The 144,179-nt window shown below is 42.2% G+C and overlaps 3 protein-coding genes across 11 annotated transcripts in view; 2 read left to right on the top strand and 1 right to left on the bottom strand.

Annotated features, from left to right (window-relative positions):
• haus8 (HAUS augmin like complex subunit 8) overlaps nt 1-9,818 on the top strand; it is an 11,001-nt gene extending 1,183 nt beyond the window's left edge. Inside the window, exons 1-10 of one of the 6 annotated variants that reach the window (XM_017700956.2) lie at nt 136-281; nt 2,010-2,074; nt 2,208-2,266; nt 3,218-3,359; nt 3,583-3,693; nt 3,780-3,871; nt 5,229-5,387; nt 5,495-5,636; nt 6,929-7,070; nt 9,634-9,818. In XM_017700956.2, coding sequence (XP_017556445.1) covers nt 217-281; nt 2,010-2,074; nt 2,208-2,266; nt 3,218-3,359; nt 3,583-3,693; nt 3,780-3,871; nt 5,229-5,387; nt 5,495-5,636; nt 6,929-7,070; nt 9,634-9,754 — 1,098 coding nt within the window. In that variant the 5' untranslated portion in view covers nt 136-216 and the 3' untranslated portion in view covers nt 9,755-9,818. Of the gene's footprint in view, nt 1-135; nt 282-363; nt 491-2,009; nt 2,075-2,204; nt 2,267-3,217; nt 3,360-3,582; nt 3,694-3,779; nt 3,872-5,228; nt 5,388-5,494; nt 5,637-6,928; nt 7,071-9,633 lie in introns of those variants that run through there. The other 5 variants (XM_017700955.2, XM_017700953.2, XM_037540949.1 and 2 more) reach the window with 5 other exon arrangements.
• Nucleotides 9,819-12,605: 2,787 nt separating this feature from the next.
• LOC108429262 (perforin-1-like) lies at nt 12,606-16,360 on the bottom strand. Its single transcript, XM_017700899.2, has 3 exons — nt 15,975-16,360; nt 14,989-15,545; nt 12,606-13,727 (listed from the first exon to the last, which is right to left on the bottom strand). Exons 2-3 carry the CDS (start codon nt 15,510-15,512, stop codon nt 12,707-12,709), a joined length of 1,545 nt encoding a protein of 514 aa, XP_017556388.1. The 5' UTR covers nt 15,513-15,545; nt 15,975-16,360; the 3' UTR covers nt 12,606-12,706.
• Nucleotides 16,361-29,665: 13,305 nt separating this feature from the next.
• On the top strand, nt 29,666-105,648 carry slco4a1 (solute carrier organic anion transporter family, member 4A1). 4 transcript variants are annotated; one of them, XM_017700959.2, is made up of 13 exons: nt 29,666-29,823; nt 73,147-73,742; nt 74,698-75,073; nt 83,324-83,414; nt 85,953-86,074; nt 88,063-88,174; nt 88,763-88,917; nt 91,542-91,767; nt 95,635-95,797; nt 98,797-98,972; nt 99,074-99,138; nt 99,295-99,443; nt 102,604-102,783. In XM_017700959.2, exons 2-13 carry the CDS (start codon nt 73,329-73,331, stop codon nt 102,781-102,783), a joined length of 2,229 nt encoding a protein of 742 aa, XP_017556448.1. In that variant the 5' UTR covers nt 29,666-29,823; nt 73,147-73,328. The 4 variants fall into 4 exon arrangements, with proteins under 4 accessions (XP_017556448.1, XP_037397354.1, XP_017556447.1 ...); XM_037541457.1 differs by lacking the exon at nt 29,666-29,823 and adding an exon at nt 46,613-46,738; XM_017700958.2 differs by lacking the exon at nt 29,666-29,823 and adding an exon at nt 61,026-61,214.
• The last annotated feature ends 38,531 nt before the right edge of the window (nt 105,649-144,179 follow it).

Below are 144,179 nucleotides of genomic sequence, written 5' to 3'. Positions count from 1 at the left end.
AATTGGCCAAAATACGTAAGGCTATAGTCTTCTTATTGTGCGTTTTTTGACCGTTAATTAATTCACTTAATATTCACTCCAAGGCATCGACAGCGGTCGGGAAATTGCAGCTCGGTAGGGGGCGGTAAAGCGCCGTACGTTGGCCTGCCCGCCTCCGTTCGCAGGAAAGAAGAAGAAGATTTAAGCGCGGAGGGAGGCTAAGCTAATGTTTACAGAATGGCGTCTAAAAAGAGTTTAAATGTTCGGAAAGTGCAGAAAGCGGCCGCCGAAGACTCGCAGAAGTAAGAAATCAATAATCTGGTAGTTTATAGAAGGGGTGAGATTATCTAGCTGGCTGACATGAACCGACAGTGGCGGGTTTTTTGCCTTTCTAGCAAAACAGTAACTTCCACAGACTTTACTGTTCAGAGTCTTAGTTTAGATAAAAACCTGTAATCTAGAATAATCTGATAATCCAGCAGAGCTGGACGAAGAAGTCGAGACACCCAAGGTAAAATATTCCTCCAGTAAAAGTAGAAGTTCCTCCCTTTAGACCTCCACTTGAGTAAAAGTACTAAAGTATTTCCCTTCAAATGTACTTAAGTATAAAGTAAAAGTACTAAAAGAGTAATTCTGACTCTGATGTCCTGTTATCATTTTTATAACCAGACTGGCTTCATGAACTCATTTCAGGTGAAAGTCCTCCAGCGTCTCTCTTGGTAAACCAGTCTTTTAATAGAACGTCATTAATTAGTGACGCTGACGTCTATTAAAATGATCAGAAGCACAAAACACTGAAGGTAAACAGTTTCCATCAGGGAGAACCGAGTGGCTCTGAAATCACTTTTTACACACAAGCAAAGTTTCAGTTTCAGATTTATTTACAACTTAGTTCCAAGTTTAAGTTGAATAAAAACTGGCTTTAAACTCAGGATCACAGATGAGCTCCTTTACTATGTTGATCTGTAGGCGTCTGTTCATAAACATAAACCAGCCCAAACTCATTTACTATAAAATGAAATGGTGTTTGTAGAAATTCAGAAAAAAGCCGCGTCAGTCTCGACTGCATATGTGGACATATTTCTATATTGAGCTCTATTTACACAAAGTTAGGTTAGTTCATCATTTATGTTGAACAGACTCTCCCAAAGTTTTACGCTGCTGCGCTGACGTTGAACCGCGTGCTGCACTGGGTCGGTATGACCAACAGGTCAAAACCAGCTCTAAACAAAGTGACCGCTGGGCCCTGATTGGTGCTCTGGCTTTGCGCTTCTTTCGTTTTGACATGTTACGTTTTTATACACACAGAAACCAAAAGGAACGACAGATTTCTCAAAATGTAGGAGGAAAAAGTCGGATATTAGACTCTGAAATGTAGTGGAGTGAAAGGAAAAAGTCCAGAACGGAGAAACTTCAGTACAGATACACCAAAAATACTAAAGTACAGATACTAATTACATTTACTCAGTTACTGCCCACCACTGAAATCAGACAACAAGTAGGATAATTTATGCTGGTTTTGGTTCTGCTGTATCATCACTGTTAAATTTAAAACCTGTTTTTTTTAATCTTCTAAATTTTTTAACTCTTTTAAATGTACAGATGCTGGCTGCTCATTGTTTGAACACGTCTTCACAAGTAGAGCAACGGAAATTATCCAAGTTTACTTGAGTTGGGGTTTTGTTACATAAGCGTAGTTGGTTATGTTAACCAGTTTAACCGTTTCGGAGAGAGAAGGTTTTGATGTGATTATATATTCATATAGATAAATATTACTTCATTTAAATCACACTGCTGAATGTGTGTGAACACACAGAAACCAAAAGGAACGACAGATTTCTCAAAATGTAGGAGGAAAAGTCGGATATTAGACTCTGAAATGTAGTGGAGAGAAGGGAAAAAGTCCAGAATGGAGGAACTTCAGTACAGATACACCAAAAATACTAAAGTACAGAAACTCATTACATTTACTCAGTTACTCAGTTACTGACCACCACTGCCTAGTGATAAACTTTTTCTTTTCATTTCAGTTCAGCTTCTGGAAATGACACCAGCTGTGGAAACAACAGCAGCGGAGCTCGAAGGAAGACTAAATGTAAAGTACTTAAACCGAATAGTCGATTAACTGAATGTTGTATTTAAGCCTTTGAACAGAATATTTGATTAAATATGTCTGTGGATTTACTTTGACAATGCTGTCTTCTGCCATCTGTCTTCTTTTTCAGCAGCTGGAACAGTTGTGAAGTCTCGATACATGCAGACTGAAAAGAAAGCGTCTGTGGCAAAAGTAGGCTTTTCATTTATCATTTATATATATATATACATACATACATGCATGCTGTCATCAGGGTCCTCTCTGTGTGGAGTCTGCATGTTCTCCCCGCGTCTGTGTGGGTTTCCTCCGGGTTCTCCGGTTTCCTCCCACAGTCCAAAGACATGCAGTCAGGCCAACTGGACTTAAAACTTGCCCCTGGGTGTGAGTGACCCTGTCTGTCTGCCCTGCGATGGACTGGCGACCTGTCCAGGGTGTATCCTGCCTTCCGCCTGATGGCCGCCGGAATAGACTCCGGCATCCCCCCGCGATCCTGGCGGAGAAGCGGCTTGGAAAATGGATATATACACACACTTTAACGTCAGGGAGGCTGTCTGCACACTGCAGAATGTTGTCAAAACAGGTTATGCAGCCTCTTAAACTCCTTGAGACCACCGGTGGTTCCAAACTGCACTTGGTCATGTTCTTCATAACGTTCATACTCCATAAGCTCCATTCAGAAGCTGGGCGTCCTGTGAGGCTGTAGCTCTTCTCTCCAGTCTAATAGACGGTGACGTCATTTTAAACCCTTATAATAAAAGAAGCTGAACTTTGTTTTTCTACTGAACGTCGACCCGTTTTTCCCCAAATCTGGGCTCTAAACTATAAACAGACGGCGTCTCTTCAGTGATCTGCTCTGGAAACATCACTTTTAGAGAACAACACAAAGAGCGGCGCAGATTTTTGGACTTTAGCAGTGAATTGTGAGCGTGTAGTGATATGTGGAGATCATAGAACACCTTTTTTGTTCATTTGAAGAGAACATTAAAAAATGTTTAATTAAAACTGCATTTATTTCATACAGTTGCTGAATAATTTGACTTAAAATTTGGTGATTGGAAGAGGTTAATGCAGTTTTTTCCTCTTTACCATGATATGGGTAATACTGAGGCCTCATCTGTGCTCTGTGTTCTGTATTTCTTTCAGAATAATATGCAGAATGAGTCCATCCTTGTTCCACCCAGGCCTGCTTCTCCTAAAGCAAGTGGTGCCCCCAGACCCAGAGTTGGTACTCCACCGAGACGAACGTTAACCAGATTATCCGGGCAACCTGATCAAAACTCTACCCGTACGTTATTGGCTCTGTTTGTGCAGGGCAGTTGATTAAGTTTTGTAATATTTATATCCTTTGCTCACCTTTTTTGCAGCTCATCGGCACTTCTTTATTCAGATGGCCTACAGATCATTTGTTTTTGGCTCATGTTTCAGTTTAATAATCCTAGGATATCCAGTGTTGCTGCTTACACAGTTTAACGTGATGAATTTTGATCACTGCAAATCTCTCCCTCCAGCAGTTATGCCAAGCATTTTAGAGACCTCAACTTTCGGAGGAAATGTCTTGCAGTCAACAGTGCTGGATGGCCACTGTTTGCGCCCAGACTTTGATCTCTCTGTGATTAAAGGTACGCCTTGATGTTTACACAATTTAGAAATGCATGAATACAGAATGCAGGTCTCTGTGATTCATATGAGGCAATATCTTTTTCAGAAAACACAGCACCACCAAGTGCAGTGGACCCTAAATCTCAGAAGAGGAACTTGGAGTTGGAGACATTCTTGCTGGCCTTCCTCACTGCTAAGGTTGGGTCCAGGGGTGATCCAAGGGTTATAAACAAGTCATTAATGTGATTTGCAGTGTTATTTTTAAAGACATTTGCTCCAAGCTGCTATGTTTACACTATCAGATTGAATACATCCCGGTTACAGATTCATTCTGATGTGTTGTTCACTTTCCTCAACAATTTGAAGGAAAATCTTCATTTACCTGCTCGCTACAAGTGATTCGATCCAAAATGACGTGCATGCGTGGAGGACCACTTAGTGTAGACGTTACCATGACAGCGAACATCACATGACGTCCAGTCAGAGTGAGATGAGCAGCAGTGAGCAGTGCTTGTGTTTCAAACTGCTTGAAATACGTCAGACTCAGAAAAACGTGCTTCATATGTACTTATTAAGGAAGCAGCGAGAGGAAGACGTCGTGTTCTGAGACACACAAGCTGGACGTCCGTCCCACCGCCGTCTTTTAAAGACCAGAGGATGAACTCCGTCTCCTCTGCAGACCAGTTCCTGCTCCCAGTTTCTGCTTGAACGTTGTAAACCTTCGCTATGCAGAACAGACTTAGACGTTCCGATAGGGAATGTAATCAGATACAGGCGTTTACACGGATCTTATTCTTCTATTAAACAGATTATTTACATGATTACCCACCTCGTTCAATTGGATAGGAATTGTATTCCGAACGGCCTCAGTCGGACTAATCTAGTATCCTATTCCGATCGAGCCGTTAGTCGGATTATTAACAGATTATTAGGCTGCATGTAATCGTGGCTACTGAGATTGAGCCAATAAAGGTGGTGGTCCAAGCTCCTGGAGATCTGCTGGCTTGCAGAGTTCATTTTCAAACATAATGAAATATGTCTGATCCGGTTGGTCAATGCCTTTAGGACTGTCTGAATAATAATAATAATAATAATAATAATAATAATAATAATAGCCGTGTTTTGTCAAATATTAGTTGCTTGAGCTCTGCTGGGCTGTGTTTCAGTTGTAGAACTTCCTTTTCTATCTGCTTTCCTTGATTTTGGCCAATCTGTGGCCTCACTAAAGGGCTCACTAGTATCCATATGGCTACCAGATCTAAACATATCCGGGAACGGAGATGGCAAAGGAAGTTTTATTCAACTATCTGGACGCGGCTCTGGTCTACAGTCGGAATGGACACAGGAGACGTTTTACTACCATTGGTGAATGAGGTTGAGTTTTACTGACTAATGTAGCGTTTCAGTTACGTTTGTACAAGTGCAATGAGAACAGAATGACCAAGTGGTCAGATTGGTATGGTGATTACATCTAGACATCATCTGAGCTGTATTCCTTCACCCCCCTGATCGCTGTTATCCGCTTTACGCTGTTTGTTTTTTTTTTTTTATGCAGATTGAACATAATACTCATAAACTGAAGGAAGAGGCAGAGAGGAATCTCCTTATAATGATGGAGGAAGAGGAAAAGTTGCGTTTGAAAGTCATGAGCAAGAAACGACAGTACCTCCTTCTTGAGAAACACAAGCAGCTCAACGATTTGCTCGACCTGCAGGTTTCTTTTACAGATTCCAAAGCCTGTTTTCCTCTAGTCATATGAATGTATCTGTGTTTCAGTTTTTATGTAATGCTTTTTTTTGGGGTTTTGTCTTCGGTCCACAGATTACAGCACTAACTCCTGCGGCTGCAACTGCAAAACAATTCACAGAGGAGTACAAGACGTTTGCCACAGCCGTAGACACTACTCGCCATGAGTTACCCGTGAAGAACTTGCACATTGAAGAGGATCGGGGGAAATTTCTGGGTTGGTGAAATTTTCCTCTGTAAGAAGAGAAAACCAGTAAAACCAAGTGTTATAATTCTCTCTGCCAGTGGGTCGAATTTCCAGCAGCGTTCAAGAACATGATGTTTATAACATTTGTATTCTGTATATCTGTAGTCCCAAAAGTGTTCAGAATTTCATCAGAAGCTCTGTATTAATAGCAGGATCATCACTTTATTACAAAAATGCATTGTCTACTTCGATACACGTACACTGACCAGACCTAACATTATGAGCACCTTGTTTCTACACTCACTGTCCATCTTATCAGCTCCACTTACTGTATAGCTGGTCTTTGTAGTTCTACAGTTACAGACTGTAGTCCATCTGTTTCTCTGATACTCTGTTACCCTGTTCTTCAGTGGTCAGGACCCCCATGGACCCTCACAGAGCAGGTACTGTTTGGGTGGTGGGTCATTCTCAGCACTGCAGTAACACTGACATGGTGGTGGTGGTGTGTTAGTGTGTGTTGTGCTGGGCTGAGTGGATCACTGAGTGGATTACTGGAGTTTTTAAACACTGTGTCCACTCACTGTCCACTCTATTAGACACTCCTACCTTGTCGGTCCACCTTGTAGATGTGAAGTCAGAGACGACAGCTCATCTGCTGCTGCACAGTTTGTGTTGGTCATCCTCTAGTCCTTCATAAGTGGTCACAGGACGCTGTTGGCTGGATATTTTTGGTTGGTGGACTATTCTCAGTCCAGCAGCGACACTGAGGTGTTTAAAAACTCCAGCACAACACACACTAACACACCACCACCACCACGTCAGTGTTACTGCAGTGCTGAGAATGACCCACCACCCAAATATCTGTGCTCTGTGAGGGTCCATGGGGGTCCTGACCGCTGAAGAACAGCCTAACAGAGTATCAGAGAAGCAGATGGACAGATGCCTGATCGGTGTATCTGCCAGTGAGTAGAATTTCCATCAGCAGGAACAGGACTTGTATAACATTTGTTGTATTCCGTACATCTATAGTCCCATAAGTGCTGTGCAGCTGGTGTTGCATCATTAATTAAACGTACAGGTGGAATTTGTTTTATGTTATACTATACAGCATTCTTTTTTTTTTTTTCTCTGCTTCATTTTGATGATCTTCAGAACAATTTGAGATTCATAAATTTCCAATATTATATCAAATGGTAGACCAGAAACCTACTAGAGCTTCAGAACTTCATCAAAAGCTCTGTGTGAATAGCAGGGTCATCACTTTGTTAATAAAATGCACCGTCCACTTCATGTTGCATCTAACACTTTCTCATGTCCTACAGATAAAGCAGTGGTCTGTCTGAATCAGAGTCGGCGAGCCTTGGAGCAGTATGTAAAGGACGCCTCCTCAGGCAGTGAAAGCTCCGTCGAGTGCCTTAAAGAAATGAGAAACACAGCGCGTGAGATTGACCAGCAGCTGCTCAGGTAAGAGAATAGCCGTGACACTGCTACTAATGGTCAACTTTGTAGGCTTTTTTACACACACTGTGTAATTTAGGGGTTAAAATGCTGCACATGAACATGTGCTACTCTGTTCCCCAAAGCTGAAATTACCATGCTGCACCATTTCCTACAGTTATGGTGGTCATTATAAGCCAAAACGGACTGGCAGCATCAGTGAAGGCACATACAGAGATTTATTTGAGGCCACAAAAAAAGGTCTACAGCAGGTAAAAGTGGCCCAACTCCGATCTTTTTCCTCATGTGTGACACAGATGTGTGTCCGAGTGTCAGTGTGAACAGAGAAACACACTGAATCTGACGTTTTCAATTCCGATTTGAGGCACTTTCGTATGTGGAACTAAAATCTGATCCGTATCCCAGTCTGAACAGCCAGATCGGAATTCATGCGACTTTTACGTCAATCCAACTCGACATTCATCATAATTTTGTGCTGCTGAGGCTCATAAACATTTAGGCTGATGTTTCTGTACCAAATAAATAGAAGACTCTCCTCGTGGTCGGAGGAGAGAGACCGAGGCTGCAGCCTCAGAGAAAAATTTAAAGAGGACACGAACCAAAGAAGTGGCCGCGGCAGAATAACGTGCCCTTTTTCATGGCGAACTCGAGCACATTCTGGGTGACGAACCCAGCTGTGAGTCACTGGAACGTTATAATCGCTCCTGTTATGCTGGTGAAGATGAAACTGAAAGTTCCGGGAGCGACTGGCGTTCGCTGTTTACCTCTGGACTAGCCGCCTCCTTAAGTATTGTTCTTTCGCGCATGTGGGTCAGTTTAGGAGCTGATCTGTTCAGACTGATGTCGCATACAGACCACATTTAAAAGATAATCTGAACACAAAAAATCGGATTTGGTGAGAAAATCAGATTTGGGCCAGTTTTACATGCTGTGTAAACGCAGCCTAAGTGACGTGGGTAGTTACTGTGTGAAGTGCAGCACCTACCCAAGCAGCTAAACTAGCAGCTTAGTTCACTGCTTCACATATTTTGCATGATCTAGCTTAACATACTGTAAAGTGGCTAATTTTGAGTACCCATACGTTTTCAAAACTAATTAAGGCCGGAGTAGATGTTCCGTTTGTTTAAGGACCTTAAATAAGGACTTCCAAGCGTTTGGCGACTAGTCCTGGAAATCTACCATCTTCCAAATAGGCTGGGCGATAAAACAATAATGCTAATTATCGTGATATAACTTTCCCCGATAGAAGTTTAGGAAAGGTTTGCTAAATGTTTGATATAATAGAGCATTTTCACACTTCTGCATTTAGCGACAGCCCTGGTGGCGTTTTCTACTGCCAAATATACTTTAGCATCGTCTGAAACGTGGAGCTATATATTCCCTGTTTGAGTGGATCTGTTCTCCTGTGACCGAGTCTGAGTGACGAGGTCAGTGGCGTAACCGTCCTGTCCTACAGTGAACTCGCCTCTGTACTAACATCCTAACGAGCTTTAGCAGCGTTAAATCACATCTGCTCCTCACAACTGCAGCACTGTTACAGCGCTCAGTCGTATTTTAGTATTAGTGCATTCCCAAGCAACAAAAGTGAAAGAAAGAAGCGGTTCATGTGAGTTTCACTGCTGATTTAAACTAAAGTAAACGGAGGAAGCTGTGAGGTATTGGAGACTGGGGGAGGCAAGCTGTTTTTAGCAGCTGGCTAACTTAAAGTAGCACTCTGTCCCTCTCACAGCACGGCCGAATTGATGTTACTGTAGATGAAACACGGCAAAATTGCACTGATTTCAGTTTTAGGTTCACCCTGTAGTTAAAGCTTTTACACTGCGAGGGTCAGAATTCGCGGTTCACCCCTCAAATGTGGTAGGTGTGATGGCAGTAAGGTGGTGTGATCCATCCCTGACATACCAAACCAGCTCATATTAACTGTTCATATTAATTTGACGTTGTTGAGGAGCCAAACAGTTTAGCAATTGTAACCAGATAGTCCAGCACTCGTCACCAGACAGCTAAAAATAATGCTTTATTTCTTAAATTATGAACATTATACCAATACAAGAAATAAGGATTTGGCATTTGTTGAGATGCGTATCGATATCGACTGATATTTTGCGGCCGTGCTTTTCCAGCTGGTAGAAACAGCTCACCGGAATCTTTCTCCCACCGTCCCATGACGGATCTGTCAAATGTTCCACTGGTTGCTGAGCGTTTGTCGTTTTCTGACCATAAAGGAGAGTTTGAAACAGCGATCAACCTCCCAGGAGCAAAACTCGGACTTCAAACCTGAAATAATGATTTCACGTTCATAGAGATGCGTATCGATATTGAGCGATATGAATTGTTCTTTATTGTGAACGTTTTTGGCCATATCGCCCAGCCCTAGCTCCAAACCTTATCCAGCAGTTGTGGTGAATCTTCTCAGATGTAGTATTAATCTCAATAGATAGAAGACTTGTCCAAGTGGCCAAAGGTGATTATGGACAGTCGTCTGTTTGATGCAAGTCTGTGGAGTTTAAGTTATTTACAATAGTTCGGTTAATCATAGTAACATAGTTTTGTGTTGCTTTCGTTTCAGTGCGTCTTCAGAGCTGTTGGAGCTGTCCTCGCTCGTAAGCCGCGAGACTGTGTTAGCTCAGCAGTCTTTAGAGGAAGATAAAATCGGACTTACTGCAGCACAGGCTCTCTTCTTAGACTGATGCAGAATGTGTGTCTTTGTTTGGATGTAAATTTATGGTATTAAAGCACTGAGTTATCGCTGATTGTCATTGTGTCCCATTCTTTTTTTCTTGTAGTAGTTTCAGTCGTTTTGACTCGGTGCTGATTTATAATGTGATGTGAGAGAAATAACCACAGGCAAATGTGATCAATCCAGATTTTATTTTATTTTATATTACAACGTATTGAAATGTTAACCTTCCAAAACCTGCGTAGAATATGTTGTACCTCTCCTCAGTATCATTTTAGTAACAGAACTTTGTCATAAGTTTACATAATCCTTTGCCATGTTCATTTAAACTACAAAACAAAAACTACAAACAATGATTTATTTCAGATTTTATATGTGTATACATGCACTCAATAATCTGATCGTAACCGGATTTCTGCAGTTATCAAATGGTCATGTAAACACCATACTCTGCTCTAGAAATCTGATAAAGAGGCTAGATTTTAGCTCAGTAATCAGATTTCTCAGTCTGCAAGGTCAGGCGGTGGATGCCGCAAGAGTGGATGAAGTGCACAAACCAGGTACCCGAGTTAAAGTCGAGACCCCCAAGGTAAAATATTCCTCCAGTAAAAGTAGAAGTTCCTCCCTTTAGACCTCCACTTGAGTAAAAGTACTAAAGTATTTCCCTTCAAATGTACTTAAGTATAAAGTAAAAGTACTAAAAGAGTAATTCTGGCTCTGATGTCCTGTTATCATTTTTATAACCAGACTGGCTTCATGAACTCATTTCAGGTGAAAGTCCTCCAGCGTCTCTCTTGGTAAACCAGTCTTTTAATAGAACGTCATTAATTAGTGACGCTGACGTCTATTAAAATGATCAGAAGCACAAAACACTGAAGGTAAACAGTTTCCATCAGGGAGAACCGAGTGGCTCTGAAATCACTTTTTACACACAAGCAAAGTTTCAGTTTCAGATTTATTTACAACTTAGTTCCAAGTTTAAGTTGAATAAAAACTGGCTTTAAACTCAGGATCACAGATGAGCTCCTTTACTATGTTGATCTGTAGGCGTCTGTTCATAAACATAAACCAGCCCAAACTCATTTACTATAAAATGAACTGGTGTTTGTAGAAATTCAGAAAAAAGCCGCGTCAGTCTCGACTGCATATGTCCACCACTTCTATGATGATGAGGATCTAAAGTTTAAAGTTAATGTCACCTGTCTTTCTAGATACCTTCTTTTTTGTCTGAATGGGTAAAAAAACTCATCTCTTTTAGCCATTTTGTGCTGAATAAGGACAGAGTCACTGTATCCTTAACAATTTGGTTTCATCACCAAGGTGCGAGTTAAACTAATGCTTTATTAGCTGGGCTTATTAACCTATAGATTACTGGCCAGGCTGGCAGCCAGACGTGGTTGACACTAAATGGATTCCCGATGTTTGTTTCAGTTTAATTAATATTCGTGTTTAATTACATGCTCATTGCAGGGTGATTAAGTAAGAAATAAAGGAAAGAAGAGTATAATGTCATGTGTCACTCACACAATGTGTGTCTGCTACAGCATGTTGATAAATGCCTTTGTTCAGTTGTGTATACAATATGGTAGTAAATAACTCAGAAATGCAAATTTCTACCTGTTTATTTTAGTTTATATATACATGTTCATAGTGAATGTGATTGCATTAACGTTTTAAGGGATTTTAATATATTAAACACAGGAAAAAACATTTACATCCACTTGCAAGATTCACAAGTCTTAATTCAATGAGACGTAGTTATAGGCACAGTCACACAATATATTCACAAGCTGTTAATCATTTAACCTATTATAAGTCAAAGTAGTCAAGATAAAATATAGACCAGATTCTTTGAAGGGGGGGATAAAGGGAGCTTTGCATGTGCTGCTTACAAAGTCCATGCTGGGTATATAAGGCGATAACATAGGAAGGTTGCATGTATCACTTTGGCCCAATCCCATTTCTTCTTTTCACCCCTACCCCTTGTTTTCGAGTGTTGCCCCTTGTTCCTGAGCTACAGGGCAGTGGTTGAGATCTTCCCTCTGCAATGAGCCCCTCTAATAAAAGAACATCACTTCATTAACAGCTACTAGCGCCGCTCTGTAGGCGACCCTGCCCGTCTGCAGTGACAGCAGAGGAGGGGAAAGTTCAGCTCCTCACTGCTGGGCTTTAGTTACATTTAGGGATCATACGCCTTCAAAGAGGGGGGCAGTTATTTATTATCACCCACCACTAATTCTTCAGTGATGTGAAGCTGAAGTCAGAGATTCTCCAGATTCTTGTTAGAATTTTCCCGTTCCACCTTAAATGGAGCAGCAGTTACATTCTGCTGCTTCAGGCGTCAGAACCGCTGGACTACTTAAGGTGGAACAGGAGAGTTAGCTAGCTAGCTACTGAGACATTAGCATGCTATTAGGGATTTTTTTATGCTTGTTGTGAAGAAAATGACGATAATGCATTGAAACAACATAAAACTAAGGTAAAACAGTGGTTACTGTAATTATTTAACAGAGAAAATTCTCATGTTTGTGGGTTTCTTTGGTCTCTTGTTCTCCGTCTCGCCGGTTTTTCTGTGTTTCTCGTATCTCTCTGTTTGGAGTCTCTGAAAAACCTCAGTTTGGAGGGTCATGTAGCCCCAACACTTCACCCCACCCCTCTATCTCAGCAAAAATTGGGACACCCACCCCTAGATGTGAACGTGCAAAACAAAGGGCTAAGGGCTCAGTGGTAGGGGCGAGGAGTGAAATGGGATTGGGCCTTTATGTTGACTGCATTTTAGTCATATGTTGGGAGAAGAGAAATAAGCAGATTTCCTAAGTTGGTAGAGCCTTGATGATTTGCTGGAAATGTGGCTGTCCTGATGATTCCCTCTTGAATATGTGGCTGTTTTGGACAGACCTGCCACACCTTTTTTTTTTGTTCTCCTTGCCCGTTTTTCTTTCTTTTCTTGGATGCCTCATTACTACGGATGAGGCCAGTAGATGTTACAGAGAGACCCAGTTAAGTGTGGATCACACTCAAGGGAGAAGGAAAACTCAAAGCCTCCACGATTCAGTCCACAGCTCTGGTAATGCGTTCCTCTTCTCAGATTCACAGAACAGCCCCCCAGGCGGTCGTCATGGCGGATGTCTTTATCCCATACCTCCAATTTAAGGCGATGACCAGTGTAAACATTTCCGAAGTCATACTGTTTGTTCCACCATGGGTCATTTGATCGGATCCAGTGTGTTTGCCTGAAGCTTCCATCGTACCACAGTTTGACATACCCCTCGGTTCGGCCCACTGGATCGCCTCTTAGACCCCAAGCCCTTATCACAGTCACCCTTAACCTTCCTCTGCGGCTGTTGAAAGGACAGCAGTTTGGAGAAATGTTGGGTTGATTCCCTGCACACTGTGGAGCTGACAGATTCTTTGGTTGCCCATTTTCTGCAATGTACTGGGTGATGGCCGTTTGAAGGTTTCTTCTCACGTCTGTGTCATTGACCAGATCATGCAAAGGGAAGACAGAATAGGCTATGATGTCTGGGGTGTGTTTGAGGCTACCAAGCCAAGTGTAGAAGCCTTCAGAGTCGTTTCTCGTCAATGAAATCTCGCCAAGCCATCCATTCCCTCCGGAAACCTCGGTCATGTAGTTCATGAGACCTTCACTGAAACTCGTAACACTGTCTTGGTTGGCCAGGATCTCTCTACAGCTTCCCCCTGCGATGGAGGCGTCAACTAGCCCAAGCCCCACCGTTAGACCGACATTCAAACAGTTCTTTACCTGGCTAGCAGAGACACTGTTGAGGGTTGCCAAGCATGTACGTATAGAGGTCACTCTTTTAAACCTCCCACCAAGGTTAACTTGACGGATATAGTGGGTCCCATAAATCTCGATAAAGCGGCGATACTGCTCCATGGCATTTGACGTGTTGCCTTTGGGTAAAGACAAAAGATGCTGCTGGAACTCTGGATTGAGAGGAGGAAGGTTTGGAAGTCGAAAACTGAAAAAAAGAAATGAAGAAATATTTATAAACATTGACATTCCATTGATGTCTTGTTGATTTAATAGATTCTGTATATATATATATATAATTAGTTTACGCCGATCAGGCATAACATTACGAGTACCTCCATGTTTCTACGATCATTGTCCATTTTATCAGCTCCACTTACTGTATAGCTGCACTTTGTAGTTCTACAGTTACAGACTGTATGATCCACCACCCAAATAGTACCTGCTCTATGGGGGTCCTGACCACTGAAGAACAAGGTAAAACGGGGCTAACAAGTATCAGAGAAACAGATGGACTACAGTCTGTAACTGTAGAACTACAAAGTGCACCTATATACACTCACTGTTCAATTGCTTGTTAACACACATAGCTAATCAGCCAATCACATGGCTGCAGCTCACTGCATTTAGACATGTAGAGGTGGTCAAGACAACTTGCTGAAGTGCAGACCGAGCATCAGAACGGGGTTCTAAGGGGATTTAAGGGACTTTGAACGTGGCGTGGTTGTTGGTGCCAGACGGGCTGGTCTGAGTATTTCAGAAACTGCTGATCTACTGGGATTTTCACACATAACCATCTCTAGGGTTTACAGAGAACGGTCCGAACAAGAGGAAATATCCAGTGAGCGGTCAGTTGTGTGGACGAAAATGCCTTGTTGGTGTGAGCGGTCAGAGGAGAATGGGCAGACTGGTTCCAGATGATAGAAAGCCAACAGGAACTCAAATAACCAACTAGAATCTCTGAGGAACGTTTCCAACACCTTGTTGAAAGTCTGCCATGAAGAATTAAGAATTAAGTTTTGAAGGCAAAAGGGGGTCCAACCTTTTACTAACAAGTGGCCGGTGAGTGTAGTAAGTGGAGATGATAAAATGGACAATGAGCGTAGAAACAAGAGGCTGTCACAATGTCTATCTATATGTCGCAGCTGTGGGAACAAAACCTTGTATCTCCAAAGAGGTAACTTTTTGTTGGTGTGTTCATCGTGAAATTTTGACGCAACATAACTGGCAACTGCCTTTTTCAAAATATGTCAAAAAATGATGAAAATGGAGATACAGTTTTTTGTCCAAACAGCAGCAATACCCTCCTGGTCTGCAGATACTTGGCTCAATCACGTAAACAACAATAATCAACAATTTTAATAGGAATTAAAAATATAGTAAGGGAAATGGTTCTTTTTTTTTTTTTAGGTTAAGTTAGGGAAGTTTAGATTTTGAGCTTTAAAAAAATCAAGGCCATAAAACCCAACCTGTAGTAAGTGCAGCTCAGCTGATGGGAGGAGAAGTACGTCTTGTCCACTTCGATTCTGGAGTTTGCGAATCTTGACTCGGTGGACTTGCTGCCTGCTAATTGCAAGCCGATTAGTCCTGCCAGATTCAAGCCCACCTTCCAGTCATTCCCAATGACCGAGGTGGAGCTCTCCAGCAGAGCACTGGCCGAGGAGAAGATACCGCTGGAGATCTGAAGGTTGCATCTATTGACGGCTCGCCAGTCCAGCACGGAAAGAGGAACTTTCTGCAGTTGACCGTCAATGAAAGGGTTCTGACACAACGTGCAGGAGTTAGAAGGTTTCAGAAAGGTCTCCATGTCACTGACATAAACTCCCTTATGCTGAAGCGTTACCACATCAAAGCCCTCACCCACTAAGTTGTGACCGGGGACAAAAGGAGCAGCTAGGCACTCCTCCTGGCTGCCAGTTCTGCAGCTTGAAGAACCTTCAGAAAGGATGAACACCAGGGCACAAAAGCGCCAGAGCTTCTGGACTAACAGCATTTTTATTTCTTGGTCATTCAGGTCCAAGCCAATCTGCCATAACAAAAAGAAAAAAACAGTGCACTGAATTTACACAATTCAAATGTGTACATCATGTCCACATGAATCAAACAGATTATGAAATAACACAAATATTGTCAAAGGTAAGTAAATTGAAAAACAAAATTATATTTTTGCACAATATTCTTTGAAAGAGGAAAATTCAGTGCTTTTTAAGTGGTGGAATATTGAATAGAGTTAGTATACAAATTCAATTCAGGCTAAAAGTGATCTAGGAGTTGAAACTGTATGTTTGAAAGGTTTGAAATCATGTTGCTACAGTACCACTACTAATAACTACCAAACTAATTCTAACAATGTATTTACTGAAAAGCTTTTATATTGGGTCATTTCTTTCCATGATAAATGTTCACAGTTCCCCATTTAACTATTATATTCTATTAAATGTAAAAGAAAACTCACCACTGTACCTCCTTTATCTCTGGTAATGCCTACGACTCTTGTCTTTCTGCAGCCGCTACCACTTCACTCATGTCCCTGATCACACTCACTTATATACTGTACACTACTTCCTCCTCAACCCATTTTACTGGCTTTGAAATGCAGTGACATTCACATAAACACGTTTTTGATGTTTTCAAGTTGAATATTAATGGACTTTAATTACAAGTTTCAGGAAACTACAAGCAAAAGTGCTGTAGCATGCAATTAATGATAAACTGCTTGAGGAAGACCAGGAGGATTCTGAAGGAAGCCACTGTCTGTTCTCACAGCTGCCAAGCGGGAGGAGGTACAGAAGTCCAGAACCGGCCGGTTCAGAGACAGTTTCTACCCCCGGGCCACCAGTAGTGTTGGTGCATCAGTCTATAGGCCTGTCACTGCACCTCTGAGTCACCATCATCATGATCTCCATGGACAATCCAGACCTCATCCACACCAACAGACTCACTCTGATCTTACTGCACCATCAATCCAGCAGATCTGTACTGGCATCTTGCACATCTTCTACCCATATCCTGTGCAATCTGGAAGATTCTATATCAGTATCCTGTCCCTGAGGACCTGCATCTCATTTATTATCTCCCTCAGACTAACTGCACATACGGGATGTGAACAGCAGCACATTTCAGAGTTTCATAGTTTTATTCCATAACATATTACTGTACAACTGTACATTGGAATAGTGCGGTACTAGTGTATATTGTGTATTTTCAGAGTCAGTATATATATAATGTGTATGTACGTATGTATATATGTATGCATTTATTTATTTATTTATTTATTTTCCTTCTTACATAATTATATATATATATATATATATATATATATATATATATATATATATATATAATTATGTAAGAAGGAAAATAAATAAATAAATAAATAAATGCATACATATATACATACGTACATACATATATGTACATATATATATATTTTTTTTTTTTTGTATTTAAATTCTATAAGGGGGCTACACACCTAAGATTTTCACTCCCCTTCCACCTGTGTAAATGTGATGTGACAATAAACGAGTGCCGAGATGTAAGGGGTGCCACTCCAGTGACAATTTAGTGCCTTTATTTCTGAGACATAGCAGTAGGCTATTTTAAACAAAGTATTTACATTTTGCTAGTGACATGAAAATGAGTGACTTTTTTTTTCAAATAAATCATAACTCTAAATCTTACTATTTTAAAAAACATAATAAAAAAAACAAGAAAATGACAGAAAAAATATAAGAATTATTTTGTCGAAATTTAGGGGTTAGGGTTTGAGACAGCCTCCTCCCAATAATACCCTATAAAGGTACTCTATCTATAGGGTATTATAAATTATAATGATTCTGGACAGTTTGAATGTGAACTTTGAATTTGGCAGAACTGTCCATAAATGCAAAGCCGGTAAAACTAACTGACCAACCCTGGACAGAAACACTGTTGCAGAAATCCTTAATGTTCCTTAAGGTTTTTCATTCGTTCCAAGATTTTAAGCATTAAAAATGATCCTTTTATTTCAAACAGTTTAAAACCATATCTCGCTTTGAGTAGATCTGTTTGGCCTGATGTTAGCATTACTGAGTGATAAATTTGCATATTTTTAGAGAAACGTGACTTGGGCAATTCTGTCAGACTGCCCATGTGTTCTGGGTTTTATGCGTTTACTGCAGTGCACCTTTGACAATCTCTTCCCATCAGAACATGTACAAAGTACAGAAGAGTACATGAGCTGATTAATAATTACTTGAAATAATTGTGTACATGCACAAGCACATGCACTTGTGCTCATTAAATTTTGTTTATAATCCAAGCTGAACGTTATGGCCAAACGTGACCAACCATGCCTTGAAGGATACATGAGTCTGGTTCCACTGACTTTCATTGAAAGTAAAGTATGTTTAGTCCCTCTCCTGTAAAGTTACTATTTTGGAGATACAAGGTTTTCTTCTGACAACAGTGATAGACACATGCATGCATACATACATACATAGGTACGTACATATACAAATACATACATACATATGCAAACGAACATATATACATACATTGAGTCAAATTGGCCAAAATTCTTACCTTCATGTGCATTTTTTAATCGTTCATTAATTCACTGCATACTCACACCAAGGCATCAAAAGTTGTTAGAAAATGCCGCCACACAATATATTTTGTCCAAAAATGTCTAATTTCATGAAAAAATATACATGAAACATTGAGCAAAATTGTCCAAAATTCGTAAGGCTATAGTCTTACCTTCGTGAGCATTATTTGATTGTTCAATAACTCACTTAATATTCACTCCAAGTCGTCAAAACTTTTAGGAAAATGGCTCCACACAATATATTTTGTCCAAAAAATTCTTATTTAATCATAAAATGTACATTAAACATTGAGCCAAATTGGCCAAAATACGTAAGGCTATAGTCTTACCTTCATGTGTGTTTTTTGACTGTTCATTAATTCACTTAATCTTCACTCCAAGTCATCAAAAGTACTTGGAAAATGCCTCTGCATGATATATTTTGTCCAAAAAATTAAAATTTCATCATAAAATGTACATTCAAAATTGAGCCAAATTGGCCAAAATACGTAAGGCTATAGTCTTACCTTCGTGAGCATTATTTGATTGTTCAATAACTCACTTAATATTCACTCCACTTCATCAAAACGTGTTGGAAAATGGCTCCACATGATGTATTTTCTCCAAAAAATTCTTATTTCATAAAAAATGTACATTAAACATTGAGCCAAAAAAGTCGAAATTCGTAAGGCTATAGTCTTACCTTCATGTGTGTTTTTTGACTGTTCATTAATTCACTTAATCTTCACTCCAAGTCATCAAAAGTACTTGGAAAATGCCTCTGCATGATATATTTTGTCCAAAAAATTAAAATTTCATCATAAAATGTACATTCAAAATTGAGCCAAATTGGCCAAAATACGTAAGGCTATAGTCTTACCTTCGTGAGCATTATTTGATTGTTCAATAACTCACTTAATATTCACTCCACTTCATCAAAACGTGTTGGAAAATGGCTCCACATGATGTATTTTCTCCAAAAAATTCTTATTTCATAAAAAATGTACATTAAACATTGAGCCAAAAAAGTCGAAATTCGTAAGGCTATAGTCTTACCTTCATGTGTGTTTTTTGACTGTTCATTAATTCAATTAATATTCACTACAAGTCATCAAAAGTACTTGGAAAATGCCTCCGCATGATATATTTTGTTCAAAAAATTCAAATTTCATCATAAAATGTACATTCAACATTGAGCCAAGAAAGTCGAAATTCGTAAGGCTATAGTCTTACCTACATGTGTGTTTTTTGACTGTTCATTAATTCACTTAATCTTTGCTCCAAGTCATCAAAAGTACTTGGAAAATGCCTCTGCATGATATATTTTGTTCAAAAAATTCAAATTTCATCATAAAATGTACATTCAACATTGAGCCAAATTGGCCAAAATACGTAAGGCTATAGTCTTACCTTCATGTGTGTTTTTTGACCGTTTATTAATTCACTTAATATTCACTCCACTTCATCAAAACGTGTTGGAAAATGGCTCCACGTGATGTATTTTCTCCAAAAAATTCCTATTTGGTCAAAAAATGTACATTCAACATTGAGCCAAAAAAGTCGAAATACGTAAGGCTATAGTCTTACCTTCATGTGTGTTTTTTGACTGTTCATTAATTCAATTAATATTCACTACAAGGCATCAAAAGTACTTGGAAAATGCCTCCGCATGATATATTTTGTCCAAAAAATTCAAATTTCATCATAAAATGTACATTCAACATTGAACCAAAAAAGTCGAAATACGTAAGGCTATAGTCTTACCTTCATGTGCGTTTTTTGACTGTTTATTAATTCACTTAATATTCACTCCACTTCATCAAAACTTGTTGGAAAATGGCTCCACGTGATGTATTTTCTCCAAAAAAATTCCTATTTGGTCAAAAAATGTACATTCAACATTGAGCCAAAAAATTCGAAATACGTAAGGCTATAGTCTTACCTTCATGTGTGTTTTTTGACTGTTCATTAATTCAATTAATATTCACTACAAGGCATCAAAAGTACTTGGAAAATGCCTCCGCATGATATTATTTGTCCAAAAAATTCAAATTTCATCATAATATGTACATTCAACATTGAGCCAAATTGGCCAAAATACGTAAGGCTATAGTCTTACCTTCATGTGTGTTTTTTGACCGTTCATTAATTCACTTAATATTCACTCCACTTCATCAAAACTTGTTGGAAAATGGCACCACATGATGTATTTTCTCCAAAAAATTCTTATTTCGTCAAAAAATGTACATTCGAAATTGAGCCAAATTGGCCAAAATACATAAGGCTATAGTCTTACCTTGATGTGTGTTTTTTGACTGTTTATTAATTCACTTAATCTTCACTCCAAGTCATCAAAAGTATTTGGAAAATGCCTCCGCATGATGTATTTTCTCCAAAAAATTCTTATTTCATCAAAAAATATACATTCAACATTGAGCCAAATTGGCCAAAATACGTAAGGCTATAGTCTTACCTTCATGTGTGTTTTTTGACCGTTTATTAATTCAATTAATATTCACTACAAGTCATCAAAAGTACTTGGAAAATGCCTCCACATGATATATTGTGTCCAAAAAATTTAAATTTCATCATAAAATGTACATTCAACATTGAGCCAAGAAAGTCGAAATTCGTAAGGCTATAGTCTTACCTTCATGTGTGTTTTTTGTCTGTTCATTAATTCACTTAATCTTCACTCAAAGTCATCAAAAGTACTTGGAAAATGCCTCCGCATGATATATTTTGTTCAAAAAATTAAAATTTCATCATAAAATGTACATTCAAAATTGAGCCAAATTGGCCAAAATACGTAAGGCTATAGTCTTACCTTCATGTGCGTTTTTTGACCGTTTATTAATTCACTTAATATTCACTCCACTTCATCAAAACGTGTTGGAAAATGGCTCCACGTGATGTATTTTCTCCAAAAAATTCCTATTTGGTCAAAAAATGTACATTCAACATTGAGCCAAGAAAGTCGAAATTCGTAAGGCTATAGTCTTACCTTCATGTGTGTTTTTTGACTGTTCATTAATTCACTTAATCTTCACTCCAAGTCATCAAAAGTACTTGGAAAATGCCTCCGCATGATATATTTTGTTCAAAAAATTAAAATTTCATCATAAAATGTACATTCAAAATTGAGCCAAATTGGCCAACATACGTAAGGCTATAGTCTTACCTTCATGTGCGTTTTTTGACCGTTTATTAATTCACTTAATATTCACTCCACTTCATCAAAACTTGTTGGAAAATGGCGCCACATGATGTATTTTCTCCAAAAAATTCTTATTTCGGCAAAAAATGTACATTCAAAATTGAGCCAAATTGGCCAAAATACATAAGGCTATAGTCTTACCTTGATGTGTGTTTTTTGACCGTTTATTAATTCAATTAATATTCACTACAAGTCATCAAAAGTACTTGGAAAATGCCTCCGCATGATATATTTTGTCCAAAAAATTAAAATTTCATCATAAAATGTACATTCAACATTGAGCCAAGAAAGTCAAAATACGTAAGGCTATAGTCTTACCTTCATGTGTGTTTTTTGACTGTTCATTAATTTGCTTAATCTTCACTCCAAGTCATCAAAAGTACTTGGAAAATGCCTCCGCATGATATATTTTGTTCAAAAAATTCAAATTTCATCATAAAATGTACATTCAAAATTGAGCCAAATTGGCCAAAATACATAAGGCTATAGTCTTACCTTCATGTGCGTTTTTTGACTGTTTATTAATTCACTTAATATTCACTCCACTTCATCAAAAGTACTTGGAAAATGCCTCCGCATGATATATTTTGTTCAAAAAATTCAAATTTCATCATAAAATGTACATTCAAAATTGAGCCAAATTGGCCAAAATTCGTAAGGCTATAGTCTTACCTTCATGTGTGTTTTTTGACTGTTCATTAATTTGCTTAATCTTCACTCCAAGTCATCAAAAGTACTTGGAAAATGCCTCCGCATGATATATTTTGTTCAAAAAATTCAAATTTCATCATAAATTGTACATTCAACATTGAGCCAAGAAAGTCGAAATTCGTAAGGCTATAGTCTTACCTTCATGTGCGTTTTTAGACTGTTCATTAATTCACTTAATCTTCGCTCCAAGTCATCAAAAGTACTTGGAAAATGCCTCCGCATGATATATTTTGTTCAAAAAATTCAAATTTCATCATAAAATGTACATTCAAAATTGAGCCAAATTGGCCAAAATACATAAGGCTATAGTCTTACCTTCATGTGTGTTTTTTGACCGTTAATTAATTCACTTAATATTCACTCCACTTCATCAAAACGTGTTGGAAAATGGCTCCACGTGATGTATTTTCTCCAAAAAATTCCTATTTGGTCAAAAAATGTACATTCAACATTGAGCCAAAAAATTCGAAATACGTAAGGCTATAGTCTTACCTTCATGTGTGTTTTTTGACTGTTCATTAATTCAATTAATATTCACTACAAGGCATCAAAAGTACTTGGAAAATGCCTCCGCACAATACATTTTGTCCAAAAGATTCAAATTTCATCATAAAATGTACATTCAACATTGAGCCATATTGGCCAAAATACGTATTTGGTCAAAAAATGTACATTCAACATTGAGCCAAAAAATTTGAATTACGTAAGGCTATAGTCTTACCTTCATGTGTGTTTTTTGACTGTTTATTAATTCAATTAATATTCACTACAAGTCATCAAAAGTACTTGGAAAATGCCTCCGCATGATATATTGTGTCCAAAAAATTTAAATTTCATCATAAAATGTACATTCAACATTGAGCCAAGAAAGTCGAAATTCGTAAGGCTATAGTCTTACCTTCATGTGTGTTTTTTAACCTTTCATTAATTCACTTAATATTCACTACAAGGCATCAAATGGATTTGGAAACGGCCTCCGCATGATATATTTTGTCCAAAAGATTGAAATTTCATCACAAATGTCCAGCGTAGGGATCTTTTAGCAGCTTTAGCCAGTCAGCAGCTGTCCATGTTGTCCACACACACACACACACACACACACACACACACACACACACACACACACACACACACACACACTAACAGCAGGCCATGTAGGAGGAGAACCGAGTGAAGGACACAGCACCTCCATACTTTTACTCCCCAGCACCACATGTGTGATATAAATGTGTGGGGGGTGAACAGAGTGAAGACCCTGAAAACGGGTTATTTCATATGTTCTACAGAGGAAATGAGCAAAGACCGAGAATCTTAGGTTGAAATAATAATAAACCACATCATTTGTTCTTTTGGTAAACACAGAAAATGAGTCCCACAGACCTGAACGCCACAGTAAAAGGCTGTTTACAAACTGCTGCTTTCTGTTTTCATGTTCACTCTACCTACCTAGTCAAATCTTTTTTGGAACCTGCGTTTGTACTCAAACTATTTGTAATGTAACCCTGATTGTACTGATTTGCCTCCATCAGTGACTGGGCTAACAGTTTGGATCTGTTAAACATTGGAGGGATAACTAAAGATGGCATTGTGTATCTGCTTAATGCATATTCAGTACTGTAGTGAGAAAATATTGATGAAGAAACATACAAACATATAAAATCATGAATTCTATTAAAACCAAGCAAAGTGAGGCTGAGGGAGAGAATGCTGTGCTGCAGACTACTGCAGTAACATGACAAGTAACAGGAAATTCTAGTTTCAGGCCCGAAAGCCCATTAAAAATAAGAATAACATGCTGTAAAATGAAGCAAACACATCCATGTGAGGACACAAACACCTGCAGACACATGTACACACAACGCAATGTCCCCAGATTAACTGCAGCTGAGTGAATGTCAACTCTATATAAACTAAACAACAATGAAGCCAGTAAGCAATAAGGAAGTAAATACATGGAGTTTAAAGGTGCGTGTTTGGCAATTACTGTGCATTAATGACATGTTATCTTAAAGACTTAAGGAACTTAATATGTAAAAAAATGCAGTATGCATTAATACACTATATTGCCAAAAGTTTTCACTCCCCCATCCAGATCATTGAATTCAGGTGTTCCAGTCACTTCCATGGCCACAGGTGTATAAAGCTGAGCCCCTAGGCCTGCAGACTGCTTCTACAGACATTAGTGAAAGAATGGGTCGCTCTCAGGAGCTCAGTGAATTCCAGCGTGGTGCCGTGATCGGACGCCACCTGTGCAGCAAGTCCAGTCCTGAAATTTCCTCACTACTAAATATTCCACAGTCAGCTGTCAGTGGGATTATAACAAAGTGGAAGCGATTGGGAACGACAGCAACTCAGCCACGAAGTGGTCGACCACGTAAAATGACAGAGCGGTCAGCGGATGCTGAGGGGCTTAGTGCGCAGAGGTCACCGACTTTCTGCAGAGTCAATCACTACAGACCTCCAAACTTCATGTGGCCTTCAGATCAGCTCAAGAACAGCGTAGAGAGCTTCATGGAATGGGTTTCCATGGCCGAGCAGCTGCATCCAAGCCTTACATCACCAAGCGCAATTCTCCGTCTGGGAATCCTATGGATGAGTCTGGGTTTGTCTCGGTACTTGTCTGCCTGCATTGTGCCGAGTGTAAAGTTTGGTGGAGGGGGGATCATGGTGTGGGGTTGTTTTTCAGGAGTTGGGCTCGGCCCCTTAGTTCCAGTGAAAGGAACTCTTAAAGCTTCAGCACCAAGAGATTTTGGACAATTTCATGCTCCCAACTTTGTGGGAACAGTTTGGGGATGGCCCCTTCCTGCTCCAACATGACTGCACACCAGTGCACAAAGCAGGTCCATAAAGACATGGATGAGCCAGTTTGGTGTGGAAGAACTTGACTGGCCTGCACAGAGTCCTGACCTCAACCCCATAGAACCCCTTTGGGATGAATTATAGCGGAGACTGTGAGCCAGACCTTCTCGTCCAACATCAGTGTCTGACCTCACAAATGCGCTTCTGGAAGAACGGTCAAAAATTCCCATAAACACTCCTAACCCTTGTGGAAAGCCTTCCCAGAAGAGTTGAAGCTGTTATAGCTGCAAAGGGTGGGCCGACTTCATATTAAACCCTATGGATTAAGAATGGGATGTCACTCAAGTTCATTCGTGTGTGAAGCCAGACGACCGAATACTTTTGGAAATATAGTGAATTCATGTCATTAGACTGGCAGCCTCCTTAATCTGTCAGTGAACATTTCCATGTTCAGACTGAGGGGAAATGAAAAGAAGTCAGAAGGCTTTGCGCTTCTTTCGTTTTGACATGTTACGTTTTTATACACACAGAAACCAAAAGGAATGACAGATTTCTCAAAATGTAGGAGGAGTGAAAGGAAAAAGTCGCCCAGTAATGGAGAAACTTTTATATATATATATATATATATATATATATATAAAACAATGTTAATTTCTTTGTATATATACATCAAAGTTCATTTAATATTTCATGTATATATATATATATATATATATATATATGTGTGTATGTGTGTGTGTATGTGTGTGTGTGTGTGTGTGTGTGTGTGTGTGTGCTCTATTTGATTATTCTTTCCAGTGCAAGCAGTTATCATTTAGTCCTGAAAGGAGCACAGCGCCTATCAATATTTCTTTAATAGCACCATCTACTGGTTCGGGAAGGGAAGTGAAATTAATAAATAAATAAGCCTGACTACATTTACAGCCCCATTTCCAGAAAAGCTGTGACGCTGTGTACAGTGTAAATAGAAACAGAATGCAATGATATGCAACACATTTAAACCCTATATTTAATTGAGAATAGTACAAAGACAACAAATTAAAAGTATTTGCCCATTTTGAATTTATTGCCAACATCACATTCTGGAAAAAAGTTGGGATGAAGGAACAAAACGCTAGTAAAGTAGTGTAATGATAAAAAAACACCTGGTGGTCAATTGGCAACAGGTCAGTAACATGGTCTGGGTATAAAGAGCATCTCAGAGAGTCTTTCAGAAGTAAAGAGGAGGAGGGGTCACCACTCTGTGAAAGACTGCACCATCAAATAGAGCAACAACTCAATTCAACAGAAGAACGTTTCTCAACATAAATTAACTTCTGCTTTCCATCGTCTGTGGTACATAATATCATTAAAAGAGAATCTGGAGAAATCTCTGTATGTAAAGGTCGAGGCCAAAAACCAGCATTTGCTGGCAATGATTTTTGGGTCCAGCAGGTGGCACTGCATTAAAAACAGACATGATTTTGATGGAACACAGCGGTAAACCGGCCCCCGTCCCCCGTCCCAACTTTTTTTAAATGTATTGTTGGCATCAACTTCAAAATGGGCTTACATTTTAAAAAAGCAATACAATTTCTCAGTTTCAACATTTGGTATGTTGTCTTTGTACTATCTTAAATGAAATATAGGGTTTAAATGATGTGCACATTATTTGCATTTTGTTTACATTCTGCACAGCGTCCCGGCTTCTTTTGGAAATGGGGCTGTAAACAGAAACAGAATGCAATGATGTGCAAATCATTCAAAGCCCATATTTAATTGAAAATAGCACAAAGACAACATACCAAATGTTGTAACTGAGTAATTAGATTGCTTTTTTTATTTTAAATAGGCTCATTTTGATTTTGTTGCCAGCAATTAAACTCTAATTTACAATTTACCACAGCATACGCTTATGAGCTCCACAGCCTTCCAACCCCAACATTCACCTTTGGTCTTCATAATAAATGTCTTACTTTCACTTTCCAGGAAGGTTCACTGTGTTACAGTAAATTAACGATCTGCAGCAGTTTAACATACAGATGCACCTGGCTGTGGCGAGCTCTGAACAGGAGGATCTGAGAATAGCAAAGCGAGCTTCCTGAGGAAGGCCATGTCTCAGACAGAGGCGTGAGACAGACTAGGTTATAGATCGAGCTGAGCAGGCAGCCACAAGCAAAAACTGCACTAGGAGCTGTTTAAAGTGCAGCTGAGCACTAAAATTTTACTGAACACTAAAATTAGCCTGTGCAGCTGAATAGGCCACTGAAGAGTACAATCATTAGTACAGTGATCTAATTACATCTGTACCGCAACCCTCTGGACTGAGCGGCTAACAATGACGATGATGACGATGATGATGATTACATTTGTTTAATTATGTTCATTTCTCACTCTTTCACTATTGCTTTGCTGCTGCTAGTGTGCCTGTCTACACATCCCTGCATAAGCAGGCGATAGATTTTACACTGTAGTTCATTTAGTAGTGCATTTTTGCACATGGCCCAAGAGTCAGTGTTCTAAGACTTTAACTTCATAATTCATAACTTTTCTTTTACAACCCCATTTCCAAAAAAGTTGGGACGCTGTGCAGAATGTAAATACAAATAGAATGCAATGATGTACAAAAATATGTGAATCGTGTTTTTAAAGGAAAATACTACAAAGATAAGTAACAAATGTTGAAACTGAGAAATGTTGTTGTTTATATGCCCATTTTGAATTTGATGGCAGCAACATGTTCCAAAAAAGTTGGGACGGGGGCGTGTTTACCGCTGTGTTTCATCACCTCTTCTTTGAACAGCACTCTGTAAGCGTTTGGGAACTGAGGAGGCGCTGCTGTAGCTTAGAAATCTCCTTTGTTGAATTTTCATTTCATAATGCACCAAATGTTCTCAGTGGTGACAGGTCTGGACTGCAGGCAGGTCAGTTTAGCACTTGGACTCTTTCTATACAGAGCCATGCTGTTGTAATGCATGCTGAATGTGGTTTGACATCGTCTTGCTGAAATAAACAAGGCTTTCCCTGAAAAAGACGTCGTCTGGACGGCAGCAGATGTTTATGTTGTTCAGTATTAAAGGTGCCTTCACAGTCACCCATGCCATGTGCACTAATGCACCCCTATACCATCATGAATACCAGCTTTTGGTGCTGGACGACGCAGTGTCCATGATTTCCAAAAAAAATATGTCAAATGTTGATTCACTGGACCACAGGACAATTTATCATGTGGCCTCGGTGCATTTTAAATGAGCTCGGGCCCAGAGAAGGTGGCAGCGTTTCTGGATCCTGTTTATATTTGGGTTCTTCTTTGTGTTTTAGAGTTTAACAGCGTTTGTGGATGCAGTGATGAACTGTGTTCACAGTCAGTGGTTTTCAGAAGTGTTTCTGAGCCCATGCAGTGATTTCCACTACAGAATCATGTCTGTTTTTAATGCAGTGCTGCCTGAGGGCCCAAAGATCACGGCCAGCAGATACTGGTGTTCAGCCTCGTCCCTCACAGACAGAGATTTCTCCAGATTCTCTGAGTCTTTTAATGATATTCTGTACAGTCCATGATGAAAAGTAAAATTTCTTTGATATTTTACATTGAGGAATTGTGACAGAAGGATAGCAGCAAGAGTGAAAGGGAAGGTTTACAAGACAGCAGTGCGTCCTGCTATGATGTATGGTTTGGAGACTGTGGCTCTGTCTAAAAGACAGGAGGCTGAGCTGGAGGTGGCGGAGATGAAGATGCTGAGATTTTCATTGGGAGTGACCAGGCTGGACAAGATTAGAAATGAGCAGATCAGAGGGACGGTGAAGGTGGAGCAGTTTGGAGATAAAGCCAGAGAGGCCAGGTTGAGATGGTTTGGACATGTGTTGAGGAGGAATAGTGGATATAGGATTAAGTGGATATATGGATTAAGAATGGGATGTCACTCAAGGTCATAAGCGTGTGAAGCCAGACAACTGAATACTTTGGGCAGTATAATGTATATATTGGCAAGTCAATACTTAATATATTAGTATTACTTGCATTGATTGTAATATTATTCTGAGCAAATGAACACTACTGCATATTCAAAAACATTAAAACAAAATTCTGGTACATTAGCACAGTACCATATATGAGTTCTCAAATGTCAAAGCTTAGTGTGTGTTGTGCTGGTGCAAGTGGATCAGACACAGCAGTGAACCTGGAGTTTTTAATCACCGTGTCCACTCACTGTCCACTCTATTAGACACTTGTACCTCGTCGGTCCACCTTGTAGGTGTAAAGTCCGAGACGACAGCTCATCTGCTGCTGCACAGTTTGTGTTGGTCATCCTCTAGTCCTTCATCAGTGGTCACAGGACGCTGCTGGCTGGATGTTTTTGGTTCTCAGTCCAGCAGCAACACTGAGGTGTTTAAAAACTCCAGCAGCACTGCTGTGTCTGATCCACTCAGACCAGCACATCACACACTAACACACCACCACCCAAACAGCACCTGCTCTGTGAGGGTCCATGGGGGTCCTGACCACTGAAGAACAGGGTAACAGAGTATCAGAGAAACAGATGGACTACAGTCTGTAACTGTAGAACTACAGAGTGCAGCTATACAGTAAGTGGAGCTGATGAACTGGACAGTGAGCGCAGAAACAGGGAGGTGGTCATGATGCTGAGCCTGATTGGTGTGTGTATTTCTTTATCTTTAGATTTATCATCACTCTATTCCACATATTAATCTACTAAGTCATTTTTTCTGGTCCTGCTTGATCTCGTTTGAGCTCCTCTGTAACTGCACTGACAGCGTCTCCCGCCCGTCTCAAACAACGGCTCAGATCTCACCTATTGGTTCAGACGCGTAGCGCCACGGGGGGGCGGGCTCTGATTGGACGGAGAGCGATGAGCGTCTTAAGCCAATTCGAGTCAGCGGCAGCGGCGGCGGCAGCATCGGCGACGGTGGCGCGGTCAGTGCGGGATGAGAGGCGGCAGCGACGAACGTGACTGACTGACACACCTCCCAGAAGGCGGCGAGGCAGCCTGACTCGGTGGCCGTGTGGAAGATGTGAGTATTGTGCGTCGTCCTTTGTTCTGAGCGGTCCAGCGGTCAGCGCTACAGTAGCCGCAGCGCATGGCAGCATCCCTCATACTCAGGCGAGCGGCAGGGCGTCCAGGCTGTGGGTGCGTAGTGCTGAGGGATGAGGGCTCTGAGGCTTACAGAAAAACAGCTAAACGTTGGGCGAGCCGTGCGTTTCCCTTTTCCAGGACGTGTGTGACGATCAAAGGGGTGTTGATTCATAAACTCCTGCCAGGCCGTCAGCAGACCTGCTACTGGCCACGTTAGTGTTCATAACGCTCTTATGAAGCCCTTATGAAGTCGAGCTGGGGTGCTGAAAGATGAGGGAGGACACACAGCTAACTGGAGCCAGGCAGGCCACACGGAAGAGCTGTCATTAGTGCCTTTGTCAGCTGTGTCGCATTCACAGTGGACCACCTTACAAGATGTGCACCTGCTGGTGACTTGAAATGCCTCACTGAGGAAAGCGCAGCGAGTGGGCCTGAGAGTTACTGAGGCACGTCGTGATAAAAGGGATGGAAGATTCTGCTCTGCCATGCCAGTGTTATATAAGCGGCTGGCAGTCCGTGTTTAGCTGCTGCTTGGAAATCAGATTAAGTTGTAAAGGCCCAGTGGACTTTACATCTGCATCCTCCTGCTATAAGGCTCTACAGCCTCGGAGTCGCCCTGCTGCAGAGGTGGTACTGACCTGCTGTCTGGACCGTGCTGAATGAAACCACTACTTCACTACTCTTGTAAACACATAGTGTGCAGTACATCATAATCTGCTGCTTTCAGACCGTAATTGTTGCTGCTGCTCCGACTTACGTTACTTACGTTACTGTAACCTATTTTCTCATATTTTACTGTCTATTTTTCATTTCTGCCCAATATGTGTAAGTTTATGTCTTGCTGTTCCCTCTGGATGCTGCAATTTCCCTCTGGATGAATGAAGGTAGAAGGGTGCATGGGTGAGGCCGGTTTGAGGTCGATGGGTTCTTCAGGTTCTTCTTGAGGTTGGTGGGTGGGTCTGTCTCTGTCTTTCTTGGGTGATGAAGCTAGTCAGTGCCAAAGATGTAGGTTATGAAGCTACACTATATTTCCAAAAGTACTCGCTCGTCTGGCTTCACACGCATATGAGCTTGAGTGACATCCCGTTCTTAATCCATAGGGTTTAATATGATCTCGGCCCACCCTTTGCAGCTATAACAGCTTCAGCTCTTCTAGGAAGGCTTTCCACAAGGGTTAGGAGTGTGATTATGGGAATTTTTGACCGTTCTTCCAGAAGAAGCTCTAGAGTCCAGTGGCGGCGCTTTACTCCACTGCATTCCACGCTTTGCATTGCGCTTGGTGATTTAAGGCTTGGATGCAGCTGCTCGGCCATGGAAACCCATTCCATGAAGCTCTCTACGCTGTTCTTGAGCTGATCTGAAGGCCACATGAAGTTTGGAGGTCTGTAGTGATTGACTCTGCAGAAAGTCGGTGACCTCTGCGCACTATGCCCCTCAGCATCCACTGACCGCTCTGTCATTTTACGTGGCCGACCACGTAAGAGGTCATGAAGCTAGCGCAGTGTAAGCTAATCTTAGATTAGTGCTCGGATGTTAACGTGTTTACAGACATGAATCCTAAAAGCTTTCAAATTTGGCTTCTCATTCACCAGCTTCTTGTTCCCGTTCCGCCTTAAATGGTGCCACGGTTACATTCTGGCTCACGTCACAAATCATCTCTCAGGATCAGCTACGTTATCATCTGATCACCAATCTCATATTTGGGCCAGAAATCAGCCGATCAATCCTTCCAGCTCTTATTACTACTACTCCTCTAGCTCACGTTGTTATTTGTATTAGTAGTAATAATACATAGACCTGTCACTATAACCTGACTGCGGTTATTCGAGCTGACTGCAATTATTTGTCACAGTAGCCAGCTTTAATATTAATGTGTTAATAAGGAATTACATAGACTTTTTTCCCCAGGTTTTCTTCTGGAAGTGTAAACAGGCATTCAGACTAACAGGATGTCATGATATCTACAGTCCAATATAGTCATTGCATTTAGTTTTTATATGTAATGTAGATGGAAAGTTTGGAAAGTTTCCTGTATAGAAACACATCATTGGACGCATGAAAAAAAAACTGGTTTATTAAGTCTAACTTAATAATAATGCACTATGACACATTTAGAGGACGGTGGTGAGTGATGTTTGTTAATTGGAGCCAATTGTTAATCACGGGTTATTTGTTTGGCAATTAATCGTTATCTAAAATCATCTTAAACTTCAAATCATGACAGGCCTAATAACAAGTACGTATGGAATGCATGTGTGTGAAGCTACATAAAGGCTTTAAGCATGTATTTCTGAGAGGTTTCTCATTTGTACCATTTGAAATCCTCCCTTTAAGAGTAAGACTGGCCTCTCCCATATGTCTAGTTTGTTTGTTCCTTATTCATTTGCCTTACTCTCACCAGTAAAATGTAACATTTTGCCTTAATAATAAACCCATCACTGCCATTTCGTCATCCTTCTTCAGCTATTTTTCCTGGTTCTGTCATCACAACCAGTTATCTTCGTCCTTCCAACCATCAGAGGCCGTTTTCATTGCCCTTGTGTTAATCTGGACAATATCCCCAACAGTAGAGACATGGTTTGCATATGCAGGTAAAGCTATAATAGCACTACATGTGCAGTTTGTATGACTGTAGACTGTTCTTCTTACTGATTTACTTGTTGGGTGGACACGCCTCTTTAATGAGGGCCTTCAGCTTGAGTGCAGAATTGGATAAGGACTATAGATGCATATTGCGTAGATGCATGGCTGTTTGCATTATAGTTAATAGGAAACTGGCCCCCCTCCCCTCTGAGCTGGCTCTGATCCCCTTTGAGGTTTAAGTGGTGTATGTTGGCTCATTGTTAGTTATTTATAATTCATGCAGAATTTGTTCTCTGTGAACTGCATTTAACCCTTCCAACCCCTGCTCTCTCCCCAGTGGCAGTTCACCGTAAAAATCCCATCAAATATTGATTCCCGGGCAAGACATGGTGTCAAGAGTCCTCTGGTACATCACTTCCCCAGTCGCTTATGATCAGTTATGTCTAAGTCTGAAGACTTATGTATGCCGCTGTTGTGAAAAGAAAACCTTGTATGTCCATTTTTGACGTTTTCCAGTTTTTGACATAATTTAGATGAACCTGATACCCTTTACATTGTATGTAAATTTCATGATGAATGGAGTAAAATAAACGACCCAAAAATTCTGGTTCCATTGACTTACAGTCAAAGTAAAGTAGGTGTTTTCCTCCCATTTTGGAGATGCAAGGTTTTGTTAAGACAACAGCGATGTGTTGTAAATAAGATGTAATGGGCACTGTAGGACATTTTTCATCTGTGTTTTGCCTCCATATGAGCAGGAACATCTATGTTTTTTCATTGCCTGTCCAATCAGCAATGAATTTAAACTGGTTGACTTCTAAAAATGCTCATTTGCTAGTAGCTGTATTGCATTGAATCAGTGTTGCCGGGCCTGGATCAGTGCGAAACAAATTCATGAACTACCGCAAACAGTACAGGGAGATTCACTCGAAAGAGGCCCCGAATATTCTGTTGTAACTCCAGTTCGGATGAAGCGATCCGAACCAAAAAAATACACTACATACCTTGATGTATGTGTAATCGATTGCATTACATGCGATGCTGGAAGTGAGTCTCTGTTTTCTGCCAGACACATGAATGAATGGATGGATGAACTTTGTCATTGCACGCTGTACTCGTACACTTGCACAACGGAATTGAAGTACAAACCTCCTGTTTTTCTTGTGAAATTCTCAATCAGTCTGATGTGTCACACGACCCTCTTCCCATTGAAAAAACCAAAGTTGGATCCAAAATGTCCGACTTCAAAACGGCCGCCATGGTCACCACCCATCTTGAAAAGTTTCCCATTTCCCATTCCCATTTTATTTGGGTGTATCCATATAAATGGCCCACCCTGTACATTCCGATAACAGATTAAGACAGAGGTGTTTATGCTCACTTCACTGAACGATCTGATGGAAAACCTCCGTTTCCATGCTCACTACAAGTAGTCAGATCAAAACGACACGCATGCTTAGAGTACCACTTAGTGTAGACGTTACCATGACAACCAGCATCACGTGAGGTCCAGTGAGAGTGAGATGAGCAGCAGTGAGCAGTGATTGTGTTTTTAACTGTTTTAAAATGACGCCAGACTCGGGAAAACATGCTTCACATGTCCTCATTAAAGAAGGCCGAGAGGAAGACGTCGTGTTCTGAGACACATAAGCTGGACGTCCGTCCCACCGCCGTCTTTTAAAGATCAGAGCATGAACTTCGTCTCCTCTGCAGACCAGTTTCTGCTCCGCCGTGTTGAACGGTGTAAACTCTCACTGTGACGCGACGCTCATGCAGAACGGACTTAAACGGCCTTAAAGTGCATATTAGATCATCAAACATAGACACGGTTTAATGCATTCCTAGCAATAAGATGCACATCTGCCATTACTACACTAATTGCCCACCTTAATGGTTTCTCTCCTGCTCTCTGAATCTGCAGCAGCCTGAAGAATCGGCTGGTTTTATTGGTCCCTTGACTTGGTTTTATTGGTCCCTTGATGCCTGTTGCCTGACGTCTAGCTGCTGTGTCTGAAGGGCGGGTCAGAGCGCACTGTACTGTGGTTCTATATATGGGTTTTAGATGCACGCGGGCTTTTGAACACACAAGATGATGAGGTTGCGTTGTTGCGCTTACGTTATAGCCATGCATTGTTTTTTGCATTAAAAGCTGCATTTTTGCTCTGCATTCGACTTAATCTTCACTCTGTTGTCGTCTTCATCCTTTCAGCTTCTCTCTTTCTCTGTCTGTGTGTCTTCATCCTCTCTCTCCTCCTTTCTCTCTCTCTGGCTTCTTTTCTTTATCTCGCCCCTGCTGGTTGGAGACTAGGATAGTGAGTCAGCTTTACTGCGGAGAAACGAGGCTGGGCACGCGCCTCTCTGGAGGCACAGACCTTATTCTTCTCCTGCTATCTTGTTCGGTCATACTCAAATGTCCATGGTTTTGTACCGTGCCAGGTCAGCTAGACTTCTTTAGTGGCAGTAGACAACGAAGGGACCAGGGGACTCAGGGCGTCATGTGATCTAAACACATGAGCATTTTAAAATCTATTGAAAATGATTTTATGCAGAATGTCATCCTGGCCTTGGATATACACTATATTGCCAAAAGTATTCAGTCACCCATCCAAATCATTGAGTTCAGGTGTTCCAGTCACTTCCATGGCCACAGGTGTGTAAAGCCGAGCCCCTCGGCCTGCAGACTGCTTCTACAGTCGCTCTCAGGAGCTCAGTGAGTTCCAGCGTGCGAAGCCAGACGAGCGAATACTTTTGGCAATATAGGGTAGTTGCCGAACTCATTAGGTGACGTAGAAAATGTTCACTAATTTTTTTTATTATGTTGCATTATGTTATAATTAATCAAGCAAAATTATCAGGAGGCATCGATTATGATATAACATTACATTTGTTTGCACTTTCAATGACCTGGTTGGAAAAAGACTGTGGGCTACAGACACTTTGTGTGGGAAGCAAGCTAGAAAAGGGTGTGAACTTCTGGTCTAGACTACTGGCTGCCTTTTAAGGCCTGAATATGAATTATAATTAATACATAATTATAAAATTATAATTATAAATAATTTCATAGTTCAGTGTTTTGTGTAAATGTTATTGACACCTGCCCATGCCAAGTTTCTTCTGAAATCAAGGTTATTAATAGTGAGATTGTTTCCCATTTGCTGCAGAAACAGTGTCCACTCCTCTGGAAAGGCTTGATGTTGGAACATTGCTGTGAGGATGTGGTTACTTTCATCCACAAGAGCTTTAGTGAGGTCAGCTACTGATGTTGGGTGATTAGTACTGGGTGGAGCTCCATCACTCCAAAGAAAGCAGCTCCCTGCTCCACAACCCAGTGCCTGGGGGCTTTATACCCCTATAGCCTATGCTTGGCATTCGGCACAATCACATTAGGGCTCATTGAGTATCAGCCAATGATGTAATATTTGCATCTTCATAAATAACATACAGTACTGTGTGAAAGTCTCTCTCTCTCTCTCTCTCTCTCTCTATATATATATATATACACACACACACTCACTGGCCACTTTATTAGGCACACCTGTTCAGTTGCTTGTTAATACAAATAACTAACTAATACACTAATAACAGCCAATCACACGGCCGCGACTCACTGCATTTAGGCCTGTAGAGGTGGTCAAGACAACCTGCTGAAGTGCAGACCGAGCATCAGAACGGGGAAGAAAGGGGATTTAAGGGACTTTGAACGTGGCGTGGTTGGTGGTGCCAGACGGGCTGGTCTGAGTATTTCAGAAACTGCTGATCTACTGGGATTTTCACGCACAACCATCTCTAGGGTTCACAGAGAACGGTCCGAAAAAGAGGAAATATCCAGTGAGCGGTCAGTTGTGTGGATGAAAATGCCTTGTTGATGTGAGAGGTCAGAGGAGAATGGGCAGACTGGTTCCAGATGATAGAAAGGCAGCAGGAACTCAAATAACCAACCAGAATCTCTGAGGAACGTTTCCAACACCTTGTTGAAAGTCTGACACGAAGAATTAAAGCAGTTCTGAAGGAAAAAGGGGGTCCAGCCTTTTACTAGCTGTATCTAATAAAGTGGCCAGTGAGTGTATATATAATAAACAGTGATGTTCTGGATGTTGGTGTGTGTGTTGACCCATCTCCAAGCCTCTCCCCGAGGAAGCCCAGTATTATATGTAGTTATAAAGCAGCTCCTGGTTTGACCAATCAGTGCTCAGTAAATTGAGCTCATGATGTCATTGATGATATTAACGAGTCTCTGTGGCGGCTGTGAAGGTGTCCAGGAAAAATATTTGTCCAGGAAATTCTTGTTCCTTTTTATTGTTTTTCTGTTTATCTGAATTATGAATACGACTTTATTCTAATGTATATTGTGATAAACTCACTGCTGAGGGAAACTGGTTAAAAATTTGCTTAGACGCCTAAAACTTTCACACAGTGCTGTAGCTGCACACTGCAAACGTCAAGCGTACTTAAGGCAATAACACTAATCCGACATACACAACGTGGCCTGTTCCTTTCATTTCTGTTCCTGCACCTCAAGCACAAAGGTTTTGCAACTCGCCAGTGAAAATGTCGCAGGAGTGTGTTTTATGCTGCTTCTAGTGGCAAAAAATAGACTCAAAGCATAAAAGCGCAAGCTTACATTTTCAAATTGTATACATAGATTAAAATAAATATTAGGTAATAATATTGATAATAATAATAATAATAATAATAATAATAATAATAATAATACATAAGGTAACTTATGCAAGACTGATGCAAGACCCACTGCTGCATTCATGGCAGCTTTGCAACAGTGGCTTAAATTAGAGGTACACCAACATTTGGATTTAAATTAGCCGGAGTTGCAACATAAATACAGTTTCTTAAATGAAAAATTAGTTGCCTGTTTAAATAACATCAAATCAAATAAAAACACTAACATACACTCAACCTATTAATATACACCTGGATCGGCTAAGATCCTGAATAAAATCGGGACGTTCGTACTGTTTACATATCAGTGTATCTTTACAGAGAATGCTGGACTCCCTCGGTTGTCCTAAATTGGACGTTGTGCCCGTTCGAATCCTAAATAAGAGCTTTACAGTACATTACACATCCCAGCCCAGACAGTGTTGATTTTATGAGGTTGCGAGCGCTCGTGTCAGAAGTAAAAGCTGTGTGTAGCTCCATTAGTAACAGTCTCATTACAGCGATCACCCTAGGCTTGGTGAGCGGACTGGGTGCTTCTCTAGGTCATTCATTCCACTCTGTTTCACCTGCTTTCCCCCCAAGTCCACAAACGTCTGCCAGACAAGCCACGCCCCCAGAGAAGTAGGGCATTCTGTTTGCTCTGGCACATGTGAGCGTGTATATGTGTAAGTGGCCATGGTGGGGGGGTCGAATTTTGTCCTTTTTCAGCCCTTTCAGAGGGGAATCCTTGTTCATTTGCCATGAAAACAGAGTTAATGTCAGCTGTTAGGAATTCCAGTGTGTAGATTACGCAGTGCCATAACTCAAAGCCTGTTTGTCATCTGGATTTTTAAACCAATAATATTTAAATGTTCTAACAAGAAAGTTAATGTTAGCATTACAGCATTTCAAAATGGAAAAATAAAACACATCATAGGTTTTCTGTACCTGGTTGTTCGTTTAAGTGATTTTTAAAATCTTCGTGTTTTAGGCACACATCGTTTTAAACACCTGTATTAGACCTACAGAAGAAATACATCAGAAACGTAGAGGCTTTCTTTTTTTATATTTACACAACAGCTGCACTTAGATGTCGCCACTTTGTTATACATTAGACACAATATCAGCTGCTTGTGTTCAGACATTCTCTGGTTTTACATCACATTACATCCCACATTTTTGCTGTGTTGTATTTTCCATCCATGTAATAATATTTGTGTGATTTTTCAGGCTGAATTAATCAGGCTGCTTTTGTTGTTTTGCTTCTGAGCCCGATATAGCCTATGTAAATTATGGCTGCCCCTTCTATTGTGCTTTATTTAAAAAGCGGTCCAGACTGAAACATTCCTTATAGCTTCAAGTTAATGGGGTGGGGCCAAACTACTATAGGCTGAATAATTGGTATATGTAAATAGGGCTGGCCGATCGAAAAGTAATCGAAACCAACATTCAGAACCTCTAACCGACAATCTTGCCTGTGTCGGTTGTTTCGATTATTCCTTTACCCACTGTGTGTGTTCATGTACTGTCCCTTTAAAAACGTACTACAGCGCGTGTGGTCAAGTGACTCCGTCACGTCCAGTCTACGCCTTTAAAAGTGATCTGTGACCGATCTGAACAGATCAGCTCCTAAACCCACATATGCAAAAGAACAGAGCGTCACGCGGCTCATCCAGAGGTAAACAATCACAACTGCCAACGAACGCAGGTCGCTCCCAGAGGATCAGCTTCATCTTCACCAGCATCACAGGAGCATCATGAAGCTTCACTGACTGACAGCTGGGCTCATCACCCAGAATGTGTTCGAGCCGTAAAAAGGGCGCGGTCACTTCTTCGGTTCACGTCCTCGGATTCTTTAAACTTCGCTTTCAGACTTTTAACTATTCTTTGACACTGCGGCCTCGTTCTCCTGCGGCCTCGTTCTCCTGGGACCTCATTCAGATGTTTCTTTCAAAATCTCTTGAAACGCTTTTTGATCAGTCTCTTCTAATGTTTGTACAGAAATATCACCCCAAATGTTTGAGTCTCAGCAGCATGGAATTATGACGAATGTTGAGTTGGATTGATGGAAAAAGCCGCATGAATTCCGATCTGGCTGTTGAGACGATTTACAGTAAAATATGCAGAACATCTTTACAGTACAGACCTTGTCAGTGATCTATGAAGGCAAACCCCCCCCCCCCCCCCCCCCAAAAAAAAAATCCCAACAAAATAATAGTTCATTTATGACATTTCAGGTAAAATATTCAGTTAATTGCGATATTGATTTTTTTTTTTGTACTGAAGTTTCTCCGTTCTGGACTTTTTCCTTTCACTCCACCACATTTCAGAGTCTAATATCCGACTTTTTCCTCCTACATTTTGAGAAATCTGTGGTTCCTTTTGGTTTCTGTGTGTATAAAAACGTAACATGTCAAAACGAAAGAAGCGCAAAGCCAGAGCACCAATCAGGGCCCAGCGGTCACTTTGTTTAGAGCTGGTTTTGACCTGTTGGTCATACCGACCCAGTGCAGCACGCGGTTCAACGTCAGCGCAGCAGCGTAAAACTTTGTGAGAGTCTGTTCAACATAAATGATGAACTAACCTAACTTTGTGTAAATAGAGCTCAATATAGAAATATGTCCACATATGCAGTCGAGACTGACGCGGCTTTTTTCTGAATTTCTACAAACACCAGTTCATTTTATAGTAAATGAGTTTGGGCTGGTTTATGTTTATGAACAGACGCCTACAGATCAACATAGTAAAGGAGCTCATCTGTGATCCTGAGTTTAAAGCCAGTTTTTATTCAACTTAAACTTGGAACTAAGTTGTAAATAAATCTGAAACTGAAACTTTGCTTGTGTGTAAAAAGTGATTTCAGAGCCACTCGGTTCTCCCTGATGGAAACTGTTTACCTTCAGTGTTTTGTGCTTCTGATCATTTTAATAGACGTCAGCGTCACTAATTAATGACGTTCTATTAAAAGACTGGTTTACCAAGAGAGACGCTGGAGGACTTTCACCTGAAATGAGTTCATGAAGCCAGTCTGGTTATAAAAATGATAACAGGACATCAGAGCCAGAATTACTCTTTTAGTACTTTTACTTTATACTTAAGTACATTTGAAGGGAAATACTTTAGTACTTTTACTCCAGTGGAGGTCTAAAGGGAGGAACTTCGACTTTTACTGGAGGAATATTTTACCTCGGGTAACTACTTTAACTCCAGTACATGGTTTATGTACTTCGTCCACCGCTGATTTGAGGTCATATCACCCAGCACTATATCTAAACGAGGACATCAGCTTACTTGTTTTAGCCTCTGCACTTCCAATGTGATCCCAATGGAGTGAATTAATACACTTCAGTTATTGAATTCGGCAAGTGTTGTTACTCTGGCAAAAGGGTGGTCAGGGTTAAATATTTAAATAACTACAAATTTGAATCTTGTGTATGTGTTTTAGCTTCCCAGGACACGTACAGACTGTGTTTATATTCCGGTTTTAGGAAGTGTTCAGTCATAATGGTAAAGGCTGAGCGAGGACAACCTGAGGCTTATTCTGGAAAGCAGTACTTTTTAAAGTACTGATTACGTTGCAGCTAAACATAGCAGCTCAGCAGGATCCTCTTGTAGGTCACGATGCCGCGCTATATTAGACTCAGGATACTGTCTCTGAGTGTCTGTGCGTGTTATAATATGCATGTATGCTGTGGATGCAGACATTACAGGAATCACATCGTTTGACAGTGCAGTGGAAATCGTTTACTAGGTCAGGGGCACATTAGATCTGCTCACAGCAGATCACATGGTTCAGGTGGCTGATCCACTGATCTAACAGGTCTGGAGACTGACCATTACAAGAGACGAGGTACATATCGCTGTTGTCAGTACAAAACCTTGTATCTCCAAAACGGTAACTTTACAAGAGAAGGAAAGAACCTACTTTTAATGGAAGTCAATGGAACCAGACGTCTTTCATTTTGTGCTGTTTCTTTTGGTCCATTCATCATGAAATTTACACACAATGTAAAGAGCAACAGGCATTTTCAAATGATGATAAATGACAAAAATAGAGAAGTCAGGTTTTGTTCCAATATGCTTTCAGATGTTATGTCAGAAATATTTTATTATGCTTTGAACAGAATTTAATTTTTTTTTATAATACAACTCTAAATAGTACACTATTTCTAAAAGTATTCGCCCGTCTGGCTTCACACGTATATGAACTTGAGCGACATCCCATTCTTAATCCATAGGGTTTAACATGATGTCGGAACACCCTTTGCAGCTATAACAGCTTCAACTCTTCTGGGAAGGCTTTCCACAAGGGTTAGGAGTGTGTTTATGGGAATTTCTGACCAGAAGAGCATTTGTGAGGCCAGACAATGATGTTGGACGAGAAGGCCTGGCTCACAGTCTCCGCTCTAATTCATCCCAAAGGTATTCTATGGGGTTGAGGTCAGGACTCTGTGCAGGCCAGTCAAGTTCTTCCACACCAAACTGGCTCATCCGTGTCTTTATGGACCTGCTTTGTGCACTGGTGTGCAGTCATGGTGGAACAGGAAGGGGCCGTCCCCAAACTGTTCCCACAAATTTGGGAGCATGAAATTGTCCAAAATCTCTTGGTGCTGAAGCTTTAAGAGTTCCTTTCACTGGAACTAAGGGGCCGAGCCCAACTCCTGAAAAACAACCCCACACCATGATCCCCCCTCCACCAAACTTTACACTCGGCACAATGCAGTCAGACAAGTACCGTCTCCTGGCAACCGCCAAACCCAGACTCATCCATCGGATTTCCAGATGGAGAAGCGTGATTGGTCACTCCAGAGAACTCGTCTCCACTGCTCTAGAGTCCAGTGGCGGCGCTTTACTCCACTGCATTCCACGCTTTGCATTGCGCTTGGTGATGTAAGGCTTGGATGCAGCTGCTCGGCCATGGAAACCCATTCCATGAAGCTCTCTACGCTGTTCTTGAGCTGATCTGAAGGCCACATGAAGTTTGGAGGTCTGTAGTGATGGACTCTGCAGAAAGTTGGTGACCTCTTGATTTCACGACTGGACTTGCTGCACAGGTGGCGTCCGATCACGGTACCACGCTGGAACTCACTGAGCTCCTGAGAGCGACCCATTCTTTCACTAATGTCTGTAGAAGCAGTCTGCAGGCCTAGGGGCTCGGCTTTATACACCTGTGGCCGTGGAAGTGACTGGAACACCTGAATTCAGTGATTTGATTGTGTGACTGAATACTTTTGGAAATATAGTGCATATTAAAGCCCTGAGGACAGAGCTACGCAGAAGGCTTTACGTTTTTGCTTTCTGTTTATCACCTCTTACCACCCTTATACTTGTTTTTCATTAATTTGTTTCATAATAAAGCATAAATACTTAAAATCATAAGGTTTTTATGCTAAATGTTAGGTCTGGATGTGCTGTACATGTTTTTTTATTACCATGACGGTGTTCTGCGTCCAGAATCATCAGTATAGCCTGTATTGCTGTCATATAGTTAGAACCTGTATAGTCACTTGAATGCAGCTGGAACATTGATTTCCCAGGTCATTTGTCTCAGACGTGCGTTCCGAATAGTTCTGCCTACACTAGTTGTGTCAGATACTGGAAAATGTCATACTAATTCAAGCTTCAGTACCAGCTGATCCACACGAGGCCCCGACTGTGGCCTCATCTGGTGCAGCTGACCAAGTTCGGTGGCTTCTCAGGCGGTTCAAGCAAAAACAGAAGCACAGCAAGCGCTTCAGTAGCTCTGTTCCATGCTAAGGCTAACCTCAAAAGACTGGCCATTCCTTTATGTCTGCTGCCTCAAAAGCAATGTGGACTTATTCAGGATCAGACAGCGGGAAGTGATCGAGGTTTTTCTAAGATTCATTTTTATTTCTAACATCTATGACAACACAAGCACGGTTTGCACTGTTTTTGCTTTATCTGCATTTATTTGTGGCATAACGGCAGCGTGGACGAAGTACACAAACCATGTACTGGAGTTAAAGTCGAGACACCCAAGGTAAAATATCACTCCAGTAAAAGTCGAAGTTCCTCCCTTTAGACCTCCACTTGAGTAAAAGTACTAAAGTATTTACCTTCAAATGTACTTAAGTATAAAGTAAAAGTACTAAAAGAGTAATTCTGGCTCTGATGTCCTGCTATCATTTTTATAACCAGACTGGCTTCATGAACTCATTTCAGGTGAAAGTCCTCCAGCGTCTCTCTTGGTAAACCAGTCTTTTAATAGAACGTCATTAATTAGTGACGCTGACGTCTATTAAAATGATCAGAAGCACAAAACACTGAAGGTAAACAGTTTCCATCAGGGAGAACCGAGTGGCTCTGAAATCACTTTTTACACACAAGCAAAGTTTCAGTTTCAGATTTATTTACAACTTAGTTCCAAGTTTAAGTTGAATAAAAACTGGCTTTAAACTCAGGATCACAGATGAGCTCCTTTACTATGTTGATATGTAGGCGTCTGTTCATAAACATAAACCAGCCCAAACTCATTTACTATAAAATGAAATGGTGTTTGTAGAAATTCAGAAAAAAGCCGCGTCAGTCTCGACTGCATATGTGGACATATTTCTATATTGAGCTCTATTTACACAAAGTTAGGTTAGTTCATCATTTATGTTGAACAGACTCTCCCAAAGTTTTACGCTGCTGCGCTGACGTTGAACCGCGTGCTGCACTGGGTCGGTATGACCAACAGGTCAAAACCAGCTCTAAACAAAGTGACCGCTGGGCCCTGATTGGTGCTCTGGCTTTGCGCTTCTTTCGTTTTGACATGTTACGTTTTTATACACACAGAAACCAAAAGGAACGACAGATTTCTCAAAATGTAGGAGGAAAAAGTCGGATATTAGACTCTGAAATGTAGTGGAGTGAAAGGAAAAAGTCCAGAACGGAGAAACTTCAGTACAGATACACCAAAAATACTAAAGTACAGAAACTCATTACATTTACTCAGTTACTCAGTTACTCAGTTACTGTCCACCACTGGATAACGGTTATGACAAAAGTCATAGAGGAGAAAGAACTCTAACCAGGTTGTCACCATTTTAGCATGAAACTCAATATTTGGGCTCCCACGCTGCACAGAGAAATCTCAAGCCAACCAACTGACACACTCAGAACAAACTTTATAGCACTGTGACAAGTTTACGTTCCTTCTGCATTATGACATCCAGTTGGTTCACATTGTGCCTGTTAAGAGGATACTGGCTGCAGTTCTGCCTTTAAATGTCACTACCTCAGCCAGAGAGAGCGGAGTGCAGTGAAGCAGAGTGCCTCGTTAGAAGCCAGAGCCTCAAATTACATCTCCTATTATGTAGTTACTTAAAACATAAATATACTGGCCGAGGTCATAACTGAGGGTGTTTGAGAACACAGAAACTGACCAGTAGAAACTTAAAAAGTTTGAGCTGATGATGCAGTGATTCAGTCACGTGACGTTACTGAGTAGGAGGAGCTCATGAGGGTCATTTCAGGCCGGTTCATCACATTGATGACAGATTTGAGTCAGTTACCTAAACGAGTCTGAACCATCGAGTCCGAGAGATCGGATCTGAGCAGTCATGCTCGTAATGTGAATGTAGCCTAAGCCAGTGGGACTTCTACTTTTACTGGAGTGGTATTTTACCTTGGGTGTCTCTACTTTAACTCAAGTACATGGTTTGTGTACCTCGTCCAGCTCTGGGCTGAGCTGTGGTTTATATTAGCGTTTTGAGCAGCGTAGCAGTGGAAACACACTTGTGCATGCATAATTTAAAAAACCTCTCTCCAAGAGGTTCTCTCAAGCCTCACTCCAACCTTCTGAAAGTCTCACTTACGTCACCTCACCAAATCTGGCAACCCTGATAAATTGCCCACTATTATTACTATCTATTAGTAATATAGATAGTAATAATACTGCTCAGACTTCTGTGGGTTTACGACAAAACAAAACATTATGTCTTAAGTAAGCAGCTGTTTGTTGTTCAAGGTAGCATTTTATTCCTGAATATGTTTATATATATATACACACACTCACCAGCCACTTTATTAGGTACACCTTGCTAGTAAAAGGCTGGACCCCCTTTTGCCTTCAGAACTGTCTTAATTCTTAATGACTTTCAACAAGGTGTTGGAAACGTTCCTCAGAGATTCTGGTTGGTTATTTGAGTTCCTGTTGCTTTTCTATCATCTGGAACCAGTCTGCCCATTCTCCTCTGACCTCTCACATCAACAAGGCATTTTCGTCCACACAACTGACCGCTCACTGGATATTTCCTATTTTTTGGACCGTTCTCTGTGAACCCTAGAGATGGTTGTGTGTGAAAATCCCAGCAGATCAGCAGTTTCTGAAATACTCAGACCAGCCCGTCTGGCACCAACAACCACGCCACGTTCAAAGTCCCTTAAATCCCCTTTTTACCCCGTTCTGATGCTCGGTCTGCACTTCAGCAAGTTGTCTTGACCACTTATATATATATATATATAAATATATATATATATATATATACACACACACCTTTAGGCGTCTAAGCACATTTTTAACCAGTTGACCTCAGCAGTGAGTTTATCACAATATACATTAGAATAAATTCATATTCATAATTCAAATAAACAGAAAAACAATAAAAAGTAACAAGAATTTCTCGGGTCCATATTTTTCCTGGACACCTTCACAGTCGCCACAGAGACTCGTTAATATCATCAATTACATCATGAGCTCAATTTACTGAGCACTGATTGGTCAAACCAGGAGCTGCTTTTTAACTACATATAATACTGGGCTTCCTCGAGGAGCGACTTGGAGATGGGGAAACAAACACGCCAACATCCAGAAAATCACTGTTTATTATATTTTATGTATCTCATTATTAATTAATATTCTATAAATTTTGTTCAAATATTAACACTTTTCTCAGCAAATAAACACAAACTACACAAATAAATAGATTTTGAAAATGTGTCTTGGGTGCCTCAGACTTTCACACAGTACTGTATATATGTGTATATATATATGTATACACACACACACACACACACACACACACACACACATATTGTGTGTGTATATTTATATATGTATATATTTGCTGATACTGAATCACTGGAACCTTAATATCAGCTGATTTTTTTAGCCAAATGATGTATGTCAGGCCCTAATTTCAGCATTATGATTACCAGCACTCACAGTAAACTAAAGCATAAAGCGTGTTGCCCCTACATTCTCACACTAATGCGTCAGTGGGTCGCGCATTCCCAAAGACGCAAAACAGGTTGCAACCGACATGAATTCATAACACCGTTTTTTTCATTGCAACCACAAGGAAGTGCAAGCCGTTGTCCTCTCGCTCAGTGCTGTCGTTGTACACAATACTGCTAATGGATTAACTGGGCTCACTTTTCTGACTCACCTGGTGGAGCCAGGAAGTGCCTCCCAGGTAAACAAATGAAGCAAGCTTAAGTATAAAGTCCGTTTGGCTGTCATCATCATAATTATGTGGTGTGTGCTTCCTGATAAACACAGTGGAGAAGGGCCTCGAGTAGTTATGAGAGACTTTGGGATTACCTAGTTCAGATGCCTTTCACACAAGAGACACGTCGAGTAGGGTCCAGCTGGAGCGTGGATGTCTAAGGTTTGTTGTTCTTCTTACAGCTGCTGATTTTCGTTTTTAGCTGCGTCCCAAAGCCGAGGCTGCAGCTGCATCTCTCGGGCGCTATGCCATAGAAGGCCGATCCAAAGTGAAGCACCCTTCTTATACAGCCTAGAAATGCAGCCTATGTTCTGGGTGATATGACGGACGCATCGGATGTATCCTTACAGGCCTTCGGTTACCCGCAGTTCGCTGCGTTGGAACGACGCAAAGGAGAAAAAAACAGCTCAACGGAAACATCGGGGAACGAAGCCGTTGGAGCAGAGCTTGTTTTAGAATGTAAATTGTTCCCGTACTTTAATTTGTGTTAAATCACTGGCTTAGTAGAAAAAGCAACAATATCAATGCAACACCACCAGTTCCCTCACGAGTCTGGTGGCCTCACCACGCAGTCTCGTTAGGCTTCATTAGTTTGACCAATAAGCTACTGAGGAGGGGTCTTCATAGGACAGTCCTACCGAGGCTGCAGCCCAGGCTCTGGAACGCAGCTATTGCATATCAGGATTCTTCACTTTCGGTCCTGGAGGGCTGAAGTCCAGCACATTTGGGTTATTTGCATGCTTGAACAACGGGGGCAGTCGTGGGCTGGAGGTTAGGGAACTGGCCCTGTGACCAGAAGGTCACTTGTTCGATCCCCAGCGCCGACAGTCCTTGAACAAGACACCTAACCCCCAACTGCTCCCCAGGCACCGTGGATAGGGCTGCCCACCGCCCCGGGCAAGTGTGCTTTAGTGTGTATGTGGTGTTTCACTTCACGGATGGGTTAAATGTGGGGGGGAAAATTTCCCCGTTGTGGAACTAATAAGGGTCTTACTTAATTAATCAGGTGTGTTTAAGCATGGACATCACCAGACTGTGCTGGACTCCTGCCTGCCAGGACAGGAGCTGTACGTATAACCCGTATAATATAGAATAAATAGCTTTCTGATAAAGTCTGTATTCAATCGGCTGTAAAATTTCGTTGGTACACGCTTGGGCCGCAACTATGGAACATTCTCATTTTAGAAGATTTCCTTGAGTATTAACTAAAATATTCCATAAGAGTAAGAAAAGCTCAAGATCACTGAACAACTTTTTACATAACTCATAAAACTCTGCAATCCTATTATTCATTTTATTGTCACTGTTATGGTCATTGCTATGGTTGCTATAATTAATTAGTATTAGTGCTATTATTGCAAATATTATTGTGATCGACTAAGTGATTCATTTTAATCCAGTATTGTAATTTGAAGTACTACACAAATGAAAATTATTGCTTATAAATAATTATTTTCATTGCAAGTTGCATTGAGTTGCTAAACTGGGGATCCTGTCCAATCTGGCAACACAGTAGGAGACTTAATCGTTCTGCACCTGAAGTTAAGACCAATACTAAGGCCAGAGTGGGTAATCGGGGAGTAGGCCGGCAGCATTTTGGGCCACTGTAATGCATGTAAGCACAGCTGTAGTGAGTGTGGGTGTAGCCAACTCAATGGGGTCTCACGGGTGATCGCCAACGGAGACCACGGCGGTAGAGCGCACTGCCTGTTATTTTCTCTGTGATGACTGTATCCACTGCACTGCTTCCAGGTCCTTTTTGGAGGCCTTTCTTAGTCCTTGGCTCTTGGGATGTTCTTTCGGAAATCTTGCAAGGAGCTCCTGTGGGTGGCCGAGTGACGTTCCTCCCACTTATGAATAACTGCCCCAGTGGGTCAGTAAGCAGTGCCATCTATGCTGCTCATCTACCTTGTAGCGAAGGTCTTGGGATGCCAGAGTGGGTAAGGAGAATGGGGGAATTCCAGATAGGGTGGCAGCATTTTGGGCCCCTTACTTATGTTACTTAGCTAATGTCAGCATCGTTTGTAGCATACTGACCTGTCATGATTGTCGCAAAAATGTGTCAGTTTTTTCTGTATCGCTGTCTAGCCACCCTGTTTATCTCAGTAAAGCATATAACTGAAACATAAGAGTGAGAAAGATGAAGATGAAAATGCACATATTTTAGGAAAAGTTATTCCGTATGAAGGCAGTGCGGAGTAGCAGGAGAAAGTTAGAGATTAAATAGTAAGCTGGTCTGCATCATATAACTCCCCGTCTGAAAACAAGTCCCACCCCGGCCCTGGCTGATACTGCCCAAGTCTCGCAAGCTATGCCAGCCTGGAGTCTGGAGTGGAGAGCTGGTGGGGTGTACTAGTGTTTATCTTGGTCCACCAGTGTTCGTGTTCCACTGGAAGTGCACTGGTTCATAGAACCGGTAAACGTGACAGATGTTCAAACAGCTTATTCAGTTTTCAAATATTTTGATAATCTAATATTATAGAACCTTATAGGATATTTGGTGCAGTCCTTTTGTTGGGGGGTGGGGGTGGGGTGGGGGGGGGGGCGTTCTCCTATAAACCTGGCACATTACAATTTCCCAGTAATCTATAGGCTTCTGCAGATTCCCTGGACCAACCTGTAATGGGACGATGCGAATGGAGAGCGCACTGCCTGTTATTTTCTCTGTGATGACAGTATCCACTGCACTGCTTCCAGGTCTTTTTTGGAGCCCTTTCTAAATGGTCCTTGGCTCTTGGGCTGTTCTTTCGGAAATCTTGCAAGGAGCTCCTGTGGGTGGCCGAGTGACGTTCCTTCCACTTATGAATAACTGCTCATAGGAACGTTTAGAAGTTGAGAAATCAGTCAGTAAGCAGTGCCAGTGCTATGCTGCTCAACTACCTTGTAGCGAAGGTCTTGGGAGAGCTTTTTCTCTCTAACCATCATGAGATGTTTCTTATGACAGATAAATAGTTTATTGCATTCAGAGGTGGGTACTTCTTTTTTTCAGAAGGAGAAGTACGAACATATGCTCCAATATGCTCTAACCCATCTGATTCTAATTAGCACAGGAAGGAGAGGTTCTAATTAGAGCAGATGTCGGCAACATGTGGGTCCTTTTACTGCCCTGTTGCGGCTCCACAGCAGAATTAGATAAAAAAAAAACGAAATAATCCTCCTTTACAGTAAAATAAAGCTCTGCTGATCGTTCAACGCAGTTTAACAGTAAATGGTCTTAAACTCTGGAGTTAATGCAGAACTGCTGATTCACCCTTTAACCCTGAAGATCAGCGCAGACGGCTGGTCACCATAGCAACGACAGCGCACTTGCCTGGCTAACAGGCAAAGAGAAAGATTTAAGACGAACTTCAATAATTTGGAGACAAACTGACTTATTTACATTTATAAGCGCTCAGCTGGTTTCCTGATACGTCAGCTTTTCATGCCATCCCACCTTAAATGGTGCAGCGGGTATATCGTGGGGCCTCAGGCACCGTTTAAGTTGAGACGGGAGAATTTGAACAAAAAGCTGGCGAGAAGAGAAGAGAAGCGACTTCAGACTCGTAAAAGGACAAACGTTAAGAGACATTTTACAAGAAGCTTTTACACTTTTGCGGAAAAGTTTCCTGCTGGAGATGTGAGAAAAGCAGCTGTAGCTGAGCTGAAGCTTAAAGCAGAGCAAAGTAAGTCTGAGTTTTTGTTTATGTTATATTTTTTTGGCCTATTCTAGCACATCAGCACACACTGAGACACATTTACAGCCAAGATGGCAAAATGGACATGAAATGTGGCTCCCAAAGTGGTCTGACCTTTGTTGAAAGGAAATATAGCACTTGGGTTGCGACCCCTGAACTAGTTGAATCAGCTGTTGTTTTTTTCTGATTGTGTTCAATATTTTTAAGATTAAGTGATTAGTCCCTTATTAGTCCCTTAAAGGAGAAATTTCACCTCCACATTTAACCCATCCGTGAAGTGAAACACCACACACACACACACACACACACACACACACACACTAGGGGGCAGTGAGCACACTTGCCCGGAGCGGTGGGCAGCCCTATCCACGGCACCTGGGGAGCAGTTGGGGGTTAGGTGTCTTGCTCAAGGACACCTCAGTCATGCGCTGTCGGCTCTGGGGATCGAACCGGCGACCTTCCGGTCACGAGGCTGGATCCCTAACCACAATGTAGGTGAATTCATTCCTCTCTACAACATTTTTGGATTGGGATTGGAATACTGAAATGTCCTTAGCTGAGTAGTTTGGTCATCAGGACGTCCCTAATTAAATAATAAGGTGATTTCTAAAGGACAGGTCATTTTATTCATTAACTTCTTCAGAGCAGTCATTTAAACCAAAACTACCCAATTGACAGCAGTCCCTTGGTCAGGAACTGACCACTAATGAATGGCTATACAATGACAGTAAAACTGACCGTGAGAATGCTTGGTAAAGATCATGCATCACAAAAACAGATCAAAGCATGCAGCCATGCTTTCACAGCCAGACGGTTTGAGTAAAATAGGCATTAATGCATAACATACGAGTTTGTGCGGTTCGAATGGTATTGATTTTACTAAGCTGAGGTCTTTTTTTGGATTTTATTGTGCAGCAACTATGTGAATTGCTGAACTTGCTGTTTCCAGTAGTCAAAATATGAGAAGCCACTGCAAGCATATCATATATAAGAAGGAGATCAATAAAACTGGATCAGTGATCATCTGAAACAGTACCGTACCAGAAGCATGCTGCAAAGTAAACGAAAGATATCAGTCCAGAACGTCGCATTACTTCACCTTTAGTGTGCGCATAACGTTACTGTAGTGTTTATTTGGCAGCCTTTACTGTAGTAGCACTTGGCAGCCTAGCATATTTGACCTACATTGTGCAGCTGTTATTATATTGCATATCATCTATGAACTCACAAAGATTGGATTAGACCAAATATCAGCTTATCACTGTTGTCAGAGGAAAACCTTGTGTCTCCATTTTTGTCATTTTTCAGTTTTTGACATATTTAGAAAACGCCTGTCACCCTTTACATTGTGTGTAAATTTCATGATGAATGGACCAAGAGAAACGGCCCAAAATGACTTGGAAAGACGTCTGGTTCCATTGACTTCCATTAAAAGTAAAGTAGGTTTTTCCCTTCTCCTGTAAAGTCATCGCCGGAGACACGAGGTTTTCCTCCGACAACAGAGATGCTTCTTATTAACGGACTCAAATTCTCTGGGACTTCGCTAATTAAATAATAAGATGATTTCTAAAGGACAGGTCATTTTACTCATTAGCTTACTCATTTTAGTCATTTCACCAAAACTACCCAGTTGACAGCAGTCCCATGGTCAGAAACTGACCACTAATGAATGGCTAGAATAAAATAATGAATCGTTTTGAATAAAACAGGCCTTAATACACAACATTCGAGTTTGTGCTGTCCAAATGGCCTTAATTTCACTATGCTGAGGTCTTAAAAAGGTACGACAGAGCACTTAATAGGACTGTATTGTGCAGCAAGCCTGTGAATTGCTGAGCTTATTATTTCCAGTAGTCAAAATATGAGAAGCCACTACAAGCACATCATACATAACACAGCGCGAATAAAGACTTTAATGCATTTGCAATTAATGCCAACTTATTTTCAGTTTGTGGGTCAAAGAAATCCCTTTGTCCTTTGAGGGTTTGTGGACATGATTTTCAGGGACTGGAAAGAACCAAGACCTCTGTTCTGACGGGGAGGCAACGGCAGAGGCTCGGAAATTGATGGCGTGAGTCCATTCTGAAGCCTGTTCTTCCTCTTGCCTGAGGCATCCGAGGGGAATATAGGCACTATAAAAGTGGGAACACAAAAGCAAACAAGGAAGAGAGAGAAAGGGAAGCTGTGATTCGAGACAGATGATGGTATTACGTATGCAGGAGAGGTTCTGCTAGCTTGCTTGACCACTCGATTCTTTTGGTTATGTGATGAGAGACTCGTTGTGGGAGGGGGAGGTATGCACAGCACATCATATTTCAGCATGACATCTGGCTAGATAGACGGCTTTATTAGATGGGGAAAGCTGGACTGGATTGAAAGCTGGATTGTGGACCACCCGTAAGATGATTAGAGGTAGAAAAGCAGCCCAAGAGCAGCATAACGTACACAGTCATCTCAGAACTGTTCATATAAAAGCCCCTTTTGTATCTCTGAACAACTTGCCATCCCCAAACTGTCATTCGGTGACCTCCACCCAAAACACTGCAACCCCACTACAATATCTAGCTTTATCTTTGTCCTCCTTTGAGCTCCATGGTGTCTGGATTTAGGCCCATAGCTACACGCTCCTCACATTTTAACGTCCAAGTTCATCCACTGTGGCATCTTGAGGGCGGTTTCATTACTGCGTTAGCTCAAGAGAAGTGTATTACAAGAGTACGCAGAAGCGTGAGGAGCAGAGTGAACACAAGGATTGACTTTAGCTGTAGAACATTCCCAGAAATCATTGTGACCTACTTTCCTTTTCAGACCACACAAAGCTGTCTAAAGCCACAGCGGTGAACGACTTCAAAACGGTTTACACTTCAAAACCATAACATTTTTGAACGATTTACTGGGCTTTATCGCAAACTTGTCCATCTGTTACACATGGCCGCTGATATGACTTCATCACCAGTGGTGGACAGTAACTAAGTGAATGTAATGAGTTTCTGTACTTTAGTATTTTTGGTGTATCTGTACTGAAGTTTCTCCGTTCTGGACTTTTTCCTTTCACTCCACTACATTTCAGAGTCTAATATCCGACTTTTTCCTCCTACATTTTGAGAAATCTGTCGTTCCTTTTGGTTTCTGTGTGTATAAAAACGTAACATGTCAAAACGAAAGAAGCGCAAAGCCAGAGCACCAATCAGGGCCCAGCGGTCACTTTGTTTAGAGCTGGTTTTGACCTGTTGGTCATACCGACCCAGTGCAGCACGCGGTTCAACGTCAGCGCAGCAGCGTAAAACTTTGAGAGATTTACTATACTTTACTATGTTGATCTGTAGGCGTCTGTTCATAAACATAAACCAGCCCAAACTCATTTACTATAAAATGAAATGGTGTTTGTAGAAATTCAGAAAAAAGCCGCGTCAGTCTCGACTGCATATGTGGACATATTTCTATATTGAGCTCTATTTACACAAAGTTAGGTTAGTTCATCATTTATGTTGAACAGACTCTCCCAAAGTTTTACGCTGCTGCGCTGACGTTGAACCGCGTGCTGCACTGGGTCGGTATGACCAACAGGTCAAAACCAGCTCTAAACAAAGTGACCGCTGGGCCCTGATTGGTGCTCTGGCTTTGCGCTTCTTTCGTTTTGACATGTGACGTTTTTATACACACAGAAACCAAAAGGAACGACAGATTTCTCAAAATGTAGGAGGAAAAAGTCGGATATTAGACTCTGAAATGTAGTGGAGTGAAAGGAAAAAGACGCCCAGAACGGAGAAACTTCAGTACAGATACACCAAAAATACTAAAGTACAGAAACTAATTACATTTACTCAGTTACTCAGTTACTCAGTTACTGTCCACCACTGAGGAGAACTAGATTCATTGTTCGTAAACCAGTATAGCTCAGCACCTAAGCCTCTACCGTCACCTCCGTTACCCCCAATGCCCTCTCCCCCAGTAGATGAAAATAGAAGCTGTTATGGCTGAACTTCCTTCTTAGAAGTCCAGGGTGAAAGTGTTTGGCCTGCTGGCTTCCTGGTTGCCTGCTGGTTTCTGTTGTACATGCCTTCCACTTGTTATTACCCAGCTGAGCTTCAAAGAGGACAAAGGAACCAAGACTCCAAAGCAAACACGAGACTGTTCTCACACAGACGGTGCTTACTGATCCCGGCTTCCCTCCGTTTGATCACCCTTTGAATTTGGAAAAGAAACGGCTCACGATAACAAATAACAGCGGTTTTGAAGGCTAAAAACAGGCCTGGACTTTTTTCATTCCATTGTGACCCGTCGTTTCGGAGCAACAATTGAAAGCGGTCCCTTCGTGATGTTGCTCCGCCCCTATTCATGACCTGATAGTCATGCCACCTAATTAATATTCTTCACTGCCCGCCTCTTTATGGATACGCAAGCTTCTCTCTTAAAACATATTTGATAGTGTGGTTGTAATTTTCAGAGCAGGTGCTATTTGGGTGGTGGACCATGGTGGTGGTGTGTTAGTGGGTGTGGCGCTGGTATGAGTGGATCAGACACAGCAGTGCTGCTGGAGTTTTTAAACACCGTGTCCACTCACTGTCCACTCTATTAGACACTCCTACCTTGTCGGTCCACCTTGTAGATGTAAAGTCAGAGACGACAGCTCATCTGCTGCTGCACAGTTTGTATTGGTCATCCTCTAGTCCTTCATCAGTGGTCACAGGACGCTGCCCACAGGATGCTCCTGGCTGTATTTTTTGGTTGGTGGACTATTTTCAGTCCAGCAGCACTGCTGTGTCTGATCCACTTAGACCAGCACAACACACCCTAACACACCACCACCACATCAGTGTTACTGCAGTGCTGAGAATGACCCAAAACAGCACCTGCTCTGTGAGGGTCCATGGGGGTCCTGACCACTGAAGAACAGGGTAACAGAGTATCAGAGAAACAGATGGACTACAGTCTGTAACTGTAGAACTGCAGCTATACAGTAAGTGGAGCTGATAAAGTGGACAGTGAGTGTAGAAATAAGGTCATTGTTATGCCTGATTGGTGCATGTAATGTTGATTATGGCAAATTGTGGTAAATCTGGGAAGGAAAGAGTTTTCTATGGGGACCATTTTTCTTAGAACACCCTTCATTAGAGGCATTACACCTTGCCGTCTGGTTCCTATCAGCACCGCTGTGAATAATACTGCCTCGGCAGCTAAGTTTCTCTAGAGCGAAGCACTTCACACTAAACCAGTCTGAAGAACTTTGTTGAAATGATCTTTTAATTGCACAGAAATGTCTAAAAGTTGGTGGAGCGTCCCTTTAATATTTGCTTGCTGTCTAGTTTACAGTTATAAACGGCTTTGTCCCTGTAAACGCAGCAAGGAGGTTTAAGTTGGGGGTGCTGATGTTTTAGGCAAACATATAGGTGACAAACAGTGACGTCATGTTAAAAATGAGGTGTTTTTTCATTTGAATTGTTTTTAGAGACAGCTTTACACAGATAACTACAGCGGATGCGCTGCTTCCCTCTCTGCTCTCTTGCTGGATGAATCTTATGCAGACAAGCTGACAGTTAACCAATCAGATTGCTGATATGAGGCAGGAGACCACTCGTGTCATGCCTGTAATCACACTCCACACACACATCTAGTGGGAGATTATTATGATGGTTAGAGAAACGAGTGGGTGGGCAGTGGGAGGCAGTTATGTTGGATGTAAATTTCAGGTTATGAAAGGCCACTTCAGGATGAAGTGAAACCGTCCTGAAATCTACGGCTGCTGCAGGACTCTTAGCCCCCCCTGCGTCCCACGTCCCTGGCTTTGTCTGCTTCTTTCCCCAGTTTGAAAAGTATACAGTGGCCGGTCGCTGTGATTCATGAACTGTATGGTAGGAGTGGGCAACATGGCAAAGATTAGATTAAGTGACCCTTATTAGTCCCACAACGGGGAAATTCCACCTCCGCATTTAACCCATCCGTGAAGTGAAACACCACATACACACTAGGGGGCAGTGAGCACACTTGCCTGGAGCGGTGGGCAGCCCAGTCCGCAGCGCCCGGGGAGCAGTTGGGAGTTAGGTGTCGGCTCTGGGAATCAAACCGGCGACCTTCCGGTCACGAGGCTGGTTCCCTAACCTCCAGCCCACGAATGCCCAAAGATGTAAGTCATTCTACAGAAGCGTCCACTTCTCCGTCTCTCCATAGGAGTCACTGGTGTGACCGATCGTCATCGGTGTTCCTCATAATAAAGGAAACACCAGAGACGTTTTTAATGATCAATGCATTTTACAGAATATCAAACCACACGCTGTCCATCAGGGAACGTCCACTAAAATATGGAATTTTTTTTTCACAGTGACCTCAGAATAAAGTCAGTCACACCAGTGACGTCAGCTAGAAGCTCCATATGAGATCATGAGCTGAATGAGAAGATCTCTGAGAACTGAGAGACACAGTGGACTCACCATGAGCTTTTCTCCATAGATCCTCAGAAAACAGGTCAAAGGGGGTCGAGTGACGTCATCGGTGTGACTTTTATTTCAAAATAAGAGATTTTTGTCACCAATGACACGACGCCTGGGGGACTTTTATTATATATTTTATAATATTTGTTTTCTTTGTGGCGGCACGGTGGCGTGGTGGGTAGCGCTGTCGCCTCACAGCGAGGAGGGCCTGGGTTCGATTCCCCGGCCGGGTGACCGGGGACCTCTCTGTGTGGAGTCTGCATGTTCTCCCCGTGTCTGCGTGGGTTTCCTCCGGGTTCTCCGGTTTCCTCCCACGGTCCAAAGACATGCAGTCAGGCCAATTGGATGTGCTAAATTGCCCCTAGGTGTGAGTGTGTGAGTGACTGTCTGTGTGTCTGCCCTGTGATGGACTGGCGACCTGTCCAGGGTGTATCCTGCCTTCCGCCCGAAGACTGCTGGGATAGGCTCCAGCACCCCCCCGCGACCCTGACGGAGAAGCGGCTTGGAAAATGGATGGATGGATGGATGGATGGATGTTTTCTTTGTCATTTAAATCATATATTGCATAGTCATGTAGAGATTATTACAGTTAAAAAGTTTTCTTACCTCAAAATACGGCCTCAGCCTTCACACACGACTGTGAGGACGAGCTCATCTGTGGTGCTTGGAGTTCTAGATGATTGATTTAAAAGCCAGTGTTGTTAGATTGAGGCTCAAGACGGTGAAATTGTTCAAATAACATTGTTTTATTTTAAAATATGAATGCATTGTAAATCTAACGTGTTTCAAGTGTAATTCTTCTGTAAACGTAAGTATCACAATTCAGAACTATTACTACAGTGGTTCTGTACTGTGCTACACCAAATCCAGTGTAGGACCAGAGGAGGACGGGTTCCTCTTCTGAGTCTTGGTTCCTCTTAAGGTTTCATCCTCTTGCTCTTAGGGAGTTCTTCCTGGCGATGCTCATGGGGGCTCGGACCCGGATTTTCTCTTTTCTTTTTCTTTCCGTAATGCTGATTGTTCTGTAAAGCTCCTTTGCTTGGTTGTTCTAATTATGCTCACTTTGTGGGGAAACATGCAGCTGATGATAGCAACCATATGGCTGTTGTCTGAAGAAAACCTCGTATCTCCAAAATGCTAACATTACAGGAGAAGGAAAAAAAAAACCTGCTTTACTTTTAATGTAAGTCAATGGAACCGGAGCTTTTTATATTAACTTCTGTCAAAAACTGGAAAACGACAAAAATGGAGATACAAGGTTTTGTATTCCGACAACAGCGATATATACCAAGGAAAACCTATTGATACGGACCTAACAGTGATATCACATCGTCCACCTTTTCTCTACAGTCAGGTTGACACAACGTCATCTAACAAACTTCACTTGGGCTCACACAAATAATCAGTGTGTGTGAATAATCCTGGCGATTGGGAACAGCCAACCTGGCCATTAATCAACCAGTCAGAGAGATTTAATCTGGGCTTAACTGGATTTTCTGTTCTGCCTGCTGGATCTGATATCTTCCAGTATCAACAATGGATAAATAATGTGTTCACATTTTCTTCCTTCCTGTTCAGCTTGCGCTGTTACTCAGTCAAATACTGAAAACTGCCCTGAGTGGTTTCACACCACATCCGTTTGATGAGAGATGCACATGGGCCTTTAGTGGCGATGTGCATTCTGCCTCGTTAACTGTATTCAAATGCTTATATTGGGTATTTGCTAAGTTCTCTAGTGGACAGTAGGGCTGGGCGGTACAATGATTACGATAATTATCGCGATATAACTTTTCCTCAATAGAGCGATCAGAAAGGCTTGATAAATTTTCGATACAATAGACCATTCTTCAGTTTAGCGATCAGCCCTGTGGCGTTTTCTACTGCAAGGAAAGTGACTACTCTGCTGTCGCCAGGAGAGGGCGCTCTTCTGTGATTTTTGACATTAGGGAGCCAGAGGGTGACGAGTGAACTGAGTCTTTAGCATCGTCTGAAATGTGGAGTTATACATTCCCTGTTTGAGAGGAGCGACCGGTGATCTGTTCTCCTGTGAGTCTGAGTCTGAGTGACGAGGTCAGTGGCGTAACCGTCCTGTCCTACAGTGAACTCACCTCTGTACTAACATCCTAACGAGCTTTAGCAGCGTTAAATCACATCTGCTCCTCACAACTGCAGCACCGAAAGCAAAGAAAGAAGTGGGTTCATGCAGTTACAGCCCTGATTTAAACGGAGGAAGCTGTGAGGCACTGGAAAGCGGGAGAATGCCATCTCTCCAGGCCAGCTGTTTTCAGCAGCTGGCTAGCTTGAAGCAACTACGTCACTTGCACAACACAAACTGATGATGCTGTAGATCAGACAATCACTGACGTACCGAGCCAGCTAAACTTTCACTGTCTGTACTAAGTGGACGTTGAGAAACGAAACAGTTCAGCTGTTTCTGGCCACTTGTTTAGTGTTTGTAACCGGACAGCTGAGCTCTCATCACCAGACGGCTAAAAATAATCCGCTTTTAATCCTTTTTTAAAGTACGACTATTACAAAAACTGCAGCTGTGCTTTTCCAGCTGGTAAAAACAGCCAACCAGAAACTTTCTCCCACCGTCCCATGACAGATCTGTGAGATGTTCCACTGGTTGGTGAGTGTTTGTCGTGGTCTGACCATAAAGGATGGTTTAAAACAGCGATTAACCTCCCGGGAGCAAAAATCAGCCTTCAAACCTGAAAGAAATAACGATTTGACATTTATCGCGATATGTATCGATTCCGACCGATATGAATTTTGTTCATCATGACAGCATTTTTGGCCATATCGCCCAGCTCTAGTGGACAGTCAGAAAGAAAATATACAGGCAGAATGAATAGTCAGTGAAACTATTTATCAGGGCTTTAAAGGACAGCAGTTTTACTTATATGCAAGATTAAGTACGTATGTTTCCTGCAACTAAACTCGAATGGCTTGATGTGAGTGGGACGCCAAGGACACACTGTTAAGTACACGAGGCTGAAACTAGGCTAAACTAGCAGCTGTTACCTAAAGTCAAAAATAAAACAAAGCTAAAAACACACAAAAAAATATTTATTTGTTCTCGATGTTCACAGAATAGCATCACTGCACCCAGTGGCTGCGTCCCAATTCAGGGGCTGCGTCCCAATTCAGGGGCTGCATCCTTCGGAGGCTGCATTTGAAAGCTGCTTGCGTCATGTGGCTGTCCCATTTCGAGAGGCTCCTTCAAACGTGTCCTTTTCCATGGCAACGAAGGATCCAATTGGTGGATCCTTTGCCAGCCAACATATCCTGAGGTTATAAGTTATTGGGTTTAAACTGAAGTGAATAGTTAATGATACAAAGTATCTTTTAAAAAAGTCCAATCTCATCAGTAGCTGGTGGTGAAGCATCTCCAGCGCCAATAAGTGAAAAAATAAAAATCAAAGTTTTTGGCTCCGTCTTTAAATAATTAACTAAAAGAACTTGACAAGAGCGGCATTTCGTGATGCACCGGTAATGCCGGGAACAGCGGTGCTGTGACGCAGGCAGGAAATTCGCCGTAGAGCTGACTGTCCCTGAATTAAGACACACTTATTAGATCTAGTATCAGCGTTCGCTCATCAGCTCTTTCACGGCTCAAAGAGTTACGAAAAACAAGACGTTCTGACGAGACACCTGCAAAAATGTCATTTTTCTACTGAATTTTAGAGCTCAGTGCACCGGTTTACTCACAGTGACAGATTTTTGTCCCGTTCATAAACTCATGAATATTCAGGTATCAAAATTAGAAGGTGCAACCCTAGTCATTGAGTATTTAAGAGCCATCCCAATATTTGCACTCTGACTGAGGTGACCTTGAGCAAGACACCTAACCCGCGATTGCTCCCCGGGCGCTGTGGATAGGGCTGCCCACCGCTCTGGGCAAGTGTGCTCACTGCCCCCTAGTGGATGTGTTCACTAGTGTGCATGTATGTGGGTGTTTCACTGCGTGGACGGGTTAAATGCGGAGGTCTGATTCCACAGTGTGCGAAGTTGGCTGATGGTTCTGAATTCAATTCATATTTCCCAGCCCTACCGGTATGTGGTATTATGTTGACATCTCCCTCCTTTATTGCTGATATTAACCCAATATTATCATGCAGACCTGGTAGTACCAGCACTGTGTCTCTGACGGGAAAGCGTTTGGAGCCATGAGAGACTTTTATTTGAAAGAATTTCAAGAGGCCCAGCACTGATCCTGCTCTTCCTCCTCGCCACAGGCAAAAAGAACACAATAGGCAGCCTCTCTCTCTCTCTCACACACACACACACACACACACACACATGCACACGCCCAGTAACTACAAGAAAAGCATGTGACTGGACAGGTGAGCTGTGTGCACGAGCATGTGAGATGGGAAATGAACAGGCACTCATTAGTAATGAGCAGTCAGATTAGCTGCGTCTGCCAGTCAGCAGGATTTCAGAGATGGTCAGATCGCTGGGCTCAGAGGAGATTTCAGGAGTGATCCAAGCGCACATTCTTTCTCTCTCTCTGTTGTCTTGTGAATTAAGGTAAGAGAAAGAGATTAACTCTACTTCGTATTGCCTTACTAAAAATAACTCACCGCTGCATCGCTACGGTTCCTCAGATAGCACTGAAATCACCGTCTGCTGATTCTTTTGACACAGTATAGTGCCGAAAGCAAAGCTTGCAATTTTAACCATTTCTACCTGAAGGTTTTGCCATGATGTGGATTAAAAGGTACCGAAAAGAGGAGCTCATCAGATCTTTCACGACAGGCTCCGTTACTCAAAAAGTTACGAGAAACAAGACATTTTGACAGTCCACACCTGCAAAAATGTCATTTTTCTACTGAATTTTATAGCTCAGTGCACCGGTTTACTCTGTTTATCATTATTTTGGTATCACGGTGACTTCTGATTTTTGTCCCGTTCATTAACTCATGAATATTCAGGTATTCAGATTAGTCAGAAGGCACAGCTAGTCGGTCACTATTGAAGAGCCATCTCAACAATAGCATTCTGAATGTACGTTCACCTGAAATTCAGATGGTGAAAGATTGTGAGTGAGTCAAAATTAGGGAATTATATATCACCGTTGTTGGAAGAAAACCTCCAAAATCGACTTTACAGGAGGAGGAAAAAACCTACTTTTAGTACTTTTAATGTAAGTCAATGGAACCGGACGTCTTTCCAAGGCATTTTGGGCCGTTTCTTTTGGTCCGTTCATCATGAAATTTATACACAACGTAAAGAACAACAGACATTTTCAAATAATGCCCAAAACTGAAAAACAACAAGATTACATTAACTTTTGCTGTTACACTGAAAAAAAGCACTGCACTGAATTTACCTGATGTTAAGTAAAGTTTCAATGTTTCACGATGATGTGGATTAAAAGATGATGAACACACTGAGAAGAGTGCATCATTTCCACATGGATAAAACTAATTACATAACAGTCTTGGCTTTTAGTTTAGGAGCTTTTAAATAAGATGTGCTTAATAATTGTTTTGGAATGCATTTGATTTACATGGAAATAACATATTTAGTTGATTTATTTCAGTGAATTACTCAGCAAACTCTGCAAAAAGATTTTTTTTTAATCAAGGGACATTTCTGCTGTCCACTGACCCTGATTTAATCAGTTTAATTTAACGAGTTAAAAAAAGCAGGGATACAGAAAGGCATTGCAAGTTGCACGAATGAGCCTCAGTGGATTAGCAGTGTTTTTTAAGTGTACCTGGCTGTAAGAGCCGTCAGTCTGTCCTCATTTCTGGTTTTACTGAATGGTACAGGCCAGAACGATCTCAGTAGACTACTAATCTGTGTATTGTTGGTTCAGGAAAAGCAGCGTGACAGAGGAGGGATATATTTATATCACTCATACCAACCACACATTAGTCAAATGAAAAAAAACAGACATGCCAGTCCATATTCTGCATGTTTACTGTCCACTTACACTGATTAGGCATGAGATTATGAGCACCTCCTTGTTTCTACACTCACTGTCCACTTTATCAGCTCCACTTACTGTATAGCTGCACTCTGTAGTTCTACAGTTACAGACTGTAGTCCATCTGTGTTGTGCTAGTGCGAGTGGATCAGACACAGCAGTGCTGCTGGAGTTTTTAAACACCTCAGTGTCGCTGCTGGACTGAGAACAGTCCACCAACCAAAAATATCCAGCTAACAGCGTCCTGTGGGCAGCGTCCTGTGACCACTGATGAAGGACTAGAGGATGACCAACACAAACTGTGCAGCAGCAGATGAGCTGTCGTCTCTGACTTTACATCTACAAGGTGGACCGATGAGGTAGGAGTGTCTAACAGAGTGGACAGTGAGTGGACACAGTGTTTAAAAACTCCAGCAGCACTGCTGTGTCTGATCCACTCATACCAGCGCAACACACACTAACACACCACCACCACCACGTCAGTGTTACTGCAGTGCTGAGAATGACCCACCACCCAAACAGCACCTTCTCTGTGAGGGTCCATGGGGGTCCTGACCACTGAAGAACAGGGTAACAGAGTATCAGAGAAACAGATGGACTACAGTCTGTAACTGTAGAACTACAGAGTGCAGCTATACAGTCAGTGGAGCTGATAAAGTGGACAGTGAGTGTAGAAACAAGGAGGTGGTCATGATGTGATGCCTGATCCTGATTCTCCACCTTTTTCCACTCTTTTTATCCCTTACAGTTAAACAGGCTGTGCCTTTAAGACTGATATACAGTTCCAGTCATATGTTTACATACACTTAGACCATTAAAACTCATTTATCCCCTCCACAGATTTCATGTCAACAATATAGTTTTAGCAGTGTGTTTAGGATGTCTGTGTTGCGCACGACACAAACATTTTTTTCCAAAAAAATTGCTTACAAACAGATTATTTCACTAATAATGAACTATTCACAAAATTCCAGTGGGTCAGACGTTTACATACACCAAGCTGACTGTGACTTTAAATAGCTTGGAAAATTCCAGAAAATGATTTCATGGCTTTAAAGGTTTCTGATAGGTTAGTTGGCATCATCTGAATGAACGGTATGTGGAGCTGTGGCAGTATTTCAGGGCCTACTGGCTTCTTTGCATGACATCATGGGAAAGTCAGCCAAGACATCAGAAAAAGAGCTGTGGAACTCCACAAGTCTGGAACATCCTTTAGAGCAATTTTCAAACACCTGACCACATTCCTGGTGCCACATTCATCTGTTCAAACGTTAACGTGCGAGTGTAAACACCATGGGACCACAGCCAACACACCGTTCAGGAAGGAGACGCACTTGAACGTGTTTTGGTGCAGAAAATCCAAATAAAGGCAGAAAAACAGCCAACGGTCTTGTGAAGATGCTGGAGGAAATGGCTCCAAAAGTATTTATATCAGCAGTAAAATGTGTCCTATATCAACATGACCCGAAAGGTCGCTCAGCACAGAAGAAGCCACTGCTCCAAAAACACCTTAAAAAAGGTGGGATACACCCTGGACAGGTCGCCAGTCCATTGCAGGGCAGACAGACAGTCACTCACACCTAGGGGCAATTTAGCATGTCCAATTGGCCTGACTGCATGTCTTTGGACTGTGGGAGGAAACCGGAGAACCCGGAGGAAACCCACGCAGACACGGGGAGAACATGCAAACTCCACACAGAGAGGACCCCGGCCGGGGAATCGAACCCAGACCCTCCTTACTGTGAGGTGACAGCGCTACCCACCACGCCACCGTGCCGCCCAGGCTACAGGTTACGACTGCAATTCGGACCTTAAATTTCTTAAAAGATCTTAAATTTATGAGAAATGTCTTCTGAAAAAAAAACAAAAAAAACGGAACTGTTTGCCCATAATGACCATCTTTATATACGGAGGAAAAAGGGGGAAACTTGCCAGCCAAAGAACACCATCCCAACCGTGAAGCATGGGGGTGGCAGCATCGTGTTGTGGGGGTGCTTTGCTGCAGGAGGGACTGGTGCACATAATAGAAGACATCAGCCAGGTCTTCCAAATGGACAGGTAGGGAGTGGCCATCATAAAGCTCTGACTTCAAGCCCAAAGCTTCAGCAGCTTATTGTAAGAGGCGTTTAACCCAAGTTATTATTATGAGACCCTTATTAGTCCCACAACGGGGAAATTTCACCTCCGCATTTAACCCATCCATGCAGTGAAACACCACATACACACTAGTGAGCACACACACACTAGGGGGCAGTGAGCACACTTGTCTGGAGCGGTGGGCAGCCCAATCCGCAGCGCCCGGGGAGCAGTTGGGGGTTAGGTGTCTTGCTCAAGGACACCTCAGTCTCGTGCTGTCGGCTCTGGGGAGCGAACCGGCAACCTTCCGGTCACGAGGCTGGTTCCCTGACCTCCAGCCCATGACTGCCCCAAGTTAAGCAATTTTAAAGTCAATGCTACCAAATACTAACTGTGTGTATGTAAACATCTAAACCTACTTTCACATTAAAAGCCTCATTGCTCAAATCCGATCTCTCTGACTCGACGGTTCACACTCGTTTAGGTCAGTGACTCAAATCGGTCATTAATGTAATGAACTGGCCTGAAATGACCTTCATGAGCTCCTCCTACTCAGTGACGTCACGTGACTGAATCACTGCATCATCAGCACAAACTAACGAGCAGAACGAGCTTCGCTGAGAAGATCATTAACTCTGATCAGCTCTCAGCTTCATTATTAGAGCCAGACGGAGGAGAAAAAGGTGAGACGAGCTGCTTTTCCACCGTTTACAGGCTTTAAGGTCTGTTCGGCGCCATTGCCGTGGTAACGCTAAATGACATGAATTCCGATCTGAGCGTCACATTAAGGTCGCATGGCCACGAATCGGATACGTGTCCGATCTAGGACCACATATGAAAGTGGCTCAGGTCTGATTTGAGAAGATCAGATTTGTCACCCCACTGCTGCGCTCCCCTCACTGGCTTCCTGTAGCTGCATCAGGTTTAAGACCCTAATGCTGGCCTACAAAGCCAGAAATGGACCAGCCCCTACCGACTTGATGGCAATGGTGAAATCTCAAACTGGACCACGAGCCTTTCAAGCTTCGAGTGCAGCTCGGCTTCACCCGCCATCCTTCAAGGCGTGTGGAAGACAAGCGTGGAGACTGTTCTCTGTACTGGAGCCCAAGAGGAGGAATGACCTCCCACTGGCTGTCTGTACAGCAGAGTCTCTCACTGTCTTCAGACGCAGACTGAAGACCGTCTCTTCACACAGCACTTAAATCAGCACTGAATTAAGTATTGATTGCAATATATTGTGCTGCACTTATATATCATATTTTATTGCACTCTGTATTGTAGTTTATTGCATTGCATGGCACAGAGTTCTGTGTTCAGCTCTGCTCCTTTCCTCTCTGTATCTACACTGACTTTTGTTTCTATCAGTATCTGAGCTCAGGACCGTCTTTCTCTCTAACCTACTGGTAACTATCAAAGCTACTTTCTCTAGACAGACGAAGCTCTTCTGGTACGTCACTCTGGATAAGAGCGTCTGCTAAACGCTGTAGATGTAAATGTGTCCACACAGCCCTGAAAACATCAGATCTGAGTCACATTAGAGCAGAAAATCTGATTTGTGACACTTCAACCAGGTAATGTGAACCTAAGCCACTGGAAATACGATGAAAGAAACAAACGGTGAAATAAATCATTGTTTCTATCATTATTCTGCCATTTTATATATTTAAGATACAGGAGTGATCCTAAAAGAGGGAATACTGGGATTAAATGTCAGGAATTTTAAAGTAAATGTAAACATACGACTTCAACTGTATGTAAATGAGTTCTCCTCTGATTGGCTGTCCTCTATTGTGCCTCATTCAGAAAAAAATCCAGGCTGAAACACTCCTTGTAATTTTAGTGTGAGTGGGAGGGGCTAAACTGCTGTTGGTTGAATGGGCAGATATACGGTGGTGTGCGGGTGGCCTGGTCACTTTTGCTTTGATTTTCGATGTGAAAATAATTTAATAACACTCTCTACGGAGAACACGTCTGCACATTTTAATGAACAACTGTTGTTTATTAGCTGAATTGAACACATCAGGGGGGAAATAAAACATAAAATGTGGCCTGTGCAACAGTTGTGGAATATTCCATATTCCACGTATATAATTCTGTTTGTTCCCTATTCAAGATAAAATGAACAGAACATGTCATTTGACCAGAGCCGTTCAAACTCTTGCATTAGTTTACTTTCTATATATGGATGATATGGACTATGGATGACCTGATACCACATTTTTGTCCTATACCGACACTGATATGGCGACATTGAGTATTTTCCGATGCCTGCACCAATCCGATGCCGTCTTTTCCCTCTCTTAAACAACTAAGCTGTTAATAATACAGTTATCTGCTTAACCCCTGCTAAACCATCATGCTCTATTGGGGAAACAGATATTCTACTCTCATAATGGAAGAAATACACATAGCCCACGTTTTTTTTTAATATATATAAACTTTTATGCAGAACTTCTAGCAGCATTTTGTTTGGTCAGCACCATTCAAACACTAAGCTAATGGATCATATCGATTGATACTTTTTTTTCGTCCAATATCCGATCCAGTGATTTTAATTGATGCTCATTAGTCCCACAAACGGGGAAATTTCACCTCCGCATTTAACCCGTCCGTGAAGTGAGACACCACATACACACCAGTGAGCACACACAGTAGGGAGCAGTGAGCACACTTGCCCGGAGCGGTGGGCAGCCTAATCCGCAGTGCCCGGGGAGCAGTTGGAGGTTAGGTGTCTTGCTCAAGGACACCTCAGTCATGTGCTCTCAGTGCTGGGGCTCGAACCGGCGACCTTCCGGTCACAGGGCCGGTTCCCTGACCTCGACTGTCCATAGAATTAGGCTAGTATGAGACTGATACCAATACTGAGTATCATATGGGTGCGCCCCTAGTGCGGATTGGAGGGTGAACGGTACATTTTGCTACGTAAAGCCTTTACATACATCAAACACTTTTATCTCAAGCAGGTGATGAATATCCACTGTGATATGGGTCCTTTGAAGAAGTCCTGCTGTTGCACAGTCAGCAAAGCGGACGCTCGTGTGCTGTAGATAAGCTGAATATGACACAGATTCATTCTGCCGCTCCGCGCTCGGCTTTGTGTTGCCTGGCTGGAGGGCAGAGCTGGCCGGCACTCTCAGAACGGTAAACTATTACAAATGGTAGTCATGGCAACCAGCGACAGACAAGCCAACTTTGACCAAACCGCTTTGTTCAGAGTGCAGCAATCTGCACAAAGGCTTTGAAACGTGGGGAAAAAAGCCCACATTAAATTTCAGAAGTGATCCATGAAATTTTACCGCTGTGCAGAAAGTGCTCTGACGTGTTAATTATAGAAACCATTTAATAAATGCCAAATGATTCCCACCAGCCTCGTTTAAGGCATTAAGAAGGTGCTATTTTGTTAATCAATGAGAGTGTGAAAAAGGTACTAAGTTATATTGTACCACATCCCTCGTGTCACTGGGGTGGGACCTATAGGGCTCCATCTCAGTCCCTTCAGTCAGGGAACATAACTGAACCATAATCCACTGAGATGATCTGTTCTAAGCTGGACTGACTCCACACACCCCGCCTCGCCTCGCCTCCAGGCTTTTACTCTACTGCTCTGTTTTAAAACATTCGGTTATGAAAAGGAACAAACACCAACTTTTCACCTGGAGGAACTGATTTAAGCTCCACAATCAGACCTTAAACCCACTGTAGAACCTTTGAGGGAACATCTACACTGTTTGTAACTTGATGAACTGAAAATGTGCCTGGACAGAACCTTCATTTCGAACTAGGTGCAAACACTAGAACAGAATGTGAGTTGAAACTTGAAAAGTAAACCCAGCTTAACAGTTTAACCACAGATATTTTCCACGTGGGTATCCATATAAGGGTTCTGTTACTGGCACAAGCCTGTTTTATTAGGCCGTGAATCTTGTTCTTGTTCTGTGGAAAGAAAATGCCATGTTTTTGTAAATGAATGTAAAATGTACAAAATATAATTGCATTTGAAAAGTACAGCAAAGGGAAAGTAATAACTCCAGACTTACTCAAAAACCGGGATTATATTCCGTGTGGTAATTATCTGTGACTCAGTCTTCTTATGTAGTCATGCTGTTCATTGTTTCCACTGTAATTCTGTGTAACTGACCGTGTGTCTGATGTTAGCCTCTACCTAATGACTAATTTAGGAAAATGCTGTATTTCAGTTCAGTGGCATAATGTCCAACAGATTTCTTGTTGCTTTAACGTCTTGTTCTCCAGGGTTTTTGGTTGGTCCATCTGAGTTTGTGAGCAAATACAGAGCAGAGCATGTGTTTCATGATCTCCACATATCACTACATGCTTATAATTCACTGCTGAAGGCCAAAAATCTCTGACGCTCTTTGTGTTGTTCTCTAAAAGTGATGTTTCCAGAGCAGATCACTGAAGAGACGCCGTCTGTTTATAGTTTAGAGCCCAGATTTGGGGAAAAACGGGTCGACTTTCAGTAGAAAAACAAAGTTCAGCTTCTTTTATTATAAGGGTTTAAAATGACGTCACCGTCTATTAGACTGGAGAGAAGAGCTACAGCCTCACACGACGCCCAGCTTCTGAATGGAGCTTATGGAGTATGAACGTTATGAAGAACATGACCGAGTGCGTTTAGAACCATCGGTTGTTCCAGGGAGTTGATGTAGATGCAGGAGGTACTTTTCTAGATTTGTTGTACATATTACTTTAATTAGCAGGGTGTGTTTGTGTGTGAAGTTGCTGAATCACTCTCATAATTATTCATTGTAATTTCTCATTGACTTTCACATCGAGTGTCCACCCTTCGTACTTTGGCCCTCGAGTTGATATGGAGGTGCCAAGCCTGGCTGTGGGCCTCTCCTACTTCCCTTTCTGCTGCTTTTCATTTGCATAGGCGTCTACCTGACTTTACTAGTGTGAATTCCAGGAGACATTGAAACAATGTTCCTCTGCTTTTCATTTGCATAACCGTTTATTCCACGTAGAGTTATTACTGCGAATTCCAGGAGATAGTCAAATGCGGTTGCTCTGCTCTTTGTTTGCATAACCTTTTTTTTCTACCAGCGTTTTTTGTGCAAATTCCAGTAGATCCAGTAGTCAGATTTGGGGAAAAACGGGTCGACTTTCAGTAGAAAAACAAAGTTCAGCTTCTTTTGTTATAAGGGTTTAAAATGACGTCACCGTCTATTAGACTGGAGAGAAGAGCTACAGCCTCACACGACGCCCAGCTTCTGAATGGAGCTTATGAAGAATATGAACGCTATGAAGTAAAGAACAGGACGAAGTGCGTTTTTTAGGTTGCCAAGGTTAAATTCATTTACATTTGATTCATGTTGGTCAACTTGAAAACGAAAAAGCAAAGTGAGAAATGAAAAGTAAATCTCCAGCAGGTGGCGCCGAGGTTCGTTTGCATTTGCCTTTTTAATCTGACACTTAAAGCTCGTCCACGCCAAAAAATGAATCGCAAACTGTCACTTCACTGTTGATTTCTCTATTTCACATTTTTGTTCTTTATCAGATAACCAGACGATTGCTATGATAAAGAAATAAGAATGTCAACATTGCATTTTGATTTTAGTTTTAACACACATTGCGCATTCCATGAAGAAAAGGCAGAGCCAAAGGATTGGATAGGATTTTCTTTTCTCTGCTAGCTTTTCCATTTTAAAAGTGGCCATAAAATACCAGAATAATGACAAAAATAACGCAGTTTTAAATTTATTTTTATGTTGCTCACAAATGACTCGTGCTTACGTGAAAAAAATTCAATTGCAAATGTAGATATTTCATTTCATTTTCAATTTTGACAGGATATTTGTGCGGATATGTACAAAAAGAAGTGGCAATTTCATTGTTTTAATTAAAATTTCTGTTTTGGCTGAATTGACCTCCTATAGTTACTGTTGTTGGCCAAAAACCACTTAATAAATACAGTTTATATAAAATAAGCTCACTAAAAATATTACATTATGTGCCGTGAAATCAATACAACATCCTCAACATCAGAAAACTGTTGGACATCCAAGGCAGTGGATTCTGTTATTTTATAAACTAAATTCTTTGTCATTTCTAAAACTGTGGCTCCAAATTATGTTGGAGAGAGTCGCAGAGTTTCTCAACTTACTTTTAGATTAGATTAGATTAGATGACCCTTATTAGTCCCACAACGGGGAAATTCCAACTCCGCATTTAACCCATCCGTGAAGTGAAACACCACATACACACTAGTGAACACACACACACTAGGGGGCAGTGAGCACACTTGCCCAGAGCAGTGGGCAGCCCTATCCACGGTGCCCGGGGAGCCGTTGGGGGTTAGGTGTCTTGCTCAAGGGCACTTTAGTTACATACTGTCAACTCAGGGATCAAACCGGCGACCTTCCGGTCACAGGGCTGGTATATTGTTTATAAGTGTCCAGAGAAGAGGTGTGGTTAGTTCAGGACAGCTGCTCTGAGATGCTGGCATGCAGGACTAATCTCCGCTCCAGGGTGTGTTTCATGGGCCTGTGGGCTGCTGGCAAGTTTGACTGGGCCAAGAGCACCTAGAAGGACCTTCAGTACACGACATTTCTGATCAAAAATTTACCCAGCGCCTCTAATTTTTTGCTTATGGGCTCATGAAAAAAGTTGCACCTCATATAACTTCTCAGAAGTTGTTAGTCTGGAGTCTCTGTGAGCTGAAAGTGCAATAACTTTGATGGCGATTCTTTCTGTTGGCTATTATGAGTACAAACAAGGTGGCAATGTTATTTATGAATTTTTTGCTAAAACTGTGATGAACAACAAGACTGGCTTTTTAAAATGACAAAGAGAGTTATGTATTTATTATCGAATATTTTTTATACTCAAAATCAGATTTTAAAAAATATTATATTTGTCAAATTTATTGTTGTTATCTCTGTTAAAATGTGTTGTAGGGACTGTTTGTGCTGAATTGGGACACTGCACACTGCACTTGTCACCTTTTTTGCCTTTATTCCACCCCTCCTCCACAGAAGCATGGACACACCACATGGCCAGCCTTTAGCCTCGGTTTTAGAAGTGAGACTGTGATGTAGTCGTTTTTTTTTTTTTTTTAAGTGTATTAGCTGTAAATTTCTAAACTCAGAGTCTGAATGAATCAGACTGATTGAGACTCATTCAGTCAAGGTCACTAAGCTATTCTTACATCATTACAGGTCACATGTCAGCAAATAATAATAAGTGCTTACTGATCCGAACTGTGTTCCAAATGAGCTCACTCTGAAACATCGCAGTGCATGTGACAAGTAAATTTCAACAACAATTACGGTCCGTTTTCTCTTTTTAGAGCACGTCATGTGACCTACCCTCCCTCTGACTCCCGTTTCTCGCCTCGACCCTCCCGTGTGTGTGCATCACTCACTCATAGTCTCGATGCTCATCATAACGCACAGACCTGATTGGCTGAGTAGCGTCACGTGTGATATTTACAACGCATATGATTGGGCTGTGAGTCTCCCGGGTGCTGAAGCAACCGTAAAGCTAGAAAAGTTACGCCGATTAAAATAGGACCATAAATAATTCTCCATAGTTTATCGATTGTAGGTGCAGGTCCGCATTGAACAGCATCTGGCTCTGACTTGCACCGTGATCCGCCTATTAGGGACCTCTGTTTTAGAGGTCAGTGATACAGTGATAGAAAACACAGTAGCACACAGAATCCGCTGACTCTACACCTGATACATTTGGCATATTCTCAGAACGGGTCAGCAGTGAGATGCTCGTCTTCTCAGGGTCAAGCTTTCATGAGTGAAGTGTGAGAACCAGGTGGATACGGTGCACATGTGGACACATTGCTGCACATATTGCACTTTCTGCATACTTATTGCGCATCTTGCACATCTGGACTCTAGACACTTTATTTGGTACCAGTATCTGCACGTATTTATTCATTCAGTGGTCATTATACGCCGTTACCTGTACAGTCATTATTGCACTGCGTCTTTCATCTCAGGTTATAGATATTTTTACATGTTGTTGTATTTTTCTATTTGTATATATGCCTGTAGAGAGGAGTTTTTCATATTTTTTACATTTTTTCTTCCTGTTATATTGTTATTATGTTGTATATTGTAATATACCTAATTATATATTGTATTACTAATTGTACATTCTAATTATATCTAATTAGGTTTGCAATAAAACTTATTTTTACTCAATGTTATTGCTCTGAAAAAAATAATGCTCATATTTTTGTTTACAAAGTTGTGGATCAGTGGCTCAGTGTCCCCAATCCCAATCCCAATTTTTGTTTCATTTTTCAGACGCGAGGAAGCAGAACACTTGAGTGAAGCACTCGGTTCCCCTATGGAGTCATTCGTTACACTTTGCCTTAACTTCAGTCTGTGAGGAAACACAGCTGAGTAATCGAGGCAATGTTTACGTGGGTGTTCTCATTTTTGTAATGCAGTGTCTTCTGATCTGTTGCAGAATGACCTGTTCCTACGTCCAGAGCACTTGGATGATTCTTCTTAAAGGCTTAGTGTAGCATCGGACTCACCTCAAGCTGCTATCACTACTGTAGGACGGCTGGACCCAGCAAAAACCTCCAACAGCAGCAACATTCGGGTGACCACCACCTCCAAACAACTCTGACAGCCCCAATAGGGGCCATGCCCCATCTGCTGAACAATGACACTTCCTTCAGCTCCAAGCAGGAGCTCCTGGACCTGCAAGATGGCCCTCTGGCCCCCAGTGTGGACACCCCCAGCCCAGTTGGGTCACAGGGTGATACATCCATGGGCTCCATCCCAGACAGTCCAGCCAGAGAGGTCCCAGTCAGGACTGCCAAAAAGGGGGCTGAGCCCTCAGAGCTGCCGATAGGGATGAAGTTTGTGCCCTCGGATGCTGAGAACCTCTGCGGATGGGGTGCTTTGACTCCCAACTTCATCCAGACCTTCAACACTCCTCGCTGGGTGCTTTTCTTCCTGTGCATAGCCTCCTTTCTCCAGGGCATGATCATCAATGGCTTCATCAACACGGTCATCACCTCTATTGAGAGACGCTTTGACCTTCGCAGCTACCAGGTCTGTCTTGTTTTACATCAAGAGTAAGATAAGGAATGAAGGATAGTGAATGGGCCTTTACTAGGCCTAGGCAATAAAATGATGATCAGTCAAATTGCTTTTTTATTTGATTTTATAGAATGTTCAAAATGTTCAATAGCTTTAGCCCAACAAATTAGCGTTAGGAAATGACTGGAATGAAATAATCATCGACAGTTACGCCGATCAGGCACAACATCCTGACCACCTCCTTGTTTCTACAATCATTGTCCACTTTATCAGCTCCACTTACTGTATAGCTGCACTCTGTAGTTCTACAGTTACAGACTGTAGTCCATCTGTTTCTCTGATACTCTGTTACCCTGTTCTTCAGTGGTCAGGACCCCCATGGACCCTCACAGAGCAGGTACTGTTTGGGTGGTGGGCCATTCTCAGCACTGCAGTAACACTGACATGGTTGGTGTGTTAGTGTGTGTTGTGCTAGTATGAGTGGATCAGACACAGCAGTGCTGCTGGAGTTTTTAAACACTGTGTCCATTCACTCTCCACTCACTCATTCACTGTAAAAGCAGACACGATAGCTCATCTGCTGCTCCACAGTTTGTGTTGGCTGGATATTTTTGATTGGTGGACTATTCTCAGTCCAGCAGTAGGACTGAGGTGTTTAAAGACTCCAGCAGCACTGCTGTGTCTGATCCACTCAGACCAGCACAACACGCACTAAGACACCACCACCACCACGTCAGTGTTACTGCAGTGCTGAGAATGATCCACCACCCAAATAGTACCTGCTCTGTGAGGCTCCATGGGGGTCCTGACCACTGAAGAACAGGGTAACAAAGTATCAATAACTATTGATCATGATAAGATGTACAAGTCTGTACATTTCTAGGCTCAGCCTGTACACAGAAAAACAGCCCATACTGTTTCCACCTTTAAACTGGTCAAATGTTTGTTTTAATTTCTGTGTTCACAGGCTGGACTCATCGCTAGCTCCTATGACATTGCTGCCTGTGTGTGCCTGACCTTCGTGAGCTACTTTGGCGGCACTGGCCATAAGCCTCGCTGGCTGGGCTGGGGGGTTCTGATCATGGCTATGGGGTCGCTGGTATTTGCACTGCCACACTTCACAACTTCACCCTACCAGGTGAAAACACAGGAGCACACAGGACTGTGCTCGGCCAATCACACAGAGGTATGCGGGGACCGCGACGGGAGCGGCCTCTCCGCATATCGCTTCGTCTTCATGCTGGGTCAGTTCCTGCATGGCATTGGGGCCACACCTCTCTACACCCTTGGGGTCACCTACCTGGACGAGAACGTCAAGTCCAGCTACGCACCAGTGTATATAGGTGGGTGTGTCCAGAGTTTGACAGAAAACCGTAATCGTGATAAATATGTATGTACACGGCACACCATCAAAAGTTTGGGCACACACGTTTTTCCACACGATGCTTAGCAGGTGTACAGTGCCTTGAAAGAGTATTCATACCCATTGAATTTTTCCACATTTTTTCAACTTACACCCACAAACCTAAACGTATTTTATTGGGATTTTACGTGATAGTCCAACAGGGGCAGTCGTGGGCTGGAGGTTAGGGATCCAGCCTCGTGACCGGAAGGTCGCCGGTTCGATCCCCAGAGCTGACAGCACATGACTGAGGTGTCCTTGAGCAAGACACCTAACCCCCAACTGCTCCCCAGGCGCTGCGGATTGGGCTGCCCACCGCTCCGGGCAAGTGTGCTCACTGCCCCCTAGTGTGTGTGTGTGTGTGTGTGTGTGTGTGTGTGCGCTCACTAGTGTGTATGTGGTGTTTCACTTCACGGATGGGTTAAATGCGGAGGTGAAATTTCCCCGTTGTGGGACTAATAAGGGTCACTTAATCTTAAAACACAAAGTAGCAAGTGATTGTGAAGTGAAAAAATTATACATCATTTTCAAAATTTTTTACAAATAAATATCTGGAAAACGTGGTGTGCATTTGTATTCAGCCCCCTGAGTCAAAGAGTAATGGGCAAAAGTTTCAGCCTCTAGATGTGCAGAGCTGCTAGAGACATACCCCAAAAGCCTTGCAGCTGGAATTGCAGCGAAAGGTGGTCCAACAAAGTATTGACTGAGGGGGGCTGAATACAAATCCCAATAAAATACATTTAAGTTTGTGGGCGTAACATGACAAAATGTGGAAAAAGTCAAGGGGTATGAAGGCACTGTAACCCAATTAGCAGTTAGAACATTCCTTCAAGCACATTCATTACGTTGACGTCATTTGGCAGACGGTCTTATCCAGTGCGGCTTACAACCTGATCATTTTTACACAGGTAGGCGAAGGCGGTGTTAGGAGTCTTGCCCAAGGTCTCTTAATTGTACAGTATAGGGAGCTTTTCCAGGCGGGAGATTGAACCCCAGTCTACAGCGTAGAAGGCAGAGGTGTTGCCCACCACACTAACCAACCACCATTCAGCTGTCCAATCATGTTGCGTTGGCACATTAGAAGCAGCTTGAATAGACCAAAGCGTTTCACTCGAATTTAATATTTGAATTTACAGGGAATTTGCAGTGTTACTGCACAATGCACACATCGGGTGACATCACCAAACACGGCGAAATCTCTAGTAGGTGATGTGACTCATAATTTCCACTGAGAAAAACATCCAATCGGAAGTCCTGAAGGAAAACAAGTGCCAATTGTCTGTTTTCACCTCAGGCAATACGGCTTGTATTTACCGTTACTGTGGCTGTATTTAACCTTGTATGTGTTAAACTGTAAAACAAGATTGTGCAGAGTCAGATAGATGATACCATGTTAAACTGACTGAACGTCTGCTTTTACACTGCAGTCACAGCAGTCTTACACTGCATTCCTCTGAGCCGGAGCTCTTTGTTTACCGCTGCCGGGTGTTCCTGTGTGATTATGGAGATGAAGGAACAGCACTGAAAATAGAGCGGTAAACAATCTGACTGTGTTGCACAGAAGCTTATAATTAGGCTAAAATATAGATGTGTGCTTGTTATGCTTTCAGAATTTTCAGAATGTATCAGTCATCCACACCAGCTAGACAGGTAGGTCACCCAGTCCCACTAGCAGATTATCTACCTTAACAAGAAACCTGCCAGCAAGCAAGCAAAGTTGATTTATATGGCGCTTTTTATAACAGGTGTTGTCGCAAAGCAGCTTTACAGGAGTTTTCAGTATTACAGACAGAAAAAGAAAAAGAAAAGAAAATCCCATGAGCGTCGCCAGTGGCGACAGTGGCAAGGAAAAACTCCCTAAGGGCAGGAGGAAGAGACCTTGAGAGGAACCAAGACTCAGAAGGGGAACCCATGCTCCTCTGGTCAACAGATAGCAAACATTATTAATATAAAGTAATATAGAACTAAGTGGGAAAACAGGTGGGCAGCGGTTAATGTGACTGGTTTTTGACCATCTTCCACCCAAAGCCTCAGCATCAACAGTTCTGTATAAAACCAGATATTTTAATTATTGCGTGTCATAAGATAAGAAGAGCCGCTGCTGCTGTTGGAGAAAATTATGTTCACTGTTCTTGATGAACATAAGTCCCGAGTGGCTGAGCACAACGTGGCAGCTGCATCGTTGAAGGTGGGGAGGCGAAGCTGTAAGTGGACACAATCCGTTACGCGTTTACTGCATGTCACAATGCAGGACGGGCAGCAGTTACAACCTTCCCTAAACTCCCTGTCACATTATGTGAACTCAGTTGCGCTGCACATCAGATTATACAGATTTTTTGCCAGTAGGTTTATGATGCAAGAAAATGAGGACATTCTGCAAGTGCTCTCTTTTTGTCCTGGAACATTCGGCCACACAAGAAAAAATAAAATAATAGTGGTCAGTCCTTTGCGTGAAAAACGACGTATTAGGAAGGAGACGTTTGATCTATTGTCTGGAGGAAAATGGTCACAGAATGCTCAATTAACCTTGAAGTCAGTAGGCAATATTTGTGTCCCCTGTCCGAGAGCGACGTCACAGCTATTTCAGTGGAGGTCACTCATACGTGAACTGAGGGCTGAAGCAGACGACCAGCGTAGAGCAATAAAGTTATAACCTCCATTTATCATCTCTCTCTGCCTGTCGTGACACTGAAACTGAACTGTGGGCAGTCTTTTGGTGCAGAGGCAGGAGATCTGTCTCCGTATGTCACATTAAACGTTCAAAGACCACCGATTTTAATCCGTGGTCAAAGAATTTGTGGCAAGTTTTGTGTATCAGTCCGACGGTGATGCCAGTGTTAGTTACCAAGTAACCACTGCTAGGAAGCACTTTGGCCACTTTAATAGAGAAAAAAAATGTTAATGCAGTATTTATATGAAACTAACTAAAAAAAAAAACAACTAAAAGTTTATGACGTAATTTTATGATAGAATTTTATGATTTTAAACTTTCAGGACTATTTGAATACTCAGCAATTCCGACTCATCCCTAGCGGCTGTCTCAGAGGAAGCACAGGCTTCACACTCCCAGCGGGTGGAATTGGTCGTGAACAGCTCTGCAGAAAAACAATTGCCTTTTTATGTCCGAATAGCAAAACTAAAGGAAGAGCTGACCGGAGTATTTCCCACCTTGAGAATAATTCGATACCTGTTGTGATGTCAGCACTCAGCAGCACTCAGACCTTTCAGTCATTTAAACCAGATTTGAGGCAAGAAAAGAAAGAGGGAGGAGAAGAGAAGTCAAATCATTGAGTGTGTTTACATGCACTCAATAATCAGATCATAATCAGATTTCTGCACTTATGCGATTATTTAAATAGTGAAGTAATCGACATACTTCAATCTAGAAATCTGATTAAGGAATCTGATAAAGAGGCTGGATTTTAGCTCAGTAATCAGATTTCTCAGTGCTGTGAGCTCTTACTCGGATTTCTTTCGGATTTCTCAGTCAGCAGACGGCGGTGCAGAAATCTGATTACTGTCTGACTCATGTAGACCTGGAGTTTCCCCATTATCTGGTTACTGTCTGACTCGTGTAGACCTGGGGTTTCCCCGTTATCTGATTACTGTCTGACTCATGTAGACCTGGAGTTTCCCCATTATCTGATTACTGTCTGACTCCTGTAGACCTGGAGTTTCCCCATTATCTGATTACTGTCTGACTCGTGTAGACCTGGAGTTTCCCCATTATCTGATTACTGTCTGACTCATGTAGACCTGGAGTTTCCCCATTATCTGATTACTGTCTGACTCATGTAGACCTGGAGTTTCCCCATTATCTGATTACTGTCTGACTCGTGTAGACCTGGAGTTTCCCCATTATCTGATTACTGTCTGACTCGTGTAGACCTGGAGTTTCCCCATTATCTGATTACTGTCTGACTCGTGTAGATGTGGAGTTTCCCCATTATCTGATTACTGTCTGACTCGTGTAGACCTGGAGTTTCCCCATTATCTGATTACTGTCTGACTCCTGTAGACCTGGAGTTTCCCCATTATCTGATTACTGTCTGACTCGTGTAGACCTGGAGTTTCCCCATTATCTGATTACTGTCTGACTCGTGTAGACCTGGAGTTTCCCCATTATCTGATTACTGTCTGACTCGTGTAGACCTGGAGTTTCCCCATTATCTGATTACTGTCTGACTCATGTAGACCTGGAGTTTCCCCATTATCTGATTACTGTCTGACTCGTGTAGACCTGGAGTTTCCCCATTATCTGATTACTGTCTGACTCCTGTAGACCTGGAGTTTCCCCATTATCTGATTACTGTCTGACTCGTGTAGACCTGGAGTTTCCCCATTATCTGATTACTGTCTGACTCGTGTAGACCTGGAGTTTCCCCATTATCTGATTACTGTCTGACTCCTGTAGACCTGGAGTTTCTCCATTATCTGATTACTGTCTGACTCCTGTAGACCTGGAGTTTCCCCATTATCTGATTACTGTCTGACTCCTGTAGACCTGGAGTTTCCCCATTATCTGATTACTGTCTGACTCGTGTAGACCTGGAGTTTCCCCATTATCTGATTACTGTCTGACTCGTGTAGACCTGGAGTTTCCCCATTATCTGATTACTGTCTGACTCGTGTAGACCTGGAGTTTCCCCATTATCTGATTACTGTCTGACTCGTGTAGATGTGGAGTTTCCCCATTATCTGATTACTGTCTGACTCATGTAGACCTGGAGTTTCCCCATTATCTGATTACTGTCTGACTCGTGTAGATGTGGAGTTTCCCCATTATCTGATTACTGTCTGACTCATGTAGACCTGGAGTTTCCCCATTATCTGATTACTGTCTGACTCGTGTAGACCTGGAGTTTCCCCATTATCTGATTACTGTCTGACTCGTGTAGACCTGGAGTTTCCCCATTATCTGATTACTGTCTGACTCGTGTAGACCTGGAGTTTCCCCATTATCTGATTACTGTCTGACTCCTGTAGACCTGGAGTTTCCCCATTATCTGATTACTGTCTGACTCGTGTAGACCTGGAGTTTCCCCATTATCTGATTACTGTCTGACTCCTGTAGACCTGGAGTTTCTCCATTATCTGATTACTGTCTGACTCGTGTAGACCTGGAGTTTCCCCATTATCTGATTACTGTCTGACTCATGTAGACCTGGAGTTTCTCCATTATCTGATTACTGTCTGACTCCTGTAGACCTGGAGTTTCCCCATTATCTGATTACTGTCTGACTCATGTAGACCTGGAGTTTCCCCATTATCTGATTACTGTCTGACTCCTGTAGACCTGGAGTTTCCCCATTATCTGATTACTGTCTGACTCGTGTAGACCTGGAGTTTCCCCATTATCTGATTACTGTCTGACTCGTGTAGATGTGGAGTTTCCCCATTATCTGATTACTGTCTGACTCGTGTAGACCTGGAGTTTCCCCATTATCTGATTACTGTCTGACTCGTGTAGATGTGGAGTTTCCCCATTATCTGATTACTGTCTGACTCGTGTAGACCTGGAGTTTCCCCATTATCTGATTACTGTCTGACTCGTGTAGACCTGGAGTTTCCCCATTATCTGATTACTGTCTGACTCGTGTAGACCTGGAGTTTCCCCATTATCTGATTACTGTCTGACTCGTGTAGACCTGGAGTTTCCCCATTATCTGATTACTGTCTGACTCATGTAGACCTGGAGTTTCTCCATTATCTGATTACTGTCTGACTCGTGTAGACCTGGAGTTTCCCCATTATCTGATTACTGTCTGACTCATGTAGACCTGGAGTTTCCCCGTTATTTGATTACTGTCTGACTCCTGTAGACCTGGAGTTTCCCCATCATCTGATTACTGTCTGACTCGTGTAGACCTGGAGTTTCCCAAGTATCTGATTACTCAAGTGCATGTAAACATGTTGATCAGATTACTGACAAAATGAAAATAACAAAAGGAAGATACTCCGACGAACAGGAGGCTGAGTATTACAAACTGTACCCAAAGTATTTGTACAGTGGTTCTCAACCTATGGGCCGCAGCAGTACTGCTAGAGGGCCACATCCTTTTTTTCCGGACATTTAACCGAATTCTATTGGAAATATGACCATTTGCAAAAATAGATCACTGCATTTAAGTCGGCCTCTTTTATTAGTCTTAGCCATGTTTACATACAGTGCAAGTCAAAGTAAAGCATTTCTCTCTTTTCATACGGAAATCATTCATCATGAATGAATGGTCACTAATGGGGTCTTTCAAAAGAAAAATCAAAGGCTAGACCACCTACATAAATGAACTGATAATGGATAGTCTTCAGGTGACAAAGATCTCCTTTACTCCTCACAAAACATGCAAACAATGACGGAGGGGGCTTCTTTCCATTCTGTAATAATAAAAGGAGCACGGAGAGTTTCAGCATCTCAGGAGCTCAAACTTCATGAGAACTTTCACACAGTTTGGATGTCAAACTCAGTTTGAGTCCCATTTAAGCTGGAGATGCCAACACCATCTGTGATGGAGCAGAGGACAATCCAATCCTGTTACGGGCGTCATATCATATATCATATATCATATCATTATATCATTCACCAGGCGAAAAATAGCATGTGGTGTGCAGGATAACATCAGCTATGCATGCGATTCACATTTCCGGGAACAGAAATTTCCGGGCTGCATTTTATTGTAAGATCATGCAAAATTGCCAGGCCTAAAGTGTCTGTAAATGATCTGCTCAGTAAAATCTTGTGGGCCGCGGAAGCTTCTGTGGTCCGAGTTAGAGGAGGTTGGGAGCCTCTGTGTTAAATAGGTTCGACAAACCTTCGCAGGTATTACCGGTCACTGTAAGTCAAACATGAGTCCGGAAAAACGAAAACAAGGCGTCCCCAAACTTTTGATGGGCCGCTGTTTTTGCGCCACGGTCACTTGAACATCACGATTCAGGCACAATTCACAACATATGACTTTGTGGGTCTCACTACATTTGGCTGACGCTCTTATCCAGAGCGACTTACAGTTTTGATCATTTTACACAGGGAGGCGAAGGCGGTGTTAGGAGTCTTGCCCAAGGACTCTTATTGGTTTAGTGTAGGGTGTTTACCCAGGTGGGGCATTGAACCCCAGTCTACAGTGTAGAAGGCAGAGGTGTTACCCGCTACACTAACCAACCACCTTACTACACCCATCGCAGTGCTGTCGACCACCTCAGATCCATCGGTGCTTTTACTGAAAACAAATTTTGGTTCTGTAAATAGCATTTGGTTCTGTGTGCACAGCTTAAGGGGACCCTCCCCCAGATAATAATAACAGGCTACATATGTTAGATGTCTTTGAATGTGTCCTCTGAGTGGCCTTAATGTGGCTGCTGACTCACAGTTTTTCCATTCAGTCCAAAAGATGTGTGCGACTCACTTATGAGGCCGACGTGGGCGGTGTGAACAAAAAAAGCATAAGCTGTGATGTAGAAGTGGTTATGTGTCTGGGGGGGAGGGGGCGGGGTGCTTATTTTCCAGTTTCTTAACAGGATGTGCTTTGGTCACTTGACTGAGTGACTAAGTGCATTTCTTCAAAAACGGTGTTTAAAAGATTTTAAATGTCCTGTAAAGCATGATTACAAAAAAACGGAGCAGGCCCAACACAGTGTGAAATCATGCTTTTGTGCAACACTGTTTTCTTTCGTGTGTGCATATTAAAAGGCGTGGTCCAAAAGCACCCCGGCACTCCAGAAATTGTGGAAGTGAAGAGTAATTTGAGCTATTTATTATATGTACAGCTTTAAGTGACGCTGTAAAGGGAGCAGCATGCCTGTAATGTCTGTAACTTCTCTTAGGCACTGATGCACCCGGCTGCCTATTCACTGAGTTTTATCAGCTTTATCCTCTGGCTTCCACCTCAGACATCAATAAGGCGTCCTTCAATTGTGCTGCTTCCCAGTCTTCCCACCGTTTCAAAGACAGTCGAAGACAATCGTGACCCCGGTCACCCCTCTCTCCCACACAAAGCCGCCTGCAAACGCGGTCCGGCCCTCGCCCGCCGCACTATCGATCAAAAACACAACAACACAGATGTGGGCGAACTGGAAGCTGTTTAACAATGGAGACTTTTTTTTCCTCCTAAGACTCATGGGGGCAGCAGGGCGAGCGGCGGAAAACCTGGTCCTCATACACTGGTATGCTGAGCTAATGTGTCTCCTCTTTTTCCAGGTATCTTCTATACAGCAGCTATTGTGGGCCCGGCAGCCGGATACCTGCTGGGCGGCTTCTTCCTCAACATGTACACAGAGATTGGACAACCGTGAGTCCTTCAACATCCCTCCTCCTGTTTGGTTTCGGGGGTCAGCAGTGTTTTAACAGGTTCAGCGAGGTCATGGTGGTGTCAGTTGAAAAAGAGAGACATCGTTTCTCCTTAAAAAGGAATTTCACGGGTTTTTCAGACGTCTGCCTGATTCAACTGGTTATATCTAAACACTTGTTCTGAGTGGTTTGATGCGAAATGGTTCATTGTGGAGAAGATCAACATTTATGCACTTAAGCTCAGGCTTTTTCATTCATTCGTTTCATTTTTATAGTTCTATATAGTTTTTATAGTATTTTATAGTGATATTTTTGGAAATTAACACATGGATATAGTGTTATTCTAGTGAGTCGAATAATCATAATTGTGAGTAGCAAGCTTATTGGAGCAAACATGTGAAGGTGTGAAGTTGAGCATTTTTTCCATAATTTCACAGAAAAAACAGTCAATAAAATAAAGGCAGTCGTGGGCTGGAGGTTAGGGAACTGGCCCTGTGACCGGAAGGTCGCCGGTTTGATCCCCAGTGCTGACAGTCCATGACTGAGGTGTCCTTGAGCAAGACACCTAACCCCCAACTGCTCCTGGGCGCTGTGGATAGGGTTGCTCACCGCTCCGGGCAAGTGTGCTCACTGCCCCCTAGTGTGTGTGTATTCACTAGTGTGTATGTGGTGTTTCACTTCATGGATGGGTTAAATGTGGAGGTGGGATTAAAAAAGTATCTCTTAACTTAAAATTAGAGGCAAACTAACACCAATTCGCATTGAGTTCACCTACTAGCCTGTCATGAAAGCGTATTCCTGAAGCTCATCATCTACACAATTTGCTGTTGTCAGAATAAAACCTTGTATCTCCAAAATTGTAACAGGAGAAGGAAACAACCTACTTTACTTTTAATGCAAGTCAATGGAACCAGACGTCTTTCCAGGGTCATTTCTGTTGGTCCATTCATCATGAAATTTGCACACAATGTAAAGAGCAACAGGGATTTTCAAATAATGTCAAAAACTGAAAAACAACAAAAATAAAGATAAAAGGTTTTCTTCCGACAGCAGCGAATTGCTAATAAATAAAAAATGATACAATGATTTACCAAAGAAAATCTGTGAATGCTGCATGTTTAAACTGCTATGGTCAGTTTCTGATTGTTTATTTTTAATGTCCAGTGTCCAAGATGTTTAACTTTAGCCGTTAACTCAGAGAAGCTGTCTTAAGACAGCGAGTAATACTGTCATATGGGTAATTAATCTTAGAACTATTTTGCAATTATTGTGAACACTTTCCTTTTTTGTGCCACTAAAATCTGAATACGGTTTCTTTCCTGGAGAACATTTTAAAGCAAAGCAGCTTTGATACGTTCACTCACACTTTTATTATACTAAGAAATTCTATGTACTAAAAACTCACAGTAACAGACATTTTTGGTTGCTGTAATGAGATAACAGGTATTTTTAAAATAAAAATATTTCTTATTTACTGTATAATAGGGCTTATAGGATACTTGGGCTTTTTGGGCTCCCCTCAAAATAATCTTAATATAGTAAATCTTAATATTAATACCTGGCTAATGTAGCCAAAGGTCAAGGGGTTAAAGTTCTTTCTCTAGAAAACAGGTTCATATCATAGCCGGTTTATGAGAAGCCTGGCCGCTTCCTATTTCCCCCATTATATCAAAAACAGGACTGCTAAACAGCAGATGGCGCTCGTGAGCTAATCCACAATGAATGGGAGTGAATGGAGTACAACAGCTAAAAACAAAACGTTAAAATCATCTCTAATCACTCGCCCAGAACTTTGCTTAAGTTTTAGAAAGTAGAAGGATGTGTTTCACTAAAAAAAACAAAGCAATCTTACCCATATATTTCCTTTTTCTACAGCAAACAGGCTTCGGGCAGCAGGAAGCTAACATTACTGCTCCTGAGTGCTGATTGGTTCGTGAGTGGAGCAGCTCATTGGCTGTTTGTGCTCATAGATAGCTTGAATGTACATATGGCACCTCCTGTAACTCAAGTTTAAAGGCGTTTAAAAATATAACAGCAGTGTTAAAATGGTTTATGCTGCTCTGTGTTCAGGACATTAATGCAGTGTTTTACATTAAAAATTGTTTAAGCATTTATAAACTATGATTTTACTCAAATGCTCCATCTTAGCCCATTTTGGACCTGCTCAGGAGCGCCCTCTAGTGTTTAAGAAAGCTGGAAGACATTACAGAGTGGTAATTCTCCTCTCTACAAGTTCTCTGGTCGTTTAGTGGTGGAAAAACAGCTTGAAGCCATAGGAACTCGTGTCTGCTGGTCAACAGCTGAACAGGTTTTTCCTTTACAACATTTCCCCCGTGACACAGCAAGGTAATTAAACGTGGACCAACCCTCAGCTGGCCTGAAATTAATTCCAGTATTTATAAAGGACGTGTTTCAGTTTCCACTTCACTGCTGGGACGGAAACAAGAGTTTCTCAAATACTTTCATTTTTGCACTGCTTTTATTGATTCACTTGCTGACCTGAATGAAAAACACTCCCTGTCTCTCCTCATTTTTCCAGGACTGAGTTGACTCCCGAGAATCCCTTGTGGGTGGGAGCGTGGTGGATCGGTTTTCTGGCTGGAGGGGCTGCTGCTCTTTTTACTGCGCTGCCTATCCTGGGTTACCCCCGCCAGCTACCAGGTAAAAAAAACCCTGAGAACTACCGAGTTGCTTTAAATACAAATTTTAATATTTAGCTATTCAGTTGGTGAGCCTGTAATCACTGTAATCAGGCTCTACATTGGTGATCGGCTGGCTAAACTACACAACATAACATGTTATTAAGGCCTGCACTTATTCAACTCTATGTCCTGTACAATGATATACAAATCATGTAAACCATATTTTTAAAGGAAAGCACTACAAAGACAACAAATCAAATGTTGAAACAAAAAGTTTTTGTTTTTTGAAAAAATATGTGCACATTTTGAAGTTGATGGCAACAACACATTTCAAAAAAGTTGGGATGGGGGTCTGTTTACCGCTGTGTTACATCACCTCTTCACTCGGTAAGTGTTTGGGAACTGAGAAGACGCTGCTGTAGTTCTGAAAGTGAAACGTTTCCCATCCTTGTTTGATACAGCATTTCAGCCGCTCAGCAGTTCGGCGTCTCATTTGTCGTATTTTTCATTTCATAATGTGCCGAATGTTGTCAGTGCTGACCGGTCTGGACTGCAGGCAGGCCAGTTTAGCACCTGGACTCTTTTAATATGGAGCAGTGCTGCTGTAAAACATGCAGAATGTGGTTTGACATCGTCTTGCTGAAATAATCAAGGCCTTCCCTGAAGAAGACGTCGTCTGGATGGCAACATATCGCATATTGGCATTTTTCAGTTTTTGACATAATTTGAAAGTATCTGTTACTCTTTACATTGTTTGTAAATTTTGTGATGAGTGGTCTAAAAGAAATATCTCAAAATGACCTGGGAAAAATGCTGGTTCCATTGACTTACATTGAAAGTGCAGTATGTTTTTTTCCTTCTCCTGTAAAGTTACTATTTTGGAGATACAAGGTTTTCTTCTGACAGCAGCTATGCGTTTCCAAAACCTGTTTATATCATTCAGATTTAATGGAGCCTTCACAGATGAGCATGTCACCCAGGCCATGTGCACTAATGCCCCCCTAAACCATCATGAATACTGGCTTTAGAACTGGGCACTGATAAAAAGCTGAGTGGTCTTCAGCCCGGAGGACACAGTGTCCATGATTTCCAAAAGGAATTTCAAATGTTGGTTCGTCGGACCACCGGACACTTTTCCACTTCCCCTCAGTCCATTTTAAATGAGCTCAGGCCCAGAGAAGGTGGCAGCGTTTCTGGATCCTGTTTATATTTGGTTTCTTCTTTGATTTTTAGAGCTTTAACAGCGTTTGTAGATGAAAGATGAAACCCTATGAGATGTTTTTTTTTATACCTAATCATGTTACTGATCTGTTGCCAATCAACCACCAGGTATTTTTTAGCATTACAAAACAACCTTTTGTTGCCCCATCCCAACTTTTTTGCTGGCCTTAAATTCAAAATGTGCAAATACTTTTCAAAAAACAATAAAATCTCAGTTTCAAGATTTTATTTGTTGTCTTTGTTCTACTTTTAATGAAACATAGGATTTAAATGATTTGCGCATCATTGCATTTTGGTTTTTTGCCCCACATCCCAACTTTTCTGGACATGGGGTTGTAGTTAATTTCCCGGCCATTAAGTTCAAATCATTTAATTTCCAGGCGATATTTCTGAGGAGATCAGATGTTAAGATAGTCTACCTGCACAAGGAAAGGAAAAGTAAAAGGAAAGGAAGGCAAAAAAAACAGTTGAAAGTATTTTTTTAAAGCTTCACCACTACATAAACAGTACTTAAAGCTTTCAACCTTTACGAGAAGATCCAGCTCCACTCTTGCTTGGGATCTGAAGGGGTGGGAGGGGAATAGACGTCTCTTGCATCAGAGCCTTCCAGCAAGAGAAAAGAACCGAGTCTGAAAGTTCGTGCCAGAGCCATTAGTGAAAAAAGGACATATGCAAAATAACATGCAAATGTGTGTCGAGAACACCAGCAATTTTTGCAATTATTTGCATATGTTCTTTTTCTGCTAAGTCCTTTGTTGGACTCACCATATTGTTTAATGCACCCAGGTTCTCAACGCTATGTGGCCATGCGTGTCTCCGAGGCTCATCAGCTGAAGGACGGCAGTCAAGTAACCGCTGCTGACCCTCAGTTTGGCAAGACTGTGAAGGACATGCCGAGGTATGAGCACAATGTGTACTCAAAGTGTAGTAAAGACGAAGAGAGAGGGAGATAAAGAGCCACACAGGAGTGAGTGAACAGAATCCGAGGGGAGCTGTAAGCTGCAAGGCCTCCTCTGTGGCTGTAATGACACACCGCTACTCTGATGAGTTTTCGTGGTTGTGCTCGTCATTGCTGTAAAACCTTCGCACAGGATAAACGCCACGTCAAAGCTGACTGGTTAACAAACGACATGGCCACTGAGGACTGGCCAATTCAGTCACTGTGACTCCAATCATTGGATGCTTGGTTAGTGTGATGAGGTCTGGATGAGGTTAAGGTTTTAATAGGCTTAAGGCTTTAGTTAAACGTGGTCCATGGGCCATGGCTTGAGTAACTGTGGCAACGTGGATTACTGAAAAAAGGCTAAGCAGCAGCTTTTAAATCAGGTTATATAAGCTGGCAGTGTAAGTGCACCATTATGTAACTTCTGCTTGAAAAAAAGAAAATATACTAGTTTTAAGTGTCGGCCTTGAAACCCTTAGAGCCTATTACATCTGATTCGATACACCTTTGTATATATTGTATTTATTATTTCTCTCTCTCCAGGTCAGTTCTACTGTTGTTGAAGAACCCTACATTTATTTTTCTGTGTCTGGCTGGTGCTACAGAGGCCACTCTCATAGCTGGGATGTCCACCTTTGGGCCCAAGTTCCTGGAGTCCCAGTTCAGTCTGAGTGCCTCAGAGGCGGCCACCTGGTTCGGTAAGTCAGCCACATTAAGTCTACGTTCACACAGCAGGTAAAAGTGGGCCAAATCTGATTTTTTTTGTTTGGCTGTTCAGATTATCTTGTAAATGTGGTCTGTATGCGACATCCAGTCTGAACAGATCAGCTCCTAAACCGACGCACATGCGCGAAAGAACAGAGCTTCACGCGGCTCATCCAGAGGTAAACAATCACACCTGCCAACGAACGCCGGTCGCTCCCGGAGGTGCAGCTTCATCTTCACCAGCATCACAGGAGCATCATGAAGCTTCACTGACTGACAGCTGGGCTCATCACCCAGAATGTGTTCAGCTCACCGTAAAAAGGGCACGTTATTCGGCCACGGTCACTTATTTGGTTTGCATCCTCAGATTCTTTAACCTTTTTTTTTTACGCTGCAGCTGCGTTTGGACATTTTCGTTTGAAAGTGCCTTCTAATTTTTTGGTTCAGAAACATCAGCCTAAATGTTTATTAAACATTATTAACAACAAAATTAGGACGAATGTGAAGTTGGATTGATGTAAAAGTCGCATGAATTCTGATCTGATCACATTTGGGCCACTTTTACCTGCTGCATGAACAAAGCCTATGTTCAAAGTGTCTAGGGCCGGGTGAAAGCTGAGTAATCAGATGCTGGTGATGGTAACTGTCTGTGATGAGACAGAGAATGGAAAACTAGGTAGAAAACTAGGCCGGGCCAAAGTTTGTATTTTAAAAGCTATGCAGATTATGTTAAATCATATTTATGCATAATATTTGATTCTCTTTCACTATTTTTGAACAAGGACTGGCAGTGGGGACGTAATCAATTTGTCCCAAGAAAATATTATGATAGTGATTATCATTTGTACATATTGCCCAGCTCTACTTTTGCTGATGACTCTTACATGACTTGGAACTAAATGGCATTCGACAATGGGGGCAGAAATCAGTTTTGCAGGAACCGACTGGCGTAGTGACAGAATACATAGACCACGATACAAAAACAGGCACCTGTATTCTGGTACAGTTAAAGGAAAAAGGCAGATGCATTACACAAATATGCCGATTGCCTTTAGACATTAAAGCCACTCTTGCTCAGCAAACATGATTTTTCAAGACAAGACATGAGTCTTTGTTGTCTCTGTGGTTTGCAAAGCATCAGGCTGACCAGATAGTTGTGTCTCACTGACAGTGAAACTGATCAGTTTGTCCTGTGCTTCTCACATATGATGTGCAACTCCACACGCAGCTCAAACAAGGCTATGGACATCAGAGCGATACGCAAAAACACTCAAAAACAACAACTTGATGTGAATATGTGGTTGGTTAGTGTAGTGGTTAACACCTCTGCCTTCTACACTGTAGACTGGGGTTCAATCCCCACCTGGGTAAACACCCTACACTATACCAATAAGGGTCCTTGGGCAAGACTCCTAACACCACCTTGGCCTCCCTGTGTAAAATGATCAAACTGTAAGTCGCTCTGGATAAGAGTGTCAGCCAAATGCCATAAATGTAAATGAATATTTACTGCACTATATTCATATTGCCCAGTGCATTTTTAATAGATTGAAAGGCATACTGCAATACTTAGCAACATAACTGCACCACTAATATTTGCCTATAGGGTGCTCTGGTTATGATCTGTGGATTTTTGGTAAAATGCGAGAATGTCATGCCACCAACAAGCAATGCATTCAGCCTTATTGTGATGCCTTTGTGATGCATTTGTTACCTAAAGCCTAAATCTAGCTAGCTAAATTTCCCGTTCCACCTTAAGATCTGACACCTGAGGGGCCAGAATGCTGCTATATTTAAGGTGGAACAGGAAAAAGTGCAAAAAGCTGGTGAATATCTGACTTCAGCTTCTCATCACTGAAGAATTAGGGGGGGTGATAATAAATAACTGCCCCCCTCTTTGAAGGCGTATGATCCCTAAATGTAACTAAAGCCCAGCAGTGAGGAGCTGAACTTTCCCCTCCTCTGCTGTCCCTGCAGACGGGCAGGGTCGCCTACAGAGCGGCGCTAGTAGCTGTTAATGAAGTGATGCTCTTTTATTAGAGGGGCTCATTTCAGAGGAAAGATCTCAACCACCATTTCAACAAGGGGTAGGGGTAAAAATAAGTAATGGGACTGGGCCTTGGGCTCAATTTCTGAGCTGAAGTTATAACATAACGTGTTTATGTTGGATGAACTGCAGGTAAAATGCAGCTAGTGTGTTTGTTGATATGACCGTGTAGGATAGAAGTTTAAGCGCTGTCCCGTAGACTGTTGTTTGAGTAGGAGAGTCAGAGCACGTTACGTTGCAGTGCATGCTGGGGACTGTAGTGCAGCACATTGTGAAACAGGCTGATATTAAAAGAAAATGAAAACACTCCTGCGGGCCTGACAGGTTTGTGTTGCGGGTTTAAAGGAAGCTTTGTTATTTATGAGCAGCCCAGTGTCTCAAGCCATGCAGCCTTATGATAAGAAATGTCCTTGATGGTAACATCACACCACACACTCCTCAGAAAAAAAGGAAATAATGCTCCTACATATACGGACACATAGGATGTGCGCTCATCTCCGCATAAACACTCTTAGCAGACAAACAAAGAGACAAAACAAACTTACTGTCTCACTCTTCCTTCCTCCCAAGGCTACATGGTGGTCCCAGCTGGAGGAGGTGGCACCTTCCTGGGTGGCTACATTGTGAAGAAGCTGAACCTGCGCTGCCGGGGCATCATTCGCTTCTGCATGCTGTGCGCCATGGTCAGCCTCCTGGCCATCTTCATTTTTCTGCTGCACTGCCCCAATGTGCCCATGGCTGGAGTGACCGTGCCCTACCACAGCAGCCCCTTCTACATGCAGCCAAACAGCAACAGGTACTAACAGCTGTAATACATGAGAAACAACACAGCCAGTCACACTGGATTAGGGAGTGGCTGATATATTGGTTGGCAGATAATATCAATATGTAAGGGTCCAGCCTGCACCGCCAGCTGGTAGCATAGAGCGACGGCAGCAAGGTGCCCAGCCTGTGCCGACAGCTTCCAGTAGAGGGCGACGGCGGCAAGGGGTCATAAGTTCAAGGAACTCCAATTATTCCCAGAAGCCCTCAGGCTGATTAGGTCCAACCTGACACACCTGCAGACTCCTCGGCTTAAGGCTGTGGCAAACAGTTTGGTCACATCTTTGTAGAGGGGTGACTGGTACAGTGTGCAGCCCAGGTGGGTATTTGAACAAAAAGAAAAGAAAAAAAAAGAGGGCTGGAAAAAGATTAACTGTGACTCTGATGTCCTGTTATCACTTTTATAACCAGACTGGCTTCATGAACTCATTTCAGGTGAAAGTCCTCCAGCGTCTCTCTTGGTAAACCAGTCTTTTAATAGAACGTCATTAATTAGTGACGCTGACGTCTATTAAAATGATCAGAAGCACAAAACACTGAAGGTAAACAGTTTCCATCAGGGAGAACCGAGTGGCTCTGAAATCACTTTTTACACACAAGCAAAGTTTCAGTTTCAGATTTATTTACAACTTAGTTCCAAGTTTAAGTTGAATAAAAACTGGCTTTAAACTCAGGATCACAGATGAGCTCCTTTACTGTGTTGATCTGTAGGCGTCTGTTCATAAACATAAACCAGCCCAAACTCATTTACTATAAAATGAAATGGTGTTTGTAGAAATTCAGAAAAAAGCCGCGTCAGTCTCGACTGCATATGTGGACATATTTCTATATTGAGCTCTATTTACACAAAGTTAGGTTAGTTCATCATTTATGTTGAACAGACTCTCCCAAAGTTTTACGCTGCCCTTTGCACACCTTTGTAGAGGGGTGACCAATACGGTACTCGATGGTGTTAAAGGAAAGCTGAAAAAAGAGAAATGGAAAGATGGAAAAAAGGGCTAAAAAGAATAAATTGCCCAAAAACTACCGAAAAGACAAAAAGCAAGCTTAAAAAAAGAAACGGTTCCAAGCCAAACGAAGTGCTTGTTCTACAAAGAACAGACAGGTGAAACATGAAGCTGATCTTCCGCTCATAATTAGAGAGGAAGTGTCTTGTTTTCTGGTTATCTTTCCCATTTTTACCTGTGCTTCCCGGTGGCCACCTGAGCCACCTCAACCCAAATGGGCAGAATCACTCGATTTGCCCTCCGTCACCTCATTAAATAATTTGAGACCCTTTCTCACAGGGTTGCCTCTCTGCGCTTGCGTCCGCCTCCCTGCTGTCCAGTAACAGTAGAACTATTGACAACACAGGAAAAAAGCAGGCATCACTGCTAGGGATGCAGATTTTGGCTAATTGTCATTGGTGAGCTATTAATTAGAATAAATTAGATTAAGTGACCCTTATTAATCCCACAACGGGGAAATTCCACCTCCACATTTAACCCATCCGTGCAGTGAAACACCACACACACTCTAGTGAGCACACACACACACTAGGGGGCAGTGAGCACACTTGCCCGGAGCGGTGGGCAGCCCAATCCACAGCGCCCGGGGAGCAGTTGGGGGTTAGGTGTCTTGCTCAAGGACACCTCAGTCTTGTGCTGTCGGCTCTGGGGATCGAACTGGTGACCTTCCGGTCACGAGGCTGGATCCCTAACCTCCAGCCCACGACTGCCCCAATCATCCACTGGCAATCCGTTAAGAGTTTTACTGATTGACTATTCAGCTTTTTAACGAATCAGTAAAATATATAAAAGTATAGATAGAGGAAAAACATTGTTAGGATATTATTCTATTAAAATAAAACACATTTTACAGATTAACAAAAAAAAAGGTTACCCCAGAACAACCCTACAGAAGCTGGGCCACATATTTACATGGCTGAGCCAGCAACCCCCCAACACCCCCCCCCGCCCCAACCCCCCTCCCCCTCCTTTCTATAAACATTCACAGTTTTTGGACCATGAAGTGAACACTTGTTATAAACACAGCTGATTTTTTTTTTCTAGGTAATTTCATTTTCAGGGTCGATTACTTTTTATTTAGTAGATTTAGCCAGAATCAGCATTCGTTGTCTGGGCTGCCAGCTGGCTAAAGTGGCAATGTTGGATGTAACAAGCCTTCTGACTTCTTACTCCCTCCATAGTGCACTATATAAATCATATATATAAACAGCAGTTTTTACACCCAAATAGTGCATCATATGTCTAATAGAAAGCCATATCATGCTATCAAGTCATATTCAACAACAACCTGCATGACCTATTGCTCTTAATTCTGATTCTGCACCGGAAACGAACTGAGCAGACCAAACTGGAAGTCATGCCTGCTTGCTACTCCAGCACTTCACATGAGCCTGATTGGCCTGTACGGGGCACTACTGAGAAGCATAGATAGTGTAGATAAATGATTAGATTCAGCCTTTTATGCTAAACAACTTTGCAATTGCAGCACATCTGAGTTTGTCAGGTATTTTCCCTTATTTGTTTTGTTTACTATCCCAGGGTCAGTTTGACGATGAATAGAGGCTGTTTTCAAATCTCTGCCTTTAAATTATTTTCTGTCCTGGTCAAAATCCATACAGGCCTCGTTGAGCTGATAGAGCTTGTGGCAATTTTAACCGCAAAACTGTCCAAGCCATAAGTTTTAGAAGTACAAACCTTGGAGGTTATGTTCCTGACCTGATCCCCACACCATAGACTATCACGCCACAGAGTGCCAGTCAGTGCTTGGGCCTTGCATTTTGACACGTGCAACTATATTATTTTATTGGTTTCTTATATAAAAGGGACAGAGGAGTTGGTAATCATATAACCTCACTTTCTTACATCCAATAAGCTGATCAGATGCACTGCTGCCAGTTAACAAACAGATGAAGCTGTGTGTTCACCCTTTTACAGTAAGGTGCATTAGATGTATTTGGACTCACGTGTGTTGCCAGCTATACAAGCTGCACACTGACCACTTTACGTTATATCCAAGTTTCATTTCTATAGCGTCGTCCCATCAAAAGATAGAATATTTGCAGCAATGTGAGGGATCCACTCACTTTTGGGAGATACTGTATGTATAGTTCCCTACATATAACTCTCGGTAAGATGCTTTAAAAGCTTAAATCACCTCATCAGAAAATGTTACCTGCATTATATTTATAGGCATACTGTTCTGATATACAGCAAGTCTGCATAATACACCTGGAATAAGACAATCAACATTAAAAACACTAAACCTTCGTGACAGTAAGTTACTAAACTACACTAATGATATGCAAGTTCTCTGATTTGTGTTTATGGTGTGAATGAACTTCACTGAGCAGCTGATCGAGAGACTGCAGGGTCCTGTGACTATGGGACTGAAGCTGCAGGCCTCCCTCAGGTCTGCAGCAATCCCTCCCTCCCTGTTAAGCAACTAATCGCTTACATCGGTACTCACTACCAAGGTAAAACGAGGTAACTGGTGGTGAAAATGCACAATTATTGACATGAACTGGTCATTTCTGCTACTATCTGGGGCCATGTGGCAGCATTTGAATATTTTACTGACAGCTTGCCATGTCTAACAGATGTAGAATGGACCTGTGAGGAAAGGGAGAGAAAAACAGTGCGTCTAAGTGTTTGTGAGTCAGGGCTGTCCACATGAAAGCACTGCTGCAGGCTTGTGCATTAAAGAATCATGATGATGCTGATATAAAACCAGGCAGCAGCACTAAGCAGCAGTGCATTGCTGTCTTCTGAGCGTTGTCTTCACAAAGCCCACGGTGCCGAAGAGCAGCAGATAATATCACTTCTGTTTCTCTCAGCTCTTTTGCAGGCGGGAATCTGACAGTGGGCTGTAATGCAGACTGCCACTGTGTGAAGGAGCGCTATAACCCCGTGTGCGGAGCTGACAGAGTGATGTACTACTCCCCCTGCCACGCTGGCTGTGGCACCATCAACCTCACATACAACCATGGCGGCAGACAGGTACCGCATAGACTCAGCATGGACAACACTGCACATATAATCTATATTATGATGATCAGCCAGGCCAAACAGTCCGGAAGAGGAATGTATACCTACTCAACCATCAATATAGACCGTGCGTCCTTTAGAGCCCAGTCCTAGAACATTCTTGTGGATTCCTGACTAGTTATTAGCTGCGTCCCAATTCAGGGGCTGCATCCTTTTGAAGGACCCTCGGAGGCTGACCCGAAATGAGATGGTCTACTCTGCTGCTCCTGTCAAGTTCTTTTAATGTCCTTTTAAGATGTAGCCGGAAACTTCGATATTAGTTTATTTTTTCATTCATTACAGGTGGAGATACTTCTGTTTATCTGCTCTTCGCTCCCTAAAATGAAACGTTAGCGCAGGTCTTGCTTCAGACCACACTGGCTTTTCGACTCTGTTTAAACCCAATACTTGCGTTTAAAAGTGTCTCCTCAGCCGCTGTTCGCCCTCTGTTGACGCCGTCATGTTCCCAAATCCTTGCTGGCACATAGCCAGGATATGTTGGCTGGCGAAGGATCCACCCATTGGATCCTTCATCGCCATGGAAAAGGACACGTTTCTTGGCTGCATATGAAGGAGCCTTCGAAATGGTACAGCCTAGTCGTGCCACTGTGACGCAGTCGGCCTTCAAATGCAGCCTCCGAAGGAGGCAACCCCCGGATTGGGACTCTGTCATGATCAATGCCGTCAATGTAACAAGCTGATTTCATTTAAAATGTAACAATCTCTAATCAAAACAGCCCCAGGCTGAGAAAAATGCCTCGGACCACGAAAGGTAATGCAGCTGTGATGCTGAACATCATACATAAGCAAAAATAACAATTCCTAGAAAGATAGAACAGGTATAGAATGATCAGGGCAGTACAGCAACCATGTTCAGGAATATCAACGATGGACGCACTATTAGGCTATAAACATAAACTCATAAGGTAATATTAGCTAAAGGCTGAATACAGACCCCCCCCCCCCACCCCCACCCCACCCCTACAATTCCTCAGGTCCATAAGATACACTACACGGACAAAAGTATTGAGACACCTACAGGAGCTTTCATGACATCCCATTCTAAATCCATAGGCATTAATATGGAGTTGGTCCCCCTTTGCAGCTCTAACAGCTTCCACTCTTCTGGGAAGTCTTTGTACAAGAGTGTGTCTGTGGGAATTTTTGCCCATTCATCCAAAAGCGCATTTGTGAGCTAAAGCTCGGCATGTATAAGTCAAACCTAGAAGAAATTTCAGTGGGCAAAATGATTTCACTTGCGCTGTAGCCTAAACTCGAGATGTTTTAATTTAGCAGTTCATTTCTTGAACTTTTGTCTCCTGGGATTGTTAAAGGGTGTGTAAGTGTGTAATTTTTTTTTTGTTACAAATCATAAAGGGGAATATTTTGATTACCAGATTAATACATCTACATATGGTTTGTGAGGTCAGTGCACTACAGGTGATTTTCTGTCTGTAATCACCTGTAACACAGAGCAGGTCACTGCAGGTTCTAGGGGCTTGAAGTAGTTCATACATGGTGAAGTGTAGCTACACAATGCCCAGTGTATCTGGGCGCAGATGGGCGCAGAAATCTGAGTGTTGATCTGAGGACTTAAGTTTGTTCATGCTAGTTGTGTGTTTGCCATGCCAGAAATTAAAGAAAAAAATATTAGATGTATCAATTTTTATTTTTTAATGAGTTATAGGTGACTTTAATAATATATACACTATATTTCCAAAAGTTTTCACTCACCCATCCAAATCATTGAATTCAGGTGTTCCAGTCACTTCCATGGCCACAGGTGTATAAAGCCGAGCCCCTAGGCCTGCAGACTGCTTCTACAGACGTTAGTGAAAGAATGGGTCGCTCTCAGGAGCTCAGTGAATTCCAGCGTGGTACCGTGATCGGACGCCACCTGTGCAGCAAGTCCAGTCGTGAAATTTCCTCACTACTAAATATTCCACAGTCCACTGTCAGTGGGATTATAACAAAGTGGAAGCGATTGGGAACGACAGCAACTCAGCCACAAAGTGGTCGGCCACGTAAAATGACAGAGCGGTCAGCGGATGCTGAGGGGCATAGTGTGCAGAGGTCACCAACTTTCTGCAGAGTCCATCACTACAGACCTCCAAACTTCATGTGGCCTTCAGATCAGCTCAAGAACAGCGTAGAGAGCTTCACGGAATGGGTTTCCATGGCCGAGCAGCTGCATCCAAGCCTTACATCACCATGGTGTGGGGTTGTTTTTCAGGAGTTGGGCTCGGCCCCTTAGCTCCAGTGAAAGGAACTCTTAAAGCTTCAGCACCAAGAGATTTTGGACAATTTCCTGCTCCCAACTTTGTGGGAACAGTTTGGGGACGGCCCCTTCCTGCTCCAACATGACTGAGCACCAGTGCACAAAGCAGGTCCATAAAGACGTGGATGAGCCAGTTTGGTGTGGAAGAACTTGACTGGCCTGCACAGAGTCCTGACCTCAACCCCATAGAACACCTTTGGAATGAATTAGAGTGGAGACTGTGAGCCAGGCCTTCTCGTCCAACATCAGTGTCTGACCTCACAAATGCTCTTCTGGAAGAACGGTCAAAAATTCCCATAAACACACTCCTAACCCTTGTGGAAAGCCTTCCCAGAAGAGCTGAAGCTGTTATAGCTGCAAAGGGTGGGCCGACATCATATTAAACCCTATGGATTAAGAATGGGATGTCACTCAATTTCATATGCGTGTGAAGCCAGACGAGCGAATACTTTTGTCAATATAGTGTACTTTATTTTTTCAGGCTAAAATCGATGTAAATGTTTTAAATGTAAACATATGATGGACTACAGTCTGTAACTGTAGAACTGTAGTGTAGAAACAAGGAGGTGGTCATGATGTGATTCCTGGTTGGTGTACTTAATTATTAATGATTAATGTGGGACCTCATTAATTTGAGAGAAGTCCTTATACAGCTCTGGCATTAATTAGTGTGTGTGTGTGTGTGTGTGTGTAGATGTTTACAGGCTGCAGTTGTGTGCTTGGGAACGTGTCTCTGGCTGAGGAGCGTGTGGCTGTAGCAGGAAAATGCGACTCTTCCTGTAACCACATGCCAGCCTTTCTCAGCTTCCTCTTCATCATCATCTCCTTCACCTTCCTGTGCAGCATCCCTGCTCTCACAGCCACACTCAGGTACGCTTATGGACCGCTTCATTGCTCCAGTGTACTGGGCCTTTTTTTTAGTGGCCTCAGTCTCTCCGTGCAGCTAAGAAGCTCTCTGACTCCCTCTCTAGGTGTGTTCCTGACAGCCAGAGGTCTTTTGGACTGGGCATTCAGTGGATTGTGGTGCGAACACTGGGTACATTAGACTCCTTGAATTCCTTGTTTTTTATAACCCTGTCCATGTTTTCCTCTTCCTAATGTGAGCTGCTTGAATATCTCAAATACATTTAAAGCACTAGTCACTACTGACTGACCTTCTAGCTGGTCTGTAATACCCACTCGTGTCCTGCAGGTGGCATCCCAGGACCAATAGCATTCGGTTCTGTGATCGACATCTCGTGCCTGCTGTGGCAGGAGCAGTGTGGAGAACAGGGATCCTGTTACCTCTACCAGAACTCCGCCATGAGCCAGTACACACTCATCGCTGGCATCATCTACAAGGTACCACAGCACACTCCGTTGCTCACTCACATGCAGGTTGCATCACTTCTCACAGCAGTGGTCATTTCTAGATTTGGGCAGTATCCCCATTTAACAGCTTCAAACAGCCAAATATTACCAAGGTATATGGTGTGAACGGGGGCAGGGTGACGGAAAAGCAGTTTGGATGCTTTTTTCGTTAAATGGACCTTTTGAACTCCTCGGAACCACCGGTGGTTCCAAACCGCACTCGGTCATGTTCCTCATAACGTTCATATTCCATAAGCTCCATTCAGAAGCTGGGCGTCGTGTGAGGCTGTAGCTCTTCTCTCCAGTCTAATAGACGGTGACGTCATTTTAAACCCTTATAATAAAAGAAGCTGAACTTTGTTTTTCTACTGAAAGTCGACCCGTTTTTCCCCAAATCTGGGCTCTAAACTATAAACAGACGCCGTCTCTTCAGTGATCTGCTCTGGAAACATCACTTTTAGAGAACAACAGAAAGAGCGTCTGAGGTTTTTGGCAGTAAACCGTAAGCATGTAGTGATATGTGGAGATCATAAAACACAGGTTCTGCTCATTTGAGGGGCTTTTACAATAAATAAATAAATAAAAATGCACATTTTGGTTTTATTTATTTCTTTCATGCAGTTTCTGAATAATTAGCCTTATGATTTGGTCATTAAAATTCAGACGGACAAACCAAAATATACCCTGCAGAATAAGAGGTGAAAGGCATTCAATACATGTCAGCTTGCACTTCAGGGACTGGCAACTTTAAACCTATTAAATTGTTCAGATCTGTAGCCTAACTGGCCAGGTGAGCAGGTGATAGACCCAAATATTGCCACACACCGCAGTGCAGGCTCGATTCTGCCAGACTTGTGCTCTACTGACACACGTTTAGATGAGAAAAAGTCAAGTGAGTGACTTTAAACCTGTTCTGTGGTGTCTGGGACTGTAGCGTTTCGGTTAAATGTACCACAAGCTTTGTTCCAGCTACCCGATGCTGAAATTCCACCTGTTTGGAGATTATCGGAAAGCGAAAAGGCAAAGCACGTTTATTTATACGGCACCTTTCAATAAAATAAAAATTTAATAAGAGAACATCAAATTAGAAGTTAAAGAATCAAAATAAAAAAGTTGAATTAGATTAAAAAGTGCCATTAAACAGTGTTTAATGAGCTGAGAGATGGGGTGAAAGCTAAAATCGATAGTCCTGTGGTGTGTGGAGTGGATCAGACACAGCAGTGCTGCTGGAGTTTCTCAACACTGTGTCCACTCACTGTCCACTCCATTAGACACTCCTACCTTGTAGAGACGACAGCTCATCTGCTGCTGCACAGTTTGTGTTGGTCGTCCTCTAGTCCTTCATCAATGGTCACAGGACGCTGTCGGCTGGATATTTTGACTGGTGGACTGTTCTCAGTCCAGCTTTGACACTGAGGTGGTTAAAAACTCCAGCAGCCCTGCTGTGTCTGATCCACTCGCACTAGCACAACGCAGATGGACTACAGTCTGTAACTGTAGAACTACAAAGTGCAGCTATGCAGTAAGTGGAGCTGATCAAATGCACAGTGAGTGTAGAAACGAGGAGGTGGTCATGATGTTACGCTCTGATTGGTGTTTATACTCCCTTTACAAAAATAGCTGTTATTTCCTATTGTATTAATTCTTTTCAGTACTTTCATTGCCGCCCCTTCCTCCCAGTCGTGAATGTAAAAGACTATTCCATCTGGTTACGTGATGAAGATGAATTGTTGTTAAGCTAGACTGGTATGAAAAATGCCCTTTGATTTTCTTGGTGTTGAGTGCAGCAAATTGGTATTCGGATGTAAGGGTCAAGTAAATAAACCACAGATGTATCAGAGAACAGCTGGAGGATTAAATGGGCGAGTTTTGTTGCCATGTTGTGCTGGGCAGCTAGGCTTTATCTGTGGACTTTTACCTGCTAGTCTACTTAGTATCGAGTATCCAATGAGAAGTCCTAGTATCCTTATCAATCAGTGAACAAAACAAACTATTCGTTTACCTCCACCTTTCAGCGCTCTGAAAATCTCTCTCCAATTGGTTTCCTATCTGTTAAAATACTCAAAGTATTTTCTGTTAAGGGTCCAGTGATGGTCAGTATCTGAGTAAATGTACTTAGTTTCTGTACTTTAGTATTTTTGGTGTATCTGTACTGAAGTTTCTCCGTTCTGGGCGACTTTTTCCTTTCACTCCACTACATTTCAATAATATCCGACTGGAGATCCCTCTTCTCCTCCACTTCATGGAAGAGTTTTTCATCTCGAGTTAGAGTCAAGTCACACAAGTTACATAATGGGAAATATTAGATACTGTCGACTAGATGAGTGCACTTTCCAAGATGGAAAATGGAAATGCCAATCGGCGGCCCAGAGCTGAACTCGTTTGAAAACGTGGGTCCAGGGGGCAGTATTCCTGTCTTTCGCCTAGAACCTCTGAGCTTCCTCCTCCAAAGCATTCTGTAGTCGCTCCAGGTGTTCTATTCTCGCTCCTCAGTCATAAATCAGAGAAAAGCTCTGACGGAGCTGACGGAGAAGCGACTTAGAAAACGGATGGATGGATGGATGGATGTACCATAGATGACAAGTTCTTTGCTATTTTATGTTACTCTTGAACTTTTGCACTAATCTCCCATACAATCTTTCACAAAGTGGTGAACCCCTCTCCCTCTTTACTTCTGAAAGACTCAGCACCCCCCCCTGTGATTTTACACCCAATCATGCTACTGACCAAGCAACGCTGCCGAGTAACCCAACTGGTTGAGATACGCCACCAGGTGTTTTTTAGCATTACACATTGATAAATTGATGTTTATCTGCATTTTGTTGTCGCTGTCCCAACTTTTTGGAAACGTGTTGCAAGCATCAAATTCAAGATGGGCATTTATTTTTCAATAAACAAAATTTCTCAGTTTCAACTTTGGATATGTTGTGTTTTATACTGCTTTCAATTAAAAATAGGATTTAAATGATTTGCACATCGGTCCGTTCTATTTTTATATACATTTTTGCACAGCGTCCCAAAAAATGGGTTGTATGCTCTACATTCATTTTTTGGCATTTGTATTATTCAATATTATTCAGTTCTCTCTCTCTCTCTCTCTCTCTCTCTCTCTCTCTCTCTCTCTCTCTCTCCTTTTGTGTTTCTCTCTCAGGTTTTAGGCACTCTATTCTTCCTGCTGGCAAGTGTGTTATACCAGCCTCCTCCGGAATCTCCTCAGAGCAGCTGTGAGAGCACAGACCAGGGGGCAGGAGACAGCGGGGGGGAAAATGGGGACTTTCCTATCAAAGACCTCCCAGCTGAGATCATAGCCAATGTACACGCCAGGTTGTGACCTCCAAATCCAAACACACACACGGGCCCGCTCACCTCTGCTCACTTCACCCCACCTGTGTGAGTGTGCGAATGTGTGTGGTCAGCCGGCTTCATTACAAGCTCAGATACAACAGTTCACACAGTGTTCCCTGTGACCGCGCACCATTTGGACCAGAACGCCAGCTTCGGAACTGTCGCACACACCTGCTATGTGGCAGCCAGTTCCCCGTCCCACTGCTACCTGACCAACATGACCACATCATGAAGATGGGTCATCTAAGACCAGAGGTCAAAGTGGGGTTTACTCTGCTGGTGTTCATCACGATACTGCAGACATCTTTCAGCTTCAAAGGACCGATTTCCTTCAAAGAACTGGTGACGCATATTGGGAGATACAAAAGGAAAGTTTTCACAAGGATTATGCACTAAATGTTCATGGTGGAAAATAATTGGCATCATACAGAACCAGAGCCAGTACATTTTTGGTGAGAACCCTAAAGCAGTGGTCAACAACCCTCCTTTTGGCAGTCTACCTTCCTGCAGAATTCTAGGTCCAGCCCTAATCAGCCCCACCCGATTTGTCTACTTACTGCCTTCCAGAAGTCCTTCAGCTGTGTTAGATCATGTTCACATTCATCGTTAAGCTTTTTTATTAAACGTGATCTTTTTTGATAGTTCACATTCACACGGTAACGTAACAACTGCGACGTGAAACACTCGGCCAGACAAACAGTCGTGACCATTTAAATAAACTAGCCGCACAAACCCTCATCGCGAAGGTAATATGCTCTCCGAGACAGAGACAGAGACAAATTGACAGGAGCGGTCAGTTTATGGAGAGATCCTAGAGAGTAATCGTGCAAACATTGTGCCTCTTTGTGAATGTGACCCTTACCTTTGGGTTTGAGGTGAAACCTGCAGGAAGGTACATGGTCCAGGGGAAGTGCTGCTCTAAAAGGGGCCTCTAGGAAAAGTCCTGAAGCTTTTAAGTGAGGACTGATTTTTGCATGCACACCAGAAGTGTCCCCCTAGATACACCCCGAATTCAGACGCCGCATGTGAAACCCTCTGGTCCACATGACTGCGCCTGTGCTCATCTGAAAGCTTCAGGACGCACCGTATAGTTTTTAGGGGCTCACTACACTTTCAGAGCAGGTTCTTGTTTCAACAGTCTGGATTATTGTGGATGAATCGTCTCATTTGTCAGCGCATGCAGCGTCATATTTGTGTCAACAATGTTCGGATGGCTGTTATTCCTACAGGAACCCTATCGCTTACATGTGGCTCTAAAGCTCCGATTACAGTTTTGAAGACACAGAAGCCGTTAAAGCTCATCAGTTCTCCAGATCAGAAGTTTAAAAGTTAGATGATTATTTATTACTCTTTACACATATACTTTACTAGATAAAGCCTGTTTTATTCAAAAGCACTTAATATTTACATTAAAAAAAGTATTAATAAAGCATTAATGATATGTAAATGAGATTGGAAAGTTAGTAAATGGATGCAGATACAGTAAGTCCATTGCCGCTCAAACGGTCATTGAAAGGACATGGTTATGACGTTCTTGCGGGTTGTGAGAATAAGCTAGTGACAATAGGCGGTGCCTTACTAGACTACATCACAAGTTATCAAACTAATCACACTATCATAATTATCCTGCTCAGCTTTCAGTCGTGTAACCCCAAACTTTCTAATTGCACTTTAAAACAAAGTCACTTCTTCACTGCGGGCCATATATTTCAACTATATAGACGACGATATCGATATAGCATATAAGCCATTCGGCCAGTTTAGTGTTTACTTCTATGTCACACGACTATTCCTGAATTATCATTGCTTACTGCCGATCTAGAAAGTAGAAAAAAAAGACATTCTTGTATTTTAACGTTATACTTTTTAAACAGATTTCCAGTTGTGCCAAAATACTGTACCTCAGAACTGCAGAATGGCTTTATGGGTTTGGTTTCTGTTGTAAACAGTTTAAAAAAAGAATGAAAACAATAAGCAACAAACAAATGTTTGATATCCAGTTATGTTTAACTGTGGAATAAGACTAAGACGCATCGGATTTATTCCATCATATTATACAAAAGCAGTTCATCCTGATGACTGCATGGAGAAGAAAGTTCGCAGAATGAGAGAACTCAAAAATTAGTTTTAAGTCCTGTCTAGACGGAGCGACAGCGGTTATTTCCATAAAGCGTCTCGTCATGTTTTCCCCCCCCCCACTGATTCCGATTCAACCGTATGAATATATAAACAACCAAAATGCACTTAGCAAATGCCACTTTATTGAATACGTTAAGGTTTTATTTATTTTTTTTACATTTTTTTCTAACCTGGATCCTTAAAAAGCTGTTTATTTTTATTTGCGTCTTTGTTTTGATGCTTTTCTGCTGAAATAATGTTTCTATTCAGATGACTGTGCTTCTTGAGAGAAGAAGAAAAGCAATGAGTTGCATCCTTGCTGGGTTTACTACCCATTAAACAAATGCACTTAGAAGTCTGTCCAGGATTTGCACATCATTAAAAATGGGACATCAGCTATGAAGGGGCAGTTTTTGTGTTTAGAATTTGTTTTTTGTTTAATTGGTCGTTTTTCCCGCCCTAATAACTACAAGAAAGAAGGCCTTTTCAGTCATTGTGTTCTTCCCCATAGCATTTGTCAGTGTGAAACCCAGTGTCAGTCTCTGTAATTGATGTTTGGTGTTTATTTGAGTGGTGGTGATGTGCCATCACATCCTTTGCCAGTTAAAATCAGGGGGGTGGGTACGGTGGGGATGGGTTTATATTTCTGGTTTGGTACTTTTGATTGTATCTCTTTTATGATGCAAAAGTTTCGATAAGTGTTTTTGTAACAAGCAACTGCCGAATCCCAAAACCTGAGTCTGAGTCTTAATTCATGACAGTTTTGTGTGTCTACAAGCATATCGCTGTTTTCGGAGCAAAACCTCGTATCTCCAAAATGACAACTTTACAGGAGAAGAAAAACTACTTTACTTTGAATGAAAGTTTACACCCAGTGTAAAGGGCTGCAGGCGTTTTCACATCATATCAATAACTGAAAAAGACGAAAATGGAGATACGAGGTTTTCTTCTGACAACAGCGTGATACTTTGTGCCTTATCATGAGGAGATCATCAAAACGATCCTGACATGCTCTCACACTACCGGCTTCCCACAATCCCTGGAGCAGGGGGCCAGCATGACACTGAAGCTGATCACTTGCAAACATGTTCACTACTGAGATTATTTGTTTGGTTGTCAATCAAAAAAAGTTCAGTAATGCTGAGATTAATAACCGATCACATTGATTTATCAGTCTACTCAGACTTTAGCAGAGCTCAGTAACACTGAGATTAATAACTGATCACATTGATTTATCAGTCTACTCAGGCTTTAGCAGAGCTCAGTAACACTGAGATTAATAACTGATCACATTGATTTATCAGTCTACTCAGGCTTTAGCAGAGCTCAGTAACGCTGAGATTAATAACTGATCACATTGATTTATCAGTCTACTCAGGCTTTAGCAGAGCTCAGTAACACTGAGATTAATAACTGATCACATTGATTTATCAGTCTACTCAGGCTTTAGCAGAGCTCAGTAACACTGAGATTAATAACTGATCACATTGATTTATCAGTCTACTCAGGCTTTAGCAGAGCTCAGTAACACTGAGATTAATAACCGATCACATTGATTTATCAGTCTACTCAGGCTTTAGCAGAGCTCAGTAACACTGAGATTAATAACTGATCACATTGATTTATCAGTCTACTCAGGCTTTAGCAGAGCTCAGTAACACTGAGATTAATAACTGATCACATTGATTTATCAGTCTACTCAGGCTTTAGCAGAGCTCAGTAACACTGAGATTAATAACTGATCACATTGATTTATCAGTCTACTCAGGCTTTAGCAGAGCTCAGTAACACTGAGATTAATAACTGATCACATTGATTTATCAGTCTACTCAGGCTTTAGCAGAGCTCAGTAACGCTGAGATTAATAACCGATCACATTGATTTATCAGTCTACTCAGGCTTTAGCAGAGCTCAGTAACGCTGAGATTAATAACTGATCACATTGATTTATCAGTCTACTCAGGCTTTAGCAGAGCTCAGTAACGCTGAGATTAATAACCGATCACATTGATTTATCAGTCTACTCAGGCTTTAGCAGAGCTCAGTAACACTGAGATTAATAACTGATCACATTGATTTATCAGTCTACTCAGGCTTTAGCAGAGCTCAGTAACACTGAGATTAATAACCGATCACATTGATTTATCAGTCTACTCAGGCTTTAGCAGAGCTCAGTAACACTGAGATTAATAACTGATCACATTGATTTATCAGTCTACTCAGGCTTTAGCAGAGCTCAGTAACACTGAGATTAATAACTGATCACATTGATTTATCAGTCTACTCAGGCTTTAGCAGAGCTCAGTAACACTGAGATTAATAACTGATCACATTGATTTATCAGTCTACTCAGGCTTTAGCAGAGCTCAGTAACACTGAGATTAATAACTGATCACATTGATTTATCAGTCTACTCAGGCTTTAGCAGAGCTCAGTAACGCTGAGATTAATAACCGATCACATTGATTTATCAGTCTACTCAGGCTTTAGCAGAGCTCAGTAACGCTGAGATTAATAACTGATCACATTGATTTATCAGTCTACTCAGGCTTTAGCAGAGCTCAGTAACGCTGAGATTAATAACCGATCACCTTGATTTATCAGTCTACTCAGGCTTTAGCAGAGCTCAGTAACGCTGAGATTAATAACCGATCACATTGATTTATCAGTCTACTCAGGCTTTAGCAGAGCTCAGTAACACTGAGATTAATAACCGATCACATTGATTTATCAGTCTACTCCGGCTTTAGCAGAGCTCAGTAACACTGAGATTAATAACTGATCACATTGATTTATCAGTCTACTCAGACTTTAGCAGAGCTCAGTAACACTGAGATTAATAACTGATCACATTGATTTATCAGTCTACTCAGGCTTTAGCAGAGCTCAGTAACGCTGAGATTAATAACCGATCACATTGATTTATCAGTCTACTCAGGCTTTAGCAGAGCTCAGTAACGCTGAGATTAATAACCGATCACATTGATTTATCAGTCTACTCAGACTTTAGCAGAGCTCAGTAACACTGAGATTAATAACTGATCACATTGATTTATCAGTCTACTCAGGCTTTAGCAGAGCTCAGTAACGCTGAGATTAATAACCGATCACATTGATTTATTAGTCTACTCAGGCTTTAGCAGAGCTCAGTAACGCTGAGATTAATAACCGATCACATTGATTTATCAGTCTACTCAGACTTTAGCAGAGCTCAGTAACGCTGAGATTAATAACCGATCACATTGATTTATCAGTCTACTCAGGCTTTAGCAGAGCTCAGTAACGCTGAGATTAATAACCGATCACCTTGATTTATCAGTCTACTCAGGCTTTAGCAGAGCTCAGTAACACTGAGATTAATAACTGATCACATTGATTTATCAGTCTACTCAGACTTTAGCAGAGTTCAGTAACACTGAGATTAATAACTGATCACATTGATTTATCAGTCTACTCAGGCTTTAGCAGAGCTCAGTAACACTGAGATTAATAACTGATCACATTGATTTATCAGTCTACTCAGGCTTTAGCAGAGCTCAGTAACGCTGAGATTAATAACTGATCACATTGATTTATCAGTCTACTCAGGCTTTAGCAGAGCTCAGTAACACTGAGATTAATAACTGATCACATTGATTTATCAGTCTACTCAGACTTTAGCAGAGCTCAGTAACGCTGAGATTAATAACCGATCACATTGATTTATCAGTCTACTCAGGCTTTATCAGAGCTCAGTAACAGGTCCCCTCAGTTATTATCTTATTATATATCTCATATAAAATTATAAAAGTCAGTAGTGCAAATGAACGAGATTCAAACAGGTTTACTGGATCTTGTACACAAAGACATTAACAGTTTAAAACCAAGGTTCACCACATCCAATGACTCTGGTTTCCCTATGTTCTGTTAATTAAGCCGACGTCAATTCGACGAACCTTGAAGCCTAATAGCAAAAACAGAGCAAAGTGTTTAACGGAGTTGTTCTTGGCTCAGAAATGCTGATCAGTCAAAGGTTCATTACTGCTCAATAATGCAGGCACAGCCTCAATAGCGAACATGCATTCCAAGAAAATGTCAGAATGAGCAGAAATAGAAGCAGTTTTAAATAAAGCCCAACGTCTAATTACAGTGTGAACTGATTCAAACGTAAGAAACACTGCTGTAAGAAAATAAATGGCAAGGTTTCAAGGACTGCAGCTGAGAGATGGATTAGTTTCCATGGATACAACAGGTGCTGGGCTCTGGGGATGATTTATAGACAGTTATGCACACACACACACACACACACACACACACACACAAAACGAGCTGAATCAATGGGCACTTACAAGCCAGACACACACTTAAAATTTATTTGAAAATGAGCTCAGTGAGGCTGTTGGGACACATTCTTGTATGTTGAGACCTTTTTTAATCCTTGAATCTCTTGCTTCATCCTTTCCACTCAATCTGGCTTCAGAATCGATTCGAATGTCTAGTGTTTCCCCTTTTCTGTTTACCATGAGTGATTTATTGGAAAGCCACAGCTACTGAACACTTACAATATACCATAGTCCAGTGGCAAGAGAGTGCATACGGGTCGTTCTACAGAAACGTCCAATTTTCTATTAATCAATGGGACTCACTGGTGCTACACATACAAGGAAACACCAGAGACGTTTTTAATGATCAATGCGTTTTACTAAACGGCTGCTGCAGAACATCAAACCACACGCTGTCCATCAGGGAACGTCCACTAAAATATGGAATTTAATCCATTTGTGTTTCTATTTTTTCACAATGACCTCAGAATAAAGTCGGTCACACCAGTGACGTCAGCTAGAAGCTTCATATGAGATCATGAGCTGAATGAGAAGATCTCTGAGAACTGAGAGACTCAGTGGACTCACCACGAGCTTTTCTCCATAGATCCTCAGAAAACAGGTCAAAGGAGGTCGAGTGACGTCATCGGTGTGACTTTTATTTCAAAATAAGAGATTTTTTGATACGCAGTCACACCAGTGACACGACTTTTGGGGATCTCCATTTTCATTGTATGCCGATCAGGCACCTCGTTGTCCACCATCCAAAAATATCCAGCCAGCAGCGTCCTGTGACCACTGATGAAGGACTAGAGGATGACCAACACAAACCGTGCAGCAGCAGATGAGCTGTCGTCTCGGACTTTACATCTACAAGGTGGACCGACAAGGTAGGAGAGTCTAATAGAGTGGACAGTGAGTGCTGAGAATGATCCACCACCCAAATACTCCCTGCTCTGTGAGGGTCCATGGGGGTCCTGACCACTGAAGAACAGGGTAACAGAGTATCAGAGAAACAGATGGACTACAGTCTGTAACTGTAGAACTACAGAGAGCAGCTGTACAGTAAGTAACTTTACACATGACTGTGAGAATGAGCTCTTCTGTAGTGCTAAACTGATGGATCAAGTAAGTGTAATTGTTAAAATAATGTAGTTTTATTTTAAAGTATAAATTGTAACCCTAATATGTATAAATGTAAACTCTGTAGAATTGACTCAAATACATCTGTAATGTAAAAAGCACAAACAATTGTGGGTAACACTTTATTTGAAGGCTACCTACATAAGGGCTTCATAACACATTCATAAGCACTGAATAATGTGTTTATGAAGCGCTACTTGAACATTTATTAAGTGCTTATGTCGGTTCTCACAACCTGACATAAGATGTTTTATGAAATAAATGACATTGTACTGACATAATATGAATAAACCTTGAACATATTTACAGCACTAAACATTTAAAACACTATACATAATTGCATCAATCATCTTATCAATGCCCTGGAGGGAAGAGGGGGTGGTTTCCAGGCAGATTTAACCTGATATCAGTACAATGTCGTCTTAAGAATGCTGACATATATAGTTATGTATAGCTGGTTTTGACCTGTTGGTCATACCGACCCAGTGCAGCACGCGGTTCAACGTCAGCGCAGCAGCGTAAAACTTTGGGAGAGTCTGTTCAACATAAATGATGAACTAACCTAACTTTGTGTAAATAGAGCTCAATATAGAAATATGTCCACATATGCAGTCGAGACTGACGCGGCTTTTTTCTGAATTTCTACAAACACCATTTCATTTTATAGTAAATGAGTTTGGGCTGGTTTATGTTTATGAACAGACGCCTACAGATCAACATAGTAAAGGAGCTCATCTGTGATCCTGAGTTTAAAGCCAGTTTTTATTCAACTTAAACTTGGAACTAAGTTGTAAATAAATCTGAAACTGAAACTTTGCTTGTGTGTAAAAAGTGATTTCAGAGCCACTCGGTTCTCCCTGATGGAAACTGTTTACCTTCAGTGTTTTGTGCTTCTGATCATTTTAATAGACGTCAGCGTCACTAATTAATGACGTTCTATTAAAAGACTGGTTTACCAAGAGAGACGCTGGAGGACTTTCACCTGAAATGAGTTCATGAAGCCAGTCTGGTTATAAAAATGATAACAGGACATCAGAGCCAGAATTACTCTTTTAGTACTTTTACTTTATACTTAAGTACATTTGAAGGGAAATACTTTAGTACTTTTACTCAAGTGGAGGTCTAAAGGGAGGAACTTCTACTTTTACTGGTGGAATATTTTACCTTCAGTATCCACTTTAACTCAGGTACATGGTTTGTTTACTTCGTCCAACTCTGAGCTTTATGAGGAGATGCTTTTCCAACGGGACAGAAAAAAAAACACGTTTTCACCAACAGAGGTCACTACTACGCTTTGTATTTCGCCACCAGCCTGTTGCGCACCACCGACTTCTCTGCTGATTTATTTTGCTTCCACAATTTGACAGGAGAGGAAAAGGCAATAACTCAGACGGAGTTCAGGCAACATCATTTTAGCTAATTACAGTCCAGAGTGCGCCTCTGTAGCTGTGCTTAATAAGCGGCTTGACAACAACAGCTGCAAACAGACTGATTATATAGACCTTCATTATTATTTAGATTATTTACATAGCACTATTTTGGGCCTCTGCCACATCTAGTGCACTCCTCCATTCAAAAACCTGGATCAATATACACCTCGTTTCTCCACTCACTGCCCACTTCATCAGCTCCACTTACTGTATAGCTGCACTCTGTAGTTCTACAGTTACAGACTGTAGTCCATCTGTTTCTCTGATACTCTGTTACCCTGTTCTTCAGTGGTCAGGACCCCATGGACCCTCACAGAGCAGGTACTATTTGGGTGGTGGGTCATTCTCAGCACTGCAGTAACACTGACGTGGTGGTGGTGTGTTAGTGTGTTGTGCTGGTACAAGTGGATCAGACACAGCAGTGCTGCTGGAGTTTGTAAACACTGTGTCCACTCACTGTCCACTCTATTAGACACTGCTACCTTGTCAGTCCACCTTGTAGATGTGAAGTCAGAGACGACAGCTCATCTGCTGCTGCACAGTTTGTGTTGGTCGTCCTTTAGTCTTTCATCAGTGGTCACAGGACACTGCCCACAGGACGCTGCCCACAGGACGCTGCCCACAGGACGCTGCTGGCTGGATGTTTTTGGTTGGTGGACTATTCTCAGTCCAGCAGCGACACTGAGGTGTTTAAAAACTCCATATATGGGCTTGTGCATTACAGTGCATTATGGGTATCCCATATGGTACATCACTTGTACACTACTTATTGTGGTGCATTGTGGGATTGTTTTCAGTTCACTGTTTTCAGACACCACTACAAAACAGCAGAACCCCAAAATAGTGCACTATAGAGCGAATAAGGCACAGGATACAGTTCAGCAGTCTGCCACAAGCAGGATTACCGAGTCCAGCTATGACCCCCACAGACCTCTCTTCATGTATTATATATAACAGCTCTCTATATAGTGATCCAGGCTATGTAACGTACGGTCGAGTGATTAGGGGACCATTTTTAACTTTGTTCTCCGAGTTAAAAGCAAAAAACAACAAACAAAACGTCTCAAAGTTGACGAGGCCACCACTACGCCCAAACTCCGAGCTCAGCTTGACCGGTTTAGAAACCGCACTCCCCGTTTTCTCTAATAAGCAGTGGTGTGCACAAGCTCTGGAGGGGGCTGAGGCGTTTTATAAGGGCATTTCGGACTTGAGCTATAAACCCTCCACTTCACTGCCTACTGAGGACTGTGTCTACGTCTCAGACCAGACTTGAACGGCGTAAGATATTTGATGACGGAGACAATTAGTTTGAATAGAAGTGACTAAGGCGGCAGCTTCTTATTCAAATTTTCCATTCCACCTTAAATAGTGCTGCACTTACTTTCAGACGCTTGCGCAGGTGTTGGAACTTAATTCAGGGTTTTCTCATCCACGGGGCAGCAGACTGTGGGCCGTGAAGCACCCTCTAGTGGTCCGTAGGCCTGCAATCAGGGGGAGGCAGTAGTTCATAGTGGGCTGGAAACGGCAAGTTAAGTTATAATAACATGTAAACGTGAAAAAAGTTTTTAAAAAATTATTGACTTCAGAACAGATGAGGTTGAAAAATTATTATTTTATTTTTTTTAATTAAAAAACAATACATCGCAAGAGTAGGTTGCTCACAGCTGCTTACACACAGTGAAGTTAATGGACTAAAGTGGACATTGTTTCCATAACATCACAGTCCAAATATCCCTTGAAAGCTGACAAGTTTGAATTGAAACATTTCAATATTTTTCTTTTTTTCTGTTTTTTTAAGCATTACTGCAGATTTTTAAGGTTTGATCAGTTTCTGTGATTGGACTGAAATGGATGATCTGATCTTTTTCAGGCCCAATGTGGTTTTCCAGCGTCAGCGTTCATAAAAGAAAAATAAAACTTTTTAGTTTTAGAAAAGGTTGCGATCCCCTGATTTATTGGATGCCTCCTCAAAATTCAAAATGTTTACTCGTGTAATCGCAATAAAATGTAAGGTGATGTTACTGAGTGTTTTGAAGTGGGACAGAAGTAGATAAATAATTCATAATTATAGTAATAATTAGATGCTAGACACTTTAACCCCTTCAACTCTGTGAGACCACCGGTGGTCCCTAACCACACTTGGTCATGTTCTTCATAACGTTCATACTCCATAAGCTCCATTCAGAAGCTGGGCGTCGTGTGAGGCTGTAGCTCTTCTCTCCAGTCTAATAGACGGTGACGTCATTTTAAACCCTTATAATAAAAGAAGCTGAACTTTGTTTTTCTACTGAAAGTCGACCCGTTTTTCCCCAAATCTGGGCTCTAAACTATAAACAGACGGCGTCTCTTCAGTGATCTGCTCTGGAAACATCACTTTTAGAGAACAACAGAAAGAGCGTCGGAGATTTTTGGCTCTCAGCAGTAAATTGTAAGCATGTAGTGATATGGAGATCATAAAATGTATTGGTTTGAGTGGAGCTTTTAAAAATATAAATAAACACATAAAATAATTAAAATTTTCATGCAGTTACTGAATAATTTGCCTCAAGATTTAGTCACAAAAATTCAGATGGACAAAGCAAAATATGCCCTGGAGAATAAGAGGTTAAACCGGCATATTAAGCATTTAGAGGTCTTTAAAGAAATCGGAATCGCCCACATTTATCCGAAAATGCTCTCCAGATCCCCTTGTTACTAAACTTGGAGACTGCGCAAATGACGTGTTGTGTAAACCCTTGTGCGTCTCCACAGAAGTGCAGGTACCAACAGCTGCCATTGCTGTGCTGGCACCTAGCACTGGTATCTGGAATCTCAACTTCGCTGCCATTTACAGTTGTATACACACTCATTGGCCACTTTATTAGGTACACATTGCTAGTAAAAGGCTGGACCCCCTTTTGACTTCAGAACTGTCTTAATTCTTCTTGTCAGACTTTCAACAAGGTGTTGGAAACGTTCCTCAGAGATTCTGGTTGGTTATTTGAGTTCCTGTTGCCTTTCTATCATCTGGAACCAGTCTGCCCATTCTCCTCTGACCTCTCACATCAACAGGGCGTTTTCATCCACACAACTGACCGCTCACTGGATAGTTCCTCTTTTTTGGACTGTTCTCTGTAAACCCTAGAGATGGTTGTGTGTGAAAATCCCAGCAGATCAGCAGTTTCTGAAATACTCAGACCAGCCCGTCTGGCACCAACAACCACGCCACGTTCAAAGTCCCTTAAATCCCCTTTCTTCCCCGTTCTGATGCTCGGTCTGCACTTCAGCAAGTCGTCTTGACCACCTCTACAGGCCTAAATTCACTGAGTTGCGGCCGTGTGATTGGCTGATTAGCTATTTGTGTTAACAAGCAATTGAACTGGCAATTGAAGTGTACCTAATAAAGTGGCCGGTGAGTTGCTGAGGAATTTCCTTTCCATGTTCCGCAGCAACATGTCAGAGTCTCAGAAGTAGGAGCATCGTGCTGCTGTAGACCGCAGCCGAGACTTCTGAATTCCCCATCTACTCTGGAGAGTAACTGACAGCAACTATGGAAGGTGTCATCAGTAAAGTCTGATAATGACCCCACAACTTCCAGGGCTACTGTGGAAATGTCATTTGTTCTTGCAGCTTAGCAGAAACTTGGTTTCTCACTTGCTGTTCACACTGAACTGGTTGCTCCAATCTGTTATTATGCATACGGCTGACAGGGAACTCTTTGATGCTGCCTCATGCCGCCCGAAGCTTCTGGGTTCTGTGGTTTACAGCTGCCTTCAAGTTTGGCTAGCTCAGTGCCAGCTTCCTGAGGCATGCAGGAACACCCTGAGGCACCCAGGCAATTGGTGCCATGGGTAAAGAGCAGCATATACAATCACCCTTGTCCTACAGGTACAGTGTTTTCATAAATGCTTCCCAGAGTTTATCTATGTCCTTTTAGGTTGCAGTTCCTCAGGAACTTCACTTTCGGCACATAGACTCATGGAAATATACTCGGAAGAGGCCAGAACTCCAGTTAGGATGAAGCAATCTGAACCAAAAAAAATCCACGACATATCTTGACGTGTAATTGACTGCATTGCATGTGATGATGGAACCGATCCCCGTTTTCTGCCAGACACATGAAGGGGTACAGGGGGTCTGTACCCATAAGTTGCAAATGTCTCGACGCCTGCCCGGCGCCTACCTCATCGCTCTGACACGGGGGGCATCCCGGCTTGTTTGAAGCTCCATATACTGAGGAGCACATTGACACAATGTGTCATCCAGATTGCTTCGTCTTAACGAGAGTAAATACAGAACATCTGGGGCCTCTTTCGAGTGAATCACCCTATAGTTTATTTGCAGGTACACTCAGTGGAGAATCTCAGCACCACATGCAGTACAGCACTGACTTCTGGTGGCTGCTAGTTCAGCACTGATTTTAAACAGTTCATGGTGTGAAGTCAGGCTCCAGAAAGACTAGATGAGTTGACAGTAAATGCTGGCGGCTAAAAGGTGAGGCAGTTAAAATAACGATTGACCAGAGTTCCCACTTGATACATCTTTCGGCTGCTCCCTTTAGGGGTCGCCACAGAGGATCATCTGCCTCCATCTTGCCCTGTCCACTGCCTCCTCTACTTTCACACCAACCATCTCCATGTCCACCTTCACTACATCCATAAACCTTCTCTGAGGTCTACCTCTTCTCCTTCTACCCGGCAGCTCCATCTCCAACATTCTTTACCCAATATATCCACTATTCCTCCTCAACATGTGTCCAAACCATCTCAACCTGGCCTCTCTGGCTTTATCTCCAAACTGCTCCACCTTCACCGTCCCTCTGATCTGCTCATTTCTAATCTTGTCCAGCCTGGTCACTCCCAACGAAAATCTCAGCATCTTCATCTCCGCCACCTCCAGCTCAGCCTCCTGTCTTTTAGACAGAGCCACAGTCTCCAAACCAGACATCATAGCAGGACGCCCTGCTGTCTTGTAAACCTTCCCTTTCACTCTTGCTGCTGTCCTTCTGTCACACATACATAGATACATACACTTGATACATAGTTGCTTGTATTTAGTATCTCAGAATCACAAAATACAGGATCTAAGCCCCTTAAACACGTCTAATGCTACAGTCCTGTCCATTTCCACGGGAGTGGATATCCCACCCTTTCCTTTTTTCTATTGCACGACCTTTGGCAGTTAACATAACAGCTACATTCACAACTACCTAGCTCTGTTTTGGTTGGTAGCAAGTTCTAAAACATCCCCTCACAGAAAAACAAAGTTTAGTTTTCATAAGGAGCAAAAAAATGAGTTTTTGTTCATGGATATACACTATATAGCCAGAAGTGTTCAGTCACCCATCCAAATCAGCGAATTCAGGTGTTCCAATCACTTCCATGGCTGCAGGTGTATAAAGAAAATGTGCTTTTTATTGTAGTTTGTTTTAGTCACTCAACACAATGTTTGATGTTTCTATGAGCTTATATATATATATATATATATATATATATATATATATATATATATATATATATATATATATATATATATACACACACATACATATACATATACACACACACACACTCAGGGTCGCGGGGTGGGGGGGTGCTGGAGCCTATCCCAGCAGACATTGGGTGGAAGGCAGGATACACCCTGGACAGGTCGCCAGTCCATTATATATATAATAAACAGTGATGTTCTGGATGTTGGTGTGTTTGTTTACCCGTCTCCAAGCCTCTCCTCCTCGAGGAAGTCCAGTATTATATGTAGTTAAAAAGCAGCTCCTGGTTTGACCAATCAGTGCTCAGTAAATTGAGCTCATGATGTAATTGATGATATTAACGAGTCTCTGTGGCGGCTGTGAAGGTGTCCAGGAAAAATATGGACCCGAGAAATTCTCGTTACTTTTTATTGTTTTTCTGTTTATTTGAATTATGAATACGACTTTATTCTAATGTATATTGTGATAAACTCCCTGCTGAGGGAAACTGTTTAAAATTTTGCTTAGAAGCAACTTTAAAACTTTCACACAGTGCTGTATATATCCATTGTAATTTGACTATTTTGCCAGCATTAGAGAGTGAACTGACTTGTTCAGCGGAGACAAATGTTCTGTACTGACCAAAGGCAGAACCAGCTGTCAACTCCTCTGAAGGCCATCACTCCTCACCAAGTAGCTTAGTGTGACTGAACATTATTATATGAGCAAATCAAGCAGAAATATATATGTCTAAATTAGATTTTAAAAGTAATTGTTTTATATCAATGAGACAGAACAAACAAACTAGTCTCCCTAGTTAAATCCATTTCCTGTCATATTTCCCTCTTCCTTTAGTCCCGTTCTGTCGTCTAGTCTTACAGCAGTTCATCCACTTTCTCTCACCAGTTTATCAGCTAACGCTGCTATTTACTCTCACTGCAATCTCAGTCCTCGTTAGTTTGGTACATAATATCACCTTTTACAGCTAAAGTACCGGACTTTATGGGGTTCATATAGTTTGAAATGTTTTTTTTTTTTTCTCATTTAATCTTGTTCATTTTGTGCGGTTTTAGCTTATGACTCAAGGATCCATTGTGAACAAGCTTTTCTTTGATTTTGTATTTATTTCAGAAGTTATTATTGCTGGTTATTATTGTTTCCCCCTGCAGAGGTGAAGGACTGGTATGTGCTGGGTTGGGTAGACCAGTGGATGCAATCCAGTTCTGTAGAGGAGGGAGATGACTGAGTGACTGAGTGACTGAGTGACAGAGTGACAGAGTGACAGAGTGACTGATTGACTGATTGATTGGTTAGCCAAGGTTGCTTTGTCTTAGAACTCACAACCTTGCCAGAGCATATCTACCCTCACCTGCAAGCAAGGTGTGACAATCCAATAAATTCATGTAGTGTTAACATGGAAACAATGCGGTGGGTAGCACAGGGCCTGGGTTCTGTTCCCCGGCCGGGTAACCTGGGTCCTTTCTGTGCTGTTTGCATCTTCTCACCATGTCTGCGTGGGTTTCCTCCTTAAGACATGCAGTCAGGCCAACTGGATATGCAAAATTGCCTCAAGGTGTGTGAGAATGTATATGTCCGTCTGTCTGCCCTGTGATGGACCGGCGACCCGGCCAAGAGGCTTCCAGTCTTCTGCCCAGTGACCACTGGACTCCAGTTGGGCTCCAGCTCCCCCTCGCCAACCCAGAAGGACAAAGTGGCTTACAAAGTGGCTTAGAAAGTGTGTGTGTGTGTGTGTGTGTGTGTGTGTGTGTGTGTGTGTGTGTGTGTGTGTGTATATAAAGTCAGATTTGAGGGTGGGAAATGATACTAATACTGAACTTTTTAGCAATTTGAGAGAGAATTGTAGGCTGGAAAATTTAAAAGGTCCACATTCCTAAAAAAATCTAATTTTCTGGACTGAATTAAAAGTTTTTGTGTTAAAAATTTCTGTTATGGCATTGAACTGCTAAATAAAAGCATGCAAAAGTGAGCAAAGTAGCACTGTTGTGCAAGGACACAAAGATAATTAAATAAAAAAATAAACAAAAATGAACTAAACAAACAAATAACTAAAATACTAAGGAGGGAAAAAAATAGGATGCCCTAAACCCCATACCACCAAACGTCATGCCCACCAGCCAGCCACCCCCCCCCCCCCCCCCCCACCCCAAGAGGGCCTAGCATGCTACAGTCTCACTCTAATAAAATGCAAAAGTTGGCAGCCCTGAAAATTCTCTCCAAACATAGTGAAATAACTCCGTCCATGACCCAGTGCTCACATGCTTGATGCCAGGTCTGCTTAGTTGGGTTATTCTATGTATAAATAGAACTGAATTCAATAGGATTTCAGGGGCAGTTGCTTTAGACGACCAGCAAGAAGATGAATGGATGTAATCAGAGGAACCATGAATCGTCTATTCAGAAGCCTGAAGACCCAAACAGACGAGGAACGCTATCCATATGGTCTCCAGGAGTCGGAAATGACTTGATGGCCTTTCATAATAAGAGTCATAATAATTATAACAGCTGTTGTCTCACATTTTATAAATAAATACTATTATCTGACTTCATCATCAGTGAAATCAACAGGGGTGCTGACATTTTCCATGTGACAGAGCACTTTTGCTGTGAAGAATGTGTCATTGGAGAAGCTGGTTTCTATGACGACTGATGGAGCCCCAGCAAAGACAGTACGTGATGCAGGTCTTATTGCTCACTGCAAATCAGAGAGCGACTTGACCAAGTTTATCAACTATCACTGTATCATCCACCAAAACACCCGATCGCACCAAGGCTCCAGCACCAAATTCGGTCGCCTGTCATGGAGCTGGTATATTCAGTTTGAGCTAAAGCCAAACATCACAGACTATTTCTGCCGGACTCAGCAGGACCTGCTGCTGCGCCCAGAGATTAGACGGCTCAGGAGAGGCAGCTTCCTGCAGTGATACCTCTCTCTCTGTGGGGAGACAACAAAAACACGAGCAGGAGAAGATATCCCTCTGCTGTCTGACACTTCTTGATTGCTTGATGGGACTTTTTCACAGATCACAGACCACTAAACATACATTCAACTATGATCTCCAAGATAAAAACTAAAGCACTGATATGATCCGTGAAGGTTTTAAAAGTGCCGAAAATGCTCATGTTTATATACAGGGTGAAAATCAGCGCGAGGTAGATTTTATAACCGATTTCACAGCTTCACAAACGTTCAATACGCGCACCGCCTGTGAGGCGACACACGTCAAGCCGGTGGTCCAGCTCCTGCCTCTTTCAATTTTTTGTCCGATGTCCAAATCGGCTTTCCAGTTGGTGCATTTTTATTGAATTTTCTCGAAAATGCATGCTGCTCACTTGTTTGACTGGGATCGAGCACATTCTAACACACAAACTGCCTTTTCATTTCTAGTGAACGCCATTCCTTCAACCTGAAAAAAATTACACTTGGATAGTTTTTACATGTTTTGTTAAAATGTGACATCACTTGAGGGAGAATTGGCTACATTATTAAACCATGAAATGATCATTTTGTGGGACACCTTGTACATCATCGCTGTCCAAAGGAAACTATGTGTCTCCATTTCTGTCTTACTTGTTTTTCTTTCAGAAGTGATGATTTATATATCCTAGTGTTGCAAGGCTGTATTTTGAGGAATATATACACTATATTGCCAAAAGTTTTCACTCAGCCATCCAAATCATTGAATTCAGGTATTTCCATCACTTCCATGGTCACAGGTGTATAAAGCCGAGGACCTAGGCCTGCAGACTGCTTCTACAGACATTAGTGAAAGAATGGGTCGCTCTCAGGAGCTCAGTGAATTCCAGCGTGGTGCCGTGATCGGACGCCACCTGTGCAGCAAGTCCAGTCGGGAAATTTCCTCACTACTAAATATTCCACAGTCCACTGTCAGTGGGATTATAACAAAGTGGAAGCGATTGGGAACGACAGCAACTCAGCCACGAAGTGGTCGGCCACGTAAAATGACAGAGCGGTCAGCGGATGCTGAGGGGCATAGTGCGCAGAGGTCACCAACTTTCTGCAGAGTCAATCACTACAGACCTCTAAACTTCATGTGGCCTTCAGATCAGCTCAAGAACAGCGTAGAGAGCTTCATGGAATGGGTTTCCATGGCCGAGCAGCTGCATCCAAGCCTTACATCACCAAGCGCAATGCAAAGTGTGGAATGCAGTGGTGTAAAGCGCCGCCACTGGACTCTAGAGCAGTGGAGACGTGTTCTCTGGAGTGACCAATCACGCTTCTCCATCTGGAAATCCGATGGACGGGTCTGGGTTTGTCGGTTGCCAGGAGACGGTACTTGTCTCACTGCATTGTGCCAAGTGTAAAGTTTGGTGGAGGGGGGATCATGGTGTGGGGGTGTTTTTCAGGAGTTGGGCTCGGCCCCTTAGTTCCAGTGAAAGGAACTCTTAAAGCTTCAGCACCAAGAGACTTTGGACAATTTCATGCTCCCAACTTTGTGGGAACAGTTTGGGGATGGTCCCTTCCTGTTCCAGCATGACTGCACACCAGTGCACAACATCAGTGTCTGACCTCACAAATGCTCTTCTGGAAGAACGGTCAGAAATTCCCATAAACACACTCCTAACCCTTGTGGAAAGCCTTCCCAGAAGAGTTGAAGCTGTTATAGTTGCAAAGGGTGGGCCGACCTCATATTAAACCCTATGGATTAAGAATGGGATGTTACTCAAGTTCATATACGTGTGAAGCCAGACGACCAAATACTTTTGGAAATATAGCGTATATGTGATGTTGGTAATGTCAAATAAGTCCTATATTTGCAAAAGTTTCCTTGGGGACTGTTTTGTCTTACAATACCCTGCATGTACATCTCTGCCATGAACCTAAAAATAAATTGATGAGAAAATATACATGAAAACTACAGTAAAACAATTATCAGACAATATATATGTAAACATTTTGTATCATAACTGTTAGTGATGTAGCTTTTCTCCTTTCACAATCCTGACTCCACGCACTTCACATCAAACCATCCTGATTGACTCTGTTTACATTGAATTATGTAGAAGGACGTTTTCTATACGTAGTTTACAGTGGTCTGCAGTAGTTCACCTACTGATGCCTCCTCATTTCACTTGCACAAACAGTGAGGCATGAGATGAGATATTCTGTCTTAAGGACTTTGCAGTAACAAGCTCCACATGCAGAACTTTCTAGAAACCAATGGGCAGAAAATTACTATTACCACTGTATGAGTCGCTTCTACTGAAAAGACAAATCTAGTCGTAATCAGTCAAATTCAGCAGCAGCCCAGGCCGAGGAGAACTGCTCGTGTTTACTGATTCAGCTTCTTTCTTATTCACTCTCACTTCATCAATCTGTTCCTCATCCTGCTCTCATTTTCTCATCTCTCGCTCCTTTGATGGTAGAGTTTCTCTCTTTCTACATTCTACTCCACCACATTCCCCTCCATCCTCCATAACCCCCAGCCCATATTTCCTCCCAATTCATCTGTTTTATCAGTTTGCCTTTGTGGAAATTACAGTTCAGTTCATGTATTTTGGATGAGCACAATTATCCTGTGTCTCCAGTCTTAAGAGATGGCAGCGAGGACACTCTTTGAAACACAGGCACATACAATGGCCTCTTAATGACATGAGTGGCTGAAGCATGAGAACCAGGCATCAGTGACATTAGTGAACATGAAATTTCTCCATTGTGCGGAGTGTTACGTGATGTTCATCAGTAATATGCACTGAACATGCATCAAGTAACTGAATGGCAGGAGCATGCATGATACACCATACTGCCAAAAGTATTCGCTCATCTGGGCTTTAGTTACATTTAGGGATCATACGCCTTCAAAGAGGGGGGCAATTATTTATTATCACCCCCCCTAATTCTTCAGTGATGTGAAGCTGAAGTCAGAGATTCTCCAGATTCTTGTTAGAATTTTCCCGTTCCACCTTAAATGGCATAGCAGTTACATCCTGCCGCTTCAGGATTATTTAAGGGGGAACGGAAAGTTAGCTAGCTAGCTACAACGATTCTATCCCAGCTGTTATCGGGTGGAAGGCAGGATACTCCCTGGACAGGTTGCCAGTCGATCACAGGGCAGACAGACAGACAGACACACACATTCATACCTATGGGCAATTTACCATGTCCAAGTGGCCTCATTGCATGTCTTTTGGATTTTGGACTTTGGAAGGAAACCAGAGAACCCAGAGGAAACCCACAGAGACACAGGGAGAACATGCAGACTCCACACAGAAAAGACCCTGATCGCCCGGCCGGGGAATCGAACCCAGGCCCTTCTTGCTGTGAGGTGACAGCGCCACCTACCTGTATTAATTTATTTAAAACACAAATAAAAAAAAAAAAGAAAGAATAATTTAAAGTGAAGAGAAAATGAAAGATAGATAAAGACTTTCCACTCTCTGATTGGGAGATTCACTCACACTGCTCACAACACACAGGAATCCTTCCAATGTGCCAATCTTCAACCCCCCACGCTACTCAGGAACGAGGTTACTCCGCACATTAATTAATCATGTCCTGAGGGAGCCAGACAGGAGAGCATGCGTGAAAGGAGAGAGCGCCACACTTCATTCCCTCACTCTATTCATTACCTCCTGATCTGCACTGAATGAGTCTCCTGAGCACCATACGGCAACACATTAGGTTAACAGCACACTGATGTCAAGGGTCATTACCGATATTCATGGGCTATGGGAATTACTTTCTCACGCATGTCTGTCTTATATTGACTCAACACACAGCCTATTGATTCAGCGCTCTGATTCCGCCAGAGTCTCGAGATCACAGTGAGTTGTAAATGTGGAACAGCAGGAAGAATCCTGAAGCTCGCCGTGAGATCTGTAAGAACATTAAGTGTCACTAGCTTTGAAGACTCACTGCATCAGACGGACGGGTTGTGTTGGGATACTTCAGATGAAAATCTCTCATGTTACACCAGTAAGTTCTGAAAATGCCATGAGGACATGGCAGATAATTATAAAGAGAAAGATATTGCAGATAAATTGTCATCGGCGTTTATAATAGCCAATAAATAACAACAAACAAAGAAACAGAGAGACGAAAGACAGATCCCTTAACTAGGTTACGAGTGGTGGTGTAGTGTATCTGGGTCGCTCTACAGAAACATCCATTTTTGTGTCCCTAGTGTTTACAGATATATTACACTTAAAAAACATAATAGGGTTACAATTTACTTATATTTTAAAATAAAGCACGTTATTTTAACAGTTACACCTTCTTGAGCCTCAATTTAGCAACACTGGTTTTTAAATCAATCATAAAGAATTCCAGTGAATTCTTTATGGAATTCCAGAATTCCAAAGAATTGCAGTCTGTGGAGGTCATGCTTGGTAGCCGAGCTGACCCACACTGTGGGTGATGGACGTGGTGATGACATACTCTATGATGGCTGTGTAGAACCGCACCATCAGCTCCTGGGGCAGGTTGAACTTCCTCAGCTGACGAATGGAAGTACATCCTCTGCTGGGCTCTCTTGATGATGGAGCTGATGTTGCTGTCCCACTGCCACCACAGTTCTGTCCAGGATGGTGAGTGCTGGCAGGGCTGGAGGGCTCCTCCTCAAGTCCACAGTCATCTCCACTGTTTTTGCTGTGTTCAGCACCAGGTCATTGTGGCTGCTCCAAAGGACCACCTGATCAACCACCCATCTGTAAGCAGACTCCTCACCATCTCGGATGAGACCGATGTCTGTAGTGTCATCTGCATAGTTCACGATTTTGACTGAGGGGTCTGTGGAGGTCCAGTCATTCGTGTACAGAGAGAAGAGCAATGGTGAGAGGACACAGCCCTGTGGAGCGCCTGTACTGATGGTCTGGGTGTTTGAGGTGAACTTTCCCAAACTCACCTGCTGCTCTCTGCCTGTGAGGAAGTTGGTGATCCACTGGCAGGTGGGGCTTGGCACGCTGAGTTGGAGTAGTTTGTTGTGCAGCTGTCCTGGGACGATCGTATTAAACGCTGAGCTGAAGTCCAAGAACAGAGTTCTTGCATATGTTCCTGAGTGTTCAAGCTGTTTGAGAATAAGCTGGAGTCTCATGTTCACCGCGTCATCCACCGACCTGTTTGCAAACTGCAGGTGGTCTAGCAGAGGATCTGTGATGTTCTTCAGATGGGAGAGCACCAGTCCCTCAAAGGATTTCATGACTACAGAGGTCAATGCAACGGGTCTATAGTCATTCAATCCTGTGATGGTTGCTTTCATGGGAACTGGTACTATGGTGGAACGGATGTGTGGAGCTGGGCTTTTCGAACCTGCAGCAAAAGGTGTTAAGCTCATCAGCCAGCTGACTGTCGCCCATTGTCTGGGGGGGTTCTTTTGTAGCTGGTGATGTTCTGTAGGCACGTCCAGACAGTTGATGGCTCATTTGTGGACACCATACTACTCAGCTTATTTGAGAAGCTCTTTTTGCAGCTCTGATTTCTTTATTGAGTGTGTTCCTAGCCTGATTGTAAAGACCCTGATCTCCACTCCTATATGCTGCTTCTTTAGACCAGCGCATCTGTTTCAGTCTGGCATTAAACCAGGGCTTGTCGTTGCTATATTTTATGCAAATCCTGGTGGGAACACAGGTGTCTTCACAAAAGATGATGTAGGATGTCACAGTATCCGTATATTTATCCAGGCTGCCTGTAGTGTCCTCAACACACTCCAATCTATTAATTCCATGCAATCCTGAAGCCTTTCTTTAACCATTGGTCCACCTCTTCACAGAGCTGACTACCACCCTTGAGTTTCTGCCTATAGGCTGGAAGGAGGTGGATTAGCGAGTGATCGGAGAGGCCCAGAGCAGCACGGGGAACAGGGCGATAACCCCCCTGAACTTTCTAGAGTGGACGTGGCTCAAACTGAAAACGTCTGGATGGAATTGAGCGTTTTAAACTGTGTCATCGTTGGCAACAGTTTACAGTTTATCTTTGGAAACACTTTCTATGAATGTCACGTTTGTAAGCACTTATAAATACACGTATAACATGTTATAATGCATTCATAAGACATCTTAAACATGGTTATAAATATTTATAAAAATGAATTACATTGAATTATTTGTCACCACTTCATCTTCAGAGCTTCACTCCTGAATATTCAGATGCTCCAAACAGGCCGTCCAGCCTAGAATCACTAATACAGTGAGCTTTTCTTACCCAGCGCCCCACTTTAAATGCTACACTACATTACATCATGTTTATGATGCCTTATGAAAGCATTATAACATGTTATAAGATACAAACGTGGCATTCATAGAAAGTGTTACCTTATCTTTTACTATCAAATTCAATCAACCCAACATAATCTAACCTATCCTAAGGGATACATTACAAATTGTACATTACAATAAGGGATACATTACAAATACTAATTGGGCACTTCCTCATGTTCTCTCACCTGTAGGAGAACCACTGTTACAGCAGTGTTACAGGAGAACCCTATACAGCACTGCATCCCACTTTCTCAAGTGGAAAGGGCACCCTTTGGGACAGTGTCATGTAGAGGCAGCATAGAGGGCATTTGATAATGCAATGGAAGGACGCTCATAGGAAACATAAGGTTTATACCACTGTAAGGGTCTGCATACTTATCTCCACTACAGGGGCACTCACTAAGAACTGTTATCGAATTTCCTGGCTCTAGAGGGCACATTGTAATTTATTGCATGAAGGGGCATCCTGGAGGGTACTGAATCATTTTCCCCATCTGAAGGGTAGCCAATAGGGCAATTCCTCTAATTTTTGCCACTCTAGAGGGCACTTTAGCGGTGGTTTTTTAACCATGGTGGCACCGGTCAACCCCCCATCCCTCCCCACCAGTTGCTGGATTTAGCAAACAGTAATTGTACATTAAAATGTGCAGACCTGTGTTCTGTAAAGGATGTTTTCACCTCGAGAATTAGGGGTGCCCAAAACATGAATTGTCAAACTGAATGTGCCGGACAGTTCCTTTCAGAGAACAGTACACCTCCCATGGTCAACTAACAGTGGACAAACATCACAGGACCAGCACCAACAAGAGGTAATGAGTCTGAAAATTCAGAGCAGATGTGTATATAAATAAAGAGGTACTCAGTTTGTTTTCTGACCCATTGAAGGGTCCTACTGGGCGATAGTCAAGGGTTCAACATGCCTGGGAAAAGCAAGGGAGTGTAGATAATTAAATTGTAAAGAAGAGATAAAGACGCTGAGCATTCATATAACATATGAAGTGGTTGGTTAGTGTAGTGGTTAACACCTCTGCCTTCTACACTGTAGACTGGGGTTCAATCCCCACCTGGGCAAACACCCTACACTATACCAATAAGGGTCCTTGGGCAAGACTCCCAACACCGCCTTCGCCTACCTGTGTAAAATGATCAAATTGTAAGTTGCTCTGGATAAGAGCGTCAGCCAAATGCCATAAATGTGAAAATATGTCTACAGCTCACATGACCTCTGCATTTTCTCTCCATATCTATTCTTCTCGTCTCTCAGAAACTCCCTCTTTTCTTTGGCAGGCTCAGGTTGCTATGGCAGTCCAGCCTTTCATGCAGCCATTTGTCTCCGGAGTTATGGGATTTATGACAGCGATATATTCTCCTGTTAACGTATAAAGCCCTACATGGGCTCGCTCCTGAGTATCTGAGAGACCTTATCTCCTATTATGAACCACCACGATTACTTAGATCACAGGGTGCTGGCTTCCTAGTAGTTCCCAAAATTCAGAGAAGCTCTGCAGGAGGAAGAGCTTTCTCTTATAAAGCGCCCCAACTCTGGAATAATCTCCCCGATAATGTTCGGGACTCAGACACAGTCTCAATCTTTAAGTCTAGACTAAAAACTTACTTGTTTAGTTTAGCTTTTGGTAGTTAATGTTAATTCCCTTTAGATAAGGCTGCAGATCCAGGGGTTCATGGACATAGTGAATTGTGGGTAAACTGAGATGCTGGTGCTGCTGTCACTCACTACATGCAGTCACTCAGGTTTGTGGACGGTGGAGTGGGTGAATGCCAGTGTCTCAGGGAGCCTCCGTGTCTATGTTACCTTCTGGCTCTCTCCCTTTAGTTAGGCTGTCATATTCAGACCTGCCGGAGTCATTAGTCACACTCTGATAATCTTTTACATTTTCTGTTCTTCATAAATCCAGTCTAAACTAATTCCTAAATCTTTCCTTCCTCCGAGTTACTGACTGTCCACCGGTCCGGCCCAATACTGATGGATGTCCCACCCTCAAGTCCCCCTGTCCCCCTGATTGACCAGACTGATGGAAGTTTCTGGAACGCAGCTTCTCCACTACAGATCACATCCAAATCTATATGAACTCTAATTGTTTCCACTGTTGATTATACACACCTGAATATATTAGAACTGCGTGGATGTAAAATTGACTTTTCAATGTTTAACTTATAAGTTGTCTGACCAGTGGTAGGATGGTCCCCCCTTTAGATGTGAGTCTTGGTCCTCCCGAGGTTTCTTCCTCCTCCAGCTCTGAGGGAGTTTTTCCTTGCCTCAGCGCTCACGGGGGTTCTGTATATTCTGTATATTATGTTCAGTGTTTTGTCTGATTCTCTGTGCTGTGATTCCCATTTTTGTAAAGCTGCTTTGTGACAACATCAGTTGTAAAAAGCGCTATATAAATAAATTTGATTTGATTTGATTTGATATATGTCTGTGTACCTGTACTGCACCCTCGCCCAAAAATTATTCAGTTAACCACATCTGTCACTTCTCTCTCTCCCTCTTTCTGGTTGTGGCCATTGACCGCAGATAATTATTAGCCTGGCCTGTTATAAACAGTATTGTTTTATCGAGGGAGTGGGGTGAGAGTCAAGCCCAACCTCAAAACACCACCATTGACTTTTTAATCGACACATCGAGTAGCTCGCCAGACGCTGCAAACAAAAAGTCGTTGGCAGCAGGAATGACTGGCACAAATCATCTCCTGCCCTCGTCAGTCAGAATACTGTGCTTGATTACACATTCATGGGTAAAGTGCACCATCTGAACAAGTAGTCTGCGGCAGATGGAGCTTCATACTATAAATGGACAGTTCTGGACATTCTTTCTGCACATCCCCATCCCACTCCACTTTCAGAATGGAAATCAACTGTTAATTAATACAGAGTGATTCAAAAAGATTCATCTGATTTCAAAGCACCTGTGAGGCGCAGAGGAACCAATCACACTCCAACTGTAAGAGGGGGTCATAGAGTTTCTGACTGGCTCCTTCAGTCTGAGAGGAGCTGAGACCCCTGAGCAGAGCGTTCTGCGTTCTCCACGTCAATCAGAGTGAATCCGTCAGAACTGTGCAGCGGGATTTTCATCAGCAGTGAAGCTCCAGCAGCTCAGAGCGTTCGGCGCTGGTTCCACAGCACTGGATGATCTCCGAAATCCCACTGAAAGAGCCGTGAGAGCAGCGATGCCTGACACGCTCAGTCCAGTCTGGGATGAGTTTGACTGTGGTGTTGATGTCGTCCGTACAGCTGGAGGAGGTTCAGACTGAGACCTTGTAGAACTACATAATAAACTTTATGCTCATTTAAACCGTTTACAGCTCACTGCACTGATCTGGAATGACTTACAGGTGAAATAAATCAGTTTGAAATCAGACGAATCTTTTTGAATCTCCCTGTATAATGAAATAAAATAAATGCGTTGTCAGATTAACTGGGAAACTATAAGAAACAGCATTTAAAGTTTTTAGACAAAAATCCAGTTTGTTTCTAGTTTTGATGATCATAAACAAAGGGTGTTTAACTTAAGGCCTGTTTACGTCTTGCGTCAACATGCGTTTTTGGTGACTGAATAATACTTGGATTTCACTTAAATGGATGAAAAGCCAGGTGTAAACATCCTCATTGTAATCTGTTGAGCAGATTACGATCAGATCACTCAACCCACATTTGGAGGTGGGTGGAGATGGATCTTGACCACATTGAAGATTTAAGTGTAAACAGAATGTATTTTTCTTATCTACATAAAATAATGTGAGCAGAAATGTGTCTGCTGCATGCTGACTGGCAGGTGACAGGATAAACAACGAAATGGATGGAGGATACATGAGGCTGGATGGATGAATGAGGCTGGAGTTAGGCTGAAACCAAAACGCTTTTTGCAAACCTGGCTGGTAAAAGCATCCAAATGGAAACCTCTTGTATTGATGTGCTTTTTATACAGGAAAATAAAACTGGATCTAATCTGCTCAAATAGGGGTTGCATTTTAGTTAAATGCATAAGCAGAATCCAGTCAAAGTACAAACCCAATCCCCTAGGAGATGGAAACGACTCGACAGTATGTGAAATGCTCTATTCATTTAAAACATGGTGCAAAAAAAGGATTTTATGTTTCACCTTACAAACTACATGTTGAAATATGCATGGATGTTTCTGAAAAAGACATCATCTAGAAGGCAGAATATGTTGCTCAAAATGTTTACAGATGTGCAAGTCATTTACTATTATCCCCAAACCATGACAGAACCTGGATTTTGAACTTTACACTGGTAACAGTCTTGATGGTCTTCTTAAGTACCATTATGAAAGCAGTAGCATTGGAAAAGTGGCGGAGATGAAGGCCAATCTGTAGCCCATGGATTTATTGAGATTTTTTAATATGGCACTTTCAGTGGTTGAGTTTGACATCCCTGGTCTAACTGTTGGGTTTTTATTTTTTTGGTGCGGCCCACTCGATAATGTGACCTCTTACATTAAATATGTTTCACAACACTGTCATACATAATTCCATGGAAATATATTCCAAACATAATTGGTCAAAAAATGCATAGTTCAACTGAGGGACCTCTTTAAAGCAGGGGGAAATTGCATTTTATGGCTGCTGTGAAAAGGGGTTAACAATGTCATGTTTAGTGCTTAGCAGCAAATTCTTTGCTGTTGATGACTGACTAAAACCACAGACATCAATAATTGCTGGATAATTTCCCTACAGGTGTTCTGCCAGGCCTATTTTCATATATCTGCATATCAGCAACCTTCCTGCTTTTAGCTTTGTCCTCAGTAAATAAAATGCATGCTCTGTGGACTTTCCACTTCTTGGTCCCACTTTAATGCCATAATTTGGTGAATCATTGCCCAATTATATCCTAATGTCAGTACCAAATAGTGATGCATGTACTGGGCACCTCTAGTAGGTAAAGTAAGTTAAGAAAAAGTCTTATTAATTGGTATTAATGGGCTACATCCCTGAAATGGTGCTGCTCCTACACTCTTAAAAACAAAGAAGGGTTCTTTGAAGAAAAACCATTTTGGGTTCCCTAAAGAAACTGATACTGGATGGTTCTTTAAAGGTGTGTTTCACAGCAAGAAGGGCCTGGGTTCGATTCCCCGGCTGGGCGACCAGGGTCCTTTCTGTGTTTAGTTTGCATGTTCTCCCAGTGTCTGTGTCAGTTTCCTCCCACAATCCAAAGACATGCAGTCAGGCCAGTTGGACATGCTATATTGCCCCTAGGTGTGAGTGTATGTGTCTGTCTGTCTGCCCTGTGATGGACTGGCGACCTGTCCAGGGTGTACCCTGCCTTCCGCCAGATGACCGCTGGGATAGGCTCCAGGATCCCGTGACCCAGAAGGAGAAGGAAAAAAAACATGATAAAATATTCTGCGTGTGTGTGTGTGTGTGTGTGTGTGGTCGGATTTCTCATGAGTTTTCTAGATCACGTCACACACAGGCTCAAAAAGAAGGTCCAGCTTGTTGTTTAGGCCTCAAAAGCAAAATCAAGAAATCAAGATTTAACCTCTTGTTCTCCAGGGTGTATGTTGGTTTGTCCATCTGAATTTATGTGACCAAATCATAAGGCAAATTATTCAGTAACTGCATGAAATAAATGTAAATTATTTATTTATTTATTTGTATTTTTTTGTGTTTTATGATCTCCACATATCACTACATGCTTATGATTCACTGCTAAAGTCCAAAAATCTCCGCCGCTCTTTGTGTTGTTCTCTAAAAGTGATGTTTCCAGAGCAGATCACTGAAGAGACGCCGTCTGTTTATAGTTTAGAGCCCAGATTTGGGGAAAAACGGGTCGACTTTCAGTAGAAAAACAAAGTTCAGCTTCTTTTATTATAAGGGTTTAAAATGACATCACCGTCTATTAGACTGGAGAGAAGAGCTACAGCCTCACACGACGCCCAGCTTCTGAATGGAGCTTATGGAGTATGAACGTTAGGAAGAACATGACCAAGTGCAGTTTAGGGACCACCGGTGGTCTCAAGGAGTTTAAGAGGCAGACATGATGACAATAGTACATTGTTCACTTTTGACTGGGTTTTATCTGAACACCATTTCAATATACTTGCAATCATCAGATGTGCTGTTTTTTCTGTTTTGGATGATAACAAATTTCCACCTGTGAGGTTTCCAGATCCCCCGAATCTTACGTAGTGCAGCTTTGAATAACGGTGGTGTTGGAAAATGAAATGCAGCTGAATATACGGCCTCCCGTGAATAAACGGGTAGAGAAAACAAGGTAGTTCAGGAAAAACATACATGCATGTCACACCAAGAAACAAGAAACGTCACCAAATAGAAAACGCTGATTACAGCTCCACACACATGATAACCACATATGGCAGTGGATAAACCATGCTCTGTCAGCACGGTCTTTGGTAGCCGTGAAGCCGCCTGTAAAGGTCAGGTCTGAAAGAGGACAGACTCTATTACACTGCCTGATTAAGGTTAAAGAGCATTAGCAATGCTGCTCATTCACCAGACATGAGGACACAGGTACACACACACACACACACCTAAAGGGTACTCTTGGTCATTATGCTGTTGGGCTGATGTTGGTGTGCAGAGTGATGGGATAAAATATTATTATAATAATTATATACTATAGGATAATACTAAAATTAAATTATGTGCCTTAACAAAGGTAAAAATAAATGGCAGTAAGGCAGTGGAGTCTCTGCACGGATGTAAATTCATGGTTGCTAGTAGATACATTATTTTATAGACAGGGTGATTAAGAAAGATTCTGATTTCAAACTGATTTATTTCAGCTGTAAATCATCACAGATCAGTGCAGTGAGCTGTAAACAGTTTAAATGAGCATAAAGTTTATTATTTAATTCTACAAGGTCTCAGTCTGAACCTCCTCCAGCTGGACGGACGACATCAACACCACAGTCAAACTCATCCCAGACTGGACTGAGCGTGTCGGGCGTCGCTGCTCTCACGGCTCTTTCAGTGGGATTTCGGAGATCATCCAGTGCTGTGGAACCAGCGCCGAACGCTCTGAGCTGCTGGAGCTTCACTGCTGATGAAAATCCCGCTGCTCAGTTCTGACGGATTCACTCTGATTGACGTGGAGAACGCAGAACGCTCTGCTCAGGGGTCTCAGCTCCTCTCAGACTGAAGGAGCCAGTCAGAAACTCTATGACCCCCTCTTACAGTTGGAGTGTGATTGGTTCCTCAGCGCCTCACAGGTGCTTTGAAGTTGGATGAATCTTTTTGAATTACCCCGTATAAGAATCAAATGCCACAATTCTTTTTGACAATGTGTTAACTTGTTTTTACTTAGAAACTCAACTTGAAACTTTTGAATATGACTGTTCGTGATTCTGTAATAACGTGGTAAGTTATTCAAACTGCCTGGTGGAGGACTGGATACACATTCTGAAAAGCTTGTCTAATCTAGAAAACGTCACTACAAAAGAACGCATTTGTAGATGGAGCAAGCCTAGGTCAAATATGTTGATGTAATATTTTATTGATATGGAAATGATGCGCACTACGGCTGTAACATGATTAAAACAATTCATTGTGATTAATGACACTCTTTCATACAGTTAAATCACGCTTAATTGCATTTGTCTTATTTGCTCCAATGCGACTCTAAAGAAAGACTTTCATTTAACCCTTGTGTGGCGTTCAGGTCTGTGGGACCCATTTCAATGTTTACCAAGAGAAGAAATGATGTGGTTTCTTATTATTTCAGCCTCAGATTCTCAGTCTTTGCTCATTTTCATTGTAGAACTTATAAAATAACCCATTTTCAGGGTCTTCACTCTATTCACCCCTCCCCACATTTATATTACACATGTGGTGCTGGTCTGAACCCGCGGGGAGTAAAAGTGTGGAGGTGCTGTGTCCTTCACTCTGTTCTCCTCCTACATGGCCTGCTGTTAGTGTGTGTGGCTGCTGACTGGCTACAGCTGCTAAAGGAGAACCCAACACTGGACATTTGTGATAAACATCTGGTATTTTTACATAAATTGTTATGGCTGTATTGACTTTAAAAACAATAGTGTGGTGGGTCCACCAGACCACTGAGTAACAAACACGTCAACACCACACAAGGGTTAAAAAGCCTGCTTTTACGATGGGTATCACCACACTGGCTGGTGAATACTATGAAAAATGTGTCAGTAAATACTGTTTGTTGCTGCTTTCACAAGTATCACAAGTCAAGACTGTTCTATGCACAGTGGACGTCAAGAAACGCCACTGTTTTCTCTGGGTTTACTGCGGTTTGACGAGACAACCTTCCAGATTACTGATGAAAATAATGGACGTTGTGTTGTCCAGGCCAAACAATGGAAAATGACCACCCAGACTGTTAGCTCTGCGTAGTTCAGAAGCCAGGGTCCATCATGGTATCGTGTGGGGAGTGAGGGGCTGTGTGTGGGTAACTTGCACATCTATGAAATCATCATTAACACTGAACACATTTTGGAGCAACACATGCTCCAACAACATTAATGACAACTCATGACGATGTGCCAACACCAAGCCACATTCTGCACGTGTTACAACAGTATGGGTTCATAATCAGAGTGTGGGCGCTAGATCGGCCTTCCTGTCTCCAATTTAAAAAATGAGGTGCGTTATTTAAGCTCGAAATATGACCCTGTATGATTTCACTGCTAAGACCTGTATATGTAAAAATGACAAGAACTCTGCTTTCAAAAATGTCTTCAGATCCAAAAGATCATTAAGTGCCATTAAAAAGAAAAGTGATGTAATGTAATATATATATATATATATATATATATATATATATATATATATACACACACACACACACACACATACATAAACTCACTGGCCATTTTATTAGGAACAATTGCTTGTTAACACAAATGGCTAATCAGCCAATCACACGGCCACAACTCACTGCATTTAGGCCTGTAGAGGTGGTCAAGACAACTTGCTGAAGTGCAGACCGAGCATCAGAACGGGGTAGAAAGGGGATTTAAGGGACTTTGAACGTGGCGTGGTTGTTGGTGGCAGACGGGCTGGTCTGAGTATTTCAGAAACTGCTGATCTGCTGGGATTTTCACGCTCAACCATCTCTAGGGTTCACAGAGAACGGTCCCAAAAAGAGGAAATATCCAGTGAGCGGTCAGTTGTGTGGACGAAAATGCCTTGTTGGTGTGAGAGGTCAGAGGAGAATGGGCAGACTGGTTCCAGATGATAGAAAAGCAACAGGAACTCAAATAACCAACCAGAATCTCTGAGGAACGTTTCCAACACCTTGTTGAAAGTCTGCCAAGAAGAATTAAGACAGTTCTGAAGGCAAAACGGGGGTCCAGCCTTTTACTAGCAAGGTGTACCTAATAAAGTGGCCAGTGAGTGAGTGTGTGTGTGTGTGTCTGTGTGTGTATATACACAAAGAGCATAAGCTCATTAGGTAAAACATCAAGCACTGTGTTGTGTGACTAAAACAAACTACAATAAAAAGCACATTTTCTTCCAGCAGTGCAGGCAAATCAAAAATCTGGGAAAAAGCACTTGATCTCATTCAAAGACATGGGCAAGTTCAGTGAGAGGAATAACAGTAATTGAAGTAATTGAGCGGCTACTTTGCTGTGCTTTTAAAGAGCAAGAACGCCGCTTGCCTTGTGCACGCTTGGGGGATGAACAGGCTGTGCAAGGTTGTGCACTAGAGGCTATTACTGATGTCAAGCAGAGTGAATGTGGTGGAACAGGAGGTCCTCTACAGTGGAGAGAACACAAAAAGCCACACATCAAGCACAGATTTCATCCCTGAGCGAGCCTTGATGAGACAGATCTGACCTCAGCGTGCCAAAGAGAAGGAGAGACGGGGGGACAGAGGTCTGATCCCACTCTCCTCTCTATGAACAGGCGGTGGCTTCGCTCCATTAGCCGTGAGAACTCTGTTCAGCCCGGGTGCTACTACACATCATGACTGCAGGAGGGAAAGCAACTTAACAAGTGGCAAAATGGGCTGGAGAGACGTATCTGATTAGTCATGAAGCTGGGGGGGGGAATACGTGGTGCTTGTGTGTCTGATTCCTCATTAAAAGCCGCACTGTGACTGGACTGTTATAAGCAATAACCACAAACCGTGAGACGAGAGAGACGATAAGGTTTTTTAAGAGTAGTTATTTGGCCAGAAATCAAGTTCAAACATTTTCCACCTTCTGCAAATGCAGAACATCAGCCAAGACGTGTTTGGAGTAATTTAGCTAACAGGTGATGGAAGCTGATGGCCTATTAGCTTTGTGCTTGGCTAAATAATCACACACAGCCTTAGACCTGGGGTGCCGTTTAACTCCAGTGTCTCAAATATGGAATTTTACGTTTTCCAAAGCTGAATCTAAGAAACCCATTTGAGCTTCTTTGCTTAAAAAGGTAACCGGCTTGAAGGTTTTTAGCATAGAATAAGCAAATAAACAAAAAGCAGATTAGTTAGGAGGGCTTTAGCTAGCAACATGTTCCTGCCGTCAGAAGCACAGTGTCCCCCTCACCCTTCACATTCCTGCAAATATCTTATTCTATCTTTTGATGGGACGACGCTGTAGAGATGAAACTCTGATATAAGTTAAAGTGGTCAGTGTGCAGCTTGTATAGCAGTGCAGATTTACTGTCCTCTGAAAAGAACAACACACAGACATTAATGTCTAAACAGCTGGCAGCACAAGTGAGTCCACCTCACAGTGAACGTGTCCATGTTGTGCTCAAAGTGTCAATTTTCTGTGTGACCGTCATGATTATCTAGCACTGCCTGGACCCTCTTGGGCATTGAATTCACCAGAGCTGCACAGGCTGCTACTGGATGACATCACGGAGCTGGTGGATGTTAGACGCCTTGTGCTCCTCCTCCTTCCGCTTGACGATGCGCCACAGGTGCTCAACTGGGTTTAAGTCTGCAGACATGCTTGGCCAGTCCATCACTTTTACCTTCAGCGAGGCAGTTGACATCTTGGAGGTGTGTTTGGGGTCGTTATCGAGTTGGAAAACTGCCATTCGTCTTCAGAATGTCTCAGTACATGTCGGAATTCATGTTTCCCTCAATGAACTGCAGCTCCCCAGTGCCGGCAGCACTCATGCAGCTCCATGATGCTACCACCACCATGCTTGACTGTAGGCAAGAGACAGTTGTCTTGGTACTCCTCACCAGGGCGCCCCCACACATGCTGGACACCATCTGACTGGAGCCGTATAAGCTGAACTCCTTAAACTGAAAATACTCTTTAAAAAAAATCACACACGTGTGTCTCCATGTGGCTGGCTTCTTATTCACCAGCTTTTACGAAAACTTTCCGGTCCACCTTAAATGGTGCAGCAGTTGTGAATTTCCCTGCTGTGGGACTAATAAAGGATCATCTTATCTTATCTTAGTTACATTTAGACGGAGATTTTGAAGAAGAAGCTGGTGAGTATAAAGCCTAAATCAGCCCTGTTATGAATCTGCACTGCAAAAGAGATTTTTTCCACATGCCACAGAAAAAAAGATGCATACATCCAGTTTACCTTGATAAATGCATCCTTAATCAGAAAAACATCACTAGACCTTCACTTGGAAATTTAATGGCCAACTAAAAAGAGGCACAGCAAAGCTATAATCAGCCATTGGAGTTGCTAGACTGTTAAACACTGCGTGTCTGACCGTCTTACTGTTGCGTCCCAAACCACACATTTCTATACTTTACCAACTACACTAATGATTGCACTTCTACTGGTACTGCACTGTTTATATGCATTATTTAGGGTGCTAGTATGTAGTTTGGCATGCAGCAGAAGGAATGCGATGGGAAAGCTCAGCCATTTAAATTTCAGCTTTCATTTGTTATCACTACAACAACCAATCAAAATCAAGGCAGCACACTCACATAGAGCAGTTCATATTCATTTACATTTATGGCATATCTGTTTTTATCCAGAGCGACTTACAATTTGAGCATTTTTTTTATACAGGCAGGCGAAGGCCGTGTTAGGAGTCTTGCCCAAGGACTCTTATTGGTATAGTGTAGGGTGCTGACCCAGGTGGGGGATTGAACCCATTACCCACTACACTAACCAACCCCATTAATATGCTTTTAAATTTGCTCTCAAATTAACTTTTATTTAGTTTTTTTTTTAGTTTTTTAATTAACAAATTAACAACTGTGTGACATCACTGGAATGCTATGAATGCATTCAAACCTCTTTTGCAGCTGTTTCCATATATATATGGACTGCATGGTCTGAGGAATGAATGGTACATTTTGAAACTAACAGTGTTTACAGACTACATCAAACTCTTTAAAGAGCTCTTTAGTTCAAAACTTGAACTGCTCTGTTATCCGAGGCCCTTTCCCAAACGTTACGTAACAGAAGTGCACTGCCTCATTTAGACTTTCGAAATGGGCACATTAGCTTTACATGTGCTCCACTGCCTTGTCCACTTTCCTGCTGAATTAGCAGGAAGAAGCTCTCCAAGAGCTTTTTGGAGGGCTCAAAATGACTCAAAAAATACGCCGCACTATTTGTGCGATTTCCTAACAAGAGGAAAAGCAGCCCTTCACAGAGAAAGAGAGAGTAAAAGCCAATTACTGAGTGCTGTGTGCTTTGCTTTAGCTCTCCTACATTATATTGCACTCCCCCATAATGCAGCTTCACATTGTTCTGAGGGAATCAGGTCTTTTGCGGGAAGGAAAAAGAAAAAAAAAAAACTTCTCATGGTGTAATTTAGTTCTGAATCCAACTGTTTAATCACGAAAAATGAAGTCTGTCCTCGGAGAAGGAATACATTGTATTTCCAAAAGTATTAGCTCGTCTGGCTTCACACGCATATGAACTTGAGTGACATCCCATTCATTTCATGCATAGGAATGATTTTCAATTGTGATCCTCCATTCCAATCTTCATTCATTCCATCTGCGTTTATGCCACCGGCTTGTGCTCTGATCAACATCCCATCCAGCGAGGTCAACAGCGGCTGCACGGGGATAATAGAGTGAACGAGAAGTAGTAAATGGAAGACGGTGAATGAGAGTTGACAGGGCCATCTCGTGCTCAGAGTGAGGCGAGCGCTGCAGGTGTCCCAGTGTTCATTGGAGTCAATTAATGGGGTGGGCGTGCACGCTCCACGACAAATCTCGCCAAAGAAGGTCAAGAGGCTCGCTGACAGAAAGAGAGAACGTGTGGAGAAATATGACAAGTGTGTGTCATTGTGTGTGTGAGGCAGAGAGATGGAGAAGTAATGAGCTGTTGGCGTGGGACGTTAAAAAGAGCGGCGGTAATGAAAGTGCAGGACAGAGAGATTGAATTCAGAATAAGCCTTTGGTTATTAAGCACTCTGGAGTCATGAGGTGAATCATCACCTAGATCTGTTAACCAGTCAGCAGCACACAGACTGAGAGACAGGCGCTCACACAAAACAGAGATTGGCGTACAAGTACATTGAAGGAGACCCGTGATGGTGTCAAATCGTCTTGAGCCGTTTTCCAGCCTTCTAAATGAATCAGAAGACAATCGGTGGACTAGAGTGAGAGCATTTGAAAATCTCCTGAAAAAGATAAGGGAAGATCGGGAAGCAGGCTATAGATTGCAGGCATTTGGGACATCACCTCTAAAGGGGATGAACTCGATAAACTCTTGAACTCACGAAAAAAGAAGCAGTACAAAGTGTAGCTACTACTTAAGGCTGAAAGGAAGGGAACTGTGGATGACAGTATAAACCATAGCTGAGGTAAAAATGAATTAAAGTGGAATTGTGTTAATGACAGTATGAGTTATACCGGAAGTAAACTCCTGAACTTGGGTGAAGAAGCTGTGTAAGATGACCTTGAGAGGATGGAACAACCAGGTCAGAATGGTTTTTAAAAAGGCATCATGTTTGGTTTTAAGGGCTGCCAAAACAGGGTGCAGAGTTTGGATACAATGGGGACTAGGATGATGTGGAATTGTGTGTAAAGGGGTGGGGGGTTTACTTCTTAGGTTATCCAGGAACCTTCTCGCCACTTAAAGTTCAATAAATCCACTTCCACAATAACTCACAGGATGGAGTCTTCTGTATTCCTTTTAGTTCCTTTTCATGCTTTTTGTTGACATTCCCTTATTCCTTCTATTCTTTTTGAAGACGTTAGACTACAGTTACTTATGAGGGCAATAGTAAAGAACATAGAGATATTCATATACACTACGTCCAAAAGTATTCGCTCGTCTGGCTTCACACACGTATGCAAATGGAGTGACATCCCATTCTTAATCCATAGGGTTTAATGTGATGTCGGCCCACCCTTTGCAGCTATAACAGCTTCGACTCTTCTGGGAAGGCTTCCCACAAGGGTTAGGAGTGTGTTTATGGGAATTTTTGACCGTTCTTCCAGAAGCACATTTGTGAGGTCAGACACTGATGTTGGACCAGAAGGTCTGGCTCACAATCTCCACTCCCAAAGGTGTTCTATGGGGTTGAGGTCAGGACTCTGTGCAGGCCAGTCAAGTTCTTCCACACCAAACTGGCTCATCCGTGTCTTTATGGACCTGCTTTGTGCACTGGTGTGCAGTCATGGTTGAGCGGGAAGGGGCCGTCCCCAAACTGTTCCCACAAAGTTGAGAGCAGGAAATTGTCCAAAATCTCTTGGTGCTGAAGCTTTAAGAGTTCCTTTCACTGGAACTAAGGGGCCGAGCCCAACTCCTGAAAAACAACCCCACACCATGATCTCCCCTCCACCAAACTTTACACTCGGCACAATGCAGTGAGACAAGTACCGTCTCCTGGCAACCGCCAAACCCAGACTCGTCCATCGGATTTCCAGACGGAGAAGCGTGATTGGTCACTCCAGAGAACCCGTCTCCACTGCTCTAGAGTCCAGTGGCGGCGCTTTACACCACTGCATTCCACGCTTTGCATTGCGCTTGGTGATGTAAGGCTTGGATGCAGCTGCTCGGCCATGGAAACCCATTCCATGAAGCGCTCTACGCTGTTCTTGAGCTGATCTGAAGGCCACATGAAGTTTGGAGGTCTGTAGTGATTGACTCTGCAGAAAGTCGGTGACCTCTGCGCACTATGCCCCTCAGCATCCGCTGACCTGCTCTGTCATTTTACGTGGCCGACCACTTCGTGGCTGAGTTGCTGTCGTTCCCAATCGCTCCCACCTTGTTATAATCCCACTGACAGTGGACTGTGGAATATTTAGTAGTGAGGAAATTTCACGACTGGACTTTGGAAATACAGTGTACGTGAATAAAGGGGGATGTCCCCCCTTCTTCTCACCAAAACCATGTGACGTGTCCGTGGAAATACTTGCACATGGCAACTCTCACGAGACAATTCACTACGATATAGTGAAGACACCCTCCAGGGTAAGCTAAACCAAGCCCCCCCACACTAATGAGCGTCCTGATCCAATGGTGCTAAATCTAAAGTACATTTACTTAATAGCTGTTCTCTAATTCTGAAAGATCACCTACATCATTGCATTCCTGGAATTTATTCCTCTTTAATCTTTTTGTTCGTCTAATTTTGTCAATGGATTTTGGTCACATTTAATGCCATGTACAGTATTTAAAGGTAAGAGCTGTAATATTTTTGAAGGTGTTTAAAGACGATATGAACTGCTACTGTCTTGTCTCTAATTGGCGCTTCCTCTTGTGAGGATGGTGGTCTTACTCTGACTCAGATACTTTGTGAAATTGCAGAACATAAATCGATACCTGTCTCAGATTTGTGTGACCATGGTAACCGTGGTCATTTCATCATTCTAAGAAAGATGCTGCATTGATTGTGTTATTGACCCAGGCCACAAAAACCCCCACCTTTGCTTTTGATATGAAAAACATACAACAAACATGTTTTAACTTTACAGTAAATGGAGCTTGATTTTACCTCATTCTCCATTTCATATTTATTGCTGCTAATGTGATGGACAGTAACTGAGTAACTGAGTAACTGTAATTGGTTTCTGTACTTTAGTATTTTTGGTGTATCTGTACTGAAGTTTCTCCGTTCTGGACTTTTTCCTTTCACTCCACTACATTTCAGAGTCTAATATCCGACTTTTTCCTCCTACATTTTGAGAAATCTGTGGTTCCTTTTGGTTTCTGTGTGTATAAAAACGTAACATGTCAAAACGAAAGAAGCGCAAAGCCAGAGCACCAATCAGGGCCCAGCGGTCACTTTGTTTAGAGCTGGTTTTGACCTGTTGGTCATACCGACCCAGTGCAGCACGCGGTTCAACGTCAGCGCAGCAGCGTAAAACTTTGGGAGAGTCTGTTCAACATAAATGATGAACTAACCTAACTTTGTGTAAATAGAGCTCAATATAGAAATATGTCCACATATGCAGTCGAGACTGACGCGGCTTTTTTCTGAATTTCTACAAACACCATTTCATTTTATAGTAAATGAGTTTGGGCTGGTTTATGTTTATGAACAGACGCCTACAGATCAACATAGTAAAGGAGCTCATCTGTGATCCTGAGTTTAAAGCCAGTTTTTATTCAACTTAAACTTGGAACTAAGTTGTAAATAAATCTGAAACTGAAACTTTGCTTGTGTGTAAAAAGTGATTTCAGAGCCACTCGGTTCTCCCTGATGGAAACTGTTTACCTTCAGTGTTTTGTGCTTCTGATCATTTTAATAGACGTCAGCGTCACTAATTAATGACCTTCTATTAAAAGACTGGTTTACCAAGAGAGACGCTGGAGGACTTTCACCTGAAATGAGTTCATGAAGCCAGTCTGGTTATAAAAATGATAACAGGACATCAGAGCCAGAATTACTCTTTTAGTACTTTTACTTTATACTTAAGTACATTTGAAGGGAAATACTTTAGTACTTTTACTCAAGTTGGAGGTCTAAAGGGAGGAACTTCTACTTTTACTGGAGTGAATATTTTACCTACCTCTACTTTAACTCAAGTATTTGTATACTTTGTCCACCACTGCTAAAATGTGCAAGATTTTAACATCCTAATCTAGCACCTTTCCACTTGTACTCTACAGTGAAAAAGAGATTTAACTTCAAAAAATAAGCAAAACTGGCTGCTTTGAAATTTCGAGTTCACAGAACATCTAATAGAAATCTAGTGGAGCAATAATAATCAGCGTTTACAGACAGAAATGTAAAACTGTAAAACAAGCCTGAGCATTTGAATATCAAAACAGGTCATGAATAATTCAAATTCAATTAATTTGTATTGTACAACAGACACTGTCAGCAGAGCAGCTTCACAGAAATCCACAGGAGGATGAAACACAGAGGAGACGAGACTCAAAAGAGCAATCCATCCTCTTCTAGGCATCAATAAATAGATCTCTGGGGATAATTCTCAATTAATACCCTTAATTAATTACCTTAAGTCTCAGGAATGTTACCTACTATAAGTAGTATAAGCATATAACAAAGTTATAGAGGGCCTGAGAATATGGAGGTTTTTTTTTTGTACTAATCATGATATTTTGGAAGTAAAATACACTGCATGGCCTAAAGTATGTGGACACCCCTCCTAATTATTGAGTCTCAGGTGTTTCAGCCACACTCACTGATAACAGGCATGTAAATCAAGCACAAAACCATTTAATCTCCATAGAAAAACACTGACAGTAGAACAGATCATAGAGAAGAGCACAGTGACCTAATGGCACTGTATTAGGATGCCACCTTTGGCAGTCCGTTAGTCAGTTAGAGAAACTACAGCCCTGCTAGAGCTACCATGGTCAACTGTCTGTGCTATTTTTTGTGAAAGAGGTGT

The sequence above is a fragment of the Pygocentrus nattereri genome, chromosome 9 (assembly GCF_015220715.1).
Source record: "Pygocentrus nattereri isolate fPygNat1 chromosome 9, fPygNat1.pri, whole genome shotgun sequence".
Classification (NCBI taxonomy): Eukaryota; Metazoa; Chordata; class Actinopteri; order Characiformes; family Serrasalmidae; genus Pygocentrus; species Pygocentrus nattereri.
The sequence above is the reverse complement of the archived record's forward strand: the minus strand, read 5'-3'. Positions and strand labels throughout refer to the sequence as shown.

Coding starts and splice junctions, on each gene's coding strand:
- slco4a1 (XM_037541458.1), top strand. CDS start 73,329: ATGCCCCATCTGCTGAACAATGACACTTCCTTCAGCTCCAAGCAGGAG. Junction 88,918..91,541: donor AGAGGCGGCCACCTGGTTCG/GTAAGTCAGCCA, acceptor CTTCCTCCCAAG/GCTACATGGTGGTCCCAGCT. Junction 91,768..95,634: donor ATGCAGCCAAACAGCAACAG/GTACTAACAGCT, acceptor TGTTTCTCTCAG/CTCTTTTGCAGGCGGGAATC.
- LOC108429262 (XM_017700899.2), bottom strand. CDS start 15,512: ATGCTGTTAGTCCAGAAGCTCTGGCGCTTTTGTGCCCTGGTGTTCATC. Junction 13,728..14,988: donor CTGAGCTGCACTTACTACAG/GTTGGGTTTTAT, acceptor TCTTTTTTTCAG/TTTTCGACTTCCAAACCTTC.